Source organism: Oreochromis niloticus, linkage group LG7 (genome assembly GCF_001858045.2).
Source record: "Oreochromis niloticus isolate F11D_XX linkage group LG7, O_niloticus_UMD_NMBU, whole genome shotgun sequence".
Lineage (NCBI taxonomy): Eukaryota > Metazoa > Chordata > Actinopteri > Cichliformes > Cichlidae > Oreochromis > Oreochromis niloticus.
In genome coordinates, this window is record NC_031972.2 from 8,869,696 (window position 1) to 8,994,675 (window position 124,980).

The 124,980-nt window shown below is 40.6% G+C and overlaps 3 protein-coding genes and 1 long non-coding RNA gene across 8 annotated transcripts; 2 read left to right on the forward strand and 2 right to left on the reverse strand.

The window, feature by feature from the left end:
- The first annotated feature begins 6,701 nt into the window (after positions 1-6,701).
- On the forward strand, positions 6,702-50,117 carry xrcc4 (X-ray repair complementing defective repair in Chinese hamster cells 4). Of its 4 annotated transcripts, XM_019360764.2 has the most exons (9): positions 6,730-6,826; positions 10,198-10,227; positions 13,951-14,088; positions 15,777-15,967; positions 21,844-22,010; positions 22,690-22,821; positions 23,064-23,203; positions 29,818-29,959; positions 49,635-50,117. In XM_019360764.2, exons 3-9 carry the CDS (start codon positions 13,953-13,955, stop codon positions 49,735-49,737), a joined length of 1,011 nt encoding a protein of 336 aa, XP_019216309.1. In that variant the 5' UTR covers positions 6,730-6,826; positions 10,198-10,227; positions 13,951-13,952; the 3' UTR covers positions 49,738-50,117. The 4 variants fall into 4 exon arrangements, with proteins under 4 accessions (XP_003439520.1, XP_019216309.1, XP_005449507.1 ...); XM_003439472.4 differs by lacking the exon at positions 10,198-10,227 and having other exon boundaries at positions 6,702-6,826; XM_005449450.4 differs by lacking the exons at positions 6,730-6,826; positions 10,198-10,227 and adding an exon at positions 13,743-13,879.
- Positions 36,187-44,801, reverse strand: LOC112847516 (uncharacterized). Its single transcript, XR_003221090.1, has 3 exons — positions 44,747-44,801; positions 37,049-37,309; positions 36,187-36,386 (listed from the first exon to the last, which is right to left on the reverse strand). It is a non-coding gene; the product is annotated as an uncharacterized LOC112847516 (long non-coding RNA).
- Positions 50,118-51,219: 1,102 nt separating the features above from the next.
- Positions 51,220-83,263, forward strand: vcanb (versican b). The gene is made up of 16 exons (XM_003439618.5): positions 51,220-51,566; positions 52,970-53,047; positions 54,174-54,596; positions 56,306-56,480; positions 57,262-57,389; positions 57,894-58,190; positions 63,119-63,832; positions 67,401-67,576; positions 67,860-69,168; positions 70,309-70,422; positions 70,529-70,642; positions 74,539-74,697; positions 75,380-75,462; positions 79,935-80,079; positions 81,554-81,736; positions 81,842-83,263. Exons 2-16 carry the CDS (start codon positions 52,981-52,983, stop codon positions 82,087-82,089), a joined length of 4,335 nt encoding a protein of 1,444 aa, XP_003439666.2. The 5' UTR covers positions 51,220-51,566; positions 52,970-52,980; the 3' UTR covers positions 82,090-83,263.
- Positions 83,264-92,509: 9,246 nt separating this feature from the next.
- Positions 92,510-112,110, reverse strand: hapln1b (hyaluronan and proteoglycan link protein 1b). 2 transcript variants are annotated; one of them, XM_003439619.5, is made up of 6 exons: positions 111,744-112,110; positions 101,703-101,835; positions 99,684-99,847; positions 99,065-99,263; positions 97,968-98,270; positions 92,510-95,968 (listed from the first exon to the last, which is right to left on the reverse strand). In XM_003439619.5, exons 2-6 carry the CDS (start codon positions 101,806-101,808, stop codon positions 95,679-95,681), a joined length of 1,062 nt encoding a protein of 353 aa, XP_003439667.1. In that variant the 5' UTR covers positions 101,809-101,835; positions 111,744-112,110; the 3' UTR covers positions 92,510-95,678. The 2 variants fall into 2 exon arrangements, with proteins under 2 accessions (XP_003439667.1, XP_013120141.1); XM_013264687.2 differs by lacking the exon at positions 111,744-112,110 and adding an exon at positions 102,234-102,363.
- Between the last annotated feature and the right edge of the window lie 12,870 nt (positions 112,111-124,980).

The window sequence follows — 124,980 nt, forward strand, 5'->3', positions numbered from 1 at the left end:
TGTTGAATTGCTCAACATCTCGCCTCAGTCCTGTTCTCCTCTGAGCATGAGTGCATGCATACATAAATCTTCAGAACCTTGAGGTCATATCCCTACCTACCATGATCATGGCACCATTAAAAGTAATCATACACTACTCTTGTTGATATATTAGCAACATGGCTCAAGCATAGATGGTACAAACAGCTGTCAGATGCTAATGGCTTTTTGTACATTTTTTTGTAGTTGTTTTGTTTCTTTGCTGTAGTGCACTCTGTACTTTTTATGCATTTCTTTCCTGTTGTATTTTTCCTCCTTTGAGTTTCTTTCTTTCCATCTATCTATCTATGTTTTCTGCTTCTGTCTTATTTTATTTTTTCTGCCTCTTTTGTGTCTCTTTGGAGTCTTTCTGATAGTTGCGTGACTTTTTGAATCATTTTTTGTGTCTTTGTAATCACCGTACATGTTTTTGTGCTGATTGAAGCCAGTGGTCCTTTTTGTCTTTCATTTTAAAGTTAATGCTAACCACTAACACTAACCCTTTAGCAATTCTATGGATAAGTGTACGTAAAATTTGTGCTGATTTTATAAGATGGTAAAAAAAAAAGCATGGGCTAGTAATTATATAGCACTATTCTACTCTGAGTACTCAAAGCACGTTACACTAAAAGCCTCATTCACCCAATCACACACGCATTCATATAATAACTTTTTTCTATACTTTGTCTAACATTCTCACACACTTAGACTCTGATGAATACTTCAGGGACAACTCAGGGTTTAGTATCTTGCCGAAGGAAACTTTGACTTGTGGAGAGAGGAGGCGAACCACACTACTCCCACTCTTCCTTAAAATTGAGCTTTAAATCATGTGTTTACTGTTATTAATTTAACCCAACCTACGATCTGTTTCTTTATGATTCTGTCTGCTCCTTTTAGCATATAATCTACCTCCATCTCACCCTACCCCAGCATAATGGCCTCCTTCACTACATCCATGAATCTTTTCTGTTTCTGTCTTCGTCTTTTTATGTCTCTTTAACTTTGTCTCCAAACTGCTCAACTTGCGGCAGGCAGCCAGTGGAGTGAGGCTAGGACAGGAGTTATATGCTCTCTTTCATGAGTTCCTGTTAAAATTAATGCAGTATTTTGTCTCCAGAGGGTTTTGGAGTAGTCACCCAATGTGTTTGTTCAATATTCAGCTCTGTAGCCAGGTGAATCTCCATTGTGTCTTGTAGAAGCTTCTTCACAAAATCCCTCCACTCCTTCAGGAATATTGAATATTCTCAGTCTTCTTTAAAGATCTCCCTTCTTGGTCAAGTAGTTGATTTCCCTGATATTTCATCATTTTTATCATCTTGTCTAACTGTTCAACATTTTGAACACAATCTTCCACCTTTTCAGTTCGTATCTCTGCATCAGCTATTTCTCTGATTGATGTTAGTGAATCCTGATTGAAAACCATTTAGCTGTTATTTTTAAGTTTTGTATCGACTCCAGTTAAACTTTCAGTTTCATTACATTCATTCATTTACATTTGCCATCTTGTGCTATCAGTTCGTAGTGGTGCTTGTTTTGTTTCTTCCCATTGCCACTCCTCTTATAAGTTCAAATATTAACCAAGAGTTTTGAGAACAGCGGTTTAACATGATAAAATATGTGGGATTGGTTACTTTTCTCTTTTAATTAGTAAAAACATATAACCTTATAATTAACATAATAATTAGTAGATGACCTGCTTTACCCCCTCAGACATCCCAAGTCTTAAAGACAAACTGGATGACCTCTAATTTTCTGGTGTTTAATGGACACAATAGGCACAATTTTCTTTATAGTTAAATAATTAGTCCAGCCTAAATGTGTTTTTTAAAAACCTGTCTTGTCTGGCAGCTTTTGAAATCAGTCAGAATTTTGATCTGAATGACAAACACATTTTGCTTTTCCAAGATGATCTCTATAGTTTCTCTATAGGTTGTTTGTGTGTATTATTTATTTGTTTATTTATTTATTTCTGTTATTTCAGTTATTACAGCATATGTGCGGTATGGCAATGTCTAAGCTGACAGGCAAACAATAAAAAACGGAAGGGGGGAGAAAACAGAAGAAAATATAATCAAATATAAATAAATAAATGAATAAATTATGAACATTATGGACAATGCTGGGCATCCTCTGCACACGGCCATAAACAACCAGAAGAGTCTGTTCAGTGACAGGTTGCTTCTCCCAACGACAAGAACCAACAGACTTAAAAACTCCTTTGTCCCACACGCCATCAGACTGTTCAACTCCTCTCTGGAGGGGAGAGGGAGGGGAAACAGGAGGACAAAGGAGGGGGGAACAACTAAGCTGTAGTGCCTCTTCACTTCACTGTGCAATACTTTTGTTAATAGTCAACGGTGCAATAGACTTCAATACTTGAAATGTGCAATTCACTTGTATTCTTATTCCTATTTATTCTATTTATCCCCTTCGTATATTTTATTTATATATGTCTCTGTATTTATATATGTGTGTATATATAATATTCTGCTCACGCTCTGTAACTTCTGTCGGTGCTGTGCTTTTGGAAACCGAATTTCCCAGAGGAACCCACCCGAGGGATTAATAAAGTTTTATCTTATCTTATCTTATCTTATCTTATCTTATCTTATCTTATCTTATCTTATCTCTTATCTTAAATAAATAAATAAAAAGGTACCCAAGAACTGCCTGGCACCCAGCAGAATTGTATAAAGTACTTACAACAGTACTATGCAACATGCCTCATTCACCCAATCACACAAGTGCTTTTTTATATCCTTAAGTGCTTTCTAACATTCACACACACACACTCATATGAGGAACTTGGGGTTAGTATCTTGCCCAAGAATATTTTGCATGCAGACTGGAGCAGCCAGGAATTGAACCACCAACCACCACCAACCGTATACTCAGTCAATGACCTGGGTGTAGTGGCTAAGTTGTTTATCTCTCGATAAAGGTCTTTTTTCCATATGTGCCATATGTGTTATGGCACGAAGGTATCTTACAGCAAGAGAATGTATATCTGCAATTTAGGACAAGACCAGATCGACATCAGTTTAAAAAGAAGCAAGTGACAAAAAAATATTACTATGCTTCATTCTTTATGAACGACTTTACCAGTTGTTTTAGTTTCCTTGTCACAGAGGCCAAGGCAACAAGCGAATTGCCGCATGTTGATGAAAGTGAAATGAAGACCTTACCACATAACAGGGATTTAAGTGTGGTAAGCTTTGAGGACAGCTTTGAAAGGCTGTCCTTTCATTGATGTGCTTTCTACTATGTTAAAGCACACAGAAGTACACACAGAAGCCCATAACAGCTGATGTTTGTAGTGATTTACTAAATGTGTGATCATAAGTTCAGAAATGTATGTATGACAGATTTGATTTGGAGTAACCTGTACAGTTTTCTCATGATCTTGATGTTCATAACTACATGAATGGGACTGTGCTAAAAAAAAAAAAAAAAAAAAAAAAGATAACCATGGTTTCCAAACGGACAGGAAATGAGTGTATGCTAAATCCCTCCCAAAACACTGTCTAATTAAACTTTCATAGCTATAACAAGGTCAGACCCAAATGCTCTCAGTTTAGTATCATCAAAAGATTATCCATAAAGTTTTTCTTGCAGTTGGTAATTAAGTTCCTTTGGGACTACAACCGTTCCAGTAGCAAACTAAGCAAGGTCAGACACAAATACATCTGAAGCAGTGGACAGTCCAGCCTGATCTCTTTTATTCTTTCAGCCTCAGTGGGATCCATTGTTTTCTTTGCTTTTTCCTTACTTGGCTGCATTTCCTACCCTGAGGTGGAGCCTACTAATGTAACTGGTTCACTCCAACAGTAATTCCTTCCTGTTTATCTATTTGCATTTCTCACAAACCCTTCATACTACACATTCAGAATCACTGGGTTAAAAATGTTCCCAGTTTGGTTCACTGCTTACACACTTTTCTGACAAGATCAGATATAATTTTCTCTGCAGCCCACAGTTGTATTGTTGGATGTTGTGAGTAATATATCCCAGAAAGTTGTTTTTAGTGGGAGAAACATTTCGTCACTCAGAAGTGAACTGAAGTGACTTCTTCAGTCTCAACTGACTGCAGGTTTCCCCAAACTAAACAGTACACTTGCATAATGACCAAAACTAGCATTACTGACTAACAATGGGTCATGAACTCATAAACTGTCATGACCAGTGATCAAGGGCCATGAGTACCACTCGCTGAGAGTTGGAGAATGGCTGCAGTCACAGCATTTTAAGATGGTCAAAGATGTACCCTTACCTTTACCCTGAGATTTGATTTTCACTTAGGTGTCATAACATCCTTGAACCAATGGTGTTCCAGGATAGGATAACAGAGCCCTCTCTTCCATTTCCTCTATGGACAAATTGGTCACAGTGGGGGAAACCGGGGAACCCATGGCGCACCCATGTTTCTGCCTGTAGTAGTGGTCCTTGTGTGTGAAATATGTGGCATGAAGACATAGCAGACACACTTGGTTCATGCTGATCATGGTTCATGCTGTTTTTGGAAGTAAATCCTCTGTGGATAAGTTAATTTATTGGTCCTCTTGCTTGTCATCATTCCACACTGTAGGCAATCTTGTAGTGTTTTTAGATAGCTCTTTTAAATTAGAGAAGTAAATGTCCACAATTGTGAAACCTGGACCTGGACATGCTGGAATTCCCCTGGATAAGCTGAAGGAGGTGGCTGGGGAGAAGGAGGTCTGGGGTTCTCTGCTTAGGCTACTAGCCTCCATGACCCAGTTGCAGATAAGTGGAAGAAAATGTATGCATGACATAACTGTTTATATCAAATGTACAGTATTTTTTGGTAATAGTTTAATAAAGCTAGATATTCTAACTTGAGGTCTATTCTATAGCAAATGCAGAAAAAGTGTTTATGAAAGTAAATAAGCTGGTGATCTAAAGGATATAAATGTTTGCTTCCAGGACACCAGGAGAGATGAGTCCTCCGTCACAGCTCTACATTTATATCTATCTATCTATCTATCTATCTATATCTATATCTCTCTCTATATATACATATTTTAAAAATTTCCCCTCTCGTCCCTGCAGGCGGTCTATCCTTTAAGCTCGGGTCCTCTATCAGAGTGTTCCGATTACCACTGGGACCACTGTTACCGTCACCTTCCACATCTTCTCGAGCTCTTCGCCAAGCCCAAGCATCTCATGTTCCTTCTTTCCGATGTTGCTGTCATTCGGTATCGCTATGTCTATGGCCGTCTTCCTCTGCTTGTCCATCACTACTGTGTCTAATTGGTTAGCTATCAGCATTTTGTCCGTCTGTATCGGGAAGTGCAGCAGGATCTTAGCTCGGTCATTCTCGAACAACCTAGGGGGCGTCTCCCATTTTAACTCTGGACTTCCAGGCCATACTTGGCACAGATGTTTGTTTATACTATGCTGGCCATTTAGTTATGGTGTTCCATGTATGCCCTGCCTCTTAGCATCTTGCACCCTGCTGTTATGTGCTGGATTGTCTCAGGGGCATCTTTACACAGCCTGCACTTGCAGTCTTGCCTGGTGTGACAGACCCCAGCCTTTATGGATCTTGTGCTCAGAACTTCTACAAAGAGAAATCTATCTACCTACCTACCTACCTACCTACCTACCTACCTACCTACCTACCTACCCTGACATGATTCAGTGCTAAATGCCACAATTGTTAACCACCTCCTCTACATGGATGACATCAAACTGTGTGCCAGGACTAAATGAGAGACTGATTCACTGATCCATACCACTAGGATCTACAGCAATGACATCAGAATGTCATTTGGACTGTAGAAGTGTAGATAGATGGTAACAAAGAGACAGAAGGCAATCAGAACTGAGCTATTGCACTACTAAAACACAACATTGCAGACACTGAGGACAGGTACAAGTACCTGGGAATTCCACAGGCAAATGGTAATCATAAAGAGGCTAGGAAGGCTGCAACAATCAAAAATCTGCAGAGAATAACTCAAATCCTGAGGAGTCAGCTGAATGGAAAGAACAAGATCTGGGCAATCAACACCTATGTTCTGTCGGTCATCAGATACACTGCTGGGATAATAAGCTGGCCAGAGGAGATAGAACCCACTGACATCAAGACAAGGGAGCTCCTTACCATGCATGGAGGGTTTCTACCCAAATCCAGCATCCTGAGAGTGTACTAAGTGGAAGGAAGGTGGCAGAGGATTAGTGAGTGTCAGAATCACTATCCAGGATGAAACAACAAAGATCCATGAGTACATCAGGAAGATGGCTACAACTGATAGTGTGCTTAGTGAATACCTCAGGCAGCAGAAACCTGAGAAAGAAGAAGAGCAAGAAGAACCATCATGGAAGCACATGACCCTGCATTTAATGATGACAAAGTGATAAGAATATTCATAAAGACAGATAGTTTATGCACCAATACCTAAACTCTTAGAACTGAAAGAAGGTGTAGTTTCTTTTTACTGGGACTGTATACTACTCTAGTCCACTATATCGTCAATAGTGTAACACTGAGAATGCTGAGCTGGAGGGTTAAAAATGGAAGTCAGAAAAAAATGACTGACAAAAGCTGCAGAGATAAACCTGTTGACCTAGACATACACATATGCGTTTGGTATTTTTATTTTCTTGAGTCTTGAGTGATACTTTTGTAGTTTTCCATCATTCTTACCACACACACACACCCCTCATCTGTTTGGTTGCTGAATGTCGCTGGGTGATGACGTACATCCACGTTCACGGTGCAGCTTGTCAACAAAAACCCAAAACAAATTGGCGGACGCATAAAGGTGCAGCTGAAGCGCTGAAGGTAGGACATGAAGAGATGTGCTGTTCTCATATAGATGTGAAGGAACACTTCTACGCTCATGCTTATGTTTACAAACAACTCGTGTCTCACTCTGAGCTGAGTTCGCTAGCACCTGCTAGCTGCTTGTTCTGGTCATGTTAGCATACAGTGCAGTCGCAGGATCTGTTCTCAGTTAGTGTAAATCTCAAATTACAAGCAAAGATCGCTAATGCTTTTCAATAGCTGAGACTGAGTTTGCTGCAAGAAGCAGCAAGAAGTTTGTTCTGATTCGGAAACAGACGTCCAACTGTGAGAAGGAGCGCATTTCTTATAATCATTCATGGGACAGTGTTTTGGACATACATCCTGATACTTAGAGTGGACTGTGAGAAAACATTAAACGAACGGGATTTTAGTACATATGTTAGTTTCCCAAATGTTGATGCTCAGCACACTTGCTCTGTAACTAGAAATCCTGTTTAACAAACTCTTTAAAAATAAAACTCAGACTTTAAAAATAAACTCTGAGTTGATCACCTCTGAGATGGGCAACTTTGAATTTTCTGTTTGAGAACAGCTGATCAAAGTAAATTTAATCAACTTAGAGTATGTTCACCTTGAGTTAACTGCATGCGTGAGTAAAAGCCGTCGTTAGTGGAGCTCTATATATGTTATTTTATGACGTCTGTTGTCATCATTTACTCAAATTTTCATTAAGCTAATTATTCAGCTGTAACCTGACAGGAGCGAGATGTGGGAGCACAACCTGGCGATCTGGAAAAGAGCTCAGACACAGTAACAGTCAGGGAAAAATGATTTAAACCCCTGCTGATTTTGTAAGTTTGCCCACTAACAAAGAAATGATCAGTCTTTAATTTCAATGGTTGGTTTATTTGAACAGTGAGAGACAGAACAATAACAAAAAAATCCAGAAAAATACATTTTAAAAAGTTATAAATTAATTAGCATTTTCATGATGGAAATAAGTATTTTGTGCTTTAGTACTTGATGGCAAAATCTTTGTTGGCAATCAGAGGCCAGATGTGTCTTTTAGTTGGCCACATGTTTTGCACACATCTCGGGGGAATTTTGTCCCACTTTTTTTTCGTATCCCCTCAAAGTCATTAATTTCATGGCTGATGCTTGGCATTCAAACCTTCAGCTTCCTCCACAGATTTTCTATGGGATTAAGTTGATGTTGATGTGATGGGCTACGATGAAGACCATCAAAAAGCAACGATTGTCTTGTAGCCCATTCCAGCCTTGTGTAGGTCCACAATCTTGTCCCTAACATCCTTGGAAACTCTTTGGTCTTGGCCGTGATGCAGAGTTTGGAACTTGGATAGATTGATTGCTTCTATGGACAGCTGTCTTTTATACAGGTAACAAGTTGAGAAGGCTCCCAATATCAGCTCATTACCTCTATAAAATACACCTGGGAGCCAGAATGCTGATTTGCTGATTTGTAGGGGATGAAATACTTAATTCCTTTATGAAAATGGGAATATTTTATTATTTTTTTAGATGTTTTTTGTTATTGTTTTGTCTCTCAACTGTTCAAATAAATCTACCACTGAAATTATAGACTGATCATTTCTTTATTAGAGGGCAAACTTACAAATACGCAGTGTTCAAAAAATGCTTTTTCCCTGACTGTAACTGATGGACCTGATGGACTGATCTCCTTAAGGGTTAGGTTATTCCTTTAAATATCTGGAAAAGAATTGGAGACGAATTTAGCTGGACTCTGAACCACTTTGGATATCATCAGAACAGAGGGAACACCAGTAAATTGAGTCGGTTGATTTGGTTTTGTTAAATTACTGTTGTGTGTTTCATGGAGGAGGCCATAGTGATGCAGTGGTTAGCAGTGTTACCTCACAGCAAGAAGTTCGAAACCCTGCTGCGGTCTTTTTGTTTGGAGTTTGCATATTCTTCCTATGTCTTTGTGGGCTCTCTTCAACTAATCCAGCTTCCTCCCACAGTACAGTGACATCCATGTTACTGTGATTGGTCATTATCAGTTGATCATAGGCATGAAAGTGAGTTGTTGGATGGTTGGATGGATGGTTGTTAGCCTTGTAATGGACTGGGCTAAAATACCTGTAAAGGGGCATCAAATTAAAGGACTTACTGCATAGGTCTTATTTTCAGAAGAGTTTGCTCAAGTTTTTATTTTTCCTTTTTCAGTTTGTAAAATTCTGTGTTGATGTTGATGTTTAAGAGTCGGTGATGTTTAAGGCTTTTTAACAGTCCAATCCTGAAACGCAAAAATAAAATAATATCTGTTGCAGTTATCCAAACAATGAGAATGCATTGTATGCAAAAACTTTATATTACAATTGTAAATTTGTAGTGTTTTTATTTCCTCTGGGAATCAAATACCTTTGATTAAACCTTTAAATACCATTCACTTAGGTACACCTCAGCTGTACATGTACAAAAGTTTATTGGTTACAAAAAATGTGAAATAGCTATTTGTGATCTTTAAATTGAAATAAATTATAAAGCATACTATAACCGGCCTCTAGTCACATACATAAAATGCAATTCATTGGAATGGCAATGTCAATTTTGGCTACTGTACTGGCTACAGTGGCAACATGGCCAAGTTGAGCTTTTTACAACCATGTTATCATATCTATGTAACTATGTAACTGCTCTAATGCACTGATACACAGCCTTTAATTAGGTCTAAACACAGGCTGTGTGCAGTGGAGAAAGTTGTTGGATGGATAAACACCACCATGAAGCCAGACACATGTTTGAGAGCACTGCACCTTTAATTACATCCTTCCAATATCTGCTTCAATACTAAATGCTCATGTCAATGCTCTGAAGTGTGATGTGCAAAAACAGCAGCACTCTCACGAATCGAAAAGCAGTCTTGTAGACGGTGTGAGGACCGGTCTCCAGTAGACCCACATGGACTGATTCTTATATAGCGCTTTTCTACTGTCCCGGAGTACTCAAAGCGCTGTATACAACATGCCTCATTCACCCCATTCACACCCACTCATACAAGCACTTCTAAACACAAGTGCAAACTGACCAACATTCACACTCCGATGAACGCTCGGGAAGCCAAGGATCGAACCACCAACCTTCCAATCAGTAGCTGATCTGCTCCCCCACCTGAGCCACCCCTGGCTTGAAAGACCTGTCTTTTAATCATCTTGGCTTGAACTAAATAGCAAATGAGTTTGCTCACTGCTGACGTCTGCCAGTTTTTTGTGACAAAAAGAAGGGCTGAATTCCACAACATCAGAGAAAGTAATGTGAAGCTGAGACATCCAGCCATGCTTATGCTTATAGCAACTGACTCTTTTTAGTGAGGTTAATTCATTTCTTTTATTTTGGTTTCTAGTTTTGATGTATTTTTGTTTCCCTAGGTTGGAATGAAACTAGATACTTACTTTTTGGTAAGTAGTCAATACCCTTTGATAGCTTGTTGTGTCCTAAATGTTATGCAACCATCTGCCACGAGATGGAGCATTGTTGTAGTGGTGGGTGATATATCAGATTGTTACGTTCCCCCCGAAGGGGTCTAGGCATGCGAGTGAGGGGACCAGTAACAAATGAGTCCGGAAACAGAATGAAAAGGAAAACAGAGTTGTTCTGTAATAATAGTTTTATTACAAATGATATAGGTTTATTACAAACAACATTAACTTAAAGAGCCGGCAACGCCGTTTTACCAATAATGCCAAAGAAACAAAGGAAACACTCGTAGCAACAAAAGACAAGAAAACTACTAAACAAAAAAGGGAGGCACTTCCCACACTTCCTACTCTACTCCTCACCATGGGGAGACACTCTCAGGGCCCACAAGCCCGTCTACTCACTAGTCAAAAGGAGGCTGTCTGTCCAAAACCTAGCACAAAACCGTGTAGAGCCACAGAGGGAAAAACCACCCTGCTCACAGCTCATCCCCAGTTTAAATAGCCTCAGAGGTGATTGCTGACTGGAGTCAGGTGGCAAACGAGGCTAATCAAAAGCAGGTGTGTCCTGGGGAGAGAGGAGAGTGAGAGAGACAGAGGGGGTAGGAGTGGCAAGAGAGGAGGAGGCGGGGAGAGTGGGCAAACACCCCACCCACACACTCCCACAGTCTCACAGGATGTAACACAGATATACTCAATGTATTGCGAGTATTTCCACGTATGATGGTTTAAATTGCTTTATCGTAACCATCGAGTATAAGCTGTCATGGAAATATTAAGCTGCCTGCACATAATTCACTGTGAGTTATTTTTCTCCTAGATGCTGCAAATGTATGATTAATTCCCCCCCCCCCCCCAATGGAAATTTTGTACCTGGCATATTGCGTTGAGTTATTATGCATGTATTACCAGACAGGGAAAAAATGATGACAGTAGAGTTTCAGACGAGCGAGGGATTGAGACTCGCTATCGTTTGGATTTTACAAGGTCTTGGTTATGTTTTTGTTGGTCCGTAAGCCAGCCGCAGAGAAGAACGAAGTTATAACATACAAAGACCTGAAGTGAAGCAGAGTGTTAAAAATAATAATAAGTGTCCGCTGCAACCACTATCTGTGGTTTTCATTCTTTAATTTGTAGGTCTTTGAAGTTTTTTTGCCATTCTCCCCTTCCCGGCGAACTCCGCTATGCTTCATGAAATATTCTGGCCCACTTATCAACCAATCAGCATTAGGCAGTCATATAGATACGTTTACACTGCCAGGACACTGGTGGGACAGGGCACTGGAACACGTGTAAAGCAACATCAAGCATACCCACAAAGCGACACTCATCCCCCACCTGGGACAACCACCTCACTCTGCTTTGTGGTTAATGTGATAGTGACTAAAACCATCTCGATTTTTCCTAACCGAAAACCTTGGATGATGAGTAAAGTACAGGCGCAGATCAGAAATCGTAATTCAAACTTCAGGCTGAGGCACAGTTCCATGTACAGCACTGCCAGAGCCAACCTGAGGAGGGGCATCAAACCGGCCAAGGGGGCCTACAGGAGGAGAATAAATGGCTTCCTTACCGACAACAACCCCCCACCAGGTGTGGAGAGGTATCCAAGCCCTCACCAACTACAAAGGACAGAGTCCGCAAACCCCCGACAGCAGCCTCAAACTTGCAGAGAAGCTCAACACCTTCTTTGCTTGGTTTGAGGCTGAGCACCGACATCCCTGCCGTTCTCACCTGGACCCATAACACCAACGCCATGGTAAAGAAGGCCCAACAGCGGCTGCATTTCCTCCTTGTTCTGAGGAAGAGTAAGAAGCTGCTGCTGACCTTCTACAGCTCCTGGCAGGGTGTTTGGTATACAGGGACCACTACCGAGAATAGGAAGGCTTCGCAGAGAGTAATTAATACCGCCCAAAAAATCATTGGCTGCCGTCTGCCACCCCTGGAGGCCATTGCCAGATCCTCCTGTCTCAGAAAAACCAGGACCATCACAGTTGACTCCTTGCACCCAGCTCCACCACCTGTTTGACCCGCTCCCCTCTGGTCAGTGCCTCAGGTCAATCAGGTCCCACACCTCCAGACTCACAAACAGCTTCTTTTGTGACCGTTAACAAAAACCCCAACTATCCATTTAAAAAAAACCGAAAACCTGGGTTGTTGTGTGCATACTGCAGAATTGCATTAAATTAAATTTATTTATACCATTATAAATTATATATCATCAATCTTCTGACATGCAAGGTAATTTGAGTTGTAAGAAGCTATTGTTGTTTGTGCGCATTTTTTTTTTCTTTGTTTTGTTTTGTTATGTTATATGCTCATGTGTATGTAGTTAAAGTGCACTGTCAGTGTGTGTTTAATGTAAAATTTATGACTCCAGGAAGAATAGCTGCTGCTATGCTGGGGATCCTAATAAACTAAACTCAGCCATTTTGGAAGTGTCTTAATGATTTAGTGCTTTCCACTTCAGCAGTTCTCTAAACTGATAGGCAAGCCTTGTTTGTTTCAACTTCTGGAGGCTTATTAGATTCCTTTATAGAAATCCACTTTCCATTTATTCTCATAGTATGACTTTGTTCTCTTTAAAAATGGCTTTATCCCCACAGGTATTGTTTCCCAGATGAATAAAAAAAAGTATACTTTAAGGAGATTTATTCTTCTGTCCTGCTCAGTGGGGAGAGAGAGGATGTAAATCATGGGCTGACATGGGAACAACTGGCTATGGTGGATGCTCTGGGAGTTATGATAGACCTTCATCAGTTCTGAAACCCATCCAGTCGTCAGGTCTGCCAATCCCCATGCTAACAGTCTCTAGCTTTTAAAGAGCCAGAGTTTTAGCTTTAGTTTCAAAAGATTTACATCAATAAAGATCAGACCATGGTCATACAGAAAATTACAAATTTACAAAACCAAAGAAATAAAAACCATTTTATTTTATTTTCTGAAAAATACTTTGCATTCAAGAATCTCTTGGTTTCTTAATTTCTTTATGTGAGAGAATGATGAAGAGTTGCAAAATGAGACAAGCTCACTCTATCTATCTATATTTCTTTATGTCATAAAATAAAATAAAATAAATTTGTGCCTATTGACCACTTTGACAAATACAGTTACAGGTCAAGTACAGTGGACCGAAACATTGGCAATCTGTTTTTTTCTCGAATGAAGAGCACAAGTATGTGGCTGCTCAATGAGGGAAACCAGAAATGCACTTCAATGAAAAGACAGTTACAGACTTGAATCTTTTTTCTTTAAAAAAAAAAAAAAAAAAAAAAAAAAAAAGTGGTATGTCCTCTCCACTTACAGTAATCCCTTAAAGCAGGCTTGGCCAACTCCAGGCCTCAAGTGCCAGTGTCCTGCAGGTTTTAGATCTCATGCTGGGTCTACACACCTGAATCAAATGATTAGTTCATTACCAGGCCTCTGGAGAACTTCAAGACATGTTGAGGAGGTAATTTAGCCATTTAAATCAGCTGTGATGGATCAAGGACACATCTAAAACCTGCAGGACACCGGCCCTCGAGGCCTGGGTGATTGTCTTTGTCCTGTAATCAATAATTTCTGTCATGCTGACCTCACATGTGGGGTCATTGAAAGGTTTGACGTAATGAAATGATGTGAACCAAATGCAGTTGTAAGTACCTATTAAAGTACTCAGAAAACTTAAGTGATCTTTTAATCAGTTTGTGGTCTGTTTGTCTGCAGGGATGCACACATCAGTGCGTGAAATTAATCTCTGCTCAGACACCACCTACTTCCTGCGGGTGGACTGGGAAGGGTGCAACTTTAGTACCGGCTTCCAGTTGCTGCTTAGTGATGGACAAGATGCATGGAGAGGGGAAGGTAAAAACAAAAATCACTCAGCTTGACTTCACAGTTTATTACCTTATATTATATACTTTTATGTCTTTTACATCACATGCCATTTTTATACACAGTCCCCAGTTTTCAGAGGCTCAAGATAAACTTCAAAGGCTTAAAGTCCTTTGAGATAAATGATTGCCTGGGACATTGGAAATTGGTACCAATTTCACTGAGCAACTGCTGGCAACCTCCAGTAACCAGCTGCTAATCATTCCTGAAAATACATTTTTCCTTATCAACCAGTGGTTACCAAGGGGTCACTAATGAGCTTCTAGGCCTGTGTGACGGGGCCAAGTTGTTTTCTGCTGTTCTGGTGTAGCTGACTTGGCCATTCTGAAAGTTTTTGCTATATCTTTGATAGATGAATTTAGTTTGTTCTTCAGAAAGCTGCTGCATGCTAAGTGGAAAATTAGTTTAGAAAATGCTAAATGCAAAAAATAAAGACAAATAATGTTTTGTTGCAAGCTCAGTAATTCAGACAAAAATCTTTGATACCATTTATCTGAACCCAAGTGACTTCTTCCGTCTCTACAGTCTGAGTCTGAGGAGGTTCAAGAAGTCACTTGGATGAGTGATGACTAAAAACCAGATGACTGAAAACCGCTGTGTTTAGAGGAACTGAATCAACTTTTTGGTTGATTCAGTTCAGAAACTAACGATTCTTGAAATATATGTGAAACTAAAATCAGTAATTTGTAACATACTGATTTGAGGGATGGATGTAGCTCAGGATGTAGGACAGGTCATCTACTAATTGGAAGGTTGGTGGTTCTGGGATGTACACAGTGCTTAGTAAATGTATTAAATCAACACACAGTGCAACGTTTATACCACAGCAGTCCTGTATTTACAGTAATTATCAAAATCATTAAGGGCCCAAGCACGAAATGTGTGAAGACCTCTTGTAATGGCTCCATTTATTACTGTTATTATTAAAGCAAATGAATCAGCTTTTTGGGGGGTTTAACATATTTAAAAACTCATGAAATATTGCACACGTGTCAAGTCTGGTGAAAATTTTATTATTTTTTTGTTTCAGACATGGGTGGGGCAAAATGGCTCAGTAGAACCCCCTACAGAATGAGAAAAATTACGCCCCTGTGCTGGGTTTCACATAGTTGTATGAAATTTGGTACACATGTGTAACATGCAAATCCATGGGTCCGATAGACCCATGTCCCAAAGCCAACAGAAAGACATTTTGGTACAGATTTGACCATTTCCAGTTGTTGTACTTTTGCAACTTCTCCTAGGGGTTTTATCAGATGAACTTCACATTTGGTCAGTCTAATCTACAGACCTAGGCAATATTAAATTGTAGAGCTTTTGAGTTTTCGTCAAAGGGCGTGGCCGTGGCGCCCTGGCAAATTCCGATTATTCGCCATCAAATTTTATTTGCCCAATCTGGACCAAACGTCTGGCTTCATTTTTTAGCACTGGAGGTTCCAGCCTCAATTCATGAAGAGTGCCCCTTGTCATACACTAACAGATTCTGATGTTGCTAAACTTAAATGTGCCCACTGTATACTTTTTTTCCTCAAAAACCAACACTGTTTCCATCTCATTGAGCAACATGGTGAATTAGCTGCTAGAGGATTTGGGATCATCTTTTTCTTAATTTTAATTTTAGACGTGATGCTCTTTTTATTTATTTTTTTCCTATACAGTGAAGGGTGCAGTGGTGTGCAATGAGGCAGAGGAACTGGAGATGCCATTGGAAAGATATATCGAGGACATCGAGCAAGCCTTTACAGGGAAAGAAAACTCCAACACCTACAACTTCTCTTTGACACCTAATCCCCCAGGTCACAGTTCCACTTTGACACTGACATATGAGAAGATGCAGAAGGATATCTCAGTGAGTGCTGCATGTCTAACTCATGAATATCACCCTCTCCCTAATATCTCACTATGACACCCAGATAGCAGTGGGTTAGATAAACAGTGTAGTGTGGTTGAGCTGGGAATACACTGTGCGATTTTTGGCTCATTTTGAGCCGACTTTTCAGTCGAGCGACAGTTTTGGGATCAGCCCGAGTTTCGCCTTAATCGTGTGTCGTGCATTGTGTAGTATACATGGGGTAACGAGAAGCGATTAACACCTCACGACCACCTCCCGATCAACAATTGTATGGTTGCAAGAAAATCAAACCTTTTTGAAATCCTGTCGCCCGTCGTGAGGGTATCAACTCAACCTCTCACACTGCACATGCGCAAACACAGAAATGAAAGTGAAAAAGACGGAGTAGCACGGCAGTACAGTGTGTGATCTGGACACAAGACATGCATGCCCAACTTGTAGAACTTTGGCAAGCTCATCCGAGCCTTTTCATTGTGGCCTCAAAAAATTATCACGACCACAACAACCATGAAAAGAGTTGGATGGACATTGCTGCTCAATCACAGCTGCCTGTTTTTTTTTTTTTATTAGCAATTTAGCAAAGTTGATGGTGGTGGTGTGTGTGTGTCTGTGTGAGTGAATGACAGAGAGGGAGAGCGAGAGACAGATTTTGTGTTATAAGCTTCATGTCGCATCAGAGCATCGGGCCGTATAGTGTCAGACCCTGCATCGTGACCTACGAACTTCTAACCCCTGCGATTCAATCGTACAGTTTGAGCAGGAGCTGAATAACGGGACTGAAGAAATCGCACAGTGTATGCCCAGCTTTAGATGTGCTTCACACGTTTCTATTATTTTTCAAACATTTTGATAAGTTAAATGTCAGCAAGCCTTCTATTTTGACTTTTGCACTACTTCTCTGCAGGTTAAATGAAATGTTTTCTGGTTGTTGTGGTTCCTCAGTGTATTTTCTTGTCTTTTTGTGGTTACTTTGTATCTGTGTAGTGTGCTTATTTTTGTCTCTTTCTTCATATTTTGTTGTTATTTGTTGTAGTTTTATGAATCTTTTTGATTTGTTTCTTGTCGTTTTTGTTGCTCTTTGTCGTTTGAATCTTTGTTCTTGGTTTGTGGCTTCGCATTTATTATTGATTAGTTGCTTTATGAAGTATGACCTTTAGTATATTTGCACTGCTGGTGTTTCATATTTCGATAGACGGAATGATGGTATTTGGCAGTTGACTGAGTAACGCTTCTTTAAAAGTTCACTGTGTGAATACACATACAAGATTTAGAGACAGGCCTCATCGTAGTTGTGAAAAAATGGAAGTGTTGAGTGCTTCCATAACAGCAAAAGGGAAATGAATCTATGTTGCAATTTAAAAAAAAAATAAAAATGAAAGTACAGTTTGTCAGTTTACTGACGTGTGCAGCGATGTGTTATTAGAGGTGGCCAAGGCTTTTCTTCCGCAACAGAGAAAAGCCCAGTTATTCATCTGTCATAAGCTTTTGAGTCATAACATGAGCCTTCACTGTAATGTCTCCCTATTTCTGCTCCTGTCAAGCTCTGCTGAATGCCAGCAGAGCCCAGAAATGAGTGTCTCACACTTGGACACAGCCAACCACCTCAGGGAGCATCTAACTTTAGTATTTTAGATGGTATCTTTGGACACTGGCTGCGTTTTCACTCCTTTTCACTCCTTCCAGTCCTTGTATCTGACTATTTGCACGCCCAGTTTTATCTGATCTCGGAAGCTAAGCAGGGTCAGATGGGTGAATACCAGTTGCTGTAAGCTATTATGCGGCTGTGGCTCAAGTAGTAGAGCCGGCCGTTTACCATTCCAGCGTTTTGAAGTATTCCTGGGCAAGATACTGAACCCTGAGTTTTGAGTGTGTGAATATTAGATAAGGAGCTTGGGTACAGAAAACAGCACGTGGATGAATGTGTGCATGATTGGGTGAATGAGGCTTGTAGCAAAATGTGCTTTAAGTGCTCCGGGTAAAATAGTGGTGTACAAGTATTAGTCCATTTACCATTTCAGAGGAAAATTGTATTTGTTTCTTTGTTAAGCCACTCCTTCCATTTCTGATGGGGCTATAAGAAACAACCGATGGATCACCTACAGTGGCTTGCAAAAGTATTCGGCCCCCTTGAACTTTTCCACATTTTTCACATTACAGCCACAAACATGAATCAATTTTATTGGAATTGCACGTGAAAGAACAATACAAAGTGGTGTACACTTGAGAAGTGGAACGAAAATCATACATGATTCTAAACATTTTTTACAAATAAATAACTGCAAAGTGGGGTGTGCGTAATTATTCAGCCCCCTTTGGTCTGAGTGCAGTCAGTTGCCCATAGACTTTGCCTGATGAGTGCTAATGACTAAATAGAGTGCACCTGTGTGTAATCTAATGTCAGTACAAATACAGCTGCTCTGTGACGGCCTCAGAGGTTGTCTAAGAGAATATTGGGAGCAACAACACCACGAAATCCAAAAAACACACCAGACAGGTCAGGGATAAAGTTATTGAGAAATTTAAAGCAGGTTTAGGCTACAAAGAGATTTCCCAAGCCTTGAACATCCCACAGAGCACTGTTCAAGCCATCATTCAGAAATGGAAGGAGTATGGCACAACTGTAAACCTACCAAGACAAGGCCGTCCACCTAAACTCACAGGCCGAACAAGGAGAGCGCTGATCAGAAATGCAGCCAAGAGGCCCATGGTGACTCTGGACGAGCTGCACAGATCTACAGCTCAGGTGGGGGAATCTGTCCATAGGACAACTATTAGTCGTGCACTGCACAAAGTTGGCCTTTATGGAAGAGTGGCAAGAAGAAAGCCATTGTTAACAGAAAACCATAAGAAGTCCCGTTTGCAGTTCGCCACAAGCCACGTGGGGGACACAGCAAACATGTGGAAGAAGGTGCTCTGGTCAGATGAGACCAAAATGGAACTTTTTGGTCAAAATGCAAAACGCTATGTGTGGCGGAAAACTAACACTGCACATCACTCTGAACACACCATCCCCACTGTCAAATATGGTGGTGGCAGCATCATGCTCTGGGGGTGCTTCTCTTCAGCAGGGACAGGGAAGCTGGTCAGAGTTGATGGGAAGATGGATGGAGCCAAATACAGGGCAATCTTGGAAGAAAACCTCTTGGAGTCTGCAAAAGACTTGAGACTGGGGCGGAGGTTCACCTTCCAGCAGGACAGCGACCCTAAACATAAAGCCAGGGCAACAATGGAATGGTTTAAAACAAAACATATCCATGTGTTAGAATGGCCCAGTCAAAGTCCAGATCTAAATCCAATCGAGAATCTGTGGCAAGATCTGAAAACTGCTGTTCACAGATGCTGTCCATCTAATCTGACTGAGCTGGAGCTGTTTTGCACAGAAGAATGGGCAAGAATTTCAGTCTCTAGATGTGCAAAGCTGGTAGAGACATACCCTAAAAGACTGGCAGCTGTAATTGCAGCAAAAGGTGGTTCTACAAAGTATTGACTCAGGGGGCTGAATAATTACGCACACCCCACTTTGCAGTTATTTATTTCTAAAAAATGTTTGGAATCATGTATGATTTTTGTTACACTTCTCACGTGTACACCACTTCCACTCTTTCACGTGGAATTCCAATAAAATTGATTCATGTTTGTGGCTATAATGCGACAAAATGTGGAAAAGTTCAAGGGGGCCGAATACTTTTGCAAGCCACTGTAGAAGCCCAGATACATCTCTCAGGTTCTGCATTAGATCTGCTAATAACAAATTGCCTAACTATACAATTTAACACTGAATTGAAGAGCCGGGATTAAATTGTTTCTATGTTTAATTTAGGTTTTTTTTTGTCTGTTTGAGGGTTTTTTTGACACCCTTGAAAATGTGCATAATATAAGTTATTAGAGTTAATGGAAATACATCTTAGATTTTTAGTCTTAGTCGCTATTAGGTTGGGGGATAAAGGAGAAATACAACATTCACCCTTCTTGGTTGTAAATTTTGAGTAAGTGGGGGGCCAGTCCTGAAATAAAAGTGTCTAGCTGTTAATTTATGTGAATCAGTGAGTCAGAGTTCCAAACAGTACTGTTCCTATGACAACATAGGTTTCCTATTGCTCTCAATATTTTGTGTCCAGCCGGCCTGCTGGTGCCTAAAACCAGTCAACAACATCCAGTTTGATTAGCAGCTTTACAACCTACAGCCTCAGGTAACAGTTGGAGGTAGACTTACCATGACTAAGAGCATAATACTAACTCAGTGAATACAATGAGAATATAACTAGAACGTTTTTGCCAGAGCGCCTTAGAAAAGCCATTTCCATTTCAATATGTAATATTTCAGTCACATGTTATTTACTTACCATTTGTAAGAGCTGATGAAGTAATAGCTGGCAAAGGTTAGACACTGAGAAGAAACAGGAAGTGTGGAAATGCAGAAAGGGATAAATGACTGGTTTGTCTATTCAGTAGAAAGTTCCTCAAATGTTCTGCTGAAACTGCCTCCAAATGCGAGTGAATAGTGAAATGTAAAGTCTTCCACTTCAGAGAGGAAAAGATTGTTTGTCACGTAATTCTCCCTTCATACAACCCGAACAAGAGCCTAATTGTGACTGTAACTCACCACAATTGGCTTTGTTGATACTTAAAGTTGCAGTGTGGCTGAGTTGATTGAAACACAGGGGAAAACTATCCTTAAAGAATAAAACACTTTTTATTTCTTTTGTTTGTGCCAGGCTTTAAAGATGCTTTTTAATGGTGTGAAGCTGAGTATTTTTACATGGCAGTCTGTGGGTATTTACTTGCTTTTAAGCTGGCATCAAATGATTAATCCAGGAACTGCTACTCAATTAAAACAGTACGTGGAGGATATTATATCAGCATTTGGTGTTGATTTTCTGCTGTTTATCTCTCTTATCCAGTCTGGAGACACACAACTATTACTCCCCCCATGAAACACAGTTATTTAGGGAGCTGTGGATCACAGGGGTGAGAAATTGGAGCACATTTATGCTCCATGTCTTTGTGTGAATGCAAACATGTTTGAGAGGAAAATTTTGTTTCTCAGAGGACACTGATCCCTATGTTTGAGTGAGATGGTCCGTAACCTCATTAAGTCTAAACATAGTAGTTTAACCTTAATACTATTAAATCAGACAGTTTTGATTAGAGTTTTATTTCATTCTTTAAGTTTTCGCTCTCTCTGATAGGCTTTCTTTAGTATTTCAACCTGACAATGACCTCCCTCACTTATATCAATGTTTCTTTGGGTCTCAAATTGACAGTTCCACTAAAAACAGGGAGCACGCTTCGCCTGGCCCAGAAAACTGCTTGTCTGTCAGTGGTCTAACTACTTTGGACTGGGTGTGATTTCCAAACAGTTAATGCATACTTGTGTTAAAGCCTTGATTTGATTCCTTGATTTAAATTCAAGAGTGGTAATGTTGAGAGTCCAAACTACAAAAACTGTGTCATTGTCCAAAAACACAAGTACCTCAATGTACATCACTGTAGCCTGAACCTGATATTATGATGTTATGGAGTTTTTTGTTTGTTTGTTTGTTTGTTTGTTTTTACTGTCAGCAAATCACCATCTAAAATATTTTATCAAAGTCTCAAAATACATTTAGTAGTTTCATCAGTAATGAAATACTTGGTAGTAGGGCTGTCATGTTATGATATGGTTATGACAGCCAAAGATCTTATCAAGAATTTCAAATCATCTGTCAGTTATTTTGGATAAATATATGTTATGAACATGTGTCAGTAATACAGGTCCATGACAACACCACAGCTTAGTAGTTGTAGCTCTAAAAATATATATTTAGGTCACAAAGACACAAAACTAAAAAAGTCAGTTTGTTTGGTTGATTTTTTTCACTCCTTTCTTCCAGTTCAGGTTGGGCTGCGTTCTGCTGAAGGCCGTCCCAGAGCCAGCAGAGGCAGTGAGAAATTTACTGATTTACAGTCTGCAGAGGGGAAATAACCTGCAGCACCACAACCAGAGACTACAGGAGGAGAACGAGAGACTTCGAGGAGAACAGCAACACATCACTGCAGAGTAAGTACATGCTTGGATAAACACACATGCATACAAAATCACAGTAAAGTCAACTTTACACCCAAACCACACAAACTGTGGAGGGTGCGAGTATGTAATCCTGTGCTAGCACAGAGTGCACAGAAAATACAGGAATATTTTGGTCCACACCAAAACTGTTGCTTTGTCTTCTTGTCACTGCACACTCTGTTTCAGACATTTTTTTTCTAGCCTTGGCTCTGTTTAATGTCATAAAGTGTGAGCATTTTTAATATGATCATCTAGTTTAGTTTATGTTAAATGGACTGTAATTTATGTTTTCTTTACTCTCAACTAGCCAGCTTTTACACTAGTAGACTACCTGTTCTAAATCCTGAGTCACCATAAACATTGTTATATTTGAAGAGGCTGAGTCAGGTTTCAAAACTCATTACAGGACAGAAACAGCTCTAGTAAAGGTTACAAATTATCTCCTTAGGAATTAAAAGTCCTCTTCACACACTAAGGTTAACGATAGAGTTCCACAGGGTTCCGTGCTAGGACCAATTCTATTTAAAATATACATGCTTCCCTTAGGCAGTATCATCAGAAGGCATGGCATACATTTTCACCAACTTGATCTATCCATGAAGCCAGATAACACAGAACAATTAGTATATTTGGGTTTGCTAAATAACCTTTTTGTTTCTGTGCATTCAAGACTGAAGCATTACGTTGGTGGTAAGGAAGCCCTGGAGGCAGAGCTTTACTCTCGGTTTGTCCTGGTTCTGAATGAGAAGAAAGCAAAGATCCGCATTTTACAGCAGGAGGTCACAAACCTGGAGGAAATGAGGTTCGCTGCTCATACCACATTGACTCTCAAACACTGAAGCTTTTCCAAATGTTTAAAAAGTAGATTTTTAGCTGTGAGTTTCAAAGCAAGCATTTTTAAAAAATGAAATATATGCCATAATTGCTTATTAAACAGGTCAAGGGTATTTTTCCTTAATTACAACATTCCTCTGATTTCTCTGTTGTAAAAGTTATGTTAAGCTGTCTGAGTGAATCATGTATAATGTATGGTTTCTGATACAGGAGTAATGACCAGCGAAAGAGAGACTCAGTAAAGTCAGGTCAGACAGGAGGTCAGGATGATGGTGTTGAAGAGGATGATTATGAAGGCAGTACTGATGAGGACCCAGTGGAGATGCAGTCGACTCCAGCCTCCAGTTTGGGTAAGACTGGTGAGAGTGGGAAAAAAAAAGAAAGTACAAATTTCATTTAAACATCAAAACAAATGACTAAAAAGCAAACTGGGAGTCATTGTTGGTGAGTTTTTAGCTGCTTTTAAAAAGAGATCAGAATCAACTGTTCTCAAGCTCAGAGGAAGAGACTTTGAGAGTCTGGTGGCCGGTGTTACAAAAGCTCTGTCTCCTTTAGTTCTCAGCCTTGTATGATGCACAGGCAGCAGGCCCTCAACCTGAACACCCAGAGTGAAAACTGAGTCTGAAGTAACACCAATGTTCTCGACTGAAGATTTAGCACAAGGGGTAAGAGGACTTAGAGCAGGGGTCTGCAACCTTTTACACCCAAAGAGCCATTTGGACCCGGTTTCCACGCAAAAGAAAACACTGGGAGCCGCAAATACTTTTTGACATCTAAAATGAAGATAACACTGTATATATAACAAAAGGAAAGACACCCAGCTGAACTAAAATGATCCATGTAGCAAACAAAAACTGTTGTGAGCCGCCACCCTTATATCGCCTTTGGGCTGTTGGAGCCTTGACCTGACTCTTAAAAAAATAATTGGAAAAAAGCACTATGCTGCTGAAAAATGAAAAATAGATATTTGCAAAATTCTGCCTAAATATGTATTTTACCTGGTTAATGCGTGCGGCGGGGCGTGGTTTGCAGCGCCGCTGCAGGGGAGGCGGACGCACCTGAGTGACACCCGCAATCACGCCTCGCTGCCTTTACGTCTGCGCTATCTGTGCTGTTGTGTTGTTGGTGGTGTATGTCGGACTGTGAGCTGAAAAGCTACAGCCGGCTGTATGCGTACAGCAACCGTGTGTGAAAAGTGCTCAATAAAGAGATTCTCAAAAGCATGCTCATGGAAACATCGTCGGGTCTGCCGTGATTTCTGCTCCTGAACCTCTGCGCACAGAGTCCGCAAATCGGGGCTATACGAAGTCGGTTTACGCAGGACTGTAAGCTGTCATCTGTCAGGCGTGAACGGTGTTTGTCTTTAACATAGTTCACGGTGGAGAACAGCTGCTGACATAATGTGGATCCGAAGATCCATAATTGGCCTACCTGGGGTATACCGGCTTCCGCGAGTGTGACTCTTATTTTGAGCGATGAAAAAATAATAGAATATAATTTTATTTTTATATTTCAATATCACAATAATCTTCCAATTTAGAACTATGAGTTAAAAAGAACTAACATAAATAAAATACACTTCAGCTAAATACTTCAGCTAAATACTTCTAATGTATTTGCCCAAACCAGGCGGAGCCGCAGTATAAGGACTAAAGAGCCGCATGCGGCTCCGGAGCCGCAGGTTGCCGACCCCTGACAGGGATACAAAAAACGAATTTCTGTTTTCTCTTCATTAAGTTGGAGAAAATTGTCATCCAAATAACTATTAATATCTAATATTAAAGTATCTTGGGGCTTAAAAGAGATGTACAACTAAATCTCATCTGTGTACCAGTGATAAGAAATGTATTTAAAAGGGCTCAAAGTGTGTTGAAGAGTGTGTAAGTGTGTAGCAGATATAACAGAAATAGTAAAGGACCCAAAACAGAACCTTGTGGCACAACGTCAATAAGAAAAGAAGGAGCTGTTCTTAGAAGCTGTCACAGAAAAAAGATAACTAAGTAAATTTAATCTTAATCTCTTAATTAATTTCTTAAACGAATCTCCAAACATTGTCTTTATTCTTGTTAAACCATTACTTTGAGGAGGTACTTGTGCTCCTTTTATCATGACCAACTTGTTTTAGTTCATAAATAGATGTCATGATATTTTCCTTGCGAATTTACTGAAAGTTTCCTGGCTTTTAATATCATTGATGGTAAGCTTTTCTGGTTTAGTGGTAGCTAAACAGGCAGAAACCATAATACCACCACCACCACAATGTTTTACAGATGTAATTATGCCAAATTCTGTTATTGTCTTTTCTCCAAACTGAACACTTATTTAAAGTAAACATGCTATTTTGGCCACATCCATCCAGAACATTGTCTTGTGGCTCATCTATGTCATCTTTAGCAAACTATAGATGAGCAGCAGCGTTCTTTTTGGAGAGTAGTGCTTTCTCCTTCTAGCCCTGCCCTAAATATCAGAGAACCTCAGGGCCTTCAGAGTTACCTTGTCTTCCTTGGTGACCTCCCTCACTGAAGTAGAGGGTAATGCCGCTCTTCAAGTCATTTTGTTTAAAAACAAGGTGCTCACCTGTACTGGATCACCCCATTGATTAAAAGGCCTGTCTCTAATTTCTGCTATAAATTTGCTGGTAATCCTAGAGGTTTGCATACTTTTTCTCCTCACTGATATGTATTCTCAGGAAAATTTTTGTTTAATTTCTTTTACTGGTTTCAGTTTATCTACTTTTAGATCTTGCACATATATTATTAAATATAAAAAAAATCATAAAGCCATGGCCCTTTTAATCTGAGTCTTACTTACTTATTTTTGTACTTCATTTGGCAGAGAAGTGCTTTTACCATTTTTTTTACTTTGCTAGCTGATGGAAAACACCTGTTAAGATGAGTGTGACATGTCACTGTGAGCAGACCTGAAACACCACCACCTTCACATTTATTGCTCTAAAGTTGGCAAACCAGCAAGCGTTGGGCATTTCCACATTTTGACTTGTCAAACATGACTTGAAATGCATCATTGGGAGCTGTTGTCATGGGAGCTAAGTGTGTTTGGACTATCAAGAGACTTTGTTTTCCTACCCAGAAACTAACCATGACCTCAGTTAGGAGTTATGCAATGCAGAGTAGTGTGCATCCATATACTGACTTCAGCAAACACTTTAAATGTGTGGTGGAAGCAGGGCAGACAACTGAAGCCTCAGTGTATATCCCCGACTCCATTAATGAGAAGTGAGCAATTATTGAACAGTTATCAGCTTTTCCCTTGCCCAGTGGTCTGCTTGTGTTGTTAACCTGACAGCCAAAAAGCCCTGTAAACTGCCAATCGTATTACAAATGAAACCAATCACAACATTGTTGTCCCTTCAGGCTGTGTGCTAGCCAACATTAATGCCTTAACCCGAGTCCTACATAAAGAACAAATAGAGAAGGTGCCAAAACCCTCAGACCGGTCAGAAGATCGTACTCAGTCTAAAAAGATCAGTTTTGACTTTGGAAGTAACTTGTCTGCTGAATGGAAAGATTGTGTCACAAAAATGCTTAATTCAATGCCAGAACTGTTTTCACAGCATGAGTTAGATTTTGGACACAGAAAAAATACACCACCACATAAAGCTTAGTGTGGAAACACCTCCAAGAACTACTCGACATTGGAGTGATATGAGAATCTGAATCTCCTTTTGCCACCCCAATCTCAGTTGTCAGGAAAAAGGATGGGTCTGGTAGTTTGTGCATCAATTACAGGAGGCTAAACCTCTAAACCATAAAGATGCATACACACTCCCCAATCTAGAGGAAGCATTTTCAGCTCTGGCAGGGTCAAAATGGTTCTCAGTCTTGGATCTCAAGTCCGGATACTATCAGATTGAAATGTTGGAGTCAGACAAGCAGAAAACTGCCTTTGTGTATCCCTTGGGGTTCTGGGAATTTAATAAGCATTTCAAAGGCTCATGGAGCAGTGTATGGGTCTGATGAATCTTAAGGAGGTCCTCGTCTTTATTGATGATCTCATTATTTTCTCGTTATCCCTCGAAGAGGATGAACAGTGCCTGAAGAGAGTCCAGTTGAAATTGAAAAGGTTTGGCTTGAAATTAGCACCCGGCTGAGATATTTAAATATCTCGGTTAAGTATTTCAGCCATGTAGCATCAGAGTGTGGAGTCGAAACAGATACAGAGCCCTCACAACTTGGCCCATCTCCACCAATTTTAAGGAGCTAAGGATCTTTTTTGGGCTTTGCTGGGTATTACCGGGGATTCATCCAGGACTACTCTAACATTTTAAGGCTATTAAATGAGCTAACAGCCAGTTACCCACCAATAAAAAAGGGGAAGAAAAGTTCCACAAAGCAATAAAGGTCTGTATACCAAAAGAGCCATTTGGCCAGAGATGGACTCACAAATGATCTGTTTGAACGACACTTTTAAGCTTATCTCAGTCCCAGTGTTGGGTTTTGCAGGCCCCAAACTCCCATATATCCTCCACACGGACGCTAGTACCATTGTTCTCGATGCAGCTGTTTACCAACTTCAGGATGTACGGTTGAGGGCCTTAGCGTTTGCTAGCAGAGGACTTGATCAGTATGTGTGAGTGTGATGTCTGCCGGAAGTGTAGACGTGAGAGGGCAGCCCCTCTTATGAACATTCAGACAGGTAGTCCCCTCGAGTTACTCTTTATAATTTATCTATGTATTGAGCAAGAGCAGTCTAACACAAAAGATGTATTAGTTATGATTGATCACTTCACTAAGTTCGCAATGGCTGTCCCTACACCCAACCAATGAGCATGCACTGTTGCAAAGGCCCTCTGGGAAAAGTTTATTGTTCATAACGGTGTTCCAGACAGACTCTTAAGCGATCAGGGCCCCGATTTTGAATTGAAGTCAATAAGCAAACTATGCAAGATTGATGGCATGAAAAAGATATGTACAGCACTGTATCATTACAGAGCCAGTGCCGTTGGGAGGTTATGTAGGACGCTCCTCCAAATGCTTGGTACTTTGAGTGACAATGAAAAGTTGCATTGGAAAGAATATGTAAAACCTCTAGTACATTGGTTCTCAAACTTTTCACAATGAGTTGCTCAACTCATAAAATATATGGCTCTTAAAATACCACCTTTATGACCAACATTAAAGTACAGTAGTATAGGCCTATTTAACACCATATACAGTTTACACGAGACAATTTTACTTCTTATATGAACTTCATTTATTTTAACTGTCATAAACAGGATGTGACAAGTGATAATAATAACAACTGTACTGCTTTAAAACATTCACAGCAGGTGGGATATCCGGTCTTTAAATGATGACGTATGAACCCTGCTTCCGGGTCCAAACTACTCTAACGATGTGACGCGTTAAGTTCAAAGCTATTATCTAGTTTTGCTTCTCTCTGTGAATGTTTGGTTGTAGAAAGTCAGGGCTTAGAGGTGGTGCCATTTCGTGCTCCTGTGGTGTCATCTTGTGAGATCAGTCAGCATATTATTTTATCTTTCCATGGTTTATTTGCAGTTTTTATGAATTCACTGTAAGTAAAACATGTCTAACATTTACTGTGGAAATAGTTTACAATGTTTTGTAGAAAGCTATACTTTATTTTGTTGAAAAAACGTTTTTATTCAGAATGTTTTTTAAATTGTAAACATTTAAACTATTGAGATTAACACTGAAGAAGCATTTAAACCAATGTGAAGATTTTTACATACTTCACTATTTTATTTTCCATTGTAAACAAGGTTAATGTTACAAGCAGTACTTTTATGTTCTACCAAATATTGAAGTGTAATTATTTGAAAACTTGGTGTGTCCTGTGTCACTGTTGTTGACAGGTCAGGGTTTTTTTTTAATTGTATTAGATGGATTCCACACCCTTTCGACTTTCAAACCTTTGTTGAAGTCTCATTCATTTCACTGCTTCTGTACATAGCCAAACCTTCTGGTCCAAATCATTTAAACTCCTTTACAAGATTTGGTGAAGTAAATCAAGTTAAGGTTGTTTTTTTTTAAAGTAACTATAGTATTACATAAGCAGCTTCTACCATTGACATTACCCTTCATCAGCCACTAGATTTTTACTCCCAGATGGCATGGATGTAATTAGTGTGCCAAGTATGTAAGTGTAAGTACTGAACATAAGTTAGCAATAAAGACGCTGCAAGAGGTTTTTAGGGGACTTTTGCCTTTCATGATTTTTCCACTTTGAAATGGTTTACTTCCAGATTAGATTTCTTTTTTATACATCAACACTTTTTGGATGCTGTTGTCCTTGCTGGGCTTTCCCTTCCCATCACCAGGCAAAACTTGCACCATTTGTGTTTTTTCTGTTGCCACGACAATGACTCAGATGGCTAGTAGGGAAGGGGGGGGGTGAAGGGGTAAAGTGAATTCGGGGAATATTGTAGTGTTGCTGTGTGTCTGCATGGGTCTGTTTTGTGTAGTGTAGAAACTGCTGCTAAGGTTCAAAATGTGTTACTTAAACATTAGATTAGTTGGTGATCGCATTTAAGGTTGTGTGTAAGATCTTTTCAGTGGGCTAATCCAATGGGACTAGTAGCAAAAACCACCCGTGCTGCACTTCTTCCAATCCTTTATCCTGTATTTAGTGGTGACTCAAATCATTAAGTTACAGATGACATCCACTGAACGTGACACAATGAAAACAAACACAAATAGAGACCGTATCATTGCTTTTGCAGGGGGCCAATGAAATGAACATAATATACAGTATACAAAAATCCAAAGAACTGGGGTTTATAATGAATCTTTTTTAAAAACACATAGATGTAAATAGTTGCTGTATGTGTGACAATGTTGGTGCAATGTTTTGTTTAGATTGGCCCACTGGTTAAGGAGGAGATGGTGTCCATACTGTACAAAGACTATCATCATTATAGTAAGATTGCTCTCATTTTGTTTGACTACTGTTTTTCACTCTCCTGACTCCATGCTCTTCTCAGAATCACCGACTTCGGGACCACTGGATGAAAGCCTGAGTGACCTCACAGATGTGGCCCCGTCTCGCAAGCGGCGCTTTCGTCACCTCAGGGCACCAGAGGCTGCAGTAAAGCGACCAAACCCAGAGACATCTCAGAGAAAGAGGTATGAGTGTCTCTGCGCTTCCTCATTCACATCACGATCACTGTTGGTTGTGCTGCAGTACTTGGTTTTGTATTCAGAGTAGCTCCTCCAACTTAACATTGCTGCCTTTATAGTGTCAAACACATCATCTAGGTCTGTTGAAATGTGTTCACATGTGACAGGGAGGGACAGCTCCACCTGAAATAACACATTCTATATCAATGAACTTGATTGTCATAATCCACACACACACCTCCCTCTATTGCTGAGGAACTAAAAGCAGAACACAAAGAGCTTGATCTGTTTTTCAATCATTCAATGTCCCAGTCCTTTCTGCTGTGTCATATTTTCATTTCCTTCACATCCATCATCCCTTCTCTTCCTAATCTTACCCAGGGGCAGATCTAGAAGGGTGGCATGGGGTGGCATGTGTCACCCTAAAATGATCTCTTTACACCTAAAGTGCCACCCTAGTTTTGCATATGACAGTGTTCTTTATTAAAATAGGACATCATTAACACTTTGAGCGTAGCTACAGTTAACAGTGAATATAAATTCTAAAACTGAATATATTGCATAGTACCCCCCCCCTCCACAATTAACAAGTGGTTCAGCCCATAGCGCAGACTGGCTTTTTTTTTTTTTCTAGTTTTCAGTAGCAAGTGATGCCTATGATTGTGCCAGAGCACATTTTGAACAACACCATGGGAATTTCAGATTTCACACAGGTGGTTGGTTGTTATACTCTGGAAATGGAATGAAGGTGAGTGTTATTAACCCTCTGGGGCCCACGGACACGCTGCACCTCCAAATCACATGACTGATATAAGCTGACTTTAAGCTGCAACAAGCTGCAGCCACGCTAAGTCTCAGCCGGTGTTTAAAGTTCTGACTTCAAAGTATACACCGGTTTTTAAATTTTAAAGACAGGCCACTAAATCCAGAGTTATGATTAGAAATTATATATAGGCAATGCTTTTTTTCTAAATACTATTGTCATGTTTTGTTTTTTTAAATTATTTTTTAAAAAGCATTTTCTAAGGACAGCGCGAAAACGGTAAAGAAAAAAAATAGCCACCTATTTCCTATTGGTGGAAAAATGTACCATGTTGACCAATTTAAAAAAGTCAACACGTGGGATTTGGTTGTTTAGGAAGAGGGGCAAGTTTTGGGAGTGACGGAGAGTCACAGAGAGACAGAGCGAGCGAGTGAATACGACAGAGAGAGATCCAGATGAACAGAATCAACCTTTGGAGATTTACTTACCTGGATGATTGAGAATGCATCAAGATGTAGTTAGTGTGTTGTGTTGTGTAGTTATGTAGTATGTATGTAGTGTTGTGTTGTGTAGTTATGTAGTTAGTCTGTTGTGTAGTCGTTGTTGGAGTGGTTTGTGGCAAACAAACAAATTTTTTTTTACTGGCACAAATAATTTTGCCTTATTGTGACACCTGATTGTTCTCATTTTAGTTAGAGTAGTATTTTTAAATGGTTGTACAAAATTTAAAAAAAACCAAAACGCCAGGTGTACTGGCTGCATTTTTAGATAAATAGTTGTATATGTTTACAAAATGTGTGCATAAGTTTTCAAAATGAACAATTTATATTTGTATTTCAAGTTATAAAAATAATTTACCAAACATGTCTGTGGTTTTTACATTAAAAAAAAACTACTACTTGGGTTTTATGTCTTTTGTGTGATTTCAGATGAGTTACAGTATGTCAATGAAAAATAACTGTAAATTCAGACACATGAAGTTGTGCTGAAAAGAATGATACCAAGCAAGGCAAAGCAAAAAAATAAAATGAAACAATTTAAAGGAGAAATACAAATGTAAAATCAAAAGGAGTCAAAAATAGCCAGATATATTTTGGACCTCAGAGGGTTAACCCAACAAATCATGAAAATTTTTGGTCATGACAGTGCAAATTTCTGACATTTTGTGTAACAATTTGATTTTTTTCTAACAAAAACAGTGTGAAACTCAAGTTAGAATTGTGTTTGTAAACCACCCCATGATGTGTAGCTTTCTGGATTATATACTTATTGGGCTACATATTTATTTATTATACAGGCTATACAGTACATAAAATCAAAATTTGCACGTATGTAACTAAAATGTTTAATTATGTGGGCTACAGAAAATAATTAAGTTATAGACTATAGTTAAGGAAAAATGTGTATACTTACTGCATTTGTATCATTTTAACCATATGTAACCACCGGCATATGTGTTCTGAAAAAAAGGCTTTGATTTTGCCACCCCATTTGTTTTCCTTGCCACCCTAAGAAAATTTCTCTAGAGCCGCCCCTGATCTTACCCCTTTGGTAGTTACTTTAATAAAAAATATCAAACATTCACTGTAGGGAATCATCTTTATGTTGTGTTATTAAGCTCAGTGTGTAGTGGCAACTAAAGGAGACCCCCTACTGCCTTGCTTTTAATTTTTAAGGCACTTTTTTGCGTGGAAGCCACATCCTTCTTTTATATACAGTCTATGCAATGTGCAGATTTTCATAAATGTTTGTAACACAAATTTTGGATTAGGATTCAGATACGTGTGTTCACTTTTAAAAGAACGTGCTTTATTTTTACATAAGTGGAAAATATTTTTTTTCATAATCAACCCTTTTAATATCTTGGATATCAGTGAATGCCATTATTGTCTGGTTTGAACACAGTTTGGAGTGGGGGTGCTAGGATGGGGGTGGGGGATTGTCAAAGGAGGTCTACCATGTGAAGTGAGGAGCCAAAGAAACAATTGTGCAACTCTCTTCTATTCTCCTCGCTGTTGTTTCTATAGCCTCTCTTTTCAAGCTCAGTCAGACCATCACAGTGCTCTGAAAGCCCCATTGCTGCACATCCAAAACCTCACAATACCATTGCTCTTGTTCCTGTTTTGTCCATTTGCCAGCTTCTTTTGGAGGTGTCTGTTTAGAAAATATTCTTAAAAGCATGTCTCAATCTGACATTGTTTCTGTAACAGTCCCTTCCAACAGAGTAAAATATACTGTGTCCAAGTTTCTCAGATTGCCAGTGACTGTAAACCGTGCCACATGCAGATAAGTGTTGCCATCCATTTAAAGCTGCTGTCAGGATTTGGTACTGTTGCCCATTACCAGCTCTGCCTTCTCTAACAAGAAGCAGCAGTGAGCTAATGTACAGTTGTAGCTGCTGGATGTTTGATCACTGCAGTGGCGCGATAGCTGCTAAAACTGCCCCCCCTCTGAGCTGGCACACACAGCAGGAAAAGAGGCCCTTCTCCTGGTGGTGACTATTAACCACTGTTACCTCCACAGAGAAGATGGAGACCAGGATGAGGAAAAGTTAACATAGTGAAACAGCCACAAGAGAGCCACATAAACAGAAGCATGGCTGGCAATGTAAAAGAGTGCTCAGCATTTTGGGAAATTCCTTTTTGTGTCACTTAACCTCACTGTGACTCCAGCAGCACCAAGCAGGTGTATAAAAACAGTCAATTTTGTATTTAACAAATCTCTGAGAATCAAATCTTTGAGAATCAAATCTTTGAGTTGATGATACTATTTTAGATGCCTGTTGCACTGTGTTCTCTTTGGCATTGTTTATAGAGTCAACTAAAGAATTTGGAATAAATGATTTTTTCAACAGGCTTCTAATAAAGATACAGTTTAATTTTGCTAAATTGTCTATGTGCAGCCACAACACTGGCTCATCTATTGAGTTAGGGCCTTTTTTTTATACTTGAATGATATATAGATTAGAGTTCAGTGGCTTAACAGAGAAACTATTCATGTGAAACTGGTCAGGTACAAGGACTGAAAATGTGTGATAAAGCAGGCAATGCCAAAAGGAACAATTTTAAAGACCTACAGGAAGCTGGAGAACTGTTGCTCAAGAGCACTTGAGCACAAAAATACAAGAAAGTCTGACTCCTTGGATACAAACTGTGAAGAAGTGAGTTTTGCACAGTACTGCAGGCTAGCAGCTGTTCTGCTCTTTGCAGTCAATATGCATTCCTACACTAAACTAACCATTTCCCAAATTCTCATTTTTACTTCAGCAATACACATATTTCTAACCCAGAACTCTTTGTTTGATGAAACAAAAAAGGATTTCTCAGTTCCTCTGAAAATAAAGAGAGATTTTAAGTTTACTACCCCATCTCCCTCTCCTGATCTTTGAACATGTGGTTAGGATATAATTGTTTGTGTACGCAGAGGACTGTTTTCCCATGAAAGGAAACTAAAAGAAAGTTACAGTGAAATCCTTCCTCCCTTTCACACATGGACTGGTTCTGTAAACGATCAAATATCGCTCCAAGCCATCACAGATAATCACTACAAGCCATGGCACTGTGAGGGTCTCACAAGTGTTTTCATTTTGATTTATACTGGGATCAACACAGAGTTTATACATCCTTTGTCCACTGAACACAGTCTATATATATGTGTGTGTGTGTGTGTGTGTGTGTGTGTGTGTGTGTGTGTGTGTATATATATATATATATATATATACACACACACACACATATATACATATATATATATATATATATGTGTATATATATATGTGTATATATATATATATATATATATATATATATATATATATATATATACACACACACACACATATATACATATATATATATATATATGTATATATGTGTGTGTGTGTGTGTATATATATATATATATGTGTATGTATATATATATGTGTATATATATATATATATATATATATATATATATATATATATATATATATATATATATATATATATATATATATATATATATATATATATATATATAAATGAACCAGCTGCTAGTTGACGAGAGACACCCGGAATGGCTAACCGAAGGTCGGATGGTCCTGATCCCCAAGGACCCCAAGAAGGGACTGGTCCCATCCAACTACCGACCAATAACCTGCCTCAGTACTACATGGAAGCTCCTGTCAGGCATCATATCGGCTAAGATGAACAGGCACATGGGTCAATACATGAGCGGGGCACAGAAAGGGATTGACAAGAATACCAGAGGCACAAAACACCAGCTACTGGTAGACAGGACAGTCAGCCGAGACTGCAAGACCAGACTGACCAACCTGTGCACTGCCTGGATTGATTACAAGAAGGCCTATGACTCAGTGCCCCACAGCTGGATACTGGAATGCCTAGAATTGTACAAGATCAACAGGACCCTAAGAGCCTTCATCAGGAACTCAATGGGGATGTGGCGGACAACACTAGAGGCCAACTCCAAGCCCATAGCACAAGTCACCATCAAGTGACTCCTTGCAAGGAGATGCTCTGTCCCCACTGCTGTTCTGCATAGGCCTGAACCCCCTCAGTGAGATCATTAACAAGACTGGCTACGGATACCGACTACGGAACGGAGCAGTTGTCAGCCGCCACCTGTACATGGATGACATCAAGCTGTATGCCAAGAGTGAACGAGACATCGATTCACTGATCCACACTACCAGGATATACAGCAATGACATCGGGATGTCATTCGGGCTGGAGAAATGTAGTCGGATGATAACAAAGAGAGGGAAGGTAGTCAGAACTGAGGGGATCGAGCTACCAGAAGGCAACATTGCAGACATAGAGGACAGTTACAAGTACCTGGGGATCCCGCAGGCGAATGGGGACCATGAAGAGGCAGCTAGGAAAGCTGCAACCACCAAGTACCTGTAGAGGGTCAGGCAAGTCCTGAGGAGTCAGCTGAACGGTAAGAACAAGATCCGGGCTATCAACACCTACGCCCTGCCCGTGATCAGGTACCCAGCTGGTATAATAAGTTGGTCAAAGGAGGAGATAGAAGCCACTGACATAAAGACAAGAAAGCTCCTTACCATGCATGGAGGGTTTCATCCCAAGTCCAGCACCCTGAGGCTGTACGCTAAGCGGAAGGAAGGGGGCCGGGGACTGGTGAGTGTCAGCACCACAGTCCAGGATGAGACAACGAACATCCAAGAATACGTTGGGAAGATGGCCCCAACTGACCAAGTGCTCAGTGAATCCCTCAGGCAGCAGAAACCCATGAAAGAGGAGGGAGACGAGGAACCATCATGGAAGGACAGGCCCCTGCACGGTATGTACCACCGACAGATAGAAGAGGTGGCTGATATCCAGAAATCCTACCAGTGGCTGGACAAAGCTGGACTGAAAGACAGCATGGAGGCACTAATCATGGCAGCAACATCAGAAAGAAGGAACACGAGAAGCTGGAGAAATACCAAGGGCTCAGAGAAGAGCTCGGGAGGATGTGGAGGGTGAAGGTAACGGTGGTCCCCGTGGTAATCGGAGCGCTAGGCGAGTGGCTCCAGCAGATCCCGAGAACAACAGCGGAGATCTCTGTTCAGAAGAGTGTTACCGGCACCAGACCTAGGGGAATCTGGACCGGCAGCAAGCGGCACACAGGCTAGAGAGCACTGCGTAGCCAAGTATGAGCAAACTGTGGATTAATAGAGAGGACACCGAAGTTAGCGTCTTGCTCAGGCCGGAGCTCATTTATTTCTCACATATACACAATACAAATCACACTACCATGCATTCTTCCCATAAAATAACATAATTGATAAACAAAAATAAAGTTACAAAAAGCATTCTCTCAAAAGCAAAATAAATACAAACTAATTCAAAATAACTTTACATACTCACAACTTAAACAAAACACTCGCGGTTAAAGCATAACAACATACCGAAATAACCCATCTCACATTCACACAACCTTTCCCCACATTCGCGCCATATACGCTATCACTTTTGAACATGGCGTCCCCTGAACGCAACACAACATGGCGGCAGACGACTGCAAACGTTGTTTCACCAACGAAAACCTTTCCCCTTAATACATGTACTCAGTACTGCTTGGCTAACACTAAAACAAACAGTACAACACATTTTCTAAGGTCGCAGGTTGCCACTGTCATGGCATATACTTATAGTGCTACGTAGCATTATAGCATTATGCCGATGATACACTAATACTCATTACAACAACATACCACAAAACAACATCATCACAATCATCTCAAAATATAGCCGAACAGTTGTTACTCAACTTACATGACATTTAGAACCAGTTTGGTAACATACAAGTTTGTTTGTCAGTACCTGTGGATTAATAGAGAGGACACCGAAGTTAGCGTCTTGCTCAGGCCGGAGCTCATTTATTTCTGAGCTGCGCATGCGCAGAGCCTATAGCTAGAGTCTCTCTGGTAGTTCCACAGCAGTGCAAGAGCACCATCTACTGGCATAATGAGATATAACCATGGTCTGGCAACACATAAAAATGTCAAAATAAGTCACAATAATAAACAAAAAATAAGGGGGTAATTGGTTTTCTTACAAAAATAAACATGTAGCTTTTTCAACCTGCTACACTCTCCCCTGCTTCAAGAGATGGCTCCGGACATCTGGAACCAAACTAACACACTTCATGGCGTTTGCCCAAAGTCTTTAAAGTCTAATAGTCAAAACTGTTACAGTTCCAGTAGTAATGTAAAAAGGTCTTTTGATCACCAGTCTAACATGTCCATACTGGTGTGGGGTAATAACAGTCAGCAACAGCTGGGTAAAGTGGCATGTGGCAGGGAACACATGCAAGCATCATGTTTGCTCCAGGTCTCCAGAGCTGATATGAAGGCTGTCCCATTTGGCTATATGTAAAAACCTCTCTCGGTTTCACAGCTCTGGTCGACCTCCGTATTGGTGGCACATCCCATTCTGGTGTCTCTGGGGCAGGGTCCCTGTCATCCACACGGCTCTCCGACCCTGTGTCCTCCGTAACATCCTCGGCTGCAGGTTCCTCCTGAGTTTCCCCCGTTGGTAATGAAACAACAGGCATTGGGAAATCTGCTGGTTCTGGAGATACAGATGGTGGGACTGCACTTCCCTGCTGTACTTCCACTGATTCCATTTCGTGTCTCATTGGCTGAAACTCAGGAGCTACAGCTCTCAGTTCACTGTGTGGTCTCAGCTGAGGCCTTTTGGGGTTAACTCTCCTCCACTGATACACAGGTATAGGTCTCAGGCTGTATGTGTACCCTTCCTCTTCATCCGAATGATCAGACTCATGTTCCACTGTTTCATCGGGGTTTGTCTCTCCCAGTCTTTGTGGTTGTCTTTTCTGACGTCCCTGCCGATCTTGCTCTACCGGCAAATCAGTCACAAGCAGCAAAAGGTTTCTATGCAGGACACGGGGGGTTTTGTCTCCTGTTTCTGATTGTACCCTATATACAGGTCCATCTCCAATCTTCTCAACAACTCTGTGAATTTTCTTTTCCCAGTAGGCACGGAGTTTGCCTGGACCACCTCGCTCGGAGAGGTTTCTGACGAGCACTCTATCTCCTGGTTGCAGTGCGATGCCTTTGATGTGCTGATCATAACGCTTCTTCCCTTTTGCAGAGGACTTTGCACTGTTTTCTGAAGCGATTTTATAGGCTTCCTGCATGCGTGCAGCCCACTTTTGTGCATACTCCTGTCTGGACTGTGACTCTTTTTCAGGTTTTAAATCAAAAAGCAGATCAACAGGCAAGCGTGGGGCTCTTCCATAAAGGAGGAAGAAAGGTGAATAGCCCGTTGCCTCATGTCTTGTGCAGTTATATGCATGGACTATATGGGGCAAATGGTCCTTCCATTCTGCCTTTTTCTCCTCATGAAGAGTCCGTAGCATTTGCAGAAGTGTTCTATTTAGACGCTCAACAGGATTTCCCTGTGGGTGGTAGGGGGTTGTTCGAGAGTGGCCTATTCCTGCCAGCTGTTTGAGTCTTTGGAAGAGGTTGTTCTCAAACTCCCGACCTTGGTCATGATGCAGCTTTTCAGGGTACCCGAAGCGTGGGATAAAGTCAAGAAAGATTTTCTCAGCTGCTGTTTTGCCAGATTTATTCTTAGTTGGGTAAGCTTGGGCAAAACGGGTAAAGTGATCTACCAAAACCAAAATGTACTCGTAGCCACCTTTACTTGGTTCTAGATGTAAATAGTCAACCGAGATGAGTTCAAAGGGGGCACTGGTTGTTATCGAGCCATTGGCGCTCTCTCTGGGACACTTGGCTGTTTCTGTTTGATACAAGGGCACTGGCGAATGACATAGTCCTCAATTTCACGCTGCATAAAAGGCCAGTAAAACCTCTCCCTTGCTAACTGAATGACTTTGTCAGCACCAACATGTCCCATATCATCATGCAGGTGTTTCAGTACAGTTTGCTTCAGCTTACTAGGTAGAATCAGCTGTTTTCTTTGTCCAGTCTGTCTGTACAGTATTCCTTTCTCGAGTACGAGTCTGTTCCATTCATGTACTAGCCTACGTGTCTCTTGTCCTAACTGTCTCTTATCTTTACTATTAGGGCTCCATCTACTCTTTTTCAAGTTCATCACCTCACAGATGGGGGGGTCCTCCCTCTGCGCAGCCCTGATGTTTTCTGGGGTGATGACAGGGGCACCTTCAGGGGGTGTGTCATCAACACAGTGCAGTGCAGCCACCCATGGTACATCACCGTCTCTCATGGCTTTGTCTCCTTGCCAGATTGCAGAAACCACTTCTGGGGACAGTGTCTCAGTATACTCCATGAGGTGTTCCTGTAGTGGCAATGGATAGCGGGAGAGCGTGTCAGCATCTGTGTTGGACTTGCCTGGTCTATACTTTACAGTGAAATGGAAGTCAGCTAATTCGCCCACCCACCGATGTCCCACAGCATTTAACTTTGCTGTGCTCAAGATGTATGTGAGGGGATTATTATCTGTGTACACTGTGAAAGTGGGTGCATAGTAGAGGTAATCCCTAAATTTATCACAAATTGCCCACTTCAGGGCAAGGAATTCAAGCTTGCCGGAGTGGAGATGGTAATTTTTCTCAGCAGGCGTGAGTGTTCTGGAACCGTAAGCAATGACACAGAGCTTTTCCCCCTGTTGCTGATACAGCACGGCTCCCAGGCCTTCATTTGATGCATCTGTGTGTAGCACAAAGGGCAAACTGAAGTCTGGGTAAGCCAGGACAGGTGGACTGGTTAACATATCCACCAGACGTGACACCACAGTACGATGTTCTGCTGTCCATCGCACTGGTGTTTTGGATGGAAGCTGACCACCAATTGTGCGTTTTAACTTGATTTTGGCTCTAGATGAGCTGCATTGCAGGCTAGGATCACTGGGACTCTCAATAAGCTTAAACAGTGGTCTCGCTATTCTAGAAAAGTCCTGAATGAACGTCCTGTAATAACCTAGAAACCCTAGGAGGGCTCTGACCTCTCCCACGTTCTTTGGCTCTCAGTCTCTCAAATGTTCCACTGCTTCGAGATCTTTTGGGTCTATCTGGACACCTTCACTGGTCACCAAGCGCCCAACATACCTGACCTGACGCTTAAACAGTTCACATTTTTTTGGACGTAGCTTCACGCCATGCTCTCGCAAGCGGCAAAGCACACGCCTCAGATCATCAACATGGTCATGAAAAGTCTTGGAAAAGCAAAGCACATCATCTAAATATGGTGAGCAGCACTCATCCCTCAGACCATCAAGGACCCCCTCCATGCATCTCTGAAATGCTGCTGGGGCGTTGGTAAGGCCAAATGGGAGGCGGATCCACTCGTACAACCCCCAAGGCGTGCTGAATGCAGTCAGGTGTCTTGAGCTTTCATCAACAAAGCCCTGGTGGTACGCACTACCCTGGTCGAGTATTGAAAACCATGAATAGCCCCCCAAATTATCCAGCAGGTCTTGGATGCGTGGTAGTGGGTGGCGGTCAGCAATGGTTTTACGGTTAAGGCTCTGAAAGTCAATACACAAGCGTAAGCTTTTGTCTTTCTTTCGGACACACACCACCGGAGATGAGTAGGGTGATGTGGACTTTTTGATCCAGCCGTTGTCCAGCAAATTCTGAACATATTCTTTTACCTCTTTATACAAAGGTTTGGGGACCGAATTGTAGGATGTCTGGACAGGTGTATCATCTTTCAGATTAATTTTCAACTGCAAGCTTGGGATGCAACCAATGTCAGAGTCACTTTGGGCAAAAACATCCGACTGTTCATACAACATATCTCTAACTACCTTTTGTTCATCCTCTGTCAGGTAGGACAAATCAACAGGTGGATGCCACCTCTGACCTTCATTGACGTCTGTCTGGTGCTTTTCTTTACCTAGCTGAACTGAACACACATTTACATTTGTATGGGCTGATGACCCTGAGTCAGCAGAGGGACACTTGACAGGTTTTACTTCAGTCACCTCTTCCAATGTACCTAAGACGGTTCTTTTGGAGAGAAAAATGTCATGTTTGGTAGGATTCTGAATGGGAATCTTAACAATTTTTGTCAACCCACTGGGGACATCTACCAAAGCGGGGAACAACTCCAAACCCTCAGGGCAGTTGTTCTCTAGATTTGGTTGGAAGAGTCGTGGGCCACCTCTTGGCCATTCTCTGACTCTACACTTTACTTCACAAATCTGTCCTGCAGGAACCATTACACCTTTTTTTCCTGTTCTCACACTACACTCATGATCTATTTCATCAGGGGTGGGCATCTGAAGTGCTGACACTAGAGCATCTACTGCACTGCTGCTGACACTTAAAGCTTCTTTGAGGAGCGCAGAAAGGTCAGCCCCACCTCTCTGTTCTTTGTTGGTTTTTAGGATTTCAGCTATTACATTGCTGCCTAAAATAGGACAGTTAAGGTTGTGCTGACTGATAAGCACTGGCACTTGTATGGCGACATGCCCATAGTTCACACTCTGAATTTGAAGTTCCGTGTCTACCCAACCATCAAATGGAACGTCTGTACCATTAGCTGCCGCTATTTCCAGAGGCTGGTCTGAAAGAAGGGACTCGAGTGACTTGATCTTAATGTGGGGGATGTTTTTCTCTATCCACGCTCTTGATACCATGGTCACTTGGGCCCCTGAATCAAGCAGCATCTTAAGTGGTACTCCATTGATGGCACATGAGACCATGCATCTGTTCCCAATAAGCTGTGCAGTGGGTTTCATTGGTGGTGCATGACTGGGTGCATTTGGTCTCACCACGCTTGAGGTCTTAGCCAAACTGGCGTGTGCTGGGGACTCCTCGGCTTGTTCGGTCACTGGCAGCCCCTCTCCAGTGACCTCACCCCGTTTCCCGACACATTCCGCCTTAGGCAGCCAATAGCCCGATGTCCTGCCTGGCCACACGCAAAGCAGTGGGGGCAGCTCACTTTGCCTTGCTGTACACAATCACCACATCTGCCCCGGTTCTCAGCTGGAGGTGTTGGAGGGTGGTTCAGGGGCGAGCAGGAGTCTCCAGATGTCACACTATCAGTCTGGCTCACCACTTTAGTTAGCTGTCTGGTCAGTGAAGTCACTTGGGCAGTCAGTTCTCTAATAGCTGCACGGTTAGCCTGTAGCTCAGTGTCAACCTTTGCTTGCTCAGTCAAGTCAGTGTTAGCAAGCTGAGCGGCACTTACAGTCACAGGTCTAGTTTTAGATGCTGTACCCAGTCGCCTCAGTCTCTCAGTTTCCTCACTGGTGGACTTTGTAATCTGTTCAAGCAAAAAGTCGTCACTAACCTGCAAGTCATTAAGAAAAGGTTTGAGGTCTTGTCTTACATAGTTGTTTTTTTCATTGAACCCTTGATAAAGTGTGTGAAGGAAGGTACCCTGCACAAGCTTTTTGTCATAGTTAAAGTCTGCACCAGGCTGTCGTGACTCAAATAGTACACGCTGTTTTAACCCTATAATTCTGTACAGAAACTGCTGTGCACTCTCTTTGTCTTGCTGCTTAGCATTACTTAGCTCTTGAAAGAGTTCAGCACTATTCTTGTCTCGAATATGAGAGCGGAGAAGCTTCTTCAAACCATCAACTGTCAAATCATCTTTGTTGGTTAACATTTCCTTGAGAGTACCAGGCTTCATTATCTTTAGCACGGTTCTGATTATTTCACACTCAGTAAACCCTTCTTGTAACCCCTCATCAATTTGTTTGCACAGACTACTGTAGGATATATCAGAGCCAAGATCTGAAATTTGTCCACCATGCAATTTAAATTCTCTGCGTGGAAACAAAGCTGCCACATCACTGAGACTCAAAACTTGGTCATATCCTCTGGACGGACGACTCACCCTGCCAGGGGAAACCCCAGCAACACTAGGCGCCGGTGATGCTGAAGCTGGGATGTTGAAGTTCTTGGTGGGCGTATTAGGGTCTGTTAGGATGGATGAGGGAAAGGTGGAGATGTCTCTGTCCCGCGGTAGAATGGGCTGTGTGTGAGAGTCTGTGTTAGGGTGTAATGGTGGAGTGGGGATGTGGTCAGCTGGCATAGCCAGATGTCTGTCAGGATGTGTTGGGTCAGTGTGGGGTGAAGTAGGGCATTCCTGCTGCTGGTTAGGAATGTCTTCCGTCTCAAGCGGCACGGCCAGATGATCGCCAGCCCCTCCGACGTCCGTTGACAGCAGGTCACTCACGATGTCGTCGAGGAGCAGGAGCTGGGCCATACCTTCATCCTCCAACGCTCTCAACTTTTCACCTCTGATGTACTCGACGATCAGGTCATACAGTTCTGCTTCACTTAAACCATCAAGATTGCGAGTCATGCTGCCATCCTCCACTGAAGTAACAACAGTGCGCAGCTGGCTCACACTCAAATCACAAAGTCTTTTCTGGATCTTTACTATCAACAACCACCGTGGGGTACCAGTGGCCATCTTGACGTTTTGACTGTGACCTGGGCTCCCTGGATGACGCACTCAATGCAGCCTTCCCTGAGACTTTGGACACCAGTTCTGGTCGTTTGACACACACGTCACCACTAGACGATCCCGGACGAGCCCCCAGTTGTTACCGGCACCAGACCTAGGGGAATCTGGACCGGCAGCAAGCGGCACACAGGCTAGAGAGCACTGCGTAGCCAAGTATGAGCAAACTGTGGATTAATAGAGAGGACACCGAAGTTAGCGTCTTGCTCAGGCCGGAGCTCATTTATTTCTCACATATACACAATACAAATCACACTACCATGCATTCTTCCCATAAAATAACATAATTGATAAACAAAAATAAAGTTACAAAAAGCATTCTCTCAAAAGCAAAATAAATACAAACTAATTCAAAATAACTTTACATACTCACAACTTAAACAAAACACTCGCGGTTAAAGCATAACAACATACCGAAATAACCCATCTCACATTCACACAACCTTTCCCCACATTCGCGCCATATACGCTATCACTTTTGAACATGGCGTCCCCTGAACGCAACACAACATGGCGGCAGACGACTGCAAACGTTGTTTCACCAACGAAAACCTTTCCCCTTAATACATGTACTCAGTACTGCTTGGCTAACACTAAAACAAACAGTACAACACATTTTCTAAGGTCGCAGGTTGCCACTGTCATGGCATATACTTATAGTGCTACGTAGCATTATAGCATTATGCCGATGATACACTAATACTCATTACAACAACATACCACAAAACAACATCATCACAATCATCTCAAAATATAGCCGAACAGTTGTTACTCAACTTACATGACATTTAGAACCAGTTTGGTAACATACAAGTTTGTTTGTCAGTACCTGTGGATTAATAGAGAGGACACCGAAGTTAGCGTCTTGCTCAGGCCGGAGCTCATTTATTTCTGAGCTGCGCATGCGCAGAGCCTATAGCTAGAGTCTCTCTGGTAGTTCCACAGCAGTGCAAGAGCACCATCTACTGGCATAATGAGATATAACCATGGTCTGGCAACACATAAAAATGTCAAAATAAGTCACAATAATAAACAAAAAATAAGGGGGTAATTGGTTTTCTTACAAAAATAAACATGTAGCTTTTTCAACCTGCTACAAGAGCGCAGTCCTGGGAACAGCTAAGATACTGCGCAGGACCCTCAAGCTCCCAGGCCTGTGGTAGAGGACCCGAGCTTGAAGGATAAACCGACCGCAGGGGCGTGCTGAGTGGTTTTTTTTTTGTTGTTGTTTTTTTCCTTTTCATATCTATCTATCGATCTGTCGATCGATAGATAGATAGATATGTGTGTGCCTCTTAGTCTGGTTCAGTGGGAATCACAATCATGGGGAGGATTGCTGACCTGACAGTTGTGCAGAAAACCGTCATTTACAGCCTTCATAAGGAGTGAAAGCTTGAAAAAGGTAATTGCAGAAGAGGTTGGATGTTCCTAAAGTGCGGTATCAAAGCACATTAATAGAAAGTTATGTGGAAGGGAAAGGTGTGGAAGAAAAAGGTGCACAAGCAACAGGGATGACCGCAGCCTTGAGAGGATTGTCAGGAAAAGGACATTCAAAAGTGTGAGGGACCTTCACAAGGAGTGGACTGAGTTAGTGCATTAAGAGCCACCTCGCACACAGACGGATCCTAGACATGGGCTTCAAATGTCATATTCCTCTTGTCAAGCCGCAGCTGAACAACAAACATCAGAAGCATCTTACCTGGGTTAAAGGTAAAAAAGATCTGGTCTGTTGCTCAGTGGTCTAAAGTCCTCTTTTCTGATGAGAGCAAATTTTGCATCTCATATAGAAACCAAGTTCCCAGAGTCTGGAGGAAGAATGGAGAGGCACACAATCCAAGATGCTTGAAGTCCAGTGTGAAGTTTCCACAGTCTGTGTTGATTTGGGGAGCCATGTCATCTGCCGGTGACGGTCTACCGTGCTTTATTAAGTCCAGAGTCACCGCAGCCATCTACCAGGACATTTTGGAGCACTTCATGCTTCCTTCCGTAGACAAGCTTTATGGAAATGCTGACTTCATTTTCCAGCAGGACTTGGCACCTGCCCACACTGCCAAAAGTTCCCAAAACCTGGTTCAATGACAATGGGATTACTGTACTTGACTGGCCAGCAAAGTTGCCTGACCTGAACCCCATAGAGAATTTATGAGGCATTGCCAAGAAAAAGATGAGAGACATGAGGCTGAACAATGCAGAAGAGCTGAAGGCTGCTATTTAAGCAACCTGGTCTTCCAAAGATGGATAGCATCCATGTCATGCTGCATTGAGGCAGTAATTCATGCAAAAGGGGTCCAAACCAGGTACTGAGTACATATGTATGATCATACTTTTTAGAGGTCCAACAGTTCTGTATTTAAAATCCTTGTTTTATTGATTTCATGAAATATTCTAATTTTCTGAGATTTTTGAAATTGGGTTTTTTATAAGCTGTAAGCCATAATCATCAAAATTTAAAAAAATAACGGTTTGAAATATCTCGCTTTACATGTAATGAGTCTATATCATTTTGGTTTGACCTTTTAAGTTGAATTAGTGAAATAAATGAACTTTTGCACGATATTCTAATTTTTTGAGTTTCACCTGTGTACGTACACACACACACACACACACACACACACACACACACACACACACACACACACACACACACACACACACAAAACTCTCAATGGTCATGAGAATTTGCATATTAATAATCAAGGAACTGACCTCCCAGCCCATTTTTCAGTTTCAGTCATTATGCAAATATAAGATTGGGGAAACCTGCAGTCAGCTGAGACTGAAGAAGTCACTTGGATGAGTGACGAAACGTTTCTCCCACTGAAAACGCTACGTCCAGATGAACAGAATCAACCTTTTGGGATATGCACCAGATAGGTTTGATATTGCTACATCGAGAAATGACATTATAAAACAGCTTTCAGTTTTTGATATATCAGCTGCCTAATGTGCCTTATCTACAAAGCTGTAGTCTTCAGTGGAAATGCAGAACAAAGGTTTTGGACATTATCCTTGTAAATAAAGCTTCCAGGTGGGAATGCTGCTAAAGTACTTTATAAGGAGTTCATACGCCTATGGCTTTGCCAAAGTTAACCAATTAGATATAACATGCTCATTAATGGCAGAGGCTGTGTGCCCCCACCCTCCCCTCACTCCCGCTTTCTTGCTAAGCTAATATATGTTTCTGTTGATCAAGATGTCATGCAAAGAAATGTGGAGACTCTTAGGATAAAGCACTAGTGTGACCAGCTGGCCTACATTTGTGTTTTCCTTATCACTTGTTCTCCCTTGATCCCCTCTTGATTTCTTTTCTCTGTTACCCATTGAGCTTTCATGATCCCCTTTTGTCCTCTCTTATCGCCACACTTAAACATCACATGGTGTCACCATGGTTTCACCAAGGCTGATCATTTAAATTTTGTGAGCCCTTTAAATCTTTTAATGTAGCATAGAACCACTGTTGGTAGTCACACGAAGAAAAGAAAAATTACAAAACCAGTATTTATTGATGAAACAATTTCACGTATTGGGGGGGAGGTTCTCAGAACCTCACATGAAGATGACCTGCACCACCTGGGTTCAGGTGGCCTGTAACTTCATATTCAAACAACCACAAAGAGAAAAATACACAAGAGACACAGAAAGCCGCAGAATCAAAACCGGAAAGGCATAACAGTGAGAAGAAAGAAACATGACAGACGCAGAAGCAGGAAACTTCTTATGGACAGGGGCGGATCTAGAGAAAGTTTCTTAGGGTGGCATGGATATCAAATGGGGTGGCAAATCAAAGCCTTTAAAAGAAAACACACATATGCAGGTGTTACATATACAGGCATGACAACAGGTGTATCACTCCTCCGGTTTTCCACCTGGAGACCGTGTTTTCATTGCATTCTGCCTTTGTGACATTCATTAGTACCCTCACTGATACACAAAACAAAACAAAACAATGACCACACAACACACTAACTACACACTCCACACTCAACACCACAAATCTCTCACATCTCAAAATTCGCTTTCTCTCTCTCACTCACTCCTAAAACTTGCCCCTCTTCCTAAACAACCAAATCCCACCTGTTGCTATTTTTCTATTGGTCGACATGGTACATTTTTTCACCAATAGGAAAGAGGTGGCTTCTTTTCTTTCTTTACTGCTGTCCTTAGAAAATTCTTTCTTTAGCATTTCTTCCTGCACAAACGTGATGATAGTATTCAGAAAAAAAGCATTGCTTTTATTTTTATATATATATATATATATATATATATATATATATATATATATTTATTTTGTTAAACAAAAGTCTAGCAGTGTTGCCGGGTCTCGACTGACTCGAGCCACTGTTAGAGGTGATTGTGAATTGACATTCAGACAGACCACCTTTTCACAGAATGCTCTGTCATATCAGGGAGTGAGCTTCTGGAATAGTCTTCCACTGTCAGTGAGGGAAAGTACAAGTCTACCCATCTTTAAGAGTCACTTAAAAGGGCGGCTGAGGGACACACAAACATGTGATCATGTTTAATAATCATACTTTAAATTGGACGGGAAAAAGAGTTAGTGTATTACAAAAATGGAAACAACTGTTAGTGCAATGGGTGAACGCAATATCATGACAGTCAGGGCATGTGCAATACTGGGGTTTGTGCAATATAATTGATGTGTTTCCGTTATTGTTATCTATACTGTCTTCTGTGTCCACTCTTCTTGTCATTGTTTGTTCTAGTATAATGTGATGACTGTTTTTGTCCTTGTCACATGACCTGTAAATAGTGTCTCTGTATGTTTTTACTAACTTGTGTTTAACACCAACCTGCCAGAGGGTCTGCAGATGGAAATTAGCCCAAGGCTATAATCTGGCATATTTACATTTGTTAAAATGTTCATTAATATGTATTACCCTTCTTTCTAAAATTAAAAAAATAAAAAATGTGATTTGGAGGTGTGTTGTGTCCTTTCTGAAATTCCTATGGTGTTGTTCAAAATGTGCTCTGGCACAATCATAGGCATCGGTTGCTACTGAAAACAAGAAAAAAAAACATTTGTTAATGGTGATTGGGTGGGGGGGGCACTATGTAATATATTCAGTTTTAGAATTTATATTCACTGTTAACTGTAACTATGCTCAAAGTGTTAATGCTATCTTATTCTAATAAACAACACTGTCATATGCAAACTAGGGTAGCACTAAGGGTGGCAAGAGATCATTTTAGGGTGGCACATGCCACCCCATTCCACCCCTCTACATCTGCCCCTGCTTATGGATTAACTAGTTTAAAGTATACAATGTAAAAAATATTCATGACTTGATGAAGCTCAGTTTTAAAGACCTTCAGTGTGACCTTCCACCAAGGCAGCTCACTGTCTGGGCATTATTTCCTTTTAGAGCTCAAATGTGACATGTTATTTAGAACCCCTGTGTATCATTCCCTATATGCTTGTATGTAGAACAACAGCCGTATGAAACATAGTTTTAAAAAGCTCTATATTGATTTACTATGACTTTAACCTTTAGATCAATCGATTGACCTTAAAGGACATGTCAGAGGTCAAATGTGACATTTTTTGTCAATTTTCCACCAATAAATCATAAAATTTAAAATATTTGCAGCTATGACATATACAGACTGAACACACGCTTATGCTACAGGAGAAAAACCTGCTTTGGGGAGGTAACATCATCAGACTTAGAAACTGGTGGAGAACATGAGCCTCTATGTGGAAACACACAAAAACAAACATAAGTAGTGATGTCTTTGATGTAGAACACTTAAAGTAGGGGAATTGCTGGGCCACAGTTATACACACGCACACACACACATTGCCCATGTGTTTCTTGTCTTGTGTCTTAAGGACCACTTGACATATTTCCTGTTTCAACAGGAAAACGGTCCTGTAAACCAGTCTCATTAGCCCACTGACCTCTTTTCTGTCTCTATTTGCGTGTGTGTGTGTGTGTGTGTGTGTGTGTGGTTGACAGGAATGACTCCCCTGCAGGATCCAGTAAGCAGCAGACTCCCCAGGTCTCTGCAGATGTTGCTGCAGCAAGTTCTGCAGTGGAAGACCTTTTTGAGGAATTCTGATGTTCCACGTCTGCACCATATAGACGTAGACAAGACCACAGCAATGAAATGCCAAGGCATCGTATTTTTATTGTGATTGAACGCATCTAGTGCTGTATCTATATGGAAGGATAAAGCACTGCAAAAAAAAGGCGTTCAATGGATGCTGATGAGAGAAATGCTGGGTGATTCCTTATAGAGCAGTGTAGAGGGTCCTTTTTATAGTAAAGTACACTAATGACCAATGTTTGGAATAGTAAAAGTAATAAACATGTTTTTGCCAAAGTTTACATTAGCTCAGGACTTATTTTAAATGCATTTTTTCTGATATACTTGGCAGGCTACATATCAACAACTAATTTTGATATTTGTGTAAATAAAAAGTGAAAACAAATGGTTAATGGACTGACTCTTACATAATGCTTTTCTAACAGCTTTCTGTCTAACATTCACACTCCGATTGATGCATCAGGGTTAATATCTTGCCCCAGGAAATTTGGCATGGAGACTTGAACAGCCAGGGATCAAACCACCAACCTACTAATCGATACATGACCCGCTCTACCTCCTGAGCTACAGCAACCCCACCCCAAAACCAAGATGGGTATTTTCTGTAAATTGCAAGATTTCTGTTATAGCCTTGGTTTTAAATTGTAAGTTGTCTGGTTCTTATATAGCACTTTTCTTTTCTTTGACTTTTTCACACAAGCTCTTTGTATGCAAGTGCGTTCTATCTAACATTCACACTCCAATGGATGTCTTGGAGAGCAATTTGGGGTTAATATATTGCCCAGGGATATTTGGCAAACAGACTGGAGCAGCCGGGGATTGAGCCACCAACCTTTTGATTAGCAGAACTGATCCAACTCCTAAGTTACAGCCACCCGGGCTGGGTTACAGCCTCCCACTCCGGCTGGCTTTTCAGTTGTCTTGAAAACTCTTTTGGGTCTACTGGTTACATAAAGTGTTATTAAGGCTAAGTTGCAGAATAGATTTTATGCTTCAAGTATACTTTTAATGTTGAGGAATGAAAATCACCAACATCAGTTCTGCGTGTATAATCTATCTTAGACTCTTAGTGTGTATTTTGTCATCTCTAGAGGTTCAGGATAATTTGACTTTATAGATTTATATCGTTTAATGAATGCTTGCTGTAATTTTCACACAAAAATAATAAACAATGTTCACTGTGTCATAGGACAGCATTTAAGTGGAAACTAAAATATTGGAAGAAAAAGATTCTCTCATTTAATTCAGTGTTACTTATATAGTGCCTAATCACAACAGCAGTCGCCTGATGTTGTAAAGACCCTGCATTAATATTCGTAATTTGAACGTGAAGTGCAGAAGCACCTGGCTCTCTATTAAAGCGCATAAAACACATAACGCATAATCGGTTAAGTGTCGTCACTTAACCGATTAAATACATTGCAGACTGTGTTCCTTATCACACACATGAAAGAAATATGAAGCAGTTAGGGTTCCAAAGCCATCCCGCCCAGGAGTCGGCTCTTTCTGCCAGTAATACAAAGAAAAGTCTCTCCCTTTCCTTCACTTCTCCAAATTCTCCAAATTCAGCCTATCTATACTTTCCTCTTTCCAAGTCCCTCCCCCGTTTTTACGTTACTTTCGGGATTGTGCGCTCCTCCTCTTCCTAATATCAAGATAATAACCCGTGCAGAGTGGATTTGAACTTCCAGCCACACCAGTGAAGTGGGTGAGTACACTGGTCTGAAAGATAAGCACGCTCACACTCCGCGGATCATTTGGAATCTCCGGCAGTTTCGTTTGGAAAAGTTTTAAGTGATCAACCTGAAACGAGCCAGCTGGACTTTGGACGCTCTTCCAAGGTTGTATTACATCATTATTATTATTATTATTATTATCATTATTATTATCATTATTATCACGTTTTCTCCGTGACTCACCTGATATTAACAAAGTGTAATAGTTGTGTGGTTATGGCGATATTACTATAATGTCAATGTTTTATTCCCATATCAGGAGCTACTTTTTAGGTGACGGGAATGTTCCCACACTAGTAGAGCCAAGTGATTAGAGACTCATTGATAAAACTGACCCAGACACCAATTAAATCCCCTCACAGCCAATGACCGCTGAACCACCTGATCACTTGATAAGCTGTATCACTGCGGCAGCCTCAGTGAAGTCCTGGGACAGCTCTTAGCACACACGTGGTCTCAGAAGCAGAACTTTTCTCTTGTGTTTGAATTATTTTTTAATAATAATAATTATGCAAACTAGAGCTATGTAAAGAATTAAAGCAAAACCTAAATCTGATTCACCAACAGGATGTGTCCTAATAAGACTAATAAAAGTTCCTCAGTTATTCATAATTATTCAATGACTGCTAACTGTATTTATGAATTAATTTATTTTTATTTAACGTTGAAATAGAACAAATAGTACTTTATATAGTCCAGGCAGTGTGAACTCCAGACACACCTGTCCTAGTTCATGCAGTAGTGGAAGAAAATTGGAAGAAAAAAAAAGCATTATTCCATAATGTCTGTTCATTTATTTTAGTTAACAGTGATTCAAAACTGTAGGTCATGTGAGCTACAATAAAACATCTAATTTTATTTCTATGAGATTAAGTGAGTAATTAAAAATAAGATTTTAAAAACCTATTTTTGTCCTGGAGAAACTGTCCTATAGATTGATGAAATTCTGCATAAAAATCCACTTCACCTGGAAACACAGTCTTGTCTTTTCATTTACAGTGTAAGGCTACAGCGCAGCAGTATTTGTGCTTGTAGATGTCTGCATCAACACTACTGGTTGATATTCCTGTACTGGGTTTGAGTATTTGTAATTACATTTTCATTTACTTCTTTATCATTTGATGCTACTGAATAGCTACTTCACTACACCATCTTGTCAGATTTTTGCCTATAAAATAGCTTTGTGGTTAATTAAATCTAATAATTAATGACTTGATTGGTCGGTTGAGACTAATTGACTACAGTTTAGAGAGTATTACTAAGTTTTAAAATCATTTTAGAGGTTATGCTACTAGGTATTACACTACTATAGACTACACTTTCTGTGGTTTGTGGTCACTGCGTTGCTTCTATGATTTTTTTAAAAAGAAAAACTTATCTGAACATTATAAAATCAACCTAAAATATATCAACTGAAAGTTAACTGCAGTCTTTCAGCAGGCCAATATTTGGCATTTATTATAAGGTCCATCACTGACTGTCATTCACTTTTTTTTTCTTTCTTGCAGATACTGTTGAGATGATTAAACACATCCTTACACTCCTGCTCTGTCTTGTGTGTCTGTGTTCACCCCGTCCTCAGCCAGGTAAGTTGAGTCTAGCAGGATATGATTTTGTAGCTGAATCCAAACTTTGTAACCCGCCCTGGCGCTTTCTCTCTGACGTAGCTGTAATTACGTGCCAGATTTGCAGATCCAAGACTGACAAAGTGGAAAATTATTATACTCTCAACACAACACAAATTCACTCTGCATACACACTTAACCAGCATTCCCTGGTTAAGTGTGCATGCAGTCACACACACACACACACACACACACACACACACACACACACACACACACTCTTTCACTTGTTTTTTCTTTTTCATTTTTCTTCTTGCAGCTGAACGCTCCCACACTTTCTCAGAGCAGGTATTAGTGCAATGACTAGATTTCATAGTTATTTATGCAGGTTAAACATATATCCCCACCTATTTTAAAGCTGACTTTGAATATATCAATTGAAATTTAAATTAGAACATATGTAATTTGTCATGGTCTTGTTTAGTTGGGTTGGTTAGGCCAAAGTATAAGGTTATTGTTTTGGGGGTAGAAACAGGATTCATGAACCAATTGCAATTCTCCAAATAGATTTATAGATGAACTCCACAGCAACTGCTTTCCTGCTTTGAAGCAAACCCTGCTCATGTGTAGCTGGTCACTACTCTTGCTTTCAGATTGATCTGCATCTATGTGTATATTGAGATCAATACAGCCATTAGGCCATGGGCATAGACTTCTGGGTATGACACATGGGCCTGCGGGGTCTGGTACTTAGCTATTGGCAGCAGATCCTACTTTTCCTGATTCTATTTTGGGTCCTGAGAGCTAAGGAGTGGGTTGCTGTGGATCAGTGTTTCACTGGATGGGAAGTGACGTTGAGTCACTGCATTGGGCCTCTGCCTTGTATTCTTGGAGCCAGACGTGATCATATTTAGACAGGGTGGAGTACTAAGTTATCAGCTAATGTCAGCAAGCTGAGTTAGCTAGCCTCACACAAAGACTCGGTGTAACACACAGACAGAAATAGCTAAACTAGTAAAATACTGGAATTGCACTCATGAAAAGTGGAGTCTAGACTTGTTAGTTAGGTTGTACTTCCATTAAAATGCTCCAAAAAGCATTGCTTTTATTCATTTTAGACTCACACTGGTTCCTGTTTTCCTTCCAGCACCTCCAGAGATGGCAGTGAAGATGGAGGAGAAATTGGCTGTAGCTGGCTCTCTAGCAGACACAGTGGTGCTACCATGTTACTTCTCCATAACACAAGCTTATCCCAGCAGCTCCACACAAACTTTGACGCACACCCCTACACCTGCGCAAACTCACAGCCAGAGCTCTGATGACTATGGCAGGATCAAGTGGACAAAGCTAGATGGGCAGGAGGAGAAAGTGGTGCTGGTGGCCCAGGGAATGGGAGTAAAGGTGGGGCATGGCTTTGAGAGCAGGGTGTCAGTGCCCAGCTACCCGCAGTGGTTGGGAGATGCTTCTCTGGTGATAGGGAAGCTCAGGGCCAGCGATGCTGGGTTATACCGCTGCGAGGTGATGCATGGGCTGGAGTCCACTCAGGTCACAGTCATCCTCACTGTCAGCGGTAAGTAAAACACACAGGAACACTAGCAACTCACCATTTTATAGTCAGGTTAGGAGTCTGTATGCAAGTCTACAAACGTCATTGACTGTATCCAGATGTGCCCAGCTGGCAGAGACTTCAAAGTTAAAGGTGTCGCCAAAAGTATTAACTGAAGCGCGTGCACATGCCATTTTCTTTAAAGTGCCCTTCCTCTCTGGTCATTGTAATGGTCTGTTTTCTAATCCATCTGCTGAAAGAGAAAAGATTCTCTGAGATGACCTAAAAACTTTCAGGCAGCTAGTCCAAAGCTAACTGTGTCCAACAAACACTTTACTCCAGTGTGATGTGGAAACCTAAAGTCTGCTTTACACAAACACACCAGTCCCAAAAAGCTGATTCTGTTCATCGTAGCGTTTTCAGTGGGAGAAATCAGTATCATCTAAGTGACTTCTTCAGTCTCAGCTGACTCAAGTTTCCCAACCTCATAAACAGTACATTTGCACAATGACTGAAACTAGCACCACTGACAAACAATGGCCTGGGAGGTCTCACATCAGTCTTTCACTCATTCAGGAGACATCTTGTGTCTTGTTGCGTGTGCTACAAAGATATTACCACTTTTTTTAAGCAGTGTGCTGTATTGTGGGGAGACAGTGCTTTAAAAAAAAACATAAGCTGGAGATCCAGATCTGCATTATTTGCAGCTCAGGAGATAGAGAGTGGCCAGCATTCATTTTAAAAAAGTTTAATTCCGATTATTTAAAGTCTCAAAACACAACCTTTCAATTTTAGACAAAACTCTATTTAACACAGGGATCACTAAGGTCAAAGCATGGTGGACAAAGAAATTCACAGGAGTGGGAGCCACTGCAATAGAGGGAGAGGTGTGTTATTCCACAAGCTCAGGTAGAAGGTGTGTATGATTGCAATGGGTCTATTTCATATGGACCGATAAAACAAGGAGCTAGTTTTTGGGTCAATGATTTTAATGGTAAACCTTTAGTTGGAAGCCATACCGTCTGATTGGGTAACTGGGTGCAAGGTAGCAATGACAATCAGTGTACTTTTTGTTGTGGTTTTCAGTAGAGTCCCCCTGGTTTGAGTCCAGACCTGCTGACTGAATTGGAGGTGATGTAAAAGTAACGCTGCTCATCACCCTGAACAAACCATCCCCACTGTGAAACATGGTGGTGGTAGCATCATGCTGTGGGGATGCTTTTCTTCAGCAGGGACAGAGAAGCTGGTCAGAGTTAATGGGAAGATGGATGGAGCTACATACAGGACAATCCTGAAAGAAAACCTGTTGGAGGCTGCAAAGGACTTGAGACTAACCTTCCAGCAAGACAGTTATCCTAAACAAACAGCAATAGCTACAATGGAATGGTTTAGCCCAAAATATTCATGTGTTAGAATGGCCTGGTCAAAGTCCAGACCTAAATCGCATTGAGCATCTGTGGCAAGACTTGAAAATTGCTGTTCACAGATACTCTCCATCCAATCAGGCTGATTGGCTACTGATTTTGTTTTGATTTTAAGTTTGATTTCCTGACATGTAGATTTGTTTTTCAAGCCTGAACTGAAACTTTGACTTTTGGTTATTTATAATTTTGGTCGTATATGTTAATATTTTGTCTCTAGGACCTTCAATAATGGATCTAAAATTATGTTGATTTAATAAAACGCTATTGAAGGCATCCATACATTCCGGATTGTTGTTAACCCTCCTGCAGGTGTGGTGTTCCACTACAGAGCTAACAGCAGCCGCTACAGTCTGAACTATTCTGAGGCTATGGAAGCGTGCCACTCTGTAGACGCATCCATCGCTACACCTGAGCAGCTGACAGCTGCTTTTGAAGATGGCCTCGACCAGTGTGATGCGGGCTGGCTTGCAGACCAGTCAGTTAGGTATGTTCCTACATTTCTTTAAACAAGTAATCTCAAGCTTAAAGTCCCTTGTAATTTCATGACAAATTAGCAGATAAAATAACCGAAATTCAAATGTTGAAGTGCCATTTGGAATCTCAGCGAGCCCCAATGCGATGGTAAATCAAGTGAGGGAGGCCATGCTCTGCCACACCAACCCTCTGCATTTCCTCCTTCACTACATCCATGGATCTTCTCTGAGATCTTCCTCTTTTCCTCACGCCTGGCAGCACCGTCTTCATCATCCTGTCCACTCTCTCTCCTCTGCACATATTCAAACCACCTCAGCCTCACCTTTCTAATTTTGTCTCCAAAGTGCTAAACCTGAGATGTGCTCTACTCGTTGCATGTTCACCTTTCCACCCCTCATGCTCTTTTATTTACACAAATGGATTCGGTCTTGCTTCTACTGACTTTCATTCCTCTTCTCTCCAGAGAATAGCTCCACCTCTCGAGGCTCTCCTACACATGCTCCCTAGTTTCACTAAAATATGTATAAAAATATCTGTAATTCATAAATGGTCAAAGCAATAATTCAGAGTTCAACTTGAATTAAGTTTGTTTTTGATTTAAAGCTGAAACTCTGCACTTAAGTCACATTTTCATCGTGTGCAGTCCACTGTATTGATGCACAGGGGCAAAACTACAAAAACTTAGGGACCCAACTATAGAACATGAAAACCGAATAAAGAAATAAATATTACCTCTTTAAATATCTGATCATCTACTTTTAATATTGTCATTATTATTGTTAATTTTTCAGATATCCAGTCACAGTGTCCCGTCCAGGCTGTGAAGGTAATCTAAAGAATCGTCCAGGTGTGAGAACCTACGGCATCCGTGACCCCATGGAGAAATATGATGTGTACTGTTACGTAGACAAACTACACGGTAAATACACATCCAAGACAAATACATGCTGAAATACAGAATTATAGAGGCTGTGGTTAGCTTAGCTTAGCATGAAGCGTTTAGCAGAGCACTTTTCTGAAGGTAAAATTTCGACCTAATAGCTCCTCCACTAGTTTCTTTACTCTGCTATGGTCTATACCAGGGGTGAGGAACTCCATGCCTCAGGGGTCGGTGTCCTGCAGGTTTTAGATGTGTCCTTGATCCAACACATCTGAGTAAATGGCTAAATTACCTCCTCAACATGTCTTGAAGTTTTCCAGAGGCCTGGTAATGATAATAATCATTTGATTCAGGTGTGTTGACCCAGGGTGAGATCTAAAACCTGCAGGACATCAGCCCTTGAGGCCTAAAGTTCCCCACCCCTGCTCTATACCCAGCTGATTTTGTTACATTTGGTTGAAGTTAGCTTATTGTCACTAAATATCAAGTAAAAAGACCACCTGTTAGCTGTAAACTGATTTTGTGTTTCTGCTCTGTCTTTAGGCGAGGTATTCTATCCTACTTCCATCAGCAGTAAGTTCACCTGGCAGCAAGCAAGGGAAGAGTGCGAGAAGCACGATGCCGTGCTGGCATCGCCCGGTCATCTGTTTGCAGCCTGGAGGGCGGGGCTAAACCGCTGCGACTTTGGCTGGCTGTCTGACGGCAGTGTCCGTTACCCCATCACCATCCCCAGGCCTCAGTGTGGAGGAGGCCAGTTGGGGGTCCGCACACTTTACAAGTATGAAAACCAGACTGGTTTCCCAGACCCCACTGACAGGCACGGGGCTTTCTGCTTCAAGGGTAAGACAGAAACACACATTGATCCACATTGATGAACTGGACAGTAATTTACTCTGCTTATTTTCTTATTTGCATGAACTTAGTCTTGCAACAGAGTGGTCTCATATCTATTAAGTGCTTATCCGTTATCTAGTTTCAAAGGGTGAAAAAGGCTGTGTAATAAAAAAGCATGTCAGTTTCTGCAGCTTCTTGCATTTAAGCCACATACATCGAGCTGGTTTCACAGGACAGGAGTCTCTCATTGTTTTTTTAGGGTTATTTTACCTTATATAAATATTAAGCACCTTGACACGTCTGTGCTTGTGATTTGGCGCTATATCAATAAAATCAAATTGAATTAAATCGAACAGTTGAAGTCTCTGCATCCTAGTTGACTTTTGAAACTCTAAAAACCACAAACTTTAATTACAGATACAGCCCCACTCAGGACCTTTGCAGGTCACAGAGCAGTGTTTCACAAGACACCGAGTCTCAAAGGCAATAATAATTTAGAGATCTATCAGCATGTATGTGCAAATTCTTTGGTCATATTTTAATGAGGAATTCTGTTTAGAGCAGCTGTTTCTTTAGCTGCATTGTGTAACCTGGGTAAGAAAATTAGTAATATTACAGATAAAAAAAACAAAAAAGCAAATTACAAAGTGTATGGAATCCAGGTCCATGCCGCACTGTTGAGCTTGTAATATTGGCCCTCCTCCAAACATCCACAACACTTTGACAAGAAAAGTCTAATTTAGTAAATAAACACCGAGGTGTCACAATCTGCAACCACTTAATAGCCAAGTAAAAAGAAGTGACAAAGAACAACCCAACCAACAGAAGAATGATCTCTCAGTAGCCATGTTAATGGTGGGCCATGTTTTTTACGAGGGGAAAAACCCAGCACGTGCACTCTAACACAGATAGAACAGAAACAGGACAGGTCCCTAATGTTTCACAGCTGGGACCCTGCCCAAACTCAGACAGACAGACGGAGGAGGAGATGGAAAAGAGGGGGATTTCTCCCATAAGTGACATCATTGTACAAAAAGCACAAAACTTTAACAGTGAGCCCAGCTCAGTCTGCAGTGTGAAGCTGCAGCATCAAGTATGAGGCACTAAACATATAATTTCAGTCACTTGCCTTACTGAACATGAAACCTGTGTAATGACTGCAAGAGAAAGTAAATGTACAGTGACGGTGTACAGACAGACCCCAGCCAGATGGCTGAAGCTCGCCAAATACATGACATCATACTGGGCAGGGCTTAAAATGCAGCTAGGGTCTCCTTCACAGTGCAAAAAGACAGACTCAACCACAGTTAAAGCACAAGTCTGCAGGCAATTCACACCTTTAGCAAGCTCTTTGGTAGAAGCAGTAATCAAAAAATGCTGTTTAACAAGTATTCCTGCAATAAAAGTCACAATAAAGGTACAGAAGTATAACTGCTTTTACTTAGTAAAACTAGTGCAGAAACATTTGATTCAATTCAGTTTAATTTTATTTATATAGTGCCAAATCACAGCATCCGTTGCCTCAGCATCTGCTCTGTGACTGCTTCACCTGTTATGTTACAGACTTTCTGAGGACTTGTGTAACCCAGTGGAGTCTAACTGAATGAAGCTTGACCGTAACATCATTTTCAGTTTTGTTTTAGGTTGTCAGAAAGGTATTTTCTAATTCATACTTTTTATCTAGGTTATAGAGGATAATAGTGGTGCTGTACTTGCCTGCAGTATAAAGCACTATATAAGAATCAGTCCATTTACCATTATGTTGAAAAGTCTTCCTTATATGTCTCACTAGATCTAAAATTATGGCTATAGTGCTAAACAGAAACAGGAAAAAGCACACTCACAAAACCCACCCAACGAAACTCCCTCCTGCACATTCACACATGGGGGGGAGTCTGTTAAATCCAGTTTATTAAAGCATTATGTATGTGACGCTCAAACCCCCCACTCATTCCCAGGACACTAACCATATGAACTCAGCACTTAGACACACACAAAGGAATGCATTGTATGTTCAGGAGCCCTAATTGTTAGTTTTTCATGCGGTATATGCTCCATTATAACAAGGCATTAATCTTCCCTAGGATCAGAGATTACTTGGAGAAGGGCCTTACAACAAAACTCTTATGCACCGTCTAAAATTCTTTTAAAAGCCTGATCAATGTGAGACAGTTACAGATTTAAAGAAAGTACAGCTGTTCCAGCTGAAAGGTTTTTTTCACATATCACGACATAAAAATTATCTGGTTCTCACCAAGTCTGAGATAAACAACAGCACATGTTGTAGTACAGCGTGTCAATAAGGAGAGTTTCATTTAATAAAAATGGCAAAAGAATTTTTTGTGTGAAAAGCTAAGCACACTTCAGGACTGAGCAGCTTCTAGAGCCACCTGTAGCAGCAATAATTTGGACTAATTATTTTCTGTCTGACTTTATCAGTCTCTCACATTGTTGTGGAGGAATTTCAGCCCATTCTTCTTCATAGCTTCTTTCTTCAGTTCTTAAACTTTGTGAGGATTTATTTATGCATTTCTGTCAGGTTGAGGTCTGGACTTTAACTGGGCCACAGCACCGATTCTTTGCTTTTTCAGTTATTCTGTTGTAGATTAACTGCTGTGCTTGGGTCCTGTTAATGACCTAGTTTCATCCAGGCTTTAGCTGTCAGACAGATGGCTTCACATTTGACTCTAGAACTGTCACGGTCCTGGGTTGGTGACCCAGTGTTTTGGTTTTTGTATTATTATTGATCTTTGTTTTCATCTGGAGTTTGACTGCTAGTGTCATGGTTTCTGTTTTGTATTTCTAGTTCTTAGGTTTTGGTCTCTGTACTCTGTGTCCCCTCTGTAGTTTCAAGTCGCTGCCCTTGAGCCAGTTGTATTTTCTGTTTTACTTTGAAGGTCCATGTCTCAGGTCATGTATTCTGTTTTGCTTCCCCGTTGTCTTGTCTAATTAGGTTCAGCTGTGTCTCCCTCCTGTGTGCCATTTCCTTGTTACCTTGTGTGTAGGTATATTTAGTGTGTGGTTACCTCTGTTCTTCATCGGAGCGTCTGTGTATCATTCTGTGTATTATGCCTGTTGGTCGTCCTGTTCATCTTCCCCAGTCTCTCTCCAGCTAAGTTTCCATGTTTCAGGTTGTTTAGTTTTATGTTTCTAGTTTCATGTTTAGCTGTCCCCAGTTTAGGTTTTTGTTAGTGGTTTTGTGGTAACTCTTACAGCCGCAATAAAGGCTCACTCTCCGTTTGAAACACTCTCTCCTTCATTATTGTCTGCGCCTGGGTCCACACCTCTTATCTCCACGCAAACCGTGACAAGAACAGAGCAGTTCATGTTAATGGAGAGGTCTGTTATGAACAGAGATCTCCACTTTGGTCTCATGGTTCCAGAAGGCTTATGTTATGTTGTTTTTAGAGAGAAACAAATTTATTCCATCTTTTTTGAACTGTCATGGACTTTAACCTTTAACATGCTAACTGAGGCTAGTAGAGTCTGAAATGTCTTCTGACATTTGCCAGTCTTCTCTGCTAAGATGACTGGCAAATGTCTTCTGTGTTTTCCACTTATGAATAATCGTTCTCACTGTGCAGTGATGGACTTGGAAAGGTTTGGATATAGCCTTACAGTATAACCCTTCCCAGACTGATTGATTACTGATGTACAATTGATAATGCGCTAATAGCCAAAACATTAGCATTTATAGAGGTGTTCACACTTACTGATGATCAGATAATCAAGTGAATTTGGTTAGCAGCTTAAGTCCCCTGGAAACATAGAAGTGTACGCAGATTTTCACACAGTTTCTGTATTTTGGCTCAGTTTTTATCCCCCCCCCCCAAAAAAAACTGATACGGTGTAATATGTCATGTTTTTGTTCTTTATCTGAGGTTGTATTTAACCAATTTTAAGATAATTTTTATTATGTCTTGAGGGTGTGCTATTTTTTCTTGAGACTGAAACAGCTTCATTCTTGACAGGTGACTTCATGTTTCCAAAATCAGCAATCAATCTGCTGCATATCCTTTTATAGCTTGCTGTGTGTGCTAGCTGCCGTCTGACAGCTTCCCAGACTCCTGTTTCTTTATTTAATGACTCATTGACTTTGCTGATTTCATTCTGTGAACATTTTTCACTCAATATAAATGTTGCTTGCTTGCCTAAATGGTTTTTAATACACTCATAGTTTTCCACATTTTCCCACTGCCAGTGCTGTGTCTTATTTTCCAAAGCAGACGTGTTTATTTTCTACCTGATCATTCTTTACATTATATGCCAGCTTTACAATCGGATTTTTGCAAATACTCATTTGTAACTCACTGCCACGTTGATCACTAACACTTCTTCCTTCCTAGCATTTGTTTCTGAATGACTGACAATAACATGGACAAACTGAAAAGAAAGAAAGGAGGAAATGAGAATGATTTACTTTAGTATTAAAGGGGTGTTTTAATGTGAATTCCTACTTCCCGAGGTTTTCCTGTAATTATTTCCTAAATGCTTCTTTAATCACAAGTGACTGATTTGTATTTGATTTTGACATTTTTGTGACCAATAAAGGTGAACAGTGTAATCTTGCATACTGACCTTTTGGCCTTCATTGTTCTGGCACTCATGTAGCTCTATGAATGATGCCACCCATTTGACATACAGCACTGGTGTTGCTAGGCCCTTGCAGTGATTCAAACCAGTAGGGAGCTCCTCTTGCTGCCACCACATTTGATATAAAGAAAGACTTGTGAATATGGCTAGTTTTAGTGAAAATGTTGCTTCCTTACATTCGTATTATGTGTTTTGCAATTATTTTTTTTGTAGTGACTAAGGAAAAATTATGCCTTTGTCATTAACAGAGTTACAGTTGGGCAGCACTTCTTAACGGCCAAACTCTTTGTAGGGCCCACTTCTAAATTCTTGTCCTGCTCCTGTGTTCCCCTTTTTTACAGTTAAACTGGAAGAGCCAACTACTATGAGTTCCCTGATGACTCCAATTGTGTACAAACCTGACATCCCTACATATAGTCCCCATGCTACAATAGCCTCACATGTTGAAAGAGCTGAAATCCAAGGAAAAGGACCAGAACCTGTTGGACATTCACCCACAGACAGCCCACCCATAGAACTCACTTCTACACACACCACAGCCTCAACAACTCTTACTACCAACTCACAAGAGCTTGTATCAGGAGATATCTTGCAGCTGCCTCCATTACCCACCGTCCTCATGCAGCCTCCACGTCTGGACATCTCCCAATTAGATCAGGCAGGATCTGGCAGGGGTGAGACCAGTGGCAGAGGGGAAGAAGGCAGCAGCCAGGGCAACTGTGGTGGGTCTGAGGTAGGAGCAACGGCAACCCCGGAGATCACATCAAGGCCAAGTAGGCTTCAGGACATCAGTGCATGGGTTGAAACGTCATCAGTTGAAGACGCTGCTGCACACCCAGTTCCATCACAGATCCTTACACCAAAGCTAGACATCGCAGCTGGGACCACTGAAGTGAAGGAACAACCCGCAGTTGTTTTCAAAGAGGACTACACCATTAGAGCTCAAACGATATTTGACCATGAGAAATCTCTGGACATTCCTGAGACGGCATCAGCAAACCCCCCTATCCATCTCATCATTGTCTATGTGCAAAGCACCAATGAGTCACAATCAGGTGAGCTGGGTGGGGTGTTAATTAAGTCATGTGGTAATTTAAGTCATACTGTTAGGCCCTGGAAAGCATTAAGAGAAATGGCATATAGATGCCAGCACTGTGTTGAAAAATTTGGTTGCAAGTACTGACAAAAATAATAAGTATATGTTAGCATGTCATGTAAGCATCGTTCTCCACAAAGAAAGAGAAGTATGATGACAAAAACACACAAATGTCCATGCCAAAACATCTTATTTTCTTGCCGTGATTTAAGTAATAACCTATCCCGTGACAGAACACATTAACTGGAAGCCAGCTGGCATTTAAAGCCCCCAGTATGGATAGCTGTAAAGGTAGACCTCCAGAGTGTGAATATTTTACCATTGGCAATAAAAAGATTATTGTCTAACATGTGGTGCAATGTGCCCTCCGTAAAAGGCTTTGGCTGAGAACATTTATCTTTGGGAATTACTTTATGTTTGTTATGTTGTGCTGTCGAGGACTGAAGAACAGCTGATTTTGTTGTCTCAGTGGAGCCACATACACCACAGCCTTGAACTTGTCTAAATACTAGTCTAAAGAGGTTCATGTGTAAACATAAATGTCGACACAGCTTTAACATTATTGAGAAATCTTGAATGTAAGCACACTGATTTGCAGATTTGTGATAAATGCAGATAATTCGATTCAGTTTTATTTATACAGTGCAAAATCACAACAACAGTTGCCTCAAGGCTTTATATTGTAAGGTAGACCCTAAAATAATACATACAGAAACAAACCCAACAATCATATGACCCCCTCTATGAGCAAGCACTTTGGCGACAGTGGGAAGGAAAAACTCTGTTTTGACAGTATGAAACCTCTGGCAGAACCAGGCTCAGGGAGGGGTGGCCATCTGTCACGACCAATTGGGGTGAAATGGCGATAACAGCACCTTGCAAGTGGCTCTCCTGCCTACTGCATGTTATACCGAGGCAGCATCCATTGCAGCAGTGAAATAACACTGAAACAAACTGTAGACTGACCCGATTCTATCAACAATTTGTAGTAAGAACTTCATGTATAAAATGGCAAAGGACACAGCTCATGGTGTGCAACCTTTTTAATATGCTCAGACATTTTCACACAAAAACATGCTGTATTTGTAGAGCCAGATGTGGAAATGATGAAGTCAGTCATTGCTATGCAGCCAGTTTGTAGTTAAACACACTGTAAACACACCACAGCACTGGAAAAAACAGGACGGGTTCGGCAAAAGACAAACACTGTATATCAAGAGTCTTTCTGAACACTTTCTTTTCTTTTCACTCACACACAAAGAGACAGTAGTGGTCTGATGGAGTGATTAATCTGCTGGCTTTAGACATTGGTGATTAGTCTCTGCTGGCTTTAGACATGCCTACAGAGTTTGGTCTCTAACTTTCCCATCAGGATTTCTGCACAAAGAGTTGCCAACAAACCACAAATACTGGACTGTAATTATCTTTTCTCCAGGGAGCAGTTTGAGTTGCTAAAATTAACAAGTTCTCAAACAATCCCTATATTCTACACTCCATTTTCCCTTAATTCGTTTGAATTAGCACCATTACCACCAGTGTTTGATTACATTAAACAGGCTAACCAAGAACTGGCAGACAGTCATGTTATTTTTTCCCCTTCTGATTAGGCTGGATATGGCCACAGTAGGTCCTGTGTTGCGTCTTTAATCTAGGTTCTCTAAAGAGAAGAGACAGTTCTCTGTTCGAATCGTAACCATATCAAAAGTACAGATTTATAATTAAAAAATTAAAATCACTTCCTCACAAATGTGAGCTGTAGGGCATGCATGGAGTGGAGTTTACAGCAGTAAAACAAAGAGACTGTATTTTCACCAGCTTGCTCAGATCTTTCTTTTGGCATATTTTGTACCTGGAAATGGTTATTAGCAGTTGACAAGAGAGAGACCCTATCTGCCCAGAGCCTAATAATCATTGATTCAGATTACAGTGCATATGTACAGTGGCTTGCAAAAGTATACGGCCCCCTTGAACTTTTCCACATTTTGTCGCATTACAGCCACAAATATGAATCAATTTTATTGGAATTCCACGTGAAAGACCAATACAAAGTGGTGTACACGTGAGAAGTGGAACGAAAATCATACATGATTCCAAACATTTTTTACAAATAAATAACTGCAAAGCGGGGTGTGCGTAATTATTCAGCCCCCTGAGTCAATACTTTGTAGAACCACCTTTTGCTGCAATTACAGCTTCTTGGTCAACTGTTTTTTTCTCCTGATGTTTTGTATATATTTATTCAATTTAAGGTCTGTAAGTTCTCTGTTATGACTTTGTATACATTTGCATACTCTGCTTCCCCTCTGTATAGCTTCCATGTGTACCACAAAGTCTTAATGAAGAGACACAAGCATGCATTGTTTGAGAGAAGCCGCTGGCACAGACTGACCTTAATCATAGGAAACTCAGACTTTTAACTGTTAACCATCCAGATATGCTCTTCGTCTCATTTTAACAAATATCAGAAATGAGCTACTGTGGGTTTGTGCCAGAGCTGTAAGATCTTAGATCCTTTACTTAAGTTGCAGTACCACAATGTAAAAGCTCAGCTTTCAAATGCTTTACTGATATTAAGGTGCAGAAATGTCATCAGGAATATTAAAAAATTAACAATATAAAAACCTCTGCAGGTTTACGATGAAAAAATCACCATAGCTAGTGTGTCTTCGAAGTGAAGCCTTTAAGCTTGGATTCTGATGGCAAACCAAGATTTCCAAATGTATTGTAGTCTGTGGTGAAGCCACCCTGGCTGGATTTTGTGAACGTAGTACAAACTCTTCTGATGAGTCTATGGTCTCGATCACATTGATTTTTAAATCAGAGTAAGCAGGATATGCTTTAAAACTGGCTACCTTGATTCTAACTATAACTGCATGTCTGTCAGTATCACAGTCAAATCTGACCCTTGGTCTTGAGTTTTAAAAGTTTAAGGCAGCAAAAATGCCTAGCTTGAGGCACTATAACAGAACCTAACATAACAACATATGATGTTGTGGTGGATACATCCATCTTTTTTTCTGCTGTCTGTGATTCCCACGCTCAAGAGCACACTTAACTACGACGAAAACACCAGAATGTCACCTGTTGTTTGGGATCACTGACTGATCTTTAGCCTGTGTGAGTGGGGCTTTAGCAATCAGTTTCACATCAACTGCCAGCAACCTGCCTAGGAACATATGTTTTTCCTCTCAACTGGTGGTTGCTAGTTCATGACTGACCCGTCTCTAGACCTGTGTTTCTGAGGCCTTCATTATACATGACTTTATGCTACAATACCAAATGATCTAGTTTAATTATAATAAGCAAAACTTTTTTCTACCAGGCTGCAAACAATTTTAAATTTGCTCTAAAGTTAGTCATTTTAACATAGAGGCTGTATGGTGATTTATTTTATTTTTCCCCAAGAGGTTGTGACTTGGTACTGACATTGCACTTTAAGTAAGGAATAAAATCATAACACTTGCTGCTTGTTTTTTTTTTTTTTTTTGCCTTGATGTGTTATATGGCTGCTTCTCATCTGCCTCTAGTGGATCCTATCCCGGACATCCCGAACCAGCCTGTGAATGGCTCGGTCTTTTTTCAGTTCACTAACATTACCCAGCTGACCAGTCAAGGTATCCAGGGCAGCGGGGAGATCACTTCCCCTGAGATGCCTCCGATTGATATGGCACCAACAGTCAGCTTTGTCAATGGAAAACATGAGGTACTTTCTATACACTGATATGTCTACTAAATAATACTAGTTTAATCCTCCGATATATATATATATATGTATGTCTGTGTTTGTTTTTGTGTGTTCTCCCATTTTTTCATCACTGCTAGTAAACACAGCCGTGTCTTCAGCAAACGAATTCATTCAAATCATTCAATCAGACGCTCTCTCCGTGAATGTGTAAAATAGTCTAATCTGGTCTCAGTAAAGCTACTGGGTCTTTGTCATTCTTCCTCATTTGTTAAAAATAGCCAATTTGTTTCAATCCATCCAGGTAACACCTGAACCACAGCAGCCAGAGGAGGCCAGAGGAGATCAGTTTGAGACGGCCACTCCTGGACATGTGAATGAGACAGAGGTAGAGGAGGAAGAAGACATCAGCATGACTAGCTTTGAAACTGAAACTGGGGAGACATTTCCAGAGGAAACCACAGACAAGATCATTTATCCTCAAGCTGCATACCCAGATGATGTTACAGTCTCAGGCCTGGATGCAGACACAGTTCCTTATGTCTTTACAGATGCCATGGGAATCAACACTCAAAAACCACATGAAACAGCAGTCACAACCACATACACTCCCCCTGTCTCTACAGCAATATCAAGTCCAGTCCTGCTTGGTGTTTCCAAGGATGTTGCTCATGTTGCCTTAACTGATGAGGACATGGAAGGCTCCACAAGCAACTCCACAGATGATGAGGTTGGCAGTATGCAGGAGGGCTCTGCAGATGGTGCTATACCCACCCTGGCTACAGGAGACCAGTTGGATGCGAGGACTGATGAGACAGAAATCGGAGGAACAGAGGTTGCGACTTTTATCCCAGACACAAAGTCACAGGAAACCACTGAGCAGGCCCAGACTGGGGACTTTGAAGGGTCTTCCTCTGGAGAAGATGAGGCTTCAGGTCAAGATGTATACCCGTTAGACACACGCAGTCTTAGCACCATGCTTAGCACTATGATTTCAAATGACCTTTATACCCAACAGCCTTCGCCTGCAGTACATACAGAAATCACAGATGTGCTTGGAGTTTCATCAGGTGATGTTGCAGTTACAGACCCAGACTCAGGTGCAGACCAGCTGTCTGAGGAGGAGGAACTTTTCAGAGAAGTCGCTATTACTGTTTCACCAGCCATGGCAGCTGTGACCTTCACCAATATAAAGAGCACGACTGCAGAAATGAGTAAACCTAAACCCTTTTCCCATCCCTCCTTTGAAAATAAGAGCCATCCAGCTGTCACTACCGAGCCTCCGTCTGCCTCCTCTGACATCCACACTCAGTTTTACAGAGAACATGTTGACCAGTCAACCACGGAGAACATAGACCAGACCACATTCTCCACTACTTCACCCTTTTATACTTCTGAGCAAAAAAGCTATTCTGTCTCCCAGTGGGCTCTAATCCCTGACCTGGCTACCACTGCTTTACCAGAGGAGAAATTTGTATACTATGATAAAGAGATCACCCCCTTTTTTGTGGAGTCCCAACCTGAGATACCCGAAGAGACAGTGGCCACAGTTCAACCTGAGACCAGCTCGGACACAACTTATTCAGTCATGACCAGCACTATAAATATTACAGGTACATGAACTCTGTTGTTGTTAGTTTGGTTCATAGATGCTTCAGTTGTTTTAAACAGCACAGCAGCTTGATTTACGCATACTTTGGTTGAGTCAGCAACTATAATGTTTGAGCTGAGCCCTCAGTCAGCCTTTTACCTTAGTTAAACGGGATAGAACATGCTTTTTCAATGATAATATCCACTTGTGCTATCAAAAGTCTGCAATACACTTTCAAAGTTCAGATATGTGAGCTGACCTTACTGTCCTTAGCTGACATGTTAGTCCACCTGCTTGTTCAAATGCGGTTACTTCATGGCTCCAAAAACGAATATTTTGGCATTATGTGATGTTTTTGGAGCTAGAAGTGACCATGTCCAGCTTTAAAATGCAGTCTTGAACCTAAGACATTCAATTCAGTTTTATTTATCCATCCATTCTCTTGTGCTTATCCTTGTCAGGGTCTGGCTGGAGCCTATCCCAGCTGTCTTAGGGCAAGAGGCAGGGTACACCCTGGACAGGTCGCAGTCTGTCGCAGGGCTAACACATAGAGACAGACAACCATTCACACTCACATTCACACCTATGGGCAATTTAGAGTTACCAATTAACCTGACCCCACTAAATATAGTGCCTAATCACAACAACAGTCACCTCAAGGCATTTAACATAACACTGTTACTTCCATCTTTTATATACAGACTATAATCCCGCATTCAAAAATTTCACACATTCTAGCCATGAAATTCGAGAACTAACTTGAATCAAAATTTCTCACTTGATGTATGAGCCAAAAAGCATTTAGCTTCCAGGTTTGCCTATGTGATTTGTAGCAACAGTGTATTTATGTTTTCCCTTGTTGGCCTCACTTTTCTAGAAGATGGAGAGGTTCTACAAATATATGCATTAAAAATTCACAGCAGGATAAAAGCCTGTCCTGTTTGCAATTGGAGGTTCCTTGTAAACATTTGTGCAGACATTGAATTTTCTGATATATTTTAATATGAGAAGGTCAGCCCACCAACAAACCCAGTGTCTGTTACCACAAACATGGACAGCCCTGCTGCACCAATAAGGAGTTATAAAGCCTTTCTGAACTGCAGTACGTTTCACCGCTCTTAATGATGTTGATTGTTTTTAATTCTCATTGTGTCTTTGCCAGATCTCCCGCCATGCTCAACCAATGTGTGTCAGAACGGAGGCTCGTGCTACAAGAAGGGACCACAAAATGTCTGCATTTGTGCACCTGGATACACCGGGTGGCACTGTGAAACAGGTACAGAGGGCCTCAGAGCCAGGTGTGCTCTTTTAACAAGCCATGCTGACCCTTCCTGACAGGTGGATGATGTATAATAATGCTGGTCTGTGTTGCGTGTCTGAAGATATTGATGAGTGCCAGTCTAACCCGTGTCTGAATGGAGCCACTTGCCTAGATGGGATCAACTCCTTCACCTGTCTCTGCCTCCCGAGCTACAAAGGAGAGTTCTGTGAACAAGGTCAGGAAACAGAATTAATAAGCAACTGTGTCAAAATCATTCATCTGTGGAAGTCAGTTCTCATATATATGTTCTGACCACCATTCTTTTCAAGTATAATCACTGAACTTACTGCAGAGTTTGGGTCTTTGGGCCATCATTCAGCTTTGGGCGTTTGCTCTTCAACAGATGAGTTCCAGCCGTAGGACTAATATTTCTGCCGTTACTCAGCAGATAATCAAAACTCAGGCACACAAGAGGACTCCAAGGATTAATATTTTCCAAACAAGGAAACAGTTCTCAGCAGCAACAGTTTTTTTTTCTGCTGCTCTGAGCAAAACGTCAGCTGTTAGGTTTCAGAATGAGGCCCCATAGTTTTTCTTTTGTATCATGTAGTCATGATAAGAAGCCGTTTAACTAAATTCTGCTTTTATTTGCTTGCTTAAATTATTTTACTCAGTCTATTAATGGTTTGGAGTCATACATTATACACTACTTAATGTATTCATATGCAGTCATTGTAGATCATCAACTGGATCAGTATATATCAGGATATTAAAACAGTTATTTGTTCCTTAGCAAGTCTTAATTTGAGTTAAATACAACCACAGATGAACAAGAACAGATGACATATTATGTGTCATTATTTATTTAACAAAAATGTGACGGCTGTGTGGTGTGGTGTGCCACTCCGCTTGCTAGTTCAGTGACACTAGGACCTGGAGAAGGGTGTGTGCCAAGCATAAGATGCGACAGCTGGAAAGTTGCTGCCACGAAAAGCAAAACCACAAAAAAAACAAATCTTACTTTGCAATAGTGTATTTGTTGTGGGTTCTTCCAGTCACAAGAAGCTAAGCCAAAATGCAGAAGAAGTTGTAGATTTGCTGCTGTACTTGGGATCACTGTCCTGTTGATGACCCCGTTTCATCCAGGCTTTAGCTGTCAGACGATGGCCTCACATTTGACTCTAGAACACTTTGGTATACAGACGAGTTCATGCTCCACTCAGTGACCGCAAGGTGCCCAAATCATCATCCCTCCACCACGTGCTGACAGTTGGTCTGAGGTGTTTGAGCTGTTTGGTTTTTACCAAACATGCTGCTGTTATTAAGTCAAACATCTCCATTTTGGTTTTGTTGTTCAAATTTAGCTCTGCAAAGCTAAGCCATGCCAACATCTTCTTTTGGGAGAGAAGAAGCTTTCTTCCAAACATCCTTTGGGGTTAATATAGTGGTACCTACACTCCTGAGGAAATTTGCATTTTGTTCTGCTAATCCAAGTCAGCGTTGTTGGGGTCTTGTGGAAAAAATAGAAACATTGGAGCTGTACAAATTCCCAGTTTGCAGGGCGTATCCATTTGAACGATGAATACAGTGTGTAAAGCATAATGTAGATACTCAGATATAAATTATGGACTGTTTACTGCTTATTTTTCCTTCCTAATATATGCAAGAGTTCAAAAATCAGGGACACAGCTGTCCTCTTGCAGCTTTTTGCCAATGGAAAGAATGAGTAAAAAAAGATAATTGCCCTCTATTTTTCAGGAAAGCTTTTGCAGCTGTGTGTGGAATTGAATCAATACTCACAATACTGCTTCAGATTTTTCAGGCTGATCTTGATATCCTGGGTGATGCTCTGTTAAGGTTTGCCTTTACTCAACTGACCACTCTGCTAATTTCAAACTGGCAGACAGAGAGCTGTGGCTTATAGTGCTGCATTCATTAGAGACCTCACCTGACCTTCCAGGTAGCTGCACAGAGGCAGGATTAAAATGAGGTCAGCTGATGATGGCTACTCCATAAAAGACTCGACTGATACTTTCCATCATGACTTTACTGGCATGTATTATTCTGGCGCCACTGATACAAAACAGCCACTGTTTGTAGGGCCAGACAAAGCAAAGGGCTGATTATGTGACTTGTATATGAAGTTGAATGTGTGTTATACATGAGCTCTTTGTGTGTGTCTGTGTGTGCTTGACCTGCAGACAACTGGATGTTTGTGAGACTTAATGAAGTCCAACTGTGTGTTGCTGAGCTCATTCAGTGAGGGGCTTTCACTCCCCAGCTGGACCTCAGCTCTCTCTGTGCCTCTCTTTCTCCCTCACTGTCTCTGGCCAGAGCACAGAAATAAAATTCAGAGCTGTTGTGTTGCTGTTAGCTTCACTGTTACAACAGCATGTTTACAAAACAACCCGTAAGTGTAGTAGAAGGCAGTGATAGGCAACCAGGGAAATGTAGTAAAGCTACTTTTAGACAGAAGTTTGATTAGGCACACATTAACACCTAAGGAGTGGGTAAAATGTGGTTACGAAGCAGCAAAGTCTAAACATTTTCTTGAATGTACCACATAAAGTTTGAAAAAAGGCATTCATTTATAGTAAGAGATATTGTGTCTTACAGTCTGTTTAGTAGGAACAGCATACTAATGCTGGCTGAAGCCTCCCTTTATTGTCATGATCCCAGTTTTGGTTGTTATAGTTTTGATCTCTGTTTGTATCCCTTGGTTTTAATTTGTTATCTATTTTTACGTTTTCTCTTCTCCTGTCATATTGTTAGTTTCCGGTCGTATCCCTCTTTGAAATCAGTCCTGTCTCAATGCTCGATTTGTCTGTTTCCCGGTCATGCCTCCGTGTGTCGTCCATGTCTGTTATGTGTTTTAAGTTCTATCTCTTGTTCGGTGTCTCCCTAGTCTTGCCTCCGTCTCCATGTTTATTCGCCTGTTTCCCAGTGGTGCTTCTGTCTCTTGCTCCCTCTGTTCCTTGTATTTAGTCAGTCTGCATCTCAGTGTGTTTCTCATACTTCCTGGGAAGTCTTTCCCTCCTTTGAGTTGTGATCTTGGTAAACACTTTCTTGATTAGTTTAAGATCTCAATCACAGCTTTTAACTGTTAAGGCATGCAGTGTCCCTGCCAAACCTGGTTTTAAAACACCAAAAGAAAGTGCTCAGCTTAAAGCTTTACAATGCGACTTCACCAACCAAAGCTGAAGTCAATGTCTATTATTTTATGTCCAGTCAGTGATCTAGTTACTCAGAAGGCCACTGAAAGCCACTAAATTAATTTTCATCTTCATTGATTTGACAAACTATTTCTTTCTGCATTATCCTGATGAAAGTAGCTGTTAAGAGATGCCAAAAGGGATTCGGGTGATCTGTCACAATAATCAGTCAGAATGTGGTATTTAATTCAGAAATGAGAGGTGTACTATGAAACAGGTGTACATAGTCTTTGTTAGCTGGCCTAATAAAACCAAGAACCCTAGTCTGAGATATTGGCTATCACAACAGTGGTTCTCAGTTTTCTGGGTTAACCCATGGTGTTCATTTCTGATGTAACAGCTGTATATTAGAGCTAAGTCCTTGGAGTTAGTCCTAAGAAATGCACAACTTTTGGTGAATTGAAGATTCTAGACTGGCTGTAGGTGTGTAGGATAAGTCTCTTACCTGTTAGTCTAATAGAAGTACATCCCTCAGACACAGGCAGGTTCACATTCAGATTGCAAGCACGGCATCTGCAGCCAGATTAAATGTAGCTTTATCAAACATGGCTATGGTTGTTTTTAAGTCTTCAGAAGTGCAGTTTCAGTGAAACTGTTCATAGCCAATCACAGTAGAAACAAACATTCTGAGAGCCTATTTGATGTAGTTGTTAACCGAAGCTCCTGGCATGTGACTGCTTTGCACTTTTGCCTATAATAATAGTGGGTTAGTCCTAAATTTGATATTTCAGTATGTGGATTTTGTTTTATTGCCTTAAAGATATGTAGGGACTTGTCATTAGTTATGATGTAACCACATACATACCACATTTTTAATTCCACACCAAAACAAGAAGTCAAGATAAAGTGTATATAATATGAAATATTTTTTCCACCTGGTTTGATGGTTCTTTCACATTTTGTTTTTCCCTTTCTGCAGACATTGAGATGTGTGGTTTTGGTTGGAAGAAGTTTCAATCTCACTGCTACAGGCACTTTACACACCGTCGGACCTGGGATGCTGCAGAGAGGGAATGTCGGCTACACGGAGCCCACCTGACCAGCATCCTGTCGCACGAGGAGCAAATCTTTGTCAATAGTAAGTTTGTGTTGTTTCGATGAGGTGTCTTAAATGTTAATATAATGCTCAGTCAACAGTATAAGGAATTATGGGTCCAGAAAGTCTGTGAATAAGTCCTTTGGGGTACAAATACTAAAAATCCATATCATAAATGAAACAGTTTTTGGCCGTGCTAGCAGCACAACTTTGTTGTTTGTGGTCAACCACTCGTCCAGACTACTTTTGGATGGATAGTCTAAAACTAAATCTGATAATATTTTTGAAAATACAGTAGAAATGGCTACTGAGGCTGTCTAAAACATTAGTTACATTTTGAGTAGCTGCTTTGTTGTTTGCATTGATTTCAACATGTCTTTGGGTTTCATTCACAACGAATGTATGTAAAAAAAACAAACAAACCAACAAACTTTGATGATAAATAATAATTTGATTGTTGGTTTTACCAAATTTGAAAAAGCAAACAAATACTACACGATTTGCAGTCACTGTTCTACTACAGAAATCAGTCTGGGAATAGTGATGGAGCTGCAAGTAAACTCCAGTTTACTGGTGAAGCTACTGACACTGAGCTGAACGGTGCTTCTCCATAATTCTTTGTTGTCTGTTTACACTCCTCTCCAAAATGCTTTGTTTGGTATTGATCAGATGCTGCTTCAGTAAAATGATCTCGCACTCAGTGTATCATGCTTTTTCTCTGCAGATCTAGGAAGTGACTACCAGTGGATTGGCCTGAATGACAAGATGTTTGAGAGAGACTTCAGATGGACTGATGGCAGACCAATGGTAAGATAAGCACTACTGATAAGATAAGTGGCTATGGATATAGTTACATTTACAGACCTCAATGCTTATTGTTCCCCAGTGTAACCATTTGCAATTTGATTTAATATCAGCCTTCAATGATACATGATGGCTCTCATATAGCAGTAGCAGAGATGTTTTATTAAGGTACTGTTAATAGCCAGAGTATAATAGTTTCACATTTAACTGAAAAAAAGAAAAACACAGGGGAGCTTTCCTGGTCTTTAATAAATGTAAAGCAAACATGTTACAAGAAATGTCTCGGCTCTTAGGGAGCTGTCTACTATCTATATTAGTCAGGCTTATTTCAGTACAGTTTCAAGTTGAACCATTTTACATGAACGAATCCAAAATAGATCAGAACCAGATGAAGTGGGAAATGACTGGAACCGAACTGGACTTGGGCCAGATTGGGCCTCCAGATTCATTCCGTGATCTTTATTCATTTTGGATATTCTTATTCATCCTCATGTGCAAGTGGAACCAGACGTGGTTTGCTAATCTGTTATGGAGCCTACAGGTTCAGGTAGATCTGTTTGATTTTCAGTGGAAAATATGTTGGGGTTCAGACGTTCTCAGACACTGTACCGTTCAGAATGTTGTTTGACTTCAAACAACACGAGTTCAATGATGGAATCATGCCTGTTTTTAATGCTGTGCCACCCAGATTAATTTTCAGTCTTGTCCCGTGAAGGCAGAGATGATGATATTATGAACTGTAGCTGATGAAATATTAAAGCCTATTGTTTTTCATTGAAGAAAATTATTCAGAAAATGTCCCACAATTAGTAGACAGCTTTTTTTGCAGATTGGCGAACCTCTGCCCATCTTTACTTCTGCATCTCTAAGGTGCTGTTTTTATCCTCAGTCAAGTTTCCGACCTGTTGCTATATTTAACTTGCTGCCGCACCACTCTGAGCAGGCCTGATCTCATTTGATCTCAGAAGCTAGGCAGGCCTGGTTAGTACAGTACAATCTGGGAATACCAGGTGCAGTAAGATTTCTTAAATATTATCAGCCTCTCTCTTTTAATGGGTTATGTGCCACAGGCGTTCAAGCTGGCAGTAATTAAACCACTACTTAAAAAGCTACTTAAAAAGCTGGGTCAAGATCACTTGAGTTAAACTGCAGGAATATCTTAAAGATATAAAGATGTGGATGACCTCTGATTTCCTTCTACTAAATTCAGATAAAACTGAGGTTATTGTACTCGGACCTAAAAATCTTAGAAATATGATATCTTACAGTTACACTAGATGGCATTACCTTGGCCTCCACTGTGAGAAATCTTGGAGTCATTTTTGACCAGGATATGTACTTGCGTATATTAAGCAACTTTGTAGGACTGCTTTCTTCCATTTGCGCAGTGATCCTGAAAACTAGTTCATGCATTTATTACTTCTATGCTGGACTACTGTAATTCATTATTATCAAGATGCCCTATAAACTCCCTGAAAAGCCTTCAGCGCTGCAGCAAGAGTACTGACAGGGAGTAGAAAGTGAGAGAATATTCCTCCTATACTGGCTCTTCATTGGCTCCCTTGTAGATCTTTATATTACCATATCACCCCAACAGAGCACTTTGCTCTCAGACTGCTGTCTTGCTTGTCGATATTTAAAGTAGAATTGGAGGCAGAGTGTTCAGCTTTCAGGCCCCTCTTCTGTGGAACCAGCACCTAGTTTGGATTCGGGAGACAGACACCCTCTCTACTTTTAATATTAGGCTTAAAACTTTCCTTTTTGACATAGCATATAGTTAAGGTTGGCTCAGTTGACCCTGAACCCACCAAAGTTATCCTGCAGCTAAGAGAGGATTCAGGCTACTAGGGGGCTTCTCATCATGCACTGAGCATTTCTTCTTCACTGATCTTTTATCACTCACTATGTGTTTATAAACCATTTTGCATTAGTTATTACTACTCTCTGGCCACCCCTCCCTGAGGCTGGTTCTGGTGGAGGATTTGTCCTATTAAAAGGGAGTTTTTCCTTCCCACTGTTGCCAAAGCACTTGATTATAGAGGGACATCTGATTGCTGGAGTTTTCTCTATGTTATTGTAGGGTCTTTACCTTTCAAAATAAAGCACCTTTGGTGCTATATAAATAAAAGTGAATTGAATTTAAATTGCCAATAAACCTTATTCGGGTGAAAATGTTCATGTGCTGTAGCAGTTGTAGGCAGTGATGACACAATCTCAAACACATGGTTCATCTGCTGGAAACTCAAGAGGAAGAAAATGGAAATCTGATCCTGAAGAGGGGGGACTGTGTCATGTGTTATCATTCTTAATACAGACACACCCTGAATGGGGTCAAATCGGAGCCATACACCGTGTTAAGTGCGTGCTTTGGAAAGTGATAAGTAGATATACAGTATAAAATGAAGAAAAATGAACTTTTTGTGTATTTAGTCTGGTATATAAGGCCACACAACCTTGAGTTTGTTTAGGCATGTTGTTTTTTGTCTCTGCAGCACCACTGTCTGTATTTTTTATGAATTACATCCAGTCACATGTGATGAGTATTGACTGCCTTCTGAAGAGGATAGGTGGGGATTTCATAGTCTTTATTCACAAAAGAGATATTGTCCATAAGTCCATAAGTTGTCCATAAGTAGATATAGCTATCAGTAGTTACGATCGTAAAGAGGACATTAATGAGAAAAATACTGGTAACAGCCAGTGCTACCCCTTAGCCACCTAGCATTTTCAAAATCCTACATTGCCTCATTTTTGAGTTATTGCATTCACAAGATTTTCAGAAAACCTGACCTCTGACTTTGAATTTGAGGTTGAGGCCACTGAGATTCTAACTTGTTGTAGATTTTTAGCAGATACAACTCATTTTCAAGCTCTCGTATTCACAAACTTTGGTGTCCACATTGCCTGCGGGGTGTTGACAAAATGTTTTTTTTATAATGCTAACTTGGGACTAGAAACCTCCGTCCAGAGGAAAGAAGCTGAAATTCACCCCATAGAGGATGAGGAGGCATTATTAACAATGGATAAAGCCATCCTTTGTACCTGTTTAGAGTACAGGGAGGCTAAACAGGGCTGTGACTCACCTGTCAGGACCATCTCACTATCCGATTCAATGAGTTTTTTCTCTGTGACAGAGGTGTGACTGAACCATGCCACCAAACAAAAAGATAAAATGGACTCAATAAAAGAATGATTAAACAAAGTCAAAGATAAAACTAAGTTTGGTCAATGTGGAAATGAGCAAGATTCCTAAGGCAGTAAAGGCGCTGGTGACCCTTTTTGCAGACAGATTTGCGGTTCTCATCAAAGTTCAATTTTTCATTAATTATGGTCCCAAGATTTTTATACAGTCCTGATCGAAAGTTTAAGACCACTTGGAAAATGGCAAAAAATCATATTTTTGAAGTGATCAACAATAACGGTGGAACTACTCATTACTGAGTTCATGTTTGGAACTTTGATATCTGCTTTGGGGGTATTTACGTTTTTTTTGGAGGGTGTGGTCCTAAACTTTTGATCAGCTGTAAAGCAGCCTGTTTCAGTTTCAATGTGTTTTCAATAAATTGCATGCTCAAAAGAAAGTGCCTGCAGCTTATGCCCTACTTCTGTGATGATGTTGAGGTGGAGGGGGAGGTGAGCCCTCGGGTGAACATAGACTATAGTAATAAAAGTTGTGGAAACTCATGAGGGGGGTAAAAAGGGCACAGTGGCAACCGATAAAAGTTCAACGTCTGGTTTGCAAATACACTCTCTAACAGTCACAGCGCTATAGTAACGTTTATTCACATACAAGCATACTGCCCCTCCTTGGGATTTCCCTGTTACCCCCACATCTTGATCCCAACGAAATGGAGCTCCAAATCCGTCAATTGAAAAATCGACGTCCTGGTCCTGCTCTATCAGCCATGTCTCGGAAAAAGTCATCACCCAGCTGTCCCTGTGTGAAGTCTTTCTGGAACCTAACGTTCCCCTGGAGTTCATCCAGCTTGCTGCTCACAGACTGAACATTTCCCAGGATAACAGAGGGCAGGGGAGTTCAACTGACCTGTTGTCTCCTCAGACACAATTTGACACCTCCGTGTCTCCCTCTTTTTTTCTTCCTCTTATCACTTGTTCTGTCTTTTGGTTTAAAACCCGGCATACATGGGGTGAGGTCCTTACCACCATACAAGAAGTTAAGTTGTAGCAGCTCCTCACGGGAGTAAACAATCCTCAGCGGGCTTACAGCCTCACACGCATCATGGGAAACAGGCCAGCACAGTAAAAACCCAACCACGCTGAAGCAAAAAGCCGGGGCGTTATTTAGAAAAGAAAAAACGAAAAAAACCCAGAAAAACAAACTTAGGATGCTAAGCTCTGATTCATTGCCGGTCGCCAAGTGCACATGCCATCTTAAATGTAACAGCATTACTTTGTAAACTGATTTTATTAGACAGTCTGTAACATAATGCCCTCTGTAATTTGTCTTCTGATAGCAATACGATCATTGGAGGCCAAACCAGCCGGACAGCTTCTTCCAGTCAGGAGAGGACTGTGTGGTGATGATCTGGCATGAGGGAGGACAGTGGAATGACGTGCCCTGCAACTATCACCTGACATTTACCTGCAAAAAGGGAACAGGTATGCACATGGAAAAACATACATGTCCTCTTTGGAGACTAAAGGACAACTGGGCAAAACGCTTTCTTTAAGTAAAAAAGCTTAGAGATGCTAAGCTTTTTTACTTAGAGAAGCTTTTTTACTTAACTTTAACTTTAACTTTGAAGCTTAGCCTCAAAGTTATTGGCTAGGGATAGTAAACAGAGCGGGCAACATTCATAAACTGTTCAGGTGTAATACACAGACACATATTAGCTAATTTTGTGCAGACTAAGTCTGCAGACCAAGTAACTGTCTTTTCAATTTAATTCAGTTTTACTGCCAGTTGTTGCCAAAGCCGTGTTCTGTACAAGACTCTTCAACATGGATTAGGTTTGGGGGCCAGCCTCAAGTGGCCATGAGAGGAACTGTACTTTTGCATTAGATATTAATGTTCAGTGCAGTACTTAAATGGGGTGTGGATGAAAAAGTAAGTGGGGTCTGTTGCTTCTAATTTTGTTTCGGTGATCATTCTAAACGTAAAGACTGTACTGTGATTCTGTTGTTTATTTTTTACTTATCTTTATTTTATCTTTCACTTACAGTGCTGTGCATTATATTAAAAAATGCACATTTTTTTGCATATTTGATGCATGTTTCAGATCATCAATCAAATTTTGGTTTTTGATGAAGAGTAAAAACAAAATACAAAAATAGTGGAGTGTGGTCTAACGGGTGCTAGTTGCCATTTAACACATCTGTAGTCACATGGAAGTTGAGAACATCATATTACAGTGTCAGGGTATAGTTATTAGAGAGTTCCACTGGAGTCATATGTTGTACAACATCCCAGATATAGCCAGACTGCCAGAATCTTCCTAGTGTGTTCTCAACCCTGGAACGTGGCACAGGTGGCATAGGGAGCACAGACAAAAGCTGGGATGCCAAGCAGGCATGCTAACCATTTAAATCCCCATTACTCAACATATGGAAGAGCCATCTTGCATATGAAGACCAACAAACTAGAGCTATTGGTGGAAACTACCTCCTCTATTTAGGACTGCTGCGTGTTAATAATCATGAAGACCTGGCTACATCGTTAGAGACCATGTTTATTCACACCAGAAGCCAAGGATGACATGAAGTCCAGTTACCACTACTCTACCGTCACCATGTTTGACTGGTAGTATGATGTTCTGTTTATGAAATGCTGTGTTAGCTTGATGCCAGATGTAATGGGACTCAAACGTCCAAAAAGTCCAACTTTTGCCTTGTCAGTCAAAGTCTAAAGTATCAAAGTCTTGGAGATCATCAAGATGTTTTTGGCCAATCTGAGATGAGCCTCTGTTGTGTTTTGGGCAGCTGTAGTTTTCTCCTTTGGACTCTCACAGAATTGCGGCAAATATGTAGATTTTTGCTTTTGTTTAGAGTTTCCTGCACTGTCCCAAGTGTCAATGGAAATGATTGTTACAGGTTTGAGAATTACATTATTAAACTCTGCATCTCCTGCCAACAGTATCATGCGGCCAGCCTCCTGTGGTGAAGGATGCCCGAGTTTTTGGGGCCACAAAACTGCACTATGAGATCAACTCCCTGCTCCGTTATCAGTGTAGGCAGGGCTTCATTCAGAGACACACCCCAACTATACGCTGCCAAGCCAACGGCCAGTGGGACTCACCTAAAGTCACCTGCACAACTCGTGAGTGTCCTCCTAATTGTACTTTAGCTAACGTTTTCATTAAAGGTCTGTAAAGTATTTTCAACTGTACTCACTTTTAATTAGTTTCTACATCTGTGCTCTCAGCTGCAACCTACCACAAGACATTTCTTCTTCAACGCCGCCACACCCAGAACGAGCATCAACACAGGTACTATCAACACCACACCAAGAGTCAGGAGGAACAAAGACAAAACCAAGGGCAACAGCAGATCTCCAACATCCTGCAGAGCAACTGGATCCAGATTCAGAATCATCGACAGCTGAGTAAGGGGAGGCAGCTGCAGGATCGCACTCGCAGCCAGAATCAGATGAAACACTCAGTGGGTTTGTAGTTGTGGACATCAGATTTTTGGTGATAACTAATCACAGCAGGGTTTCTACAGTATGTCTAGAGCCATTGATAGAGAGTGATGTTCCACTGAACTGTCTATCAGTGTCTCCTGAGGGGACATGTTTTACCATTACATTCCAGGATCAGGCACTAAGGACAGTTTAGCTTCATTTCCAAACTTCATTTATTGACCACATCAGTCTCCCCACAAAATCATGGTGGTCAGATTACTGATATGCTTCCTTTTTACAGCTTCAAACAGCAGCGAGTGCCATTGTTCAAATACTTGGATATGTTGTGTCTGATATAGATATAGATATACACAGCCATGTCTCCTAAGGAGGTCGCCCGAAAACCAAGTCTATCAGTCACAACACGGGAGCACTGCAGCCTTTAGCTCCTCACTGTGTTGTACACGTAATTGTCAAAGTGTTCAGTGCAACCTAAGCCATCAGCTTTTTACCTGTGCTCATAAGGTCTAGTGCCTTCTGTCAGATTTTAACGCTGCCCAGTGGAACATTTTTTATTAAAAGGAATTCAAGTCTTTATTCTTTGTTGAACAGTATAGTCACATCCAAGCTGGTTCAATGTGTCTGCCTATCTGAACTCATTCTTTTTCATTGTTTGTCTATGTAGGATTTTGTACAAAATATTTTTTTCTTAATTGAAATTTGATGAACTCGAATAGGAAATTGTGATGAATATGTCGTCTGTCTGTGCTGTGGCTATTAATCATAGGATATATATTATAAATATTATCTGAAGCCATAAGAATTTAATTTATTGTATACAAAACTATGAATGAACTGTGATATTGAATAAAGGTCAATGGAACTGAAGTGATATCTTCTGCACTGTTTACAGACTCTTGTCATGGTCTTTCTTATTGAGAAATCATGTTATCATTGACAGTATGTATACACAATGCAGTCCTGTAGTTTTATTGAGATTGTTGATTCTCTTTATTGTGCCGTGACTCAAAATTGACTTCCTTCATTGTCAGTGAAAACACTTCCCGTTATTTCTACATTATTTTTACATTATTAGACACATACCTTCATGTTGCCTTTTCCTGTAGATCTGGAATCAGTTTGTTTGTTTATTGTTTCCAAGGAATAAGAGAATGTATAAGAAACAAATAAATATGACCACCTGGTCTATAAGATTCTTTTTAATGCATCTCACATTGTCTTCATGTCCTTCATACATTTTCCTTTAGTATGTAGCATAATAGTATGTAACAATATGAGAACAGCACCACCAAGGCTGGAGACGGCGCAATATTGGAATAGCATATGGGAGAAGGATGCAGCCCATAACAGGGTCATTCCTACTATTCGGTGCCATTTCAGTGTGATCACTCTTCATCAAAAAATACAAAATTTTGAATTATTTTAACATTTCATCTAAAAGAGGGATTTTCAACCTATAAGAAAAATGTATTGGTCCAGCTAAGGATATTATATTATTATTGTCCCTTTTTAAAATCTGCAAGGAAATTTCAAGGAAGTATTTTAAACAAGCATTATATTGAAAGAAGACAGGTTCAGTTTTAAGACACAGTGTAATTTCAAAAGATTGTTTTTAGATTCAAAGGGAATATAAAAAAAAAATTGGCTCCATTTTTAAGTAACTTAATTTTGCTGATTCATTCCCTCCCAATAACCAAAGAGACATGCATTATGTTTGTTGATTTGATTTAATTAACAAAAGAAACACACAGGTAACAGGGTGGACAGAGGAGAAACAGGGTGGACAGGAGGTAACAGGGTGGACATAACATCAGTGACAAAAAATACCACCTTAAAGAAACTTTGAACACCTTCACCATGCCCGTCCAACCAACACAGGTAGATACATGTCCACATTAAACAAGCAAATTTTCACTGTACACCCAACATAATGAACATTTTTCTCACACCTTTTACCTATGCAACAGACCAGCAACTCCAGTTTTTTTCAAGGAAATCCCACACTTTCCTCTCCAGCTGAACTGACCTCTTATTCAAAGGTGTTGGTTCTTTCATCAGACACACAACCTGGTCATCCCTATACCAGGTTATGTCCTCACGTGGACTTGGCCAGTGGAACTTGTTGGTCCCGTTCTTGTGCATGCATTTCACTTTAACATCCTCTTCAACCTCCAGAATGATTCCTGGGTAGGGTTCACCATCGTAGTTGATAATGCACCACTGACCAATATGATCTTTTGTGATGTTCTCAGGCCGGGTTGGTCCCTCAGTGCAATGTGGACTTGCCTCTTGACTAAGGCTTATCTCCTTCAGGCCATAGCATTCACAGTCCAGTACACCTTTGTCTGCCTGGCAAAGGCAGGTTATGTCCCTGTATTTTATTGTTCCTGGAGAGAAACTGAGTACTTGGTGGATTTTCATGGTTCCTTTGACAGGCACAAGTGTCGGTCCATCAATAATTTCTTTTACTTTCCTCTCAACATCATCTTCTCCCACAAAAAAAAGTTCCACTGAAGTGCCCATGTCTCTCAGCTTGTGAAACATAGCTTCTGCGTTGGGGATATCTCCTCCATGGCGGACAATTGTGTCAGCTGACCTTTTAAGGGTGGCTCCAATACCATCTGGAGCCCCCTTTCCATGGCTGGCCTCAAAAAAGTTCCAGCTGATGTTTTTGAACCCTTTTTTGAATGGCTCTTTTGAGAGCAGGTAAAAGTTGCCCTTTTGTTTGTATTGTGTAGCTGGACCATCGCTGAAGACATGGAGGTGTTTGATAAGAGGGTATCTTTCTCTGATCATGTCTAACACAGGGTCAAGATGGGCCCATATCGCAGGGGGATCATGCCGCCTGGAAGGTGAGATAGAGCAGAATGTTACTGGTGACTGTTCAGCTGCAGTGTACAGTACTCCAGTATGTAGGGTTGCCTGCTGGTGTGACCCTCCGAAGTGGACTGCTTGTACTTCTTGAGAATACTTACAGGAGTAGTTCTCACTGAAATCTACATGTAGCAGACATTCATCGTTTCTCAAATTTTCTCTCAGTTGTCTGTAGGCCCTATACTGTCCTGTCCTGCCTTTGGCACTAGCCCTCTGCTTTCTTTTCCTTTCTCGCCACTGCTTTCTCTGTGCTCTCTTCTGTCGTTCACTGAGATCTGCCACTTTCTTTTTTTTCCCTTCCTCTCTGTCCTTTCTCCACTTCTCTTTCTCTTTATTGAGATATATCTGTCTTCTCTCAGGGTCAGCATCACGACGTGCTCGGTAGCGCCGCTGCTTCTCCGCAGCAGACATTGGTGCCATTCCCTGAAAAATGTATACTATTCAAAATCTTCTAAAAGTATATATATACAGGTTAATAATAATTACCAATACACACTTGTATAAATAACCCTAAACACTAAACTTCTATCATCTTACGTCCCCCCTGTTACCATGTGTCCCCCCTGTTACAGTGCACAGCAATAACAGGGGTGACGGTAACAGGGGGGAGATTTTATGCTAAACTTAGCCATTACTACTAGTATGATGAACAACAAGCTAGTACATGGTGACCACTAAGAACCATTTTTAACATGTTTATTAGCCATATTATAAAAATTACAAAAAAAAAATTGTTTCCACTATTAATAAGCGTAACAGGTTGGACGTGTTATGCTTTGCCACATTACAAAATCTTGCTAAAACATTGAAAAAAGGGTTGATTAAAGAGTGGTACTTACTCGTCTTCTTCTTGAAAGTTTTCCCTCCAAAATATGTTACATCCGGGAGTGTCATGTGACTAAAAGAATAATCAGGTGATGTGTTCTATGGAATTCTTATCAGAGTAACAGGGGTGACAGTTGATTCAGGGACACAACATTTTTTAAAGATTTTAAGTATTAAACATGCATTAATAATAAAAAAGAACATTTGATGAGGAACATTAGAAATAAGCCAATCCAGAAATGATGAAAAATCTAGATTTTTTTTTTTTTTTTAAGTTATATTTGTAACTGAAGTCGAGCAAGCATGACTGGGGACATAGTACTTTAGTGACTTGTGCTAAAATAAAAGTAATTTACTTTTAATGTATTTATCCTGTGTATATGTCAATGTGTTCTATGGTAGAGGGGGGTTAAACATACAAGAAAATGGTTTAGAAATAAGCATTAGACAAGTTTTACACTAAATATACCATATTATGTCATTAGGACCCAAATGGCACCGAATAGTAAGAATGACCCAACACCAATGCTCAATGGCTAGTGAATCTAAGAGCAGACCACAGCAAACTTCCTGAACAGGGTCCAGTAACCATCACAGTGGCAAACATTCAAGAAAGGGTTTCCAGTATGAAGAGCTGGACAGCACCAGGCCCCGACATGGTTCACGCCTACTGGCTGAAGAAGCTGACGGCACTCCATGAGCATCTGGCAGCACAAATGAACCAGCTGCTAGTCGATGAGAGACACCCAGAATGGCTTACTGAAGGCCGGACAGTCCTGATCCCCAAGGACCTCCAGAAGGGACCGGTCCCATCCAACCACTGGCCAATAACCTGCCTCAGTACCACATGGAAGCTCCTGTCAGGCATCATAGCGGCTAAGAAGAACAGGCACATGGCTCAATACATGAGCAGGGTACAGAAAGGAATTGGCAGGAACACAAGAGGAGCGAAACACCAGCTACTGGTAGACAGGGCAGTCACCCGAGACTGCAAGACTAGGCTGACCAACCTGTGCACTCCCTGGATTGATTACAAGAAGGCCTATGACTCAGTGCCCCACACCTGGATCCTGGAATGCCTAGAACAGTACAAGATCAACAAGACCCTAAGAACCTTCATCAGGAACTCAATGGGGATGTGGCGGACAACACTAGAGGCCAACTTCAAGCCCATAGGACAGGTTGCATCAAGTGTGGGATCTGTCAAGGAGATGCTCTATCCCCATTGCTATTCTGCATAGGCCTGAACCCCCTCAGTGAGATCACTGACAAGACTGGCTATGGATACCAACTACAGAATGGAACAATTGTCAGCCACCTCCTGTACATGGATGACATCAAGCTGTATGCCAAGAGTGAACAAAACATTGATTCACTGATCCGCACCACCAGGATATACAGCAATGACACTGAAATGTTATTCGGACTGGAGAAGTGTAGTCGGATGATAACAAAGAGAGAGAAGGTAGTCAGAACTGAGGGGATCAAATTACCAAAAGGCAACATTGCAGACATAGAGGACAGTTACAAGTACCTGGGAATCCCACAGGCAAATGAGAACCATGAAGAGGCCGATAGGAAAGCTGCAACCACCAAGTACCTGCAGAAGGTCAGGCAAGTCCTGAGGAGTCTGCTGAATGGTAAGAACAAGATCCGGGCCATCAACACCTGCGCCCTGCCCATGATCAGGTACCCTCCTGGGATAATAAGCTGCCCAAAGGAGGAGATAGAAGCCACTGACATCAAGACAAGGAAGGTCCTGACCATGCATGGAGGGTTTCATCCTAAGTCCAGCACCCTGAGACACAGTCCAGGATGAGAGAACGAACATCCACGAATACATCAGGAAGATGGCCACAATCGACCACGTGTTCAGTGAATACCACAGTCAGCAGAAACCCAAGAAAGAGGAGAAACCATCATGGAATGACAGGCCCCTGCACGGTATGTACCACCAGCAGATAGAGGAAGTGGATGACATCCAGAAATTCTACCAGTGGCTGGACAAAGCTTGACAAAAGACAGCACAGAGGCACTAATCATGGCACCACGGGAACAAGCTCTGAGCACAAGATCCATAGAGGCTGGGGTCTACCACACCAAGCAAGACCTCAGGCACAGGCTGTGTAAAGATGCTCCTGTGACAATCCAGCACATATATATATAGTTACTGTAACACTGTTCCCCAGCCTAGTTTCTGTGTCATTGTCAGCTACATGTGCAATAATAGCAGCTGTTCCAATAGAGCGTGTTGTGTTTTTGTCATTTGGTTTTAACAGCCAGGTTTTCTCTCTATCAACAAATCCCAACATTTCTTTTGGGTGAAATGTCTGTGCATCATAGTAACAAGTCCATGAGTTATGATAACATCACTCTGCCACTTCCCTGGGCATTTTGTCATCTTTAGGATTTGGGGCTTGTTTGGGGTTTGTTAAATTCCCCAGTGAAAACTCTAATGAAATATATTTCTTAATGAAATGTTTTTATACAGTGTAATAAACTTGCAAACAGTAGGTGATATTTATAAAAAGGTAAGCTTAAATCATATTTGCAGGTGTCGAAGGTGTAAGGTTAGCATCAATCTGAGCTTGATAGCTTTCCAGTAGTCTCTTTCAGGAAACAGGATTCTGGTGAACAAACAAAACATTTTCTAAATATTTTACTGCTTTTCTTTGGCAAATATATATGTAGCCATATATGTACTTTCACTAACGGTTGTATTATTTTTGAAGAGTATAAAAAAGGTTTTGTAAATGATAACATTAACTGGCCAATGAGAAACTTTGCAGCGTACATACATCACGGGAGACTGTGTGTGTTATATGCTGTGAGGAGAATGAGACATATTAATGTGCATTACACAACATGGCTCATGTTACCAGCCTCAACTATAGCCTGAATGAAGATACCTGTACTGGTGCTGGTTTTAGACAGAATTTTAAAACCTCAGTGTTAGTATTTTGGTTTTCACCGTTTTAGGTTTTGGGATTTAGTGGTCATATTTGGACTAGAGGTTGGAGTCCTCAGTGCTCAGCTAATGTTACACATGTTATTAAATGCCATTATATATATACACATCTATATACATATACATATATATACATATATATATATATATATATAGATGTATACAGATGTAACAGCTGAACACACCCGTGGCATTCTTTCTACAATAGAAATCAAATATTCTTCAGAAAGTTCTTCCCATACCTGTTGCAGAAGTTCCCATAAATGTGTGGCACTTGTAGATTGCTTTCCTTTCACTCCTGTTTATCCCAAAGCAGCTCGATGGGGTTTAAGTCTGGAGACTGTGCTGGCCACTCCATGTTTTCAAGCTTACCATCTTGTTCTTTTTTTCCTGACGTAGTTCTGGCATAGCTTGGACTTATGTTTTGGGTCATTATCTTGCTGTACAATGAACCCCTGACCAACTAGGCACATACCAGAGGGTACTGCATGACCCTACAGAATGTTGTGGTAGATGTTTTGGTTCAGGGTGCCTGTCACTCTGTACAAGTCACCGACACTGGATCCAGCAAAACAGCCTCAGACCATCACACTTCCTCCATGTTTGACAGTTGATGCCACACACTGTGGAACCATCCTTTCACCTCCTTGACGGCATACAAAGATCCTGTGTGATGAACCAAAGATTTTAAATTTTGATCACTCCATAATACCTTCTTCCAGTCTTCAGTAGTCCAGTGGCAGTCTTTCAAGACTCTTTGTCTTATTCTGACATCTTAGCAATGGCTTTCTAGTTTGACAGGACAAACCTACAGCTTAAAGTCTTCTCTTCACAGTTGAAACTGAGAATTGCTACGATCACTATTAAGTTGTGCTTGAAGCTGTTGTCCTGCGAGCCACCCATCACACAAGCTGTTAATTCTCAGAAACCTATCCTCTCATTCAGTTGTGTCTTTGGGTCTACCAGACCTCTTCCTGTGAGAGTTTGCTCCAGTTTCTGAGTGTCTTTTGATGGTGAAGGAAACCTTACTCACAGACACCTTAACTTTCTTTCCAATTTCTCTGTAGGAAAGACCTAGATTTTTAAGTGTTACGATTGTGAGGTGGGCAAATGAACTGAATCATTTCTTCAACAGATTTGATTCAGCCATGAGGCAGTCTCCAACATCGGCTGCAGACTCACCCACCCCCACTGCTGCTGTTCCACCTCTGACACCTCAGACACTTCACACCTCCTCTATTCACCCTGCTCACTCCTCCCCACCCCCGACAACAGCATCCAATACACACTCAACACAAGGCTCCAGCCTGTCTCTCTCAACCACCCAGGTTCGGAGGGAACTGAGGAGGATTAAAGCCAAGAAGGCAGCGGGTCCAGATGGCATCAGCTCGAGGGTCGTCAGGTCCTGCGCGGACCAACTGTGTGGTGTGATGGAGCACCTCTTCAACCTGAGCCTGAGGCTGGGAAGAGTCCCACAGCTCTGGAAAACTTCCTGTGTTGTTCCAGTGCCAAAGACTTCATGCCCCAAGGACCTCAACAGCTACAGGCCGGTGGCTCTGACATCCCACCTGATGAAGACCCTGGAGCGGCTGGTCCTGGCTCAGCTTCGGCGCCTTGTGAGCTCATCACTGGACCCACTTCAGTTTGCCTACCAGCCTGGCATTGGAGCGGATGATGCCATCATTCACCTCCTACATCGTTCCCTCGCTCACCTGGAGACCGCTGGGAGCACTGTGAGAATCATGTTCTTTGATTTCTCCAGTGCCTTCAACACCATTCTTCCCTCGGTTCTGAAGGACAAGCTGGAGAACTCTGGAGTGGACCATCACCTCACTACCTGGATTTTGGACTACCTCACCGACCGACCACAGTATGTGAGGACTCAGGGCTGTGTGTCGGACAGGGTCGTCTGCAGTACGGGGGCCCCACAGGGAACGGTTCTGGCTCCGTTCCTCTTCACCATCTACACTGCAGACTTCTCCCACAACTCCACCCAGTGCTTCCTGCAGAAGTTCTCTGATGACTCTGCAATAGTCGGCCTCATCACTGATGGGGACGACAAGGAGTACAGAGGACTGACTCAAGACTTTGTGGACTGGTGCCAGCTGAACTACCTCCAGATCAACGCCAGTAAAACCAAGGAGCTGGTGGTAGACTTCCGCAGGCACAAGCATCCTCCACTGCAACCACTGAACATCCAAGGTATGGACATCGAGGCTGTGGACAGCTACAGGTACCTTGGTGTTCATCTGAACAACAAACTGGACTGGACTCATAACTCAGACGCCCTCTACAGGAAAGGGCAGAGCAGGCTGTACCTGCTTCGGAGACTCAGGTCGTTTGGAGTGGAGGGCCCACTCCTGAAGACCTTCTATGACTCTGTGGTGGCCTCAGCCATCTTTTATGGTGTGGTCTGCTGGGGGGCAGCATCTCTGCTGGGGACAGGAAGAGACTGAACAGGCTGATCCAAAGGGCCAGCTCTGTTCTAGGATGCCCTCTGGACCCAGTGGAGGTGGTGAGTGACAGGAGAATGGTGGCTAAGCTGTCATCCCTGTTGGACAACATCTCCCACCCCATGCATGAGACTGTGACAGCACTGAGCAGCTCCTTCAGTGGGAGACTGCGGCACCCACGGTGTGGGACGGAGAGATTTCGCAGGTCTTTCCTCCCCACTGCTGTCAGACTCTACAATAAAGACTTTTGCAGCTGATCAAACACACAAACCCACACATGTGCAATAAGACTGCTATACGTGCAATTCTTCTTCTGACGAAGTTGTATTTTTGTATTTTCCTACTCAGTTGTATATAGTATTTGTATTTCTATTTTATTCTATTGTATATATTATTCTATTCTATTTTATTCTATTGTATATAGTATTTTATTTTATTTTATTTTATTGTATTTTATTGCATTCCAGTGTTTTCTAATTTCTGCTACATAACTTTGCACTTTTGCTGTAACAAAACAAATTTCCCACCTGTGGGACTAATAAAGGCCATCTTATCTTATCTTATCTTGTCTGTCTGTCTTCCATTGTTATTTGCCCCTTTCTCACCATTTTTGTAGCAACACACTACTTTCTGCAGTACAAGACTGTTCAACTGATGCTCACGAGGGCACGGTACCACAGTGTGTTCCAAAACTGCTTTTATGCAGACAGACGGGGTTGTAAGTAATCCATAAAAGTTGGAACACCTGTAGAAATTAGTAGCACCAGCTTTGAAGGCTTGATCAACCTCCATTGCTACAGAACAGCTTTAAATTGTTAACGCATTCCATGTTCCCTGAAACAGGCCTTTTTGTATAATTCCGAAAACTCTTGACCGGTACTGCTGTCTTTGTTGATTTTTTGGATGTCTATATATAATCTGTGCTCTCTTTGTAATGTTAAACAGACAGCTTTCCTGAAAATAGCACGAAAAAAAATGAGTCAGCATGAAAACCAACATGCCGTCACTCAGCCTTTAAAACAGCCATTTACTTTGGCAACATGCTGTATTTCAGTTACAGAATTAACTGATGCAGCACCATGAATGGCCTCAGTGTTCCCACTGGAAAAACATTTTCATGTAAGCAGGACCCCTCCCTCTGCAAACATTTACACATTACAGCATTACCCAAGAACTACAGCTCTGCAAATACCCATCCTAGCAAATAAAGGGCAGACATTAACTTTGATGATTTTTCTTTTCCACTGCAACTACAGTGGAATTGCTCATCATTGCTATGATGTATTTGTGATAGTTCAGTTATGGTTGTGTAAATTGAAAGAGGCTGAGTCATGGTTTATATATTGTTTTATTATCCCTTTGTCTGCAAGTCCCTAAGATTTTTTTCTATGCTGTGGTTCCCGAAGAACAACATCAGAAAGACAATAGAATACAAAATAAAGACTTTTAAATGAATAGTTGAAATGGTGGAAAACATAGATATTTACTTTCTTGTGATATGACAAAAGTGATACCACTGTCATATCTGTACAGTAGATACAAAGTGGTAGATAAGCAGGAGACACGTGGCTTCATTTAGCATAAAAGAAAGGCTAGTAAAGAGACGTGAAAACATTTGCTGAAATGTGATATTCCTGACAACTACTTGAACTTTAGCTACACACAGAATGTAGACTAGCAACTGGTAGAAACAGGTAATCTGGTTAGGAAAAATGTAACATACTAAGTAAGGCAAGTAACAAATGTAAACAGGTAGCTGAGCTGCACTAAACTTAAAACACTGGACAACTAATTAGCGAAATATCCCCACAATTTTCTTCATTTAACGAGTAGCAGGTTGAGACAACTTGACTGTAGGAAATATGAATGATGTAACATCAATTGTAAAATTGCTTTCATTCCGCACTGATGCACTGAAGAACTGCCTTGCATATCTTATTATATATCTTATATATAAGTTTCATTCTAGTTATTTTACAGGATTTTCCGGGTGTTTTTCTATGCTAGCTAATGAGCTTGTGGTTGTCTTAAATTTAAACACTGGTGTGAGCTTGGTGTCAACATGTAGCTCAGAATCTTACCAATTAACACATAATACTGTTTACTTTCAAGAAATGTCTTGATTTTATAGCCCATTATGAGATCTAGCAATTACACAGCTGTGTCTTACCATACCAGTTTGCACTTTCACAAATGTCAAACTATTCATTTAATTAACTGTAATTTTTGCAATAATTCTAATCAATACCCTAATACAAAAGAAGTAAATTAAATAAAACAGATCTTTAGTAAGTGTTTACTTCACAGCTGTTATAGCATTTTATCTTCCACATCATCAGTGTGTGATCATTACAGGAAGCTATTTTCATCCAGCAGTTCACTGATGATAAGTATAGCAAAACTCTGATTGTGCAGTGACTTGAGTAGCCAAGTATAGCCAACTCTGCACCATTCCAATTACATTACCTAAACTCCAGTCTTTTCCATCTTGGGCTGTGTACAGTGAGTTTACACATTACATTTACTGTTATACCCTTAAATGGAAGAAACCTTTAGAGGCTCCTGCAGGAAGAACTGGTATTTGAATGTATTGTATTTCTGTCTCATTGGCTGGCTGCATGCCTGCTGCCTGCCTGCAGAGGCAGGTTGGCTGCTTCATGGCTGTGCCTTGCAGAGCTTAGATAGCAATAAAGGAGCCAGGTCAGGACCTTAGACTTCATCTCTATATACTTTACTGTGTAAGTCAGCCACAGAGTGTTATCTCTGTTAACCTCAGCACCATATTCTTTTACCTGGTATCCATTAGTAAGTTTTCTGAATATTCTGCTCTAGCATTAGTCCCAATTTATTCCAAAAAAAGTTACATATTATTTTTAGTCACAATTTAGTTTGTTATCAACAAACACTAAGTATTTTTTCAATTTCCTTTGGAAACTTTTAAAACCCATTTAGCAAGTCTTTTTTTTTCCGCAAAAAAGCATCAATACTACATGACTTGTTAAAGAGAGGGTAGATTTTTGGGTCCACAAAGTTTGGAAATCTTGTTTAGGCTAAAATGATAATCCACAGTGTGAGTAGTAGTCATTGGCCGTGTGTGTCTGTTAGCATACTAACTGTCACTATTTTGCTTTTTTCTTTGCATTTGACACAAAGAATTTTGCAATTTCAGTGGTACAAACAACTAAATCTTTGCTTTTGTGACATGACTAATATTTATTTCTTTGTATTTTTTTGCTTTTTTTTTTGACTAAAATAGATCAAACATAACCCTGAGCATAACCTGGATTTAAATCTAAATTTTCCAATGCTCGCTACAATTCTAGTTTACAGCAGCCTAGCACCATCATAGGAGAGGAATGCAGTAGAAAAATTTGATTTAAAGGTCAAGCAACACTGTATGCAGAAAGCAGATTTTTATGATATCACAAACACATGCTGAAGGTCAAACCCACAACTGAATAACAGGTAATAGATTTTTTTGATTGTCCTCTCAGGTTGCACTGGGATTACTGAGCTAATGACCAAGATGAGTCACAAGCAGGACAAAGCCTGGCTCTGGTAATAAGCTAGAAGAATCTATGGCATTTGTATCAAAAATAGCAGTCTATAAGGCGCTAAATAGATAGCAAGAGTAGCAATGCTCTAAGAGCGATTTTGCTGTTGAAGTCAAGTCATGCTCTAAAGAACAAAACATACTCTAGCACTGCAAAGTATTTTTTTATGCCAGGCATTCTGTATTGCTGCAAAGAGCAAACTGCTGTTGTCTTCTCTCCTCTACGCATCATATTCGATAAATTCAGTGCAAAATCATTTTTTGTGGTGTTTTCTTCCACCGTTATTGTATGTTTCATGTAAACCCAATAGACTTGGATAGTTTGACCAGAAAGATAAAAATTATATTCTAAATATTTCTACAGTATATCAAAAAATAGTCATTAACAGAAATACATTTCTAGATTATCACATTCTACATACTTAGAAAACATAAACAATGCTAACAGTTAAATGATTTCTTTTTCATTTTGGTGATGAGACAAATGTTTGGTTCATCACGTTTGTATTAAAAAAATAAAACACTGGGTGGTAGGATGATTTACAAAGTACCTGTCTCAGCACCTTGTTGACATTGAACAGCAGAGATTGGATTAGTTACGCTTCAGACTTTCAGACTTTGACGAGCCTAGTCCATTTGAAAATGACAGTATGTCTGTAGCCGTAGGTTATCTAATCCCCACAACAACGTGCCCACCCCTCTGAAGGGCATTGATTAAATAATATAAACCTTAAATATGCGTAAACTATCCCTTGTAGAATATAAGGTCCCAGTTTACAAAGCACAACATGAATCGGTCTGGATAAAACATCTTAAAGTTTCCATAAAAAAAAAGAAAATCACAGTTTGAATGTGCTTTTTTCTCTGTTTTTTTCCCTCAATTATTATGTTCATTAATGTATGTGTTGATGCATGCTAGTGTATGTAATGGATGTGTGTTGTGGCTCAGTTGTGGCCCTTGAAACAATACACTCCATACAGCTTATGCTTCTTGTCAGGGAAGCCACTGAACCTAACAGCAGCTTCGGTGGGACTGCAGCGCCGGCGGGGGTGGGAGATGGGGTAACGGACACTGCCATCTTCCAACCAGCCTGCATCACAGCGGTCATAGCCCAGCAGCTTCCAGGCAGCATACATCTGGCCAACCTTGGCAATTTGAGCACCATCTTTTTGGCATGCCCTGACTGCCTCATCATAGGTCAGCTTAAAGGGTTGGATCAGGTAGTAGAAACGACCTGAGGTGACAAGAAAACAGAAGGATGAACATAATGGGTTAGAACATACAGAAGAAAATATATCAATGTATCAAATTCCTGCAACCTAACCAGAGTGACATGATCCTGTCACCACATCAAGACAGGATATACGTGCTAAACAAACAAATTTATCATACCACTAGGGCTGTGCAATATGATGACATATATCAGATGACGAAGTTAAAACATCCATCATTTCATATTATACGCCATCGTTTGTTTTGTGATGTTGCAAAATACACTCTTTACGGCAATATTTTTTCATCGTTTGAATGGTCACCATGTGCGTGCAGGCACAGAGAATACCAGCATGGAGAGTGAAGATGAAACAGAAGGACCTCTGTAGCATGGACATGGTTTGGTTATGAAAACTCTGACACAGACCAGAAAACTGTACTATGCAAATTATGGCACAAACCAGTCCCCACCACAGACTCAAACATGACAAACCTCTTTAACCACCTATGCAAGAATCACGTGAAAGAGTATGGAGAAAGTTTACAGATGAGAAGCAAAAAAGAGCCATAAAGTGCTCAAAATAAACCTTAGACCAGGGGTCCCCAATCCCAGTCTGCGAGGGCCGGTGTCCTGCAGGGTTTAGATCTCACCCTGGGTCAACACACGTGAATCAAATGATTAGTTCATTACCAGGCCTCTGGAGAACTTCAAGACATGTTGAGGAGGTAATTTAGCCATTTAAATCAGCTGTGATGGATCAAGGACACATCTAAAACCTGCAGGGACACCGGCCCTTGTGGACTGGGATTGGGGACTCCTGCCTTAGACTCAAACGTTAGAACAGGCTTTTCCACACATGTAATAAATAGAAAGTAAATGGCCACCATTACAACAATCTAAAGATATTTAGTTTCATGCATCGGTCAAAACACTCGATTACACAACGCCCAGCTGAAAACACTTCACACAAGTCGAGTTGCCCGAGATTCACAGAATTTACCGAAAATGTGATGTCATACATCGGGATATGAGATTTTGGTCATATCGCACAGCCTTATTTACCACCTGTCATAAAAATAACTAATATTTTAGAAATCTGTTGAGACCATGTGTAACATTCAAACATTCAAGAATATAATAAAATACCTGTAATTTGTCATTTTCATCAAAAATAATGACACGATTTACTATCTTTTTCAGCTTTTTTGTAAAACTGTACATTAAAAGAATTACAATTTTTGTATTTTATGATTAAAAATATCATCATAAAGAGCTTGCACATATTGGTGGAAGCATAAAAAACTATTTTGATAATTACCAGTACTCAGTACGCAACCATGACATAAAACTTACACTGAGTGGTGGTCTAAAAAATCTGATACCGCATCCTAACCCCACGAGGTCTAAGTTACCCTCTGTTCCACACTATTCAGTATTGTGCCCTGGGACCCCAGAACAAAGAGGGAGGAGTCCAGTGGTGGAAACCATGGTCTGTCTCCTGAGCCACATCTATTCCAGCTGCTGCTAGTAAGAAGTAAGATGCAAGCATCCCAGTTGGAGCTCACATGGCTCTTCATAATAACTCATATTAAAGCTGGATTGAATAGTGTGTAAAAAAACAAAACAAAACAAAACAAAAACATTTTTAATAAATAGGAGGTCACTAGCTACAATTTAAAGACCTGTTAATATCAAGTGTTAATTAACTTCTTTAGTCTAACCTGCTATCCACCAGGGCACTAGCATCCCATTTAGGGTTAGGGCTGGATTTTGTTTTAGCCAAATAAAAAAGAAGCAGACTGTCAGAAATTCTCACATGTTGGCATTATAGTATTTATATATATATATTTTAATTTTGGGTGGCCACACTGGTAAAAATGTCATACCAAGGGTAGACTTCAATCAACTCATAACCCAATAACCATAGAGAGGGTTACAAACCAGAGCATGTTGCCCACAGTATTGCAGATGTGTTTGTTGCCAATACCTACAAAAACACAGTTTTAGTACTGTTCCTCACCTTTGTAGTGGGAGGTAAAGCAGAAAACATCATAGTGGTTCTTGTCCTTGTCTCTCAACCCATAGTTCCGAATGCCTGGCACTGTGTTCTTGCCACCACAGGGTTCTCTGGGGGTGTTGATGGGATACTGGACTGTGCCATCAGACAGCCAGCCAGCATTGCACCAGTCCATCCCTCCCCGCCACGCGTCATACAGCTGGTCAAAAGATGCCACGATGGCATCCTGATCGTGACACGCACGCTCTGCATCGTAGAAATTAAGGTTGTAGCGTCCCAAGCGGGGGTAGTATGGGAAGACAACACCTACACAGACAAGGTGAAAACAGAAAATGAGGGCAGAGAAGGAGATGCAATATATTTTGAACATGTCAATATAACTAAAATAACAAGAAAACACACACACAAAACAAAGCAAAGGCATCAAAGTTGTCATGAATATTTCTGTGTCCACTCAATTTATACGCTTGAAAAGGGGTAGAAAAAGTTTACACTTATTTGTTCCTTCCCCCTTGTTTCAAATTACAAAATTTGCTAAAAAAGGATATATAAAAATGAGACAAGGATTCAATAGAACACAATGATACAGCTTTATTTGGAACAAGTTCTGAATGTTGTGGGGCAAAGTTTCCTGCTTTATACATTATTTGTGCAGTTCTCAGGTCAACCAAGTCTTTAAATTTAAGAATATTTAATTTAATAAAAAGTGGATTTGATGGTTCTTTTTTGCAGAATATATATTGGATGGGTGAACAGAACAGAACAGAAGTATAATGGAACAATACAAAGTATATAATGATATTTGATTTAGAAGATCCTTAACTTTATAGAGATGACCTGTAGCCAGGATAAACTCGATGTGTTTGTTCAGCTGTGTGTGTGTTTGACTGCTTCCAGCATTTTTGGCTTAAGGCAGTAATGCCTGGTGTTGCTGGCTATTCTCAAACATAATGAAGCTGCTCGAACAATGATATACACTATGCCTACAAAACACATTTGCAGCTGACATTACCCCCCCCCCCCCCCCCCCCCCCCCTTTTTCCCATATTCAAATTCTACTCCATTGTAATTATTTTTTTAAGTAGTCCCAAATATTATACCTTCAAGGTCCAGCGACACCACTGCTGTTCCATCTTCCAGCCCGTCAATTACTTCACATTTGTACCTCCCGTAATCCTCCAAAGTGATTTCTGTAATGACTAGAGAAGCATCCATGGCCGAAGAACCTTGTAGGTGGACACGTCCATGGAATCTGCCATAACTCCTTTTGTGATAATCCATGGCAACAAACACATCCACCTAGAGCATGATGAAAAATGTTCATGTTATACTTTTCCACTGCTTTCAGTTTTTGGAATTTCTTAAGAATAGTTCTGCACATTTTGAACAGAATAAACAAGAAATTCAATTCAATTTTATTTATACAGCGCCAAATCACAACAACAGTCGCCTAAATGCAATTTATATTGTAAGGTAGACCCTACAATAATACAACAGAGAAAACCCCAACAATCATATGAGCCCCTATGAGAAAGTGATTTGATGACAGTGGGAGGGAAGATGTCTTAGCAAGTGATGAATAATAAGATAATAAGGCCACCATTAGACATGTGTAACAAAACTAGTTTATAATGCTTCTACATAAATTATATATTGATACTTTGGAATGCTCCACACGATGAAAATACTAATGACAGATCATTTCAAATAAATGATAACCTCTTTTAGATAGTCTGAGGTCAGCTTGGTCCATTTGATCCGCATCTTACGGTTTAGTGCCAGTGATTGGTCCCTTAGAATCGTGCATGGTAAAGTAGCATTTCCCCCTCGCCTCGACACCACTTTGGTTTTTTCTGCTACCACTGACAGTTGGGGGCCATTTTCTGAAAAACAGCAACAAAACCTTACCTGAGACATTGACTGGAGATCCACATTTAATATATACATAGGACAAACCTAAGACAGTGATGCGATCAGTTGTGCAATGAGGAGAATAAGAATTGATGAGGCAGGAAAGGGATGATTCAGGGACACCTGATCCAAACTGGGAGCTCATTCCACAGAAGAAGGGCCTGAAAGCTGAAGGCTCCGCCTCCCAGTCTACTCTTAAATATCCTAGGAACCACAAGTAAGCCTGCAGTCTGAGAGCAAAATGCTTTAATGGGAAAGTATGATACCAAAACGTTTTTAAGAAATTAATGCAGACTGATTATTAGCGACTTTATATGTGAGGAGATGGATTCTAAATTTGATTCCATATTTATCAAGGAGCCACTGAAGAGAAGCTAATAGACAGACAAAGTATTTTAGAAGTATGATTTTCTTTATAGTCCCAACCAGAACTCCTGACGACTGTTTTGGATCAGCTGACAAGATGTTTCTAGTTTTAGGAATTCTGCAGGAGAAAGAAGGCAGATCTGGTTATATCTGTGGGGTATGAACCCTCTAAAATGTTTGTCCTCCAGTTTTAAAGAGTGAGATTCTATTACATTTTAGTCTCTAACTGAGATCAGACCATAACAAACGTGCATATGAGAATGCTGCAGCTCTACAGCTGAATATCCAAGCCTGCTAGGCTTAACTGAAAACTTTGAGGTTCTGGCATTCTGCTATCTTCTCTATGTATGGTCACTTTAGACTAGAAAAACAAAAATAAATAAATGTATAAACAAACAAAAACAAGAAAAAAAACAAAATGAAGCAAAAATGTAAAAAAATGCTAGTCCAGTTAAACTGTTTCTTTTTTTATAATAATAATGGATTGCATTTATATAGCGCTTTTCGGGACCCCTCAAAGCGCTTTACAATACCACTATTCATTCACTCTCACATTCATACACCGGTGAAGGCAAGCTACAGTCGTAGCCACAGCTGCCCTGGGGCAGACTGACAGAGGCGAGGCTGCCATATCACGCCATCGGCCCCTCTGGCCAACACCAGTAGGCGGTAGGTGAAGTGTCTTGCCCAAGGACACAACGACCGAGACTGTCCGAGCCGGGGCTCGAACCGGCAACCTTCCGATTACAAGACGAACACCCAAGTCTTGAGCCACAATTTAACTTTATCTTTACCATCAAGACGAAACTGCTCCAAAGTCTCAAGCCAAGCAGCAAAGAATATTTGTGCCATAGATCCAAACAGTGCCAAAAACTAATTGCTGTTGACACAGTGGCTCCAGTCACCTTTTATTTCTCGCTGGTGTGCTCAGCTGCTGCTAAACGGCTTTAAACTTTACTTTAAACAATAACTAATAGAGATTAATTTATCATGTTTTATTTTTCTAAAAATATTACATGTTAGCTAGTGATATTGAAAAAAAAGGAAATTGGAAGTCATGCTGGTAAAGATTTAAATCATCGTTCTCACTGAATCACGCAGCCTAAATGAAAAGGGCTTTGGTTTTGTTCGTATCTCACAAACAAGGAAAACCAAACAATAGATAAATAAATACATTTCCAAAGTGACTTGCATAACAAAATAGCTGTTTTGGGTTGTTTTTTTTTTACTATGTAAAAACTTGAGATATACAAAGTTTTCATTTGCTGATAAAAGCCAAACGAGATAGCTCTGTCTAAGTTAGTCAAAACTCCCTACATAGCAGTCTTATCACTGAGAACATGCTGATAAACTGAGGGAAGAAAGGACACTGCAGAGTGAGTGTTGTAAACGAAACACAGAAACAGACAATGGAATGACATTGCCACTCTCACAAAGAAACACAACTGAACATGTACTCACCTGTGACATAAATGGTTCTCGAATGCTCCAGGCCAGGGTACAGAGCATCTAAGTCATTTTCTGCTACATTCAGTGATATCAAAGCCCAGATCAGCACAGGAATCATCTTCACTCACCAGCTAGGTTCTGACCACTGCAGAGACACACAGACAGAGGGTGGGGTTATGCTACAGTGAGGATGCTAAGGAAAGTTTCCATCTATAAGCTATACAGAAAGCCCATTTATAAGCTTCTTCTGTATGCAACTGTATGACCCTGTGTTTTTTTCTGCAGTGCTCTTTCTCCCCCGAGAGCTCCGTAATTACAGTTGGTTAACAGGACGCCTGCCTGCTGGGTACTGAGCACATCTAAAGATAAACACACACATCTCAAAATCCCATTTCTAAGTTGTTGAACGCAGTTAAACATACAGTCAGACTCAGCACATTAAAAAAAAGCTTCTCAATGCACAAACCAGACATCCCTACAAGCTACAGCCCACAGAAGACGTTCGCACAAATACACATTCTGTGTAAGCCATATAGTACATACTGTGCAGGAAGTATTCTGTCATTCAGCACTGTGAGAAAGCAGCATGTCCTGATGACAGCCCACACTTTCAGAAGGAGACTGCCACCGTGCAGCGTCACCCCTGCACCTTAAGCTTCATTCACACTCACACACTGGCGTAGCTGTAGTTGCATCCTTGTGAGGACACCAGCTGACACAACAGAAATTCTAGATTTAACAGCTAACTAGCCCTTTGAGGTTCCCCACATTTTGTTCATTGCTGTCAATTTGCCTTAAAAAATGTCCTCACTATTTCAAGTGGCATTACATGTAAATATACATGTAATATATATATATATATATATATATATATATATATATATACATATATAAATCCTTAAATATATATATGTACATATATTCTCACACCAGAGAAACAGTAACTAACACCAACTTGCTGTGGTTTAATTAAAAAATAAAAAAATAACACAAACACACACACATATATACATACATATATATATGTGTGTGTGTGTGTGTGTGTGTGTGTAGATAAATAGATATTTATTGGTGGTTTCTGTGGTATTTGTTTAGGTGGTGATGGGTGAAAAATTATTGTTGTACTCTTATATATCTTATACAAAATATAACAGAAGAAAAAAACCAACAATTTCATTTTAATACTGGCAGGACAGGTTTTGTATAATCTGTAAAACATATTTCACAGCTTGTGTGGCAATATATGTGCTGGAGGATGGTTAGGAGTGCTGGCCGACTTTGCCAGGTGGAGTTCCTGAAGTCAGCAGAAAAACTGCAGCGTATACACACACACACACACACACACACACACACACACACACACACACACACACTTACTTTATACCCCTCCCAGCTTGAAAATAGTCATTATGGGCGGAACAACTGGGGAGGGTGCAATGATAAGGAAGTGAAGTATGTTGGGAAAGATGCATGTCGTTTAAAAAAAGGTAAAAATGCTTGAGTCAGAATGTGCACTGCAAGACACCAGAAAAGCAGGTGATGTATGAAATGATAACAGAGAAGCCAACAGAGAGAGACTAAGACTGGGAGATACAGCGAAAAAAAAAAGAAGCTAAAGCAGGGAGGGAGGGAGGTGAGAGAAGCTGAGGGGACTGCAGCAGCAAAAATGATGCAGTTTGAAGTTTCACTGGCACCATTAGTAGTATCCATGTAGGTGATGAGCTTCAGCACCTCATCATCCACACCTGTCATGTGCTGACTTTATTTGAACAAAATGTTAACATTATTAAATAAATATAAAAGTTAATAAGTAGTGTTTTTTCCATATAGCTGAAGAGTGGAAGTTTAGATCAGTTTGATAACATTTGCATTTATAGTACACCTCGTACGAAGAACCATTTCTTTTACCTACATAGATACTTACCAACTTATAAGTCCATTGAGTTTTTCTTTTTACTTATCCATTTAATTCATGTATTTCAGTTGTGTAATCCTAGACATGTTACAGCAAGGGAATGTTTTTAAAGCCTCTACATTGAACTGCAGTTATGTCTGTGATGTTTTATCAAATTCTTGATGCCTGATTTACATTCACTTTTAAGACCTTGTAAGAGAAAGTCTTATTTAAGATTAAACCATTACTGATCATGTGCGTAATCATATGAGCCGAGGTGTGAAAAAGGGTATGACTCATTGCCATCACTGGGGGTTAAGGATGAAGCCACTGTAAGACTTTGCCTCACCCTATCATGCGACCTATTGAGGTCATCAGATGCAAGTTGTGAGTGGGGGTTTAGATGCCTGGTAAGGGATTTCGAGACTAAATTGTAGGTGTCGTAATTCACCAAAACATGGTCATTCACATGGCCTTTTTTACTCCTCTTTCAAACCATCTGTCTTCTCTGTCCAAAATGTGAACATTGGGATCCTCGAGTGACCTTTGACTCTGCATTTAATTATAAGTTATAATTAATCTCTGGCTATCTTCTGCAAGATCTTTTTGATCTCTTTCTCCCCTCACCCCAACCAGTTGCTCAGATGGCCGCCCCTCCCCAAGCCTGGCTCTGCTTTGGTTTCTTCCTATTAAAAGGGAGTAGTTTTTCCTTCCCAGTATCACCAAAATAATGCTCATGGGGGGGTCATATGATCATTGGGGTGTTCCGTTTTCTTTGTGTTATTGTAGTTTGTACCTTACACTATAAAACATCTTTAATCAACTGCTATTTAAATAAAATTGAACTGAAGAGGCATGTTTGTGTCTGTAGAAACCCTCACTGTATTTAAAATATCTCTTGATGAGGCAGAGGTGTAATCATGTGCAAATCTGATCTGGGGTAAAGTTGGTTCTGCTTTGGAAGGAGTTGTCTTGCTGTAGTCATTTCTGACAGCCTCCTCCTACAAGGCACAGCATCCCCTGGGTAAAGGTAGTGGTATGTAGGGCTCCACGCTCAGCTGCATGAAGGGTAAACACAAAACCTATTTGTACTCAAAGAGCATGATAGTTATGATCGATCGATCGATCGATCGATCTATCGATCTATCTATCTATCTAGAAAACCATTAATGGTCACAACTTATTTAGAATCACTATTTAAACTGATGCTTGTCTTTGGACTGTTGGGGGAAGCCAGAGAACCCACCCAGAGTTGCTGGACAACCCCCAGCTAGTTCATTTAAAGTCAGGACCTTCTTGCTGTGAGGCAACAGTGCTAAACAATGAACCACAGCTGAAATTGGAAAAGATTAATTCTTTTGAGACCTTATCAAAAATGTGTGTTTTGCCACAGAAGGATAGCAGCAAGACAGAAAGGGAAGCTTTACGTAATAGTAGTGTATATAAGATACATATAAGATAATTGACTAATATGCTAAATTGTCTTTTGGGCATGCTGGCACGGGGGTCACAGCAGTCATAGTTTGGAATCTCTTGAACCTTTAGCACTGATGTGATTTACAAACATAGCTGTTTGAACATGTGTTTCTTGGTAACATCATTCTCATGAAACTGGGAGTTTTCCAGTTGAATCTCCAACTTTAAGAGCTATTCCAGGCTACTTTTTCAAACAGACTAGATTATGAGCTGTGAGTCGAATCAAATGCAGCATTCACCTTGTTTAATTAGTCTCTAATCAACCGCCACTGGAACACTGTGGCACTACTTTAAGTGGCCCATGAACTCATTAAACCTTCAACATTTCTAACAAACTGCTGTGGCAGTGGAAGTGGATGTGGGTTGGAGACGGGCATCCTAGTCAGATGCCCGAACCACCTCAAATCGCTCCTTTTAATGTGGAGGAGTAGCAGTTCTACTCTGAGCCCCTCATGAACGACTGAACTTCTCGCCCTTTCTCTGAAGGCCAACCACGCTTCAGAGAAATCTAATTTCTGCTGCTTGTACCCATAATCTTATTCTTTCTATCACTACCCAGAGCTTATGACCATAGGTAAGGGTAGGGACATCTTTGCTTTTGCACTCAGCTTTCTCTTCACCACGACAGATTTCTACAGCGTCTGCACGACTGCAGGAGCAGCCCCAATCCATCTAACTAATGAACAAGACCCTGAGATACCTAAACTCCTCCACTTGGGGCAGCAACACATCCCTGACCCAGAGTGGGCACTGCACCTTTTTCCCACTGAGGACCAGGGCCACAGATCTGTGGGTGCTGATTCTCATTCCCCCCGCTTCACACTAAGCTGTGAGCTACTCCAGTGCAAGCTATAGACCACCTCCTGATGGCTAACTAAGCCCAATAGGACGGACTCCTGTCACAAAAAGCACCAATCACCTTGCAGTAAAACTGCAGTAAAGAAAAGATGCCACAGATGTTCAAAAGCAGCCACAAAGCATTAAAATAAATGCAGTTTAGAATACATCTAGGTCATGGGCTTGTGAATTAATGTGCTGGGTTGATTTTGCCGCCTTACAATTTGTGTGGATTGAAAACAGGCCCCCACCCCTAACAGCTGCACCCACATTATTCTTAAATCTTATCTAGAAGTTGCTTAGCTCACTTTTCCATTTCAAAGCAACAACAGGAAATTTTACTGAGAGTGTTTTATATAAGATTTTAAAAGCTGTGGGGTTACTTTTTTATTAAGCTGAGAAGCAGCAGCATGCACAAAAAGCATCGGGATACAAAAACTAGGCTAACAATAGCTAGCTAGCAAGTTCATGAACCTGGTGCTAAAATCCAAGAAAGCACAACATAAAAGTAAACCACTTACTCACCAAATCAGTGTACCACACATAAGAATCACAGTGGTGCCAACAATAACCACTTAAGCGGAAGCATTCTCCAGCTGCACGCTGGTTTGCTCAACATATTCTAGAAAGACCCGTGCTGGCTACAATATTCTCATCAGGTTGAAAAGAAGAGTAAACATCCTTTAAACTTCTTAAATGTCTTCTTTGCACACAGCATTACTACATGTGATGCAGTTTTATCTTATGTATTCAGAACTGTTTTTAAAAAAAAAAAAAATATCCAGATACTCTGTTTTTTGAAACTTAATGTTCTTTCCAAATTCCAGGTTTGGAAATGTTATTTACATTTATGACTAAGCCACAAAACAGAGTAACTTGTACCTCAAAACCTTAAAAGAGAGACCTGATGAGCCACTTAGAGAGAAAAGAAAAGTCTGTGTTATTTTCTTTTTTATTTGTAAGACAGCATTTGCTCAGTTATGGGTTATCTCATTTAAGGTACACATTTGTGAGTTATAACAGGGAGCCAAGCATCTCTGGACTGTTGCCTTCTTTTTAAACAAAAGCACCAAAACCTCAGGACAATGATACATGTAAGGGAATGCATGGGTAATGACATTAACGAGACAATGAGATGTGAAGACCACCACAAAGAGACAAAACAATCATTTATGTCATTGTAAAATGACACTACTTGTTCTTGTAAGAAATGCATAAGTGTTAATGAGATTTGGAATGTTTCATTGAACACTCAACTGTATAACTAGAAAATAGTTCACAGGTTAATGCAGACTTCTCTCCATCTTCTTCCACTTATACAATTCAGGGTCACAAGGAGTTTAGAGGCTATCACAGAACAAGAGATAGACACCACCTGGGAGAGGTCACTAATTTGTCTTAGGGCTAACACATACAGACAAACAACTATCACCAACGCATGTTTATGGACTGTGGGGGGAAGCCAGGGAGTACATACAGAGAAGAACATGCAAAGACCACACAGAAAGGCTGGATATGAGCCCAGGACCTTCTTGCTGTGAGGCAACAGCAACCACACCACCACACTTCCCCAGTGTAAGCTTACAAATAAAATAACCATTATGAATTAAAGAGGTGGAGGTTTGTTCTGCTTGAAAGGACCTCTCATTTCTGACTGAGTGAGAAGATGATGTAAGAGCTCCTGAGACTTTGTAGCCTGAGCGATAAACACAATACTTTCATTACATACAAGTTGTTAACCTAGCTTATGCTGAAAACCAGTACAAAGGAGATGCTTTCCTCCATGTGTTTATAGACCACTCTGCATTTAATTGTTAATCATTTTAAACTGTAACTCTTTTCCACAGCGTGTCTTTTATCCTGTCTTCCTCCTCTCACTCCAAACTGGTTGTGAACAAGAAAAAAAGAAAGAAACCAGCAAGGGAGCATATACTTTTCACAGCACTGTACATGTCCTTCTGAGCTGTAGAGCATTCAGTTTTAGTCACTATCTTAACCAGCTACAGAGCAAGCTACAGCTAAAAAAAGACAAAAATCTAGTGATAAAAGCAGCTTCTTTATCTCCCAACTTGTAAAAGAGTCTGGGGGAAACTGGTTTCAGACAGGTATCAAATTTGTAGGTTGAATGTGAATTCTATAAATGAGATTGCATTCAACAAACGTGACAATGCAACAGGCCAGATCAGGCTGTTGTGGTTGGGTGAATAACTTCATCGTATAGATAGTGACAGACTACTTTAATGTGCTGCTATCTCTGCTGCAAGCCTGCAAATGTTCAGAGCTCTGGACAACATTTAAGATTACCTGGCTTACACTGATACTTCTGGCGAACAGAGAGGCATTCAGTCTCTGAAGCACCAGTGCGGAGGTTTAAATGCTAAACATATTTCTTTCTCTTATGAAGGAGGCCAAAAAGGTCACATTAAAACTCTGGCACAGAAAAAAAATAAAACATGTAAAGATTACATAGGAGAATCATTCTTAAAATAAACTGAATGGAAAATACTTATGCATTTCCTTTCCTCATGTAGTCATTCCACAGGGAAATGATGCAGAAAACCTTCTATATTCAGCATCTCTAAAGTGGAGTAGGAACACCCTGCTGGAGAACGTTTTTAAAAGCTGTGAGGCAACCTGCTTTGGAAACGCAAACCCTGCCAAGCATACAGACATTAGCAGTCACTAGAATCTACTATGTGTTTGCATGTGGGTGGGGTGCAATTTGATGGGTGTGGTATTTACTGTATATGTAGCCTTAGGTATTCACAAATAGTCTGTCTCCTTATTGCACAGCTGATATATTTTCCTCCTATGGTTGACGTGGTGAGTTCAAACTAGTCTACTGAATTCTTTATTATACATCACCAGCACACCACGTCATACCTGCCACAAAGAGCCCTCAGTACAGAGCACAAGATTTTCCTTTTAATGTTCCATATAAATATTACGAGAAAACAGTAATACTGTTGGTGACACTGATTCTACTGCAGGAACGAGAATAGCTAGAAATGTATGATCCTACAATCCTCTCCATCTCTGTTTTTGTTTCTGCTTTTGTTTTCTGTGTAAAATCAAGCTTTGGTTAGGGTTAGATACACTCCTCATAAGCATCAAAATGGGTACAGGGTCTCTCACTGCTAGCCAAACACAGGAGGCACTACCAGAGCTAAAAGTAACTAAGTGTTCAAGTGCTTTTCTTAATCCTTGCCTTGTTAACTGTCCATCCATTCTATTCCACTTATTCAATTCCGGGTCACGGGGTTGCTCTCTGATGTGTTCAGTAAGGTGTGAATTTTAGATAGAAAGCACTTAGACTTAGAAAAAAAAGTGCTTTCGTTAAGGGTAAATAAGGCAAGTAGAAAATTACTATATAAGAACCAGTCCATTGGAATGACTGGCCACATTTTCTCCTTAAATTGCTGGCTGTCCAAAAAAATGATGTGGGCTTTATAGATAATTGGGAAACTTTCTGGTGGAAACCTGGTCTTGTTAGAAGAGGCAGCATCCATCCCACTTTGGATGGAGCAGCTCTCATTTCTAGAAACCTTGCCAAATTCATTAACCCCCCCAAAACGTGATTATCCAGAGTAGGGACCAGGAAGCAGAATTGCAGTCTTACAAGCCTCTCTGCAGCTTCTTTCCTCCTGTTATCCCCCAAAACCCGATCCCCTTAGAGACTGTGTCAGCTTCCAAACAGACAAAAAACAAACTAAAAACCAGCAGAAAATAGCTTCAATATGAGAAAAAGTTACCAAGAAAGATATTTCACAAATGGTCTTGTAGTGAGAAAAATCTCGACCTTGTCATTTCATCCATCCACTCAACACCACAATAGACTCACCTAAAGCATTTAAGTGAGAGCACGGTTAAATGATAAATAAGGTGAGGTTCAGAAAATTTGGCTCATGTGTCTTGCTTGATATTTGCTATATAAAGGTGAATACACATAAATAGACACACACAAGATATATTGATGCAGATTTTTCCCTTTCAAGCTAGCAGCCAGTAGATGCCGCTGTCTCCTGCTCACTACTAATTCATATAAAATGTGTGTGTGTGTGTGTGTGTGTGTGTGTGCGTGTGTGTGTGTGTAAAGAATAACACCCCCTTTTTGATTAAGGGTTGACATGGTCCACTGCAGGCCCCAGTCTGAATGTATGTTTGTGTGTGTGTGTGTGTGTGTGTGTGTGTGTGTGTGTGTGTGTGTGCTCTGGATGGGTGCAGGGGCAATGGGTGGGGGTCCGGGTGGAGCCGCAGAGTCTAAGCCAGCAAACAGAGAGGGGTTGTTGAGCTGAGAGCTGCTCACAGTCCTGATGTTTTCAGCTCTAAATCACTTGGCCTGTTGCTGCACAACATGGTCGACCACAACTATTCTCAGAAGTCTCACAAATATGATCAGCTGCACGATTCCATGATGAGGAGATGAATGAAGATGGGGAAAGAAAACAAAACCTTGGTTTATAGCGCAATGGAGTTTATAGAAGCAATTTCAGCATTCCACTTGCAATAGTCCAATAAGTCAATCAGTGAAAACTGTCAATATCAACTATTCTTAAAAAATAAATTAATCCTTGTTATGAAAGAAACTGCTCTTTGCTCTTAGCAGGTTGCAGCAGTGGGACATTCTTCTTTATTCTCAGATATTCACTTCACTTCTGTGGCTTGGTTAGAAGTTCCTCCAGAACATTTTGCTTAATGTTTCCACGGTAGGGCCCCTGAACAATCAAGCAACCTGACTTTTGAATACAGATTTCCAATTCCCTGTTTGCAGTGGATAACAAAACCTGTATGTACATCAGTTATTGTAATATGTCTTGGTTTGCTCACCCTACAAGAAAAACTACCTGACTGCCTTTACAGATATTAGAAAAAAATTCAGGTTGTATTACTTTGCTTCAGAAAACAGTAGACTTATCAATGATAAGTTGATAAGTATCACTGAGCTGCAAGCCCCTCAACAGATGTTCCTGAACTGTGAGAAAATACTACCCCCAAGCAGGAGCATTTTGTGGGTAAAATCTCCTGAAACCTAAGCGAGACCCTGCCTCTTCTTCACTTCATCAATAGGTTACACTGTCTAGCATGCATATTGAAAACTCAACTAAAGCTCAAGTACCTTTAAACCTATGCCTAAATACAGCACTCAGTGAAGGGTGTTTGGAGTCCACTGCAGTGGAAATCCATAAAAGCCTAGCTCCACAAGGACACAAACATTTCAGTTACCTTTTACAAACTCCCCCAAAATGTTCCAGACCTGTACACAGGACACAACCTCAGGCAAGTATTTATGTTGAGGAGGAAAAACAAGCAGGACGTTTTTAAAGGGAAAAGTAAATAGTTTTTGATCTATGCCAGTTAGAATGCTTTTTGTTTTTTTACATTTTAATATTTGTTATAAGATAGTAGAGTTGATGATGATAATAATAATAATAACAATAATAACAATAACAATAAGAAGAAGAAGTATGAACTATATACTTTTAGCACCTTTCTAAACCAGATTTACAAGGTGCTTAGTGAACGAACGTTCGTTTCTGCTGTTAAAAGGACAGGTCGGTTTTCTTTTATGAAAACAGATATATGGCAAAAAAACAAAAAACAAAACCAAAAATAGTGTTACTGCTTATTCCTATTAGGTTTGTGATATGCACTTTAATGTCTTCATTACTGTTACACGTCTTTCCTTTTCCCTAAAACACCTTGAGATTATTACAAGGTGTTATATTTATTATTCCAATAAACATCGCATTAAGTCTCATATTCTTTGTAATGCGTCAAAGTGAGAAGAGTTTCACAAGACTTATTTTGTAAAGACAAAAAGAAATTAAAAAAACCCAGCTCTTTACCTCGCCCTGTGCGCTGTTTGGAAGCCTCAGCCCTGCGGCAGCCAAGAAGGTGATTGAAGCGTAAACCGTTTACGCACCAAGTTAAGAGCAGCAGGCGCTGCGGGTGTTGCCGGTTTCTCTATCTACTCCAATAACAGGTTCCACTATCAGCACTAATAGCAGAGCGGCAGCGCGGTCTTCCAGCTTACACGCACATGGGTAAGAACAGTCCGACTTGCGAGCAGCACTGCGCGCATGCAGGTGAAGTGCGCGAAGTGCAAATCCACACTGTGAAGTGGATGTTTAGTCTTTTTGGACAACTATTTCCAAATGCCTCACACCCATTTCAGGAAAAGTGTCAAACAAAGGAGGTACCCGGCCCTGTTGCTCAATCTGTGCTTACAGACTAGATTTGCACAAGCCCATCACCCCGCCTTCTCATTGCCTCTCAGCGCCTCTCAGCTTTAATCACACGTCGTGTTTAAAGTTAGTACACATTCAAACGTGCTTTTGTCAGCAGTAGTGATGTACTGTTTATGTGTCCTTCTCTTTTTACCTGAAGAGAAACAAAAAATCAGACATGAAATCATAAACATGCTCATGAAAAGAATAACGTGTCTGGTGAGAGAGACAGTAAGATGTAGTTCAGTATTTGAGTTCCACCATGATGAGCTCTTTTCACTGGTTATGACAGAACAAATCGACAAAGTATTATAAACTGAGCCTTGACAGGGTCACCAGCAAACTACTTTATTGATATTTGGCATGCAGAATGGAGCTACAGCCACCCCATAGTTTAGTTCAGGTTTGTAACTGGCATAGTTTCAGAAAGTAGGAAATGGGAGCTGCATTTTGGCCAGCAATGTTAATTCAGTTCAGTTTTATTTATACAGCATCAAATCACAACAACAATCGACTCAAGTTGCTTTATATTGCAAGGTAGACCCAACAATAATACAACAGAGACCCCAACAATCATACCACCCCAAGCGCTTTGGCGACAGTGGGAAGGAAAAACTCCCTTTAATAGCAGAACCAGGCTCAGAGAGGGGCGGGGCCATCTGCCGTGACTGGTTGGGGTGAGGAGAGGAAGACAAAACAAAAGACATGCTGCACAAGACAGCCACAGATTAACAACAAGTGTGATTCAATGCAGAGAGGTCTATTAACACATAGCAAGTGAGAAAGGTGGCTGAAGAAGAAATACTCAATACATCATGCGAATCCCCCAGCAGCCTACGGCTATTGCAGCATCACTAAGGGAGGATTCAGGGTCAAATGATCCAGCAAAAAGAAAAGTTTTAAGCCTGATCTTAAAAGTAGAGACAGTGTCTGTCTGCCAAATCCAAATTGGAAGCTGGGCGCCTGAAAGCTGAAGGCTCTGCTTCCCATTCTACTTTTAAATACTCTAAGAACCACAAGTAAGACAGCAGTACAAGAGCAAAGTGCTTCAATGGGATGATACGATATTATAAGGTCATTAAGACAAGATGGAGCCTGATTATTCAAGACCTTGTATGTGAGGAGCAGGATTTTGAATTCAATTCTGGATTTAACAGGGAGCCAATGAAGGGAAGCCAATATAGGAGAAATATGCTTGCTCTTGCTGCAGCAATTAGGTTTATCTGAAGGCTTTTCTGGGAGTTTTTAGGACATCCTGATAATAACAAATTACAGTAGTCCAACCTAGAAGTAATAAATACATAACTAGGTTTTCCCAAGTCACTCTGAGACAGGATATTTCTAATTTTAGAGATATTGCCCAAATGGAAGAAAGCAGTCTTACATATTTGTTTTAATATGTGCACTGAAGGACATGACCTGGTCAAAAATGACTCCAAGGTTCCTCAAAGTGTTACTGGAGGCCAAGGTTATCCTATCAAGAGTAAGAATCTGGTTAGATAACATGTGTGTTATCTGGCTTCATGGATAGATAAAGTGGGTGTCATCTGCATAGCAGTGAAAATATATGCTATGCATACTAATGGTACTGCCTAAAGGAAGCATGTCTTCACAACATCTGTCTCGAAAAAGACAGTTGTAACTTAACACTTGTAAATTATGTGTTTTAGCTGCAAAGATAAAAAGAATATCTAAGAATCACTTTGCCAAAATTGACTGCAGTGTCACAGCCCGGTGGTCAATGTGTTGTAATTGAAGACCTAAATGTAGTAAAACAAGACAAGGAAGCGGGATCTTAACGAAAGGCGAACCGATTTATTGGCTGATTCAAGGATAAGAAACAAAGGCATATGGAAACTAAGGCAACACTAACACTGACACTAGGGACAAGAGACAAAAAAAACCCTGAACATGAGATAGATTGAACGTGATACATGATAAAGAGATAAGTTAAGCATTACGAGACATGAGGAAGCAAAACAGAACCCACTAAACACAGCACATGACACTGTCAAAGTAAAACAGGAAACACAAGACGCAGACTAATCACACATCAGGAAGGAAGGAACGCTCAGGGAAACTGGACGGGCTGGGGAGACAACGAGCGGAGACACAAAGAGGGGAACACGGAAAACTGTTAAGGGAGGTGAGAGGTAAAGAGGGACGCGAAGCGAGAGAGACACAAGAAGAGCTGGGGAGAACATACACAAAGGACAAACAAGGAGGGAAACATGCAAACAGGAAGATAAGATAAGATAAGACTTTATTGATCCCACGGTGGGGAAATTTGTGCATTAGGGGAGATGAGACATACCGACAAGACAAAATGAAAACAGAAATATAAATAAACATAAAGGCAAAATCAGAACTAAAGCAATACTAAATAATAGAAAGTAAAACTTTACAGCACAAAGAAATCACAAAAACACCATAACCCAAAATGATGGGTCAAAATGACCCAGAACTATGACATGCAGTTTCTACCTGGAATCTTCATTCCTGCTCAAAATAATGTAACATCATTTATAAGACATATAGGCAAAGAACTCATTTGCAATATTTTAAATACTGCCATTCATTTTTTTGGCAAATAATGGAAATTGCAACCCACCAAAAGAGTCTGAACTTAAAGCGGTAACAGAGGTAGTAATGAGCAGTCAGACTGTAGCCTCGGTTTCTACCTGTTTATGTATACAGTCTCTCAAAGTCTCTTTGCCCTCATCTTTGCTTTGATGGTTTTATGTTCATTTGTGTGGTCTTACTAGGACAGGAGTTTGTGTTGGTATGTGGAACTGTTGCCTCAGGTTTATATTGTTAGCTGATTATTATAGGGCCATGTTTCTTAGGTCATGTTATGGAGTAGTAGTGAGAAAGTAATGTAACAAGTTACTTTCTCTGAGTAATTACTCCATTATTGTGAAAAAAATAAACAATTTGTAATAGGTTACTTTTTTGAGCAACTACATCCTTGCCATGGTCGCAGAGATTGAATGTGTTCTTTGCTTAAAATTCTTAGAGAATGTAACTGAGGTTGAGTTGTAGTGTTGGGAGATTTTGACTCTTGTTTCAATTTCTGTATAATTCTTTGATTGTTGTTTTCATCTCTTGGTATCCTGGTATGTTGAACATCAGTTTTACAGTATTATTTGAATCTAGTTTAATGCAGTTTTGTGGAATTTGGGATGTCTGTTTTGATGATTTACCGATTTTGTCTTTCTTTGAGTTGGTTAACTGTGTGTTTGAACCTTTGTGCTTTCTTATTCATGCATCCCCTTTCTTGCATTTATTTACTTTTCTTTCTTGCATTTATTTACTTTTCTTTCTTTCTTTCTTTCTTTCTTTCTTTCTTTCTTTCTTCTGCTTATCCAATTCAGTTTCAATGGAACATTAAAGGAACAGTAAAGTGGAAAATTAAAGTACTTATTGTGTTGTGATGAGATGTAAACGTATTACAGAAAATTGTCATAGTGAACAAACAGGCACTACTACATGCTTTCAACATTCAAATTTAAGAAACTGAGCTAAATGGAAAGTGTCCTATAAGAAAAGAACTTCTTCTGTTTACATCTGTTTGCCCAGTCTTTAGGCTAATTAGGAGCAGTTCTCAAGTGTCTCCAGTATGAACCACATGCTGTGGGAATGTTTCACAACATCCTAAGCCCAGAATTAATTACACTCTTGTTATCACACCCCATTCCTCCCTCTATGTCTCTCCAGCTATCATTACTTATCTTCTTCTAACTGCCTCACCATTGTCTGCTTTACAGCTTTTCTGGACACTGTGCTTCCTTCTTTTTGTTTCCCTATCTTCTGATCCTGTTGTTTTTGGGGTACAGTACGAGACTGTTAAAGACAGAAAAGGGACAAAGCCAAATGTCAAACAGTTAAACAACAAAGAATCAAAGCAAACAATTACTTAAGCTTAGAGTGCAATTTAAACTATTTAGAAAGGATTATACGTTATACATTTTATAAGTAAAATGTAATCTACGCTGAATGAAGACAGACTGTTTTTTCCATGGAAAGATGGCGCCGGTGTGTGTGGCTTACCATCTACCTCTGTCAATTTTGTTATTGTTTGCTCTGTTTCTGACAATTCTTGTCACCAAAATCAACTCACAACTGGTGCATGAACAACAAAAACTTTTGGATCTTCCATTTTTGCCATCAGTTTTGAAAGCTCTAATCAGAGGGAACAAAGAACAGGACATCCTCCGCCCCTGGCTGATGTTCCTGATTACTTGCTATGTGGAGCGCCTCCACGCACTACCACAGATGCCGCGGTAAACATGCTGGTTGGATGGTGAAGCTTAAAGCTTGCCTTATTTTTTCTTCAGCAGCTGCTCCAGCTAGTTATGGCCCATCCCAGTGTGTCTCCTTTATCCTGTTATCTCCTGTCTGGTTCCTGTGGTAGGACTATGTGTCCATTACCCTGCTAGCTGCTGTTTTTCACTTCTTGGGAGTCGTGGAATAAAACTTTTCAATTTGCACCCATTAACTTGGGCTTCACAGACAACTTCTACCCAGGCTCTGGCTCCAATGAGGATGGCTCTAATACAGTCCCGATCAAAACTTTAAGACCACTTGAAGAATGGCAAAAATCATATTTTTCATGGTTGGATGTTAACAAGGTTCCAAGTAGAGCTTCAACATGCAACAAGAAGAAATAGGAGTAAGACGAAACATTTTTTGAAGCGTGCAACTTATTGAAAACAACGCTTAAAGTGAAACAGGCTGTTTTACAACTGATTGAAAGTTTAGGACTGCATGCCTTTAAACGGCTAAATCTGTGCAAAAATGGGGATTCATTGTCATTTTCTGTCAGGTAGTCACACTGTCATGACTTTTTGATGGCAAAGGCAAAAAACCTTTCCCTTTTTGAATGTGGTCGAGTTGTTGAATTGCATAAGCAGGGTCACTTGGTAACGTTGATGGCCCTCATGGTTTCCAACATGACAAGCAGATCCCACCTGAGATGATTTCTATGCGCCACAGTGGAGGGGGCACCATAATGGTCTAGAGTGCTTTTTTGTCCTCCAGTGGAACAATGGAACTTCAGGAGGATCCCTATAAGGATCCAACCATGCAAAATATCATTTTTTGCCATTTTTTAAGTGGTTTTAAACTTTTAATCGGGGCTGTAAATGTGCAGTCCTTAGCAAATAAAACATTCATTCTTTATGATTAATTTTTGTTTTCTTCTAATGGATTGGATCTCCTTTTTGTGACTGAGACATGGATGAGAGTTGATGAAGCTAGTATTATTTATGAAATGTTACTCTCCAACTGCTCATTTCTTAATGCTCCAAGGATGTAGAGGTAGAGGAGGAAGAATATTGACTATTTTTAAATATAACTTTCACTGCAAACTACTCCAGGTGCTGGTTTTCTCCTCCAGCTTTGAACTTGCATATTTGAACGGGGATGCTCTCAACTAGTAGTGTGTACAGAAATCTAATCTAATCAGGTTAACAAACATTTTTTAAATGACTTTTCATGATTTTTAGCTGAAATTGTGCCTAAATATTTTAATAGTTGGTGATTTTAATATTCATGTCAGTTGCCCTGATAAACTGTTAGCTTAGGAGTTTTTAAATCTTATTTAGTGTTTTAACCTTGTATAAAAGGCCCTACACATCAGCAGGGGCACACTCTTGACCTGGTGTTATCATGTTATATGTTTTATCTGTTTTTAATTTGGAAATTGGGGATTCAGTGTTTTCTGATTGTAAACCTGTTTTATTTGACATTTCTCTTGTGCAAGCTTGCGTTCCACCCAGGCTCTGCTGTACGTTTAACTCCGTTTATCTCTTCTACTCCACTTTTATGAAGAAAATCTTTAGGCCAGGCGCCCAAAATGTATTCCTCAGTCCTGGTTAAATTAATCCACCCGAGCAGTCAGGCATCAGTGTAAGAGAGCAGAGTGAAAGTGGAAGAAAGACAAATTGCAGGTTTCTTTTGAAATGTAAATAAAAGAGAAAAACAGAGATTTTTCTCAGATCACTCCGCCAAATTGTCATAATCCCTGTGTTCTTTTTAAGACTATCAGCTCTATTCTAAATGTGCCGCAGTCTACCACCCTGGAAGCCTCTGCTGACTCATGTAATCAATTCCTTTCTTTCTTTGTAAACATGTCGAGGTCAGGTCAGCAATAGTACTTCCAACATATGACCCACCCATGCTTATTCCCTGCTCAGCTGCTTTACATCAGTTTGAGCCTGTTTCATTTACAGTTTTCAAAGAGGTGGTTAGGCAAATGAAACCCTCTGGCTCTCGCAGGATGTTATACCTGCATGGCTCTTTAAAGAGGTTTTTCCCTCGATTGGAACCTCAGTCCATGCCATTATAAATAGCAGTATTACTTCCAGTGTGTTTCCTGATGGTTTTAAACATGCAGTGGTAAATCCTTTTTTTAAAAAAAAGAACCTGGCCTTGACACTTCACTTTGCTCAAATTTTAGATCAATCTCAAAACTCCCATTCCTTTCAAAGTTATTAGAGAAAATAGTTTTTACCCAGTTGAATACGTTTTTGGATACTAATGGTATCATTGAGGTTTTTTTAGTCTGGTTCTAAACATTTACATTCCACTGAAACAGCACTCTTATGGGTTTTTAATGACATCCTTATAGCAAATGATTCTGGAAGCTCTGTGATTCTTGTGCTTTTAGATCTTACTGCAGCATTTAATACTATGGATCACAGTATTCTTATCTCATGTTTGGAACACTGGGTTCCAACTGGGTGGCTGAACATTTAGTGTTAATATTGAACATTTTTTATCCACCTCAAGCCTCAGGCCTAATAATACCTGACGCAACCCAGTTTTTAATTATGGTTGGCTTGGGTCATACATCAAACAGCATGTCACAAATCTGGTAGTCATTATGCACTTGGATTTTAAATTTAATAAACAAATCAGTTTTGTGTTGCAAAAAAGCTTTTTCCAGTTAAGGCAAATAGCACAGTTTCAGCCAGTTTTGTCAAGGCATGACTTGGAGAAAATAATACTTGCCTTTATCTCAACTCGGCTTGAGTATTGTAATGCACTTTATGCTGGAGTCAGCCAAGCATCCCTCTCACGTCTTCAGCTTGTTCAACATGCTGCTGCCCGTCTCTTAACTGGTACACACAGGCATGAACATATCCTGTCTTCTCTTCACTGGCTTCCTGTTTATCACAGAATTAATTTCAAAGTCCTAGTGTTGGCTTATAAATGCCTAAATGGTCTTGCTCCTCCATACTTTTCTGATGTACTTCAGCCTTATACTCCCTCCTGGGCCCTTAGATCAGCCAACCGCTGCTTTTGGTTTTCTCCAAAACTAGGCTGGCACTTAGAGGAGTATGATCTTTTTCAGTTGCGGCTCCCAAACTTTGGAATACGTTGCCTTTAAATATTAGAGAGGCATCTTCACTTCCTGTTTTTAAGTCTCTTTTGAAAACACATCTTTTTTCAAAAGCATTTGGACCAGTGTGAGTTGACATGCTCTTTTTATTCTCTTTGTTTTACTGATGGTTTAGTGGTTTTGTCTTTCGTTTTATCTCGTTTTGTTTTTGTACAACACTTTCGGCAAACTTTCTGTTTTTTAAATGTGCTATATAAATAAATTGGATTTGGATAAAGATGTTGTCAGTATGGCATAATAAATGTCATTTCAGGAAGTTTCAATTATCTTTAGTGCACAAATTTTTTAGTTGACCACATTTTGAAATAGACTGTGAGTAACAACACATGGGAAATATATTATTCTGAGACAGAAATCATGGTGTTATGATGTGGAAGGCAAACGTCTTCAGTTAACACCACTTTCCTGGTGAGTTTATTGGATGAAAAGTTAATTTCACTTCTTGAGTGAAACAGTAATCTGTTTAGTTTATTTTGTAGGTGAGAGGTCTCATTAAAGTGAGAAGGGGGGTAAAGCACTGGGTGGTATGCTTATTGGTGAATGACTTATCAATGACTTGTCTGCCATTGCAGAGCAGAGTCTTGGTTTTCCACATCTGTGACATCTGAATAATAAAAAAAGTGATGCTCAGCTTGAGGCTTTGAAATGACACTTGACCAACGATGGTTACATCTGTCTTGTATTTACAGCGTACAGTTATCTCTATCCACACTCAACTCTGCTCCAAGGAGCATGAGCACAGTGGGAAGGTAGAGGACGCACCGGTTGTGTTAAGAGATCTGACTGGGCAATCCAGTGTCAGTAATGAAAATGAACAAATGGGCTGTTGTAAGTGCGTATAGGGTAGGTGCGCTGTTCAAGCTGGTCTATAGTCTGCATAAGTATATTGATAAAGAAAAAAATATTATTTTGATCGGCCCACAAGTGCGCTGGCACACCAGGCAAATATCCGGTATTCCAGATAACCAACATCTCTTGACCCAGCTGTCTTAGCTAATTATAGGCCAACCTTTGTTTTATCTCAAAAATTCTTGAAAGAGTAGTTGTAAAACAGAACTAATCCCCACTCCAAGAAAGGCCAGCAACAAACCAGGTAAAGGTGCTAAGCAGCAATTTATTTCCTTCAGATGTAAACAGTGCCCAAAAAACAAAGAAAAGGTTTCTCATTTTCCCTAATCTTCCCTATCAGAAAACAAAAGCAAACAAAAGACAATTCTCGAACCTAAGCTCCTATCCAAAAACCATGAGAAAGAGGGTTCAACAAAAAGGGCTTCTTACTCCTACTAACCTGCTGCAATGCTCAATATATACAGTGAATAGGAAATTACAAGAAATGTTTACAATAGCTGTTTACAAAAACTCTTAGCTCCAACAACATATCTGAATTACAAATGGCTTTCAGTTTACAAAAAAGACCGAAACTCGGGATTCTCACAGTAATGCTCAAAAGTACAAACAACTAGATGGCGCTTTATTGGTAGAGAGGAGACATGGAGAGGAGCGAGGTGGCTGTCAGCTGGAGGTTAACAGGCTGCTGTCCAGTCAATCATCCAATCCCATCTTCCGGAGCTTGCTTGAATCGGCCAATCACACCCAGCCTGGAGTCGAAGAGATAGAAAATACACACACCCACACTCACCCCAGTGGGAGAAGCCACACATCAAAATAGGCGGCATGTGATCACAAACCACAACATTGAATCATAACAGAACAGAAACAGCTTTAGTTAAGGTTAAAAATGATCTTTTTATGGCCTCTGACAGTGGACTCATCTCTGTGCTTGTCCTGCAGTGTTCAATATTGTTGACCATAATATTTTATTACAGTGATTAGAGCATTCTGTAGATATTAGGTATTCAAACCACTGTACTGCAGTGGATTGGTAAAATGGTAAATGGCCTGTATTTGTGTAGCGCTTTACTTAGTCCCTAAGGACCCCAAAGCACTCTACACTACATTCAGTCATCCACACATTCACACACTGGTGATGGCAAGCTACATTGTAGCCACTGCCGCCCTGGGGCGCACTGACAGAGGCGAGGCTGCCGGACACTGGCGCCACCGGGCCCTCTGACCACCACCAGTAGGCAACGGGTGAAATGTCTTGCCCAAGGACACAACGACCGAGACTGTCGGAGCCGGCGCTCAAACCAGCAACCTTCCAATTACAAGACGAACTGCCAACTAATACATAATACAGATAATACACACCAATTAGTTAAACTGTAGGAATACCTTAAATATAAAAAGACCTGGACAACCTAAAATTTTTTGCTCCTAAATTCAGATAAAGCAGAGGTTACTGTAGTCGCCCCTAAAAATCTTAGGAATATGGTATCTAACCAGATAGTAACTCTGGATGGCATTACCTTGGCCTCCAGTAACACTGAGAGAAATCTTGGAGTCACTTTTGACCAGGATGTCCTTCAATGCAAATATTATATAAATATGTAAGACTGCTTAATTCCATTTGCGCAATATCTCTAAAATTAAAAAACATTCTGTCTCAGAGTGACGTTGAAAAAACTTAGTTATGTATTTATTACTTCTAGGTTGGACTACTGTAATTTGTTATTATCAGGATGTCGTAAAAACTCCATGAAAAGCCTTCAGTTGATCCAAAATGCTGCAGCAAGAGTACTGATAGGGATTAGAAAGAGAGCATATTTCTCCTATATTGGCTTCTGTTAAATGCAGATTCTAATTCAAAATCCTGATCCCCAGATATAAGGTCTTAAATAATCCGGTCCCATGTTATCTTAAAGACCTTATAGTACCGTATCACCCCTTTGCAGGACTTCGCTCTCAGACTGCGAGATTATTTGTGGTTCCTAGAGTATGTAAAAGTAGAATGGGAGGCAGAGTCAGCTTCTAATTTGGACTTGGGAGACAGACACTGTCTCTAAAATTAGGCTTAAAACTTTCCTTTTGCTAAAGCATATAGTTCGGGCTAGATAAGATGACCCCGAATCCTACCTTAGTTATGCTGCAATAAGTATGGGCTGCTGGGGGATTACCATGATTCATTGAGTATTTCTTTTTCAGTCACCTTTTATACTTAATATGTGTTTATACACCTGTCTGCATTGAATCATTACTTATTATTAATCTCTGGCTCTCTTTCACAGCATGTCTTTTGTCCTGTCTTCCTCCCCTCACCCCAACCTGTTGCAGCAAATGGGCAGCTCTCAGGGAGAGTACTGCCTCTTAGTCGCCAAAGTACTGCCTCTTAGGGGGTTAAATGATTATAGGAGTTTTTTGTGTTGGATTATTGTAGGGTCTTTACCTTACAATATAAAGCGCCTTGAGGCAGCTGTTGTTGTGATTTGACGAACTGTCACTGACATGTTGTTAGGGTGATTCTTGCAGATATAGAGATATTATGGTATGCAAATAGGGCCGATGGTAAAAATATTAATTGCATATATAAGTTGCTGTTTATAAGTGTTATAATTGATTATAAAAGCAATACTAGCCAGCAGCTGATAGTGTTTGTACCACACTTAACATGTTAATAATTGTTAACAGTAAAAGCTTTACATCAATAGTGAATGAAAATCTGTTATATTTTTAATATTTACAAAACAGTAATGTCATACCTTTGGTAGGCCCAGTCTCCAGGACTAAATACAGTTGCTTTTTTCCTCTATACATCAACCCATTTCTTCTACCTTTTGAAAACACTCCTGATAACATGTAAAGATCACTTGGTGCACATTGGTCTACCCAATGTTTGATTTATTACTTATCGGTGCCAGAGAATAAGAATATAAGCTACACTTTAGATTAGACAAGTGTATCTTGATTTGCACAGTTTAAAATCACTTTAATAAAAATGTCTAATAGATCACGGGCGATCGTGGCTCAAGAGTTGGGAATTCGCCTTGCAATCGGAAGATTGCCGGTTCGAGCCCTGGCTTGGACAGTCTCAGTCGTTGTGACCTTGGGCAAGACACTTCACCCGTTGCCTACTGGTGGTGGTCAGAGGGCCCGGTGGCGCCAGTGTCCGGCAGCCTCGCCTCTGTCAGTGCGCCCCAGGGTGGCTGTGGCTACAACGTAGCTTGCCATCACCAGTGTGTGAATGTGTGCGTGAATGGGTGGATGACTGGATGTGTAAAGCGCTTTGGGGTCCTTAGGGACTAGTAAAGCGCTATACAAATACAGGCCATTTACCATTTACCAAACAGCATACATGACTCAGGACCACATGCAATACATGCTTTAGTGTAGCTCACTCTGCTCAACTTGCATCATTAACTACACCAATATTTGACTTTTCCAGAAGAAGACTTAAGTAATAAAATGTTGTAAGTGTCAGCAGTCAAGCTGTGAGCCGTAACAGCTGAGGAGGAGGTTTGTCAGAGGAAGTAAATCTTGCTCTGAACTTAATGAGTTTTGCTTGGAAAAAGTGCTGTTATCATGTTACAATCAGCGCTTCAGCAAAAACTGTTATTCTTCTGAATAACAAGAATAACAAAAATGAAGCCGGTTTTAAAGGAAACCCACACTGCATCAAAAAATTGAAATGGGCACCCAAAAGTTCTCCCTGTACATTAAAGTGATCTTAAAGGTATTCTTGGTGTCATCATATAACAGCCTCACTTTTCTGATTTCATTCCACCACAGTCATGTCACCATTAAAACTGCTAAACATAACTTTGAAATACATTCATTTCAGCAGTGTAGTAGATTCCCTGGCAAGAACCCCCTGAGGGGTGATGACCCCAACCTGATCTGAACACTACACCTAAGAGACAAGGAAAAATAACTTTTTTGAAAGACTTATAAATATTTCTTAGGCTTGTCAATTAGAGTGATTACTGTCATATTCCCATGAAAGGAAACTATCAAGACTTTGGAGAACAATTCAAAAGCAAACAAAACGGTGGCAGATATTACACTGGATTATGGCCTAATAAACGTGTTGTATGTTGAGTGTTATCTAGCCTGGAATACTGACTAGCAACTGACTGTCAGTCATAAAGCCATGCATGTGAGTGTCTTCCTGTATAGACATCCTTTTTTGTGTTTTTAACCTCATAGATTTAAAAAATGTTATTGAAAATCTTTAAGCAAATATTTGGAGTCCAAACAGGATGAAGCTCTTCTGATGTTTGATCTCATTTTCACCATAAATTTATTTGACCTCCTTTGCAAAAAGGACATTGTTGTGGAGTATATATAAAAGATGGATGTATCTACCATAATATCAACCATAGGTCAGTCCCATTCCATTTTGAAGCCTTGATTCTTGATTTATGAACACCACCAATTCAGCTTTTTGGAAACAGATGTGACAATATTTGGACTAAGAGTGTTGAGTGGCTAACACTAGAAAGTTTTGTTTTCAACCACTCCTCAAAAGTTGTAGATGCTCCACCAGTTTCCTCCTAGTACAGTGAACAGTTAGAAAAAAGTATAATTGGAGAATCTTTGTAACACAAGTAAGAA

What these genes read in the sequence shown, in the direction of transcription:
- xrcc4 (XM_003439472.4), top strand. Translation starts at nt 13,953, where the DNA reads ATGCACACATCAGTGCGTGAAATTAATCTCTGCTCAGACACCACCTAC. An exon ending in AGATGCAGAAGGATATCTCA is followed by an intron (nt 15,968 to 21,843) that starts GTGAGTGCTGCA and finishes CCTTTCTTCCAG; the next exon opens with TTCAGGTTGGGCTGCGTTCT. An exon ending in GACTCCAGCCTCCAGTTTGG is followed by an intron (nt 23,204 to 29,817) that starts GTAAGACTGGTG and finishes TGCTCTTCTCAG; the next exon opens with AATCACCGACTTCGGGACCA.
- vcanb (XM_003439618.5), top strand. Translation starts at nt 52,981, where the DNA reads ATGATTAAACACATCCTTACACTCCTGCTCTGTCTTGTGTGTCTGTGT. An exon ending in CGGGTGGCACTGTGAAACAG is followed by an intron (nt 70,423 to 70,528) that starts GTACAGAGGGCC and finishes GCGTGTCTGAAG; the next exon opens with ATATTGATGAGTGCCAGTCT. An exon ending in TAAAGTCACCTGCACAACTC is followed by an intron (nt 81,737 to 81,841) that starts GTGAGTGTCCTC and finishes CTGTGCTCTCAG; the next exon opens with CTGCAACCTACCACAAGACA.
- hapln1b (XM_003439619.5), bottom strand. Translation starts at nt 101,808, where the DNA reads ATGATTCCTGTGCTGATCTGGGCTTTGATATCACTGAATGTAGCAGAA. An exon ending in GGTGTCGCTGGACCTTGAAG is followed by an intron (nt 98,271 to 99,064) that starts GTATAATATTTG and finishes TTGTCTGTGTAG; the next exon opens with GTGTTGTCTTCCCATACTAC. An exon ending in CTTTACCTCCCACTACAAAG is followed by an intron (nt 95,969 to 97,967) that starts GTGAGGAACAGT and finishes TTGTCACCTCAG; the next exon opens with GTCGTTTCTACTACCTGATC.